Source organism: Pseudopodoces humilis, chromosome 3, assembly GCF_049639895.1.
Source record: "Pseudopodoces humilis isolate 2021_Gansu_Grassland_sample_001 chromosome 3, ASM4963989v1, whole genome shotgun sequence".
NCBI classification, from domain to species: Eukaryota; Metazoa; Chordata; class Aves; order Passeriformes; family Paridae; genus Pseudopodoces; species Pseudopodoces humilis.
Window position 1 is genome coordinate 81,634,985 of NC_142202.1, and position 144,179 is coordinate 81,779,163.

General features: G+C 39.5%; 3 protein-coding genes across 5 annotated transcripts; 1 reads left to right on the plus strand and 2 right to left on the minus strand.

Annotated features, from left to right (window-relative positions):
- Positions 1-635: 635 nt before the first annotated feature.
- LOC106629132 (nuclear receptor subfamily 0 group B member 2-like) lies at positions 636-5,976 on the minus strand. The gene is made up of 2 exons (XM_014263274.2): positions 5,345-5,976; positions 636-989 (listed from the first exon to the last, which is right to left on the minus strand). Exons 1-2 carry the CDS (start codon positions 5,949-5,951, stop codon positions 715-717), a joined length of 882 nt encoding a protein of 293 aa, XP_014118749.2. The 5' UTR covers positions 5,952-5,976; the 3' UTR covers positions 636-714.
- Positions 5,977-31,718: 25,742 nt separating this feature from the next.
- Positions 31,719-61,547, minus strand: TTK (TTK protein kinase). 3 transcript variants are annotated; one of them, XM_088052941.1, is made up of 23 exons: positions 61,445-61,547; positions 59,855-60,024; positions 57,509-57,653; positions 57,012-57,237; positions 52,747-52,853; positions 49,059-49,202; positions 45,868-45,976; positions 45,672-45,747; positions 45,493-45,590; positions 44,870-44,969; positions 44,047-44,167; positions 42,446-42,627; positions 42,185-42,324; positions 40,585-40,711; positions 39,429-39,521; positions 37,628-37,785; positions 37,395-37,546; positions 36,095-36,219; positions 35,700-35,780; positions 34,286-34,462; positions 33,864-33,954; positions 33,526-33,623; positions 31,719-32,441 (listed from the first exon to the last, which is right to left on the minus strand). In XM_088052941.1, the coding sequence occupies exons 3-23, from the start codon at positions 57,651-57,653 to the stop codon at positions 32,352-32,354; spliced, it is 2,640 nt and encodes an 879-aa protein (XP_087909067.1). In that variant the 5' UTR covers positions 59,855-60,024; positions 61,445-61,547; the 3' UTR covers positions 31,719-32,351. The 3 variants fall into 3 exon arrangements, with proteins under 3 accessions (XP_087909067.1, XP_087909068.1, XP_005518217.2); XM_088052942.1 differs by having other exon boundaries at positions 44,047-44,140; positions 61,343-61,497; XM_005518160.3 differs by having other exon boundaries at positions 61,343-61,497.
- Positions 61,548-95,376: 33,829 nt separating this feature from the next.
- Positions 95,377-133,512, plus strand: ELOVL4 (ELOVL fatty acid elongase 4). Its single transcript, XM_005518159.3, has 6 exons — positions 95,377-95,723; positions 115,780-115,967; positions 119,197-119,277; positions 125,682-125,853; positions 128,089-128,216; positions 128,735-133,512. The coding sequence occupies exons 1-6, from the start codon at positions 95,624-95,626 to the stop codon at positions 129,008-129,010; spliced, it is 945 nt and encodes a 314-aa protein (XP_005518216.1). The 5' UTR covers positions 95,377-95,623; the 3' UTR covers positions 129,011-133,512.
- The last annotated feature ends 10,667 nt before the right edge of the window (positions 133,513-144,179 follow it).

A 144,179-nucleotide genomic window follows, 5' to 3' on the forward strand; every position in this document is an offset into this window, starting at 1 on the left:
AAATGTGTAGGAAACTGGGCTACATTAGTTCTGCTGCTTATGGCATGACACAGTAACTTTCAGCCTTTGTTATTCCCATTCTGGAAACAATCCTGAACAGCTTTTGTCCAGTCAACAAATTTTTGATTCATGTTGTTTAGTTCCTTAGTTAGGGAAGGACTTAGTATATAATGGGAGAGGGATTTAATGCCCACAGTTTGCTGCAAGACTTGGAAAAGAACCTATAAGCAAGCATTTACTAAGGGGGAGCTCCATCCAGCGATTAGGGCCAAGGACTAGAGTTCTCAGTGGAACAGAAAAAGGATTGAGATTAGGGACTGTCAAGGAAAAGGAAGGATTTATACTGATTTTACCATTGACCAGCCTTTTATGTATCTATCTTCAACTGAATAAAATTTACCATTGCCCTTGTTTCTTAAAACCAAAAGCATATAGTATAAACAGCTGTAAAAATGCTCACTAGAAATAATATAATTGAACCTAGCATAACTGGAAAGTGTACTCCTAGACACTCTTTAAATACTTAGACTAAGGGTTTTTTAAAGGACACAGTATCATGAAATGCTTGATTTTCTCTGCTTTTAATTCTAAAATGTTACAAAATAACTTCATTGTTGAAGCATGTATGGCTTACAAATATGCATCAATGATTTGTTTGAAATGTGTTTATGTAGGTCATAATATTCTCTGACCTCTTCAAAATGAAATATTTTATCACTCAGATGTCATTTTTTTTCCAAGCCAGTCTGGCTTGATATATAGGGTTTCTATAAGTAGTACATTTAGGGTGGCCTCTCCTGGGATGGGCCTGAAGAAGAGCTCTTCAATAGCACCTGCATCAATGTCTCGAAGGGACATGATTAGCTGAAGAATCGAAGAAAACCTGCCGAGGCTTCCATGGAACATTGTTGAGATAAACTCCATCAGGGCTTTCTGAGCTTCCTGCTGCAGTGATTGTACATAAGGGAGCCATCTCAGGACACAACATTCTGTCAAAACAAGAAGTAAAATAACAAATCCTGAGTAAACACTTCTGCTCTGTGCCCTTTGTAATGATGGGTGTCTAGATTTCTAGCTTATAGCACTACTTTCTCTATAGAAAAAAAATAAACACTTTCTAAACATACTTTTTGGAAAAAGAAGATATGTCTAGCTCAATGAAATTGAGCTCATAACTGGAGCTCATAATGGGAATGAGCATTGAGCAGCATTGTAAGCACATTGGAATCTAGCCCAATACTTTAAAATCCATCTTTGAAATGGTAACAGCAGGTAATTTTGGCTCAGTACTGATGAAGTTTTCTAGTGTTGTCTACACACTAAATGATACTGAGATGGTGGTCTGGGCCAGTGGAAATATTCCAGCTCTATCAACATCAGGAGAAGGAGATGATGGTTTGGAGCAGTGAGCAGCCTTGCAGTCTGAAGATGTAGGTTTCCAGTATAGCCCCATCTCCGTTCTATTGTTGCCCTGCATACTAGACTAAGCTGAGGCACTGTGGTCCAGCATACTATCTAGGTATTTTCATTACAGTCTGAAAAGAGCAAGAGGAGTGCCTCAGCAAGAGGAGTGCCTGAAGAAGGAGAGGTCTTTGCCCTATGGAATCATGATCAAACCTCAATCACATGCCTCCCATAGCATATGACCTGCTGGCTCACTGAGAGCGTTTGTGGGTGACAGAACTCGGCGCTAAGGACTCAGCGCTGTGTTCATTCTTTGCCCCTGGAGAGACTGCCTTGCCATGTAGCTCTCAGCAACCTGTTGCCTCCTGCCCTCACTCTTGCAGTCTGGACAGAGGGTAGAACATGCTCTTTGGCATATTTTACAGTGACTGACTCCATACCTCCCTGGAACAGAGTCTGAATAGCTCACACCAGGCGTTTTTCACACAGGATCATTCATTTCAGTGTAGGAAGTTCAGCACTCTTGCCCTGTACCAGAGCAAAACCAACCTGGTTGGGTTTCCTTCAGTCTGTATCTGGCTAACTGTTGTCAGCCTTCAGCAGCTCTCTTCTTCCTAGACATCACTGCCAGAGGAGAAGAAGCCTCAGCCAAACCTGCAATCAGGCTAGCCAGAAATTAAAAGTTTGGAAAAGTCATCATCTCCTCCAGGATTACCAGCTGCAAGCTGTGAGGATGGTTCCAAATGTTAGATTTTTCCTGAAAAAGAAATTGTCAGGATTCTGTGGATTCAGGATGAAGTTGTAATAGTTTATACCTCTTAAAATATGCTTAATTTCCCCATTTGGTCTTCTGTTCTATGTAACCAAACACTGGTTTTAATTTACATATAATGAGATGCTTCTTGTTCTGAGATCTGTTCTAATAATAATCAGTCAAACACACGTTTCCAGCTGAACTGTAAACCTCTTAAGAGTATCTTTCTTTTTGACAGAAGCCCTGTCACAGTCTTGATGAAGTTTTTGAATATATATCTGGATACATAAATATGTATACTTATAGTACTGATATAATAACAGCACTGTTTTTCACTGGTCATATCTCTTCACTGTGCAGTCCCAATTGCTCTTCAGACAACTGTCAAAAACACAAAAATGTTTTCACCATGCCTAGTGCTGTTCCTGTGTGGCAGAACAGTCCAACCTGCTCCTTCCTTTGACTTGTTGCCTGGGTCCAAGTAGAAAAGGTCTTGTAGCTGGACCATTCACCCACAGGTACTGAGACAGCTCCAAAGCCACCCAGCCAAAGCTCCCCTGGGAAGAGTGGGGAATGCCAGTATGTTCTGGAGAGTCTGGATTCTGTTGATGCAAGGTGTCGGTTTCCCCTCAGGGGCTGGTGCACAATTTCTCGTTTGCAGGTTTTTGCTGGCCCAGATGTGGTCAATCAGTAATGCAGCCAGAGCCTCCTACACAGAGGTGCTGCACAGATTCTGTTGCTATTTCCAGCTCTAGGGTCCTCAGCATAAGAAGGACATGGACCTGCTGGAATGACTCCAGACAAGGGCCCTGAAGATGATCAGAGGGCTGGAGCACCTCTTCTATGAACACAGACTGTGGGAGTTGGGATTGTTCAGCCTGGAGGGGAAAAGGGGTTTGGAAAGACCTTAGAGCAGCCTTCTGCTACCTAAAGGGCTTCACAAGAAAGCTGGACTGGGACTTTTTACAGGGGCCTGTAATGATTGGAGAAGGGGGAATGGCCCTGGACTGAAAGAAGGTAAGTAGGCTTAGGTCAGATGTGTAGGCAAAAATCCTTTACTGTGAGAGTGGTAAGGTGTTGGAACACCTTGCCCAGAGATGTTGTGAATGTCTCAGAAGCTGGCCAGAAGGCCAGGCTGGATGGAACCTGGTCTAGATGTCCCTCCCAATGGTGGGGGGGTTGGACTAGATGATCTTTAGGGTTCCTTCCAATCCAAACATTCTATGATTCTAGTAGGAGAACCTACACTCCATTGTGCTGCCTGCCACCCTCTTGCCAGAGGGATTTTTCTAATGATAGTAAGCACAACATCCATGCCACAAGAGATCAGGGTACAAGCAAACCTTTGCAGAGTTGTCATGCTCCTTATCCAAGTGATGGCTGCTACAGCTGCATGGCTGGATGTCCTGTTGAGCTCCAGCTCAGGACCCAGCTCTGGACCATTCTGGACCTGGCCCTTCCCCATTGTTTTGGTAAGTTTTGGTGGTCCCAACAGAAGTAAAACATTAAGGGTGGTAATGAGGTACTACATAATCCAAAAGAGAGTTAGTTTACCATTGTAACTGCTGATGACTTCCTGAAATCTTTTTAGAACTGAGGCCCACAAAAATAGTAGCATTTTGCCAAATATCAAGCTAAAAGTCGAAAAGTTTGAAAACATCTTGCAAATATGTAGAAAACATTTTCTGAGTTTGGTGGAAACTGTTGAAAAACTATTAAAAGTAATAGTTGTGAAACAAGAACTGTACAGATTTGTTTGCAGCAAAGGGTGGTTTGGGCTGTGTATAAGACCTGAGTACTTGTTTCAGCCCAGAGTTGGATGATGACTCTGTTTCTTATGGAGGCTTAACTGAATCTAAGCTTAACTGATGCTGTCCAGGCTGTCTTCTGCAGCTTATGGAGAAATACTCCAGAGAATAGGGTCATCCCACCTAACTGCTGAGTGTCATTCCTGAAACAGTGGAATGTGTCTGCAGACAGCATCAAGGGCTGCTGGCTCTCTCATACAGCACCCTGGGGAAGGAGCAGCTTCCTGCTTCTGCCACTTTCTCCTTAAGCAAAACTTGCATTTTACCCACAGAGAAAATAAAAATGCCAGCTAGTTAAACTGTGTAAGCTGCTGCAAATGAGGCCTTTCTCCTCTTATCATCCCCCTGGATATAACCAGTGATTCCTTTTAGCCTGATTTTATTGTGAAAAAAGGTTGCACTGAAACAAGCTCCTCTGGTTTGATGCTGCGGCATAGACACTCAAGGCAACACCAAGCATCTGGATGACATTACACCTCAAGAATCAGAATTTGAATCCCATTGGAAACAAATACAAAGTCACACAGCCTTTGAGCAGCCTATAAACCATCCACCACGAGAAATATAATGGAATAACTGAAGCATTCAAGTATGCTTTTGGTGCAGTCCCAAGTACAGCACACTGCTGACAGTGCAGTCAACACTTTGATTGCTGTGGAAGGAGGTGGGGATCTGAGCCAGAGCAGGCTGGAGTCAATAAGTCTTTCCATTTGCTTTAGTGTACTTAGAGCTCAGCTGTTAATGACTCATGCACTCCATGGTGTTGACCGAGGCAACCTTCCTTCCTAAAGAGCCTGAACTTGGGATCAGAACTGAGAGGATGCAATCAGTAGTCTTAGTTTGCTCTGTGACTGCTGTACCAGGCTTTTAATATAAAGATACTAAATTATATAAATGAAGGATATACATACATGAAAGCTGTGTAACCTCAACACAGCCTCCTTTTTCCTGATGAAAATCAGATGGTTATCTTCTCCAGTGTTCATGTTACTGAGGAAGCCTTTGTTAAATTACTTCTGAAGCTCACATCACATGCCCATCTCTCCTTTGCTGTGATGTGAGGGTGAGGCTGCTGTATCACCTCTGAACTGGAAGTCAGTTTGAGGTTATACACATAATTCTTTACTACTTAAAATTTGTCTGATAGAGATTGTTTTGGCTTACAGTGGGTGACATCCTGCATGTATCCAAAGAACCAAAATAAACCACATCAGGCAGAAAAAAATGTTAAATCGTGGAATATCGGTTTTTGAGAACATTTAGTTATATTCATAGAAAAGAGTAAAAATAAACATTTGTCTATACATAAATAAAAATGTCAAATCTCTTTCTAGATCATATACACATATTCATTTGTGTCTTTTCTCGAAGGACTTACCAGAATTAAAAAGAATAATTCCTTTAAGATAGGCGTATTCTTTTCCACTTATGTCCAGATCCCAGAATTTCCACAATAAATTCTTCATCTTCTGAACTTCTGCTAAAGATGCTCCTGCTGATGAGCTGCCCAGTTCATTCATAGCTGTTGAAGACTGATTGAGGAGGATTTTTTTCAATAAACTGGTGTCTGGGATCTCTCTCAGGTCAAAATCCACCCCTTCTTGTGCCATGCCCAGGACAAAAAGAGGGGCCCAGTTCCGTTGTATGAGGACAAACTGATCCTCCCAAGGCATGTAATAAAAAGAAGGTAAGTTTCTAATAAAAGTTGAAGTCTTCAACAGCACTTCAGAAGCTCTTCTGCATGTGGCTTCTGGTGTTCTCAGGACAACTCTTCTCCTGTCCAAACAAGGGCAGCCTTTGCTTCTCGTGGTGCAGTGGGGACTGCAATGCTGCTGGTGCCACTTGGTCTCACTTCCATGCTCTTTGTTAAGGATCTGGTACAGGATGCTTTTAGAATGGTGTGTCTCACACTGACATTTCCCAGATTTCTCAGCTGGGATCTTGGTGGCCATGGAGGCAGAGTTCTCTGTGGCAGGAAACAGCATGTCTGCAGCTAAGCATCAGCAGCAGGAGAGGGCATTTCTGCCACACAGGGAGGCACTGTACAGCTATATACACATGGGCAGGTGCTGAAAAGTGATATGACCCTGATCCACAAGGTTACCTTGAACTTTACCTGCACCAGTGTGTTTTGAACGAGGCGTGGCTGCAAGCTGCTGGCGTCCCTGGGCTGCTGTAGCCCCAGGGGAGTGGGTGGCATGGGCCAATCCCAGGGGCAGTCCTGGGGATGGAAATCCTGTGTTTCAGAATTACCTCATGTTTCTGTGAGATTTGAGAGAAACTTTAGAAAAGGTAAGCTGTTGGAGCTCATGACAGTGTTCTCTCTTGCATTTCACAAATGATAATTTCAAACACAGAATGTGAGGGCTTAGAGTCAAAGAATTGATTATGTTGGAAGGGTCTTCCCTTCAGATCATCGAGTCCCACCATTTACACAGCACTGCCAAGTCCACCACTAATCCATGTCCTCAAGTTCCACATTTACATGCTTTTAAGTGCCTTCAGGAATGGTGACTCTACCCTGAGCAGCCTAGGCATCAGGTCATTGATGTAGAACAACACAAGACATCCAGTATATGACTCCTTCAGAATATTTCTTCCAGACAGGCTTGTAATTAAATTTTCCTCATAAAAACTGATGAATAAAAAATGGCAATTCATGCTACCGTACATGTGAACTTTTGTAGCAGCTCAAGAGCTGAATGATTGTATTGTCAGAACTCTTCAGTCAACATCAGGGAACACTAAGCAACAGGAATGAAAGGAACTCAGCCTTAATAAGAAGACATTGATACTTCAAATTTTTGTTACTTCACACTCCACTCTCTTGCTTGCTCTTATACAGGTGAAAAGGTACTAAGTTTTTTTTCACCAAGCAAGATGTTTATGCATTCCTACCATCTGGGATCTTAGCATGTCTTAACAAAACTGAGCATTAAAAACAACAGCTTGAAGGTCTTCATCTGCCAGATCTCCAAGCCTTTGGTGTGTAAAGGCCCCCCCACCACCACCAGATGCATAACTACAAATTTGTGTTTTGCTGCACCAGGTTGGTTTTTTTTTCCATGCTGGGCCAATTTAAAAATTACATTTCTTTACCTCTTCCTGATATATGTTGCAAAATTTTCCCCTTCTGAAGAGAGGAAAATGGAGGAAGAGATGACTGCTTAAAAGTTGATAATATTAGGAGTGTAATGCTGCTGAGGTGCAGCTACTGCCCACTGCTGTGGAGGTCCAAGGCACACACAGCACTGAATACCACGTGGTATTTGCTTGTCCACCTCTCCATTCATTCAACAGCTCCCTGTTGCTGTTCATTGCTGGGATATCAAAGAGCTTTGTAAATTAAATGGCACAACAACAGAGAAGTCCCCAGGATGTCTGCAGAAAGTCCCATCCTTTTTATTCATGATGTAAAATTTAAGCTGGGCTGAGGTTCAATGGAATGAACTCCAGTTACTGGGCCATTGCCATCGGAGGTTCAGTGTGAATTACCTTGATTGGCTAATGGCTGTACTAGAGAAAGAGAGACTGAGCTCACTAAAATCATTTTTGCAAAGTGTTTGCTTGTGAAAAGAAGTTCTGTCTCCTAACTTCTGGTGAGCGTGGTGATGTTTCAGTAATCTAGGCAGCAGAGTTCTGAGCAGCCCAGCTCCTTTGCTCCAAGAGCAACATCTCGTGGTTAACCATTTCACTCTCTTAGTTCATGTCATTATTTCACAGCTCCTATTAACTGTGCTTATGAAAATTCTACTTCAGGTTAAATTGGTTCTTTTCCAACTTTTCTTTTCCTTCTGAGGTCTGCATCAGTCATATGCAGAATCCTGATGTCAGCAACATATGATATTGGATACCATTTCTATTTGTCATCACTTATTTCCTTTGGTTGTGTGTCGATCTAAGAGGCAGGAGCAAATTATATTTCTATCAGAAATTCCTGGTGTGTATATATACATATATATATATATATATATATATAATTACATAGTAACTTGATGAGTGTTTTCCAAAAATCAGAGTAAAGGTCACTGAATCAGTATGAGTGCCTAGGATGCATTACGCATTATGAGCTTTCCTGAGAAAATGATTACTTAGAATTATGAGTCAACATTGAATTGCAGGTGAAACTGATCCTGGTCATCCTGATTCAAAATTGCCTGAAATGAACTTTCTGCATGAACCAATTTTCTCAAAGGTAGAAGACCAGCAGCCAAATTCAGCTCTATACTCATAAACTAGGCAACATTTAAATTTCATTCTAAATCTTACCTGTAGAATGGTTGCAGCCACATGCACCTGGATATAAAGCATCTAAGTCTTGATGCTAAGGTAGCAATGCTTTGTACTTTCAAATGTTAAGGAAGCATACAATACAAATATGATAAAACCCCATGGATTTTTAGCTATTTGAGCTTTCTCTAGCATGCTGGCTTGAGAACAATAAGACACAGTTACATCAGTGTTATTTTTCTGTTTTTCATTTATATACTTATCCTCCAAAGAATTTTGTACCATCAGCAGACATTCATATTCTCAAATTTTGAGGGCACTGCTCTTCAGAATAGTTCACTCGATGCAGTGAGTTGTTTAAAAGAGAATAATAATTTAAATATGGGACAGGAAATCTGACACTGTCCTTATAGTAGAGTGTCCATATATACATGTTGGACTATACGTATGTGCACCATGTATATTGTAACTATGTTATTTCCAAGCACTGATGTGAGCTCTCCTACTTTTCTAAAAGGTGAGATTGGAGGCAGATGCATTTGTGGAGAAGAATCCTCTGCTGTTATTTCATATGGGCTATAAGAAGGAAATGCCTTCCTAGGAAATTAACAGCAGCCTTTCTGGCGTCACAACAGGTTGATATAATGCACATATCCCTTGATTCAGTGACCTCTTATCACTCTGGTCTCACTTGCAAGCATTTAATTGGCCTATAAACATCCACATGACTTCAGAACAGGAATATCTAGGAGTTTTATACAATGTGCTTCCTGGGAGAAGTTGGGTGAATTCCACGTCACTGGCACTTTTGAGGACAGCTGACGTCTCTAACAGCCTTAAGAAAAGGAAGCAGTAATAAAACCATTATCTTTCTAGAAGGGTTCCATTTCCTCCATCATTCTTGGGCAATAAAGGCATTAATTTCTCAGCTAGAGAAACCAAGAGCTACCATTCAGACTGCCAGCTTTGGCTAGGCAGATACTGGGAAATACCAGGCCCACATTGAAGCCTGCTCAACTTTTAAACGGGTCCTGAAACAGTGTCTTTAACTTATGAGAATGCCATGGTAAAGTAGGATTTCACCCTTATATCTGAAGCAAGTCTACATGAAGTATGAATCGAGTTAATTTAAACATGTTTAGCCTACCTTGAAGCTCAAGTGATTGAGGGTAAGCATGTGCTTAAAATACTTTGGTTGGTTATGTCTGATAAAATCAGCATCTTTTGGATGATAGCCATTTGAATAAATTAGCGAATTAATAGAGAGCCAGCTGCCCTGCCATGAAATGTTGTCTATCACTGAAACTAGGCCTGTTTTAAATTTGCCTCTGGTTAGATATGAGTTAGATAGAAGGCAAGTGTCTCTGAACTTCTGCCCCAAATCTTGATGCAAAACAGGAGTTCTGAGAAGCCCCCTCCCTAAAAACTTATCCAAAGCATCATATTTAACTCATGTCCTCCTGTTCTTTGTTTCAGGAAACCTTGGAGTAGCATTAAAAGATTTAAAGACTTTTTGGCAGGTGCTGCTCACTAGCTGAAGTAGGAGTGTTCATCTTCATTTTGAACCAAGGACATTTTGTTAGAGATATTACGCTGCCTGACTATGTCTCAGCTGTGGCAAATGTGAAGGCAAACATGTGCCATCTGGAGCTATAACCAAATACAAGACTAAAACATTAGCACAGAAAGTAAATAACAGCTCATCAGTGCTTCTCAGGTAGAAGACAGGATGACACAGGAACATATTTCTTAACTCTTCAGTTTCTTATAAATCTAAAGAAGCAATAGATCGTTTTGCATACATATGCATAAATAAACCCAAAACGGCTCTTCATGTTGTTTAAGAAAGGAAAGACACAAAAAAACCAACAAACAAGCAAAAACAAACAAACCCAGCTGGATAAGTAAACTCTTTCCGTGATTTTTTTAATAGCTCTAACCTGTCTCGCAGGAACATGGGGTCAGAGCCTTCTTCATCACTTTGTACACAGTAGCAAATGTGCTGCTTCTGGGACATTTCTTCCTTGGTGACAGGTAAGGGATTGGTTTCAGTTGTATTTGGAAAAGGACATGAATCTGAAAACATGAATAGCTTTTAAGCTGCCCAACACCCATTGTTTGCTTTCTTCATACTGAAATTTTTACATGGGTAAATTGGCAATTATTTATAAGGGCACATGTTAGGATGTAGAGGTTCTAAAATAAACCAGAAGTGATCTTGTACAAGTCTGTGCCGTTTTTTTCCAGCTCCCCCACTGAGGAGATGGTGTTTGTATAGACACCCTTATCAGCACTGAGACAGGCACCATCTGTCATTTTAAATACAGATAGATGTACTGCTTAATATTGCTCAGCAAGTGAAAAATGCTGCAAAGCACAGTTAGAAAATGTTCCTGGCTAGCAATGCCATCTCCAGAGTGGCATTGAAAAGCAACTCCTCCTTCAGCCCCCTCCCTTGCTGAGAAGAGTGGTTTAGATGATAAACTTTTTAATGTAGTGTAGAGCCCACCATCATATTGAAGTTTATCTTTATCTTATTGAAGTCTGTCTTATATCATTGAAGATAAATGCCTAATCTAGTGATTAGCACTCCATAAGTACCACAGATTGGTGAGTGAAGGTTAGATGGCAGACTAGATATGTGGTGTATATCTTCAGACTTGCCTTTATACATTTTATTTATGATCAGATTAGCAAGGCCCAAGAAACTGAATCCCAAACTCTTTCATTTTACTTTGAAATATATAGGGACAAAAAGATCAGAAGGTTTATTCTGCAAGAAACATAGGACTAACATACTGAATTTTCCCTGTTACAAAATTAACATGCCCAAACTTCTCTCACTGTTTGCCATAGGATAACTTCTCTACTGATAACTTCTCTCTTGATTTAAATATCTGTCTATTTAGATTAGGGGAAAAGAAGAAAGCAGTTTTATCTGAAAATCTGTATTTTCTAAGAGGTCAGAGTACTTAAAACCAGAAAATTCTGTTATTACATACAATGCATACTCAATCTGTTAAACCTTTACCTGACTGGCAGCAATGAAGGCCAATAAAGACACAAGTCTACCTGCCTTTAGGCAATTATTTCTTTAGGCAATTTATTTCTTTAGGCAAATATTTCTTTAAATATTATTTAATATTTTTATAGGTTGGTCTGACAAAACTGGGGAGAAAGAAAAGCTGTTGAGTCGTACTGTAAACTGTAAATTAATTTTTTTCTATCTCCATGTTAGAGGCTCAGCTGTCAAGATACACTGGGGAAAGAGACAGCTTTCTGAGAACCATGGAGTCCAGCAGGGGTGAAGAAGAAAGAATGAAAACCTTGACAGACACCATGTATGGTTTTGAGCAAACAGTCCTGTGAAATTAAGGCTAAGGAAATGGATTTCAAATGCTCAAGCCCAGGCACAGTGATAGTCACAGTGTCTCTGTAGAACTAGGATGCTGAGAGAGTAGAAGATTCTGAAACTTGAAAATGTTAAATAGTACAGGTTGAAAATAGAAGGGAGAGAAAGGAGGGAAAGATCAATCAGAGCACATTTAATAAGAACAGATTATGACAGGATAAATGCAAATAGTGCTATGAAGATGTGAGTTGCTGAGTCAAAGGTGGCCACAAGACACAGGCACTTCCATGCTGTTCAGTGGTAGTTTAAAAGACATTCAGTCCTTCTTCTGGACCTGTTTCTGTATACAGTAAATTACTTAGTATTGAAACTTCAGTGTTGCAAGATCATCTGCTGCTTACTCTGGCATTTATGTTATTTCTGTCACTCTGAAAAACAGCTCTGAGATTTTTAGAACTATGCACATTTGCAAAAGTCATATTTTTGAAAGAGAAGTCTGGCTCCATTTGTCTCATAAAAGTCTGCACTTAACCACTTTTTTAAAAAACACTATTATTTTAAGGTCAGTGGAAACTCCATTAAAGTGTTTCAGGAAATCATCAGATCATTAGAGCAATGGAAACTGAAATGTATGCAATGTACTGATTTCAAACACATTATAAAACTGGGCAAGAAATCGAGTGTGTAACATTCTCCTTTGAGACCACCCAGTTCCAGCATGATTTTATCATGCTACAGGCCAGTGACTGATCCTAGCTTACAGTGGCTACTGGAAGGTATTTTTCCTTCAGAGGTGCAACCATTGTCACCTCTCAAATCAGCCTTTGAAACGAAGCAGAGACATACCTTTTTCTCCCTTAGCTACTCAGGGAAATGTGTGTAGAAGTTTTGTCCTCAGGAGTGTGTCTGATACCTAAATCCCCCACCTTGAAGGGAACACCTTAGAGTCCTGCCCTTGTGCTCAGAAAGGCAAGGTTTGAAAACCATGAATCAGATCAGTTTAACTGCAAGGCTTGTGTGAATGCATTCAAAGAAACAAAAGACCAAGAGAAACACGCGTCTGCCGTGTCTGGTTAGTGCTCACCAGTCCTTTCACCCTCCCCAGTCCCTGTGACAGGATGGTTAGAGCTCTGTGATAAGCTCGTGGGAGCTCACTTCCAAACTCAGATGGACCTGAGGCATTTATACCTCCAGGACCTGTTTCCCTTTATAGCTCAGATCCAACAGTGCAGGTCATTCTGGCCCAAACCTCTCCCCTTTTTCCTCCCTCCTCCTGCCTCATATGCTTCTGGTTCATTAGGTCAAGCAGGAAAGGCTTTAGAATTTCCTTCCACTAAGTCAGTATTTGATGCCTTCTGTTGTGGAGATGAAATTCTGTTTTGTACAGGGCAGAAGGATTTCTTTTTGCACAGTTTACAGCTATTCACATAGCAGGCCAGGATTTACCAAGCTCTCAGCTCAGCATGAAGTAGAACTGACCTGGGAAATGCCCAAATCCCATTATACAAATGGTTTCATGTTAGAACTCCTACTCTGAACCCACACCAAGTACCCTGCCCATCATGTGTTATACAAGTTCAGAAGTGTGAACAAATGACACAGCTCGTTACTGATCTCATTTGAGACTAGAGTTGGCGGCAGCCACACGTGTGGAGGTGACAGTACATTGGAGGGTACCTCAGTCCAGTTCCCAGCTCTGTGTCTGGAGAGGCTTTTGGGACAAGCTGTACTAAGCTGGCCCAACAGGCCCCATCCTGTGGTAGGAGGTGACCCCTTCAGAGCTCTGTGCTCCTGCCCAGTCTCTCACACTTCTGCAAGCAGAGTTTGGAAAGGGCAGCACTCACCTTGGCTCTGCTGCCATGCTAACATCATTTTGCTGATAAACTCTAAACTGGGACAAAGAATAGATTTGTTTTTCAGAACAAATGTAGGAATGGAACACCCAGTAGAAAACAAACCTGTGAAAATTTTAGTTGCACACACGTTTTCTGTTGAGTAACTATTCACATGGGATGTTTGGTTTATTGTGACTACAAGTGTCACTTTAAATCCCAAAAACCCAGAGCAAAAATGAAGTCAAACAAATAGGAGCAAAAGTAATTCTGGTTTTATTTGTAACATCAAGACATCACTTGAAAAACTTCTAAAGTTAAAACAAATAATACAGAATATATTTTAAAACTGCATGCAGAACAGCTAAAAATATTTTTTTTGGAAGAATCACCCCCAGCCCCAATTCATGTGCCCACAGCAAGCAATATGGTTTGGAAAAAAAAACAAAAAACAAGCACAGTTGTTTTATTAGCTGGCCTTCCTCACCCTCTGTTTGAGTTTATGTTTCAGTGTGCCCAGAGGATTAGCAGATTGTTAATACAGCCTCAGAAAACACAGATCTTGACCCAAAATGTCACCTCAGGCAGAAAGAGAACAGAAAAATAATCAATAGATTGTAGAAAATCCCATTAAATAATTATAGCAAGAGAGGAAGAGGTCTCTGGAATATCAAACCTTCTGAAAAATGAATATTTTGATAAGGATAAGGGTGAGATTAAGTGTGAGGTCTTGGTGCATTCTGTTACATATTAAATCCTGATACAGAAATCTCAACAGATGGAGGCATTTAGAAGAAGTGAACAACTAGGGAAGAAAACTGGCAAGCAAATAAAATTATTGGGAAAAAATTATTACTGCTGATTATTTGTTTTGACTGTTATTAATTATTAAGAAATTAGCACTTCACGGCCTGAACCAACAGATTACTATGGGAGTGTTAATCTCAAAGAAGATAAAATAGAGGAAAGTGAGAAGATTGTTTCCCCCCCTTAATTTTCTTTTCTAACACCAAAATAATTTATTTCCTGCAAATAAGCGTTGCCATCACTGATGTCTACAAGAAACTACACAAGTGGTTGGGTTTGGATGTGCCTTTGCTACACAGAGCTGATACTATGATTCAAAACTGCTAAAAGAAACAATTACATATGAAGATATATCAAAATGGGCATTAATTTACTTTATAAACAAATGTTTTCTTCTAAGCCTTTCTTTCCTGCCTTCTGTTTTGTCTGCTTGTCACTGGATGTTTGAGCAGGCAAAACAACTGGACCTTGACCTTCTTCGGATTCACCACAAAACAAATGAATACAAGAAGTAAACAAGCTCCAGCAAATTACAGGTGCATCCTTGCTTACTGCTCTCAAAGCCCAGAAGATTTCTAAATGTGAAAGTAAAGAAGGAAGGCAGATTAACTCTGACAAACAAATATCATTATTTCTAAGATGGTTTCTGGGATATGCCGTCATGTGTGCGTATCACACAGCAGGTACTGTTTATGACAGTACACATAACAAGAACAGTGCTGGTAGGAAAATACTTCCCTGTTTGTAGAGAATTGTGAAGCTTTGCTCTGCCACCCTATTTCCAATTCCCTATTTCCTATTTTATTTTCTCACTCCATCATTGGACAAATCCAGGTACACTTTTGAGTCCCTAAATGCAGAGCTAGATTAGCTACAAACAGGATGATGACCACACACCTACTAATTCTCTGCAAGAACCCAGTGACTTTTGATCTGACAATCATCTTCATGAGTATATTATTCATTTTCACTCCAACCATCTTAAAGGTAAACCAGACTACCCAGATGTAATTGCAAAATCCAAGGACAGAGAATTATATTCAGGTTGACTTCACAGATAGAAAACAACTGATAAGCCACCAATATGACAGCTGACTGCAATTAACCTTTAATTGGAATCCAGCAGCAGCATGTGCTTGTTAATATGCTGCTTTAAAAGCAAAAAATAACACAGTCCTGCCTTGTTTATGGAACAAGTAAAATTAATGGAAAACGCTAATCTCTGGTCTAACATGACCATGTTTACCCTGTAAAGCCACAGTGCAGTGAGTATTATTCAACACTGAGTCTCAAGTTGGACTGCTTTGACTTTGCCTTTACTTTACATTGTGAAACCAGTGCTTTAATGTTCACTTGGCAGACATAAAAGTTGTTTTTTTAAAAAAAAAAATAATTTACACATACATGTATTTAAACACAAGCAGGCCCTTCTCTCCAGTGTTACATAAATAACTCTGATTTCCCCATTTGTCTTCATGGGAGATATAGAGTGGGAAAAAGAGAAAAGGTAAACTGTGTAACCTCACTTAAATTTATTAACAGAGTCCTTTGCACCTTCATCCTTATGTTCCACTGCATGTAGATATTCCAGGAAGTTTGAATGATTAGTATTTCCATCTGAAATGGTTATTTGGGGAAGTGCTGCTGTACAAAACAGAACTAGAAATACAAAACAGATTTGCAATGACTGCTCTGTGGACACAGAGATGAAATCTGTACCTCACTGCAACAGAGATATTGGCCGAGGGGACCACCTGTGGTAAAGTAAGAACTTGAATGAAAAACGTGCACTGGAGAAGATGAGGTGTTTTTCTGGTTTTGGCTGGGGTGGAGTTAGCTTTCCTCAAGTGGCTGCTAGGGGATTGCATTTTGGATTTGTGCTGAACACAGGGCTGATGATATGGAGACGTTTCTGTTATTGCTGGGCAGGGCTTACACAGAGCCAAGGCCTTTTCTGCTTCTCGTACTGCCAGGCTGGTGGGGGGCTGGGGGGGCCTGGCAGGTTTGGAGGAGCTGGGACAGGTGGCCCCAATGGATCAAAGGGATACTCAGGACCATATGACTTCATGCTCAGTATATAAGATGGGGTGGAGGAAAGGAGGGACATTTGTAGTGATGGCATTTGTCTCCTCCCAAGTCACCACCACGTGTGATGGGGCCCTGCTCTCCTGGAGATTGCTGAATACCTGCCTGCCCAGGGGAAGTACTGAATCCATTCCTTGCTTTGCTTGTGTGCGTAGCTTTTATTTTCCCTAGCACACTGTCTTTATCTCAACCCACGAGTTTTCTCCCTTTCAACCTCCCAATTCTCTCCCTTATCCTGCGGGTGGGGGAGTGAGCAAGTGGCTGTGTGGGGCTTGACTGCTGGCTGGGGTTGAACCATGGAAGGTGTAAAGGTAGAAGCTGCCAAGCTAATGGATCTATATGAAAGAAAACCAGGAGACAGAGGGATTGGCATGCAGACACTCATGGCATGGATGGAGCAATGGGGCAGAAAGAGAATGGAACTGAAGACTTAGAAGTAGAACTGAACTACCCAGCACCTCAAAGGGAGAGTAGAGTTCATAGACAACTGGAAAAGAGCCTAAGGCCTCCAAAGGTGGTTGAAATACACCACAAAAGTATAGTCAAGCCTAATTCTCAGGGCCCTTTTGAACTGTGCAGAGGCCTGTTAAATAGTGATCTCTTAGATGCCAGAAGATTCTCTTCTGACACCTGTATCAAACTGCTTAAAAAGGCTGAAGTCCAGAACAACGTGCTAGAGTCAATGTTCACAGCACATAGCTCCATTTTCTTTCCAGAAAATTGGTTTTCTGGTCTGACAGAGGAAAGAGGTAAAACAACTTGTGGAGTTGAGCCCTTGGCTTTCAGACCACACTTTGACTCAAGAAGCAAGAGACAGTCCCAGTACAGGAGCTGGCTGAGACAGTGGGAGATCCTCACACAGCTCACTCAGTGCAACAGCTCTGCCACAGGAAGACTTCTAGGTTCTCACTGTGAAAACCCAGGGATTTGTTTCTATCAATGTTTTTTTCTTCAAGCAGTTCATTAAAATTAGCTGTTGTTTGATTTGCAGCCTCTGTGGGGAGTGCAGGCTGCACCTCACTCCCAGCTGGCACAAGCTCAGCATAATGACTGACAGTCCCAAATCCCACAGCCTGATCACCAACCTCACTCAACAGAGCTGAAAGAGATAACAGTTGGCAAGGAAGCAGCTGACCCAGGGACAAGAGGCATTTATTTTTCCCACCCTTTAGACCAACACCAGCCTGCCGAAAGTCTTTATATCTGGTGAAATTTCATCTGTTGCAGAGGAGTTCTGAAAGAGATGAGTCACTGAGAAAGGTAAGGTTCTCACTGAGGCCATAAATAACAAATCTAGACAGCAATGTCACCCCTATATTTTAGGCCATTGAATGTGAAGATAATGAAGTGCAGTATGCAGCTACTGAAGCTGAAGCTCAGAGAAGACACAGTTTTTCACACAATCTGGTGGCAGATCTGAGACTCAAACCCATTTTTCCTGTTTATTTGCCTGGCACCCTGCCAGCCAGGGCCCTTTGGATCCTGGGCTGAGCCCCAAATTAAATCAATTCATATTCTTTCTTGCATTGATCTCTCCTACTGAAGCTTTATGCATTTGGGAGCCCATTCATGTGCTGACAAGCCTGCAGTGGCCCAGCTTCTGAGATGCAAACAGGAACACTTTTGGGGCACAACTCCAAGGCCTGCAATACTTGCCAGAGCAGCACTCCTCCTTTCTATTCCTCTGAGGTAGTAAGCTCAAATTCAAGTAGCCTTCAGGAGGTTTCACCAGGCAGCTCTTTACAGTGCTTTTAAGGGCTCCTGACCTGTTAACAATTGGCCCTAGCAGGAACAGATCACCCACTGGTTCATTCTGCTTTAGTCAGATTCTCAGTCAACCCTTTCTGCCAAAAGGGCACTACAGAGGCAGCTGGACAGGCTAGATCAATGGGTCAAGGCCAACTGTAAGATTCAACAAGGCCAAGTGCCAGGTCCTGCACTTGGGTGACAACAACCCCCTGCAGCACTAGAGGCTGAGGGAAGAGCGCCTGGAAAGCTGCCCAGAGGAAAAGGACCTGGGGGTGCTGGTGACAGCAGCTGAACATGAGCCAGTGTTTTTGCCAAGAAGGCCAGTGGCATCCTGGCCTGTATCAGCAATGGTGTGAGCAGCAGGATCAGGGCAGTGACTTTTCCTCTGTACTTGGCCCTGGTGAGGCCACACCTCGAGTGCTGTGTCCAGTTCTGGGCCCCTCACTGCAAGAAGGACACCAAGGGGCTGGAGTGAGTCCAGAGAACAGCAACAAGCTGGTGAAGGATCTGAATCACAAGTCTTACAATGTGCAGCTGAGGGAGCTGGGGACATATAGCCTGGAGACAAGGAGGCTTGGAGGACACCTTTTATCAGCCTACAACTCTACAGGTTCTTGAAAGGTTTTAGTCAGGTGGGGATCAGTCTCTTATCCCATGTAACAAGATGAAAGGAAATGCATTTAAGTTGTACTGAGGAGCTAGATTAGGGAGAAATTGCTTCACTGAAAGGGTGGTCAGACATTAGAATCAGCTGCCTAGGGAAGTGGTGGAATCACCATCCCTGGAAGTGCTCAACAGGCCTGCTGAGGTGGCATTTAGGGACATGGCTTAATGGTGGACTTTGCAGTGCTGGGTTACCAGTTGGATTTGATAGTCTTAAAGACCTTTAAGAATTCTATGAAAATTCAGAAACCATTTCTCAGCCGCTGCCAGCATTGCTCTCCTTCAAGCAACCAAGCCAAGGGGCCACACCTCTGAGGGGATGCAGGGTGAACCAAGGCCATTTTTGTTCTGGGATTTGTTCAGCCTCTGCTTTTCTTGGGAGTTGTGAGATACTGGGAGGACTTCCTCAGCCACACGAAGGTGTCTTTATTGTTAAAAGAACTCACCTGGCTGAAGGAATGCAGCTGCACCCAAAGCTGGACTGTACCCTGCCTGCAGGGGATGCTGCAGAGGGCAGTAACAAACGTGACTGCATTAGGCTGGTTGCCTATGCAAAGGTCAGAGCCTGGGAGTAAAGGCGTGCTTGAAGGGAGAGAAAGCATGGGATGTGGACATGGAATGTAAAAAGGAATCAGCATCTCCGTGGTAGCAATGGCTTTGGCTGCTGGAGGGAGGGTGCAGAGGGCTGCATGCCCAGCCCCACTCCCCTTGCTGAGCACAGTATCTGCCTTTGGCTCACAGGCCCTTCTCAAATAAATTAGTTGTCACTACCCTGGCTCTCCCAAAAAAAGCTGGTATCTCACCAGAACTAAGAACTAATTTTCTCCTTGTTTTTTCTCCATTTGAGTCTGTTCACCCACAGAAAGGGCTGGTATAATTCGTGTGCCACAAGAGGTTCTCTGCTTTGCTGGGGCAAAGTGCCCACATTCCAGAGCAGAAATACACGTTCTTACAAAGTGGTGGTGGTTTTAAATAAATTATGCAGTTGCCTCCCCCCCCCCCCCCCCCGCCCCCCCCGGAAGATTCCTTCAAAGTGCAGAGTAGAGCTCCCCACGCAGTTAACAAAATCCCTGCTACCGTCAATGCTGTGGTGCCCTCAAGTGGATGCAGAGCACTGAGAAATGTGCTGCACTGCAGTCCCTGCTCCCTGCCTCACTAACCCAGACTGCAAACAAAGCTCCTGCCCACCACAAGAGCTCTTTGCAATGCCAGAGGAATTAATGTGCTTCAACATTAAGACTGCCAGACCAAATGTTTTTAACTTAAATAAATTTCTCTTTTCAATAAATTATTTGATTTATGAAAAAAAAAAATTAAAAAGGGAATTGGTTACAGCACTACCCTCATGATTTTTCCAAGGAGTAAGCTGAAAATAGAGATGTTGGATGCTCTTGAGCTTGATTCCCCTCACCAGACACGGTATTGCTGGCCTTCCTCTGGAAGTTGGCAGTAGATACCGAATTGCCTGACATCAGCCCCTACCAGTGTGACATCCAGCCACTTCTCAGTGCCAGCACAAGTGAAATACCCCATTTCCCACCTGCTGCTTCACTGGTGGCAAGGTACCAGTGGCTTCTTCCTCCTCATGACTGCTCTTCCCATACACTGTGCTCTTTGTCACATCACGAAGATGTAGGGGCACCACAGAGTCCAACAGCCACCCTTAAGACAGGGAAGACCTTGAGAAGCTGGAAAGGTAACAAAACCATCCTGACACCCAGGTCACATAATTTTCAAAAATCCTTAACTTTTAAGACCACACAGTAATCATGGCTGTACTTACTGCTCAGAGGTCACAGGCAAGTCATGCTACTGCTAGAGAGAACTTGAATCACGGGGAAAGGGCAAAACTTAACAGCTTTGTGTTTAGCTGATTTGCCTCAACTAAATGCTCTGCAGGCAGAGGTTCTGTTGGAAAAGCACTGAAAGTGCTGATCCAGGGCACACACATGCCCAGTTCACCATGGCCCTTTCCACGGAGCTATTCCCTAGCAGTCCCAGTCTGCCCTGGTGCCCAGGACAGCTTGGCGTTTTTCCCTGCTGAATTTTATGGGGTTCCTGTTTATCCATTCCTCTGGCCTGCCCGGGAAAAGCATCCCTGACCTCAAGCATTAATCACCTGCAAATCTGACGAGGGTGCATTGCACTGCCTCCTCCAGGCTATTGATGATGTAGAAAAGGACACACCCAACAAGCAACAAGTAGAGAACTGCAGGGGTCTGTAAAATGCAACTCATTAACCACTGCCCTCTGATCCCAGTCATCCAGCCAGTGTTTCACCCATCTTCTTCTAGCTGTCCAGCCACCCTTCCACCCAATCCCTAATATCCTGCCTTGGTTAAAAGGGTTTTATGGGAGGCAGTGCCAAAAGTCTTGCTAAAGTCAAGGGAAACATCATCTCTTGCTCACCCCTCCTTCCCAGATCCAGTCATTTCACCATAGAAGGCCATCAGATTAGTCAAGCATGATTTAATCTTGTGAGCAGCTGTGGAAAGAACTGACAATACAAGACTAAAACTACCTCAAACTGTATTGAGTAGAAAGAACATTCCTAGGTGCGTAGAGGAATCATGGCTGACCAGAGTCAAACAGAAGCAACTGTCCCAGAGGAGCAGGAATGAATACAAAGCTTCTTAAAGCAGTGAACTAAATTCAGAAACGGCTTAACTAATTTAGTCCTCTGAATCAGCTGCTTTTGAACATTACTATGCAAAAGTATCCAAGCAACTGTTAAAAACCTGGAAAAGATTTAACTCTCAAAAGAGTTAATTAAAGAACCTGATTATAATACCTGTGAGTCACTGAAGGAGTGCATGGGCAATGCACTCCTAAAACACCAGCAGGACATGGGGCTTCTAGCACGCGGGCCAAGCACAAACAGACCCCAAGCAAGCAGGATGTTTGAGCAGGAACCACAGGTTTGATCACAGCCTATAGTCACAGCAAATTTTAGACTCACTGCTGGGGGACCAATGTTTGACTCCAGACAAAAAACATTTCCCATGCCTGTCCTCAAGAAACATGCCTTTCAGACACGGTCAAAAAGCTCTGTGTGCTTTAAGTCAATGTAGGCAACCCACAAATCAAATGCCAACCTAGGAGATATTTGGTGAGTGCAGAGATTTTTCCCTGAGGATCCATCAGAAGTGAGTTAAACTATAGTGCAGAGCCAGTGGCATGTCAGTATTGCACAGCTCAGCCAACCTTTACAGGAGCTGTAACTCAACACAAACCCTGCCAAAGAAAGGGAGAGCTATGAATACAAAAGATTGTTCATAATCTCTTAGTGGCAGATGAGGAAGCTGTCTGTACAGGTAGATATGTTTTTAAAGGCACCTAGACGCTGACTAATAAAATGATTTTTTATAGAGAGATCTAAGCTAAAAGACATTTCATATTCACTTGGAGGTAGAGTGAGGACACTGTCAACACCTGCCAGTTGCATGCCAAAAATACAGGCCCATGCAGAGAACAGGAGGGAATGCTGACATTGCCAGAGCAGCTCTTACACCAATGCCACTATCAATTTGACATTGACTGGACAATGACATATTGCTCTGTAGCATCATCACTGGTAACAAACCCCAGGACAGCATGAAAAGAAACCCTGCTCACTCCTGGCATTTTGTTCTGACTGTGACACTGGGATAGCTGCAGGAAACAAAGCTGCACTCTGGCTGCCACTGGTACACTCCTGGTTTGGATACAGTTACAGCTCACATTAAAAGCTTGCAGTCATTAACACAAGGACAAACAGTAAGCAGCAGTTACTTGTAACAGAAATACAATTCTAAGTTACTTGCAGAAATGAGACATAAAGCAATTAAAAGGCAATGTTTTGATCAAGGCAAATAGTTGAGTTCAGGATGTAGAAGATGTAGCAGAATACCCTTCTGCTGAGGAAATCTCTTCTGGTCCTTAGTGCTCATCAAGCACCAGTCCTGGCCCAACCTGAAATGCATTTCCCAGGGCAGGCCTGTGGCCACACCAAACCAGAAGCATGAGGAGAGCACTCATTTTTTGGCTTGCCTCAGACCAAGCTCCTCAGGCTTCTGATTCCTTTCTGACCATTCTGGCCAGCAGGTGACATCCATCTCTGCCACCCTGGGCAGCTGCACTGCCTGCAGGAAAGAGCTGCTCTCCAGAGACATAGAGGCTAAAACAGAGATTAAAATATCACCATATGCCATACCTTTTGGGAGGCTGGAAACCTCAAAAATAAAAAGTTCAAGACACAAACTAGAGAGAGACATTTCTCCTTACCAGATAGCTCCTAAATCTTTAAGTCCAAAAGCCAGGCAGCTTCATTTTGTTAAGCAAAGAGGATAGAAGGATTGCAAGACACTCTTTTAGAAATAACAGGTGATCACAGAGTCAAAGCGGCAGGACAAACAAATGCAGATTGAGGAATACAGCTTTTGATTTCTAAAAAACTCAAAAAAGTATAAATTCCATATATAACATTTCAGAACTGTATTTCAAAAAAAGCGGGGGGAGTTTTAGAACTTCTCAAAAAAATTTCATGATCTAAAAGGTAATCAAAACAAATAGGATATTCTCCTAGATAAAAAGAAACAGGGAAAATAAGGACAATATACACATAACTAAATTTACATATAGCCCCAAAAGAAATCTGCTCTCTGCCTCAGTTTTCAGTGAGGACCATGATGTCTCCTTGGAGCAAAGGCATGGTAGCCACTGAAACTGAGCATGGTGTCGCACAACTCCATTGTCCTGGAACTGGAAGAGCAGCTGTATTTGCACCCAAGGGAAGGTGCTGATCACCATCTCAGACACATCAATGCACACCTGCCCCAGGCCACTCTTTCCTTAGCATGCAGTACTGGCCAGAGACAAGCTCTGAGGCAGCATGGACCTTAATTCTAACCCCAACAAGCTGCTTTTCAGTAACTTTGAAAGGATTGGCATATGAAACTGCAGCTTAGGTAGACTCATTTTGAAGTGAATGTAACTTGGTTGAAGATCACCAAGACGAGTAAAAGGCAATAAATGTGCTGATCCATGCAAGACTAACTAGCCTGATCTCAAAAGTATGTCTTCATTTAAAATCATGTAACAATAACGTAGAAATTGACACAAAATACAGCTTGGGTATTAATCATAAATGAGACCCTACTAAATAGTTTCTTTCCTTATGACAGTCAGGAGATCAGGATCCATTGCAGAGGTATCTTCCCATGCATCTACCGGCATGACAGTTTACTAACTGAAATGGGAGAAAAGTAAACCATTAAGACAGATGACAACATACAGCATTAACATTTATGCTCATCATGTAACTTTGGATGTTATCCTGCTGGTCAAAAAGAAATTGGAAGCCTGAGTTGCTCAGTGCAAAGCAAGATCAATTCCAGTAGGCTGAAAAGAGGCTCTTGGAACACCTTCAAAGTTTAAGGATCACAGATAATTAATGACACCATCAATATTCTAATAAAATTTATTAGTACCTCTACCTTTATCATCCTCAATTCAGGATCAGTCATTTGGGTCTAGGTGGTAAGGGAAAAAGTCACAGTAACCTCAATCATACAAAGAGCAGGTTAAGTACCTAGAGCCAAAGCCAAAGCCTTTCACTGTGTGCTGTAAGTTAACCGTTGGAAGTGAAAAAGGAGGAAAGAAGAGCTCTGCATTAGTCATTTTTTTATTAGTTATGAAGCATAATTGCTTAAACCAAGAAAAATAATGCTGCCTAGGGATTGTACTTAGAAAAGTACTCCCTGAGAAGATAAATATTTCCTTCTAAAAAGGCACCTCGTGAGACTTCTGAAATTTTTTTCATTTTCTATGCATCTTGTGACCAACCAGGATGTGCAGAAGGGCAAAGAGTTTAGTAAGTAGGTCAGGAAAATGCTCTACAGAGAAGTCTGACTCACTAAGCCAAGAAGGAAGTCTGGGAGAAAGCAGGAGAGCAGACATCATCCCAGAGAGGCTTATAACAGCTCACAAGGCAGATAGAGTGAGGATATAGCACCTCCCGCTCTCTAGCTGGGCTTTTGTGCTTTGTTGTGTGTTTCATTTTTTTTAACTGGATCCATTCACACCAGAAACTACAGTAGGGTTTTCCTTTCAATAGAAGTGGATGCTTCATCTAGTCCTGCATTCGTGTCTTCATCTTTCCTTTATGCTTGGCCTGTCTTAGGGAAATACTTCATTATCAGGCTATGATGATCTAAGAGATGCTTAAGATAAAAATCAGTTAAACTCTGTGATACTGTATCTCAATATAGACTTCAAGTTATTTTCATAATTGCAAAATTGAGAGAAAGCTACACTATTTCAGTAAATAGAATGAGTAGGCCTCCACTTGTAGTAACTGTTTACTGTATTCAGACACAATGAATAAGCCTTTACAGAAAATGTGCTTGGCTGCAGCTTTGGATGAACAACTCATGCATTAGCAATGTTTATGGATTGACTCATTACACAGCCAGTCTTTCTGCATATCCCTTCTGAGAACATACAGGTTTTCAGACATAATCAAAAACAGCACGTCAGATATGTAGAAAAATTTATTTTTCACTCTCCCTGAACTCAAAAAATCCTTGGCCAGAGTTTGAAAGAACGAGATTTAATACTCCAAAACAGTGACAGACCACAAAGTGAACAGCAAATGCTCTGGGCTCCTTATTATCCAGCACTTATTCCAGATCCTGGAAGGACATAAAACTCCAGGACACAGAGGCCTTACGTTCAGAATTATGGCAGGAGTCTACCCAAATGATACTAGGCCCCTGTCTAAAGTGAAACCCAGAAGAATTTGAAAAGAACACTGTGAGCTCCTTGAACTAGCATTTCCTCATGAAACCACCACTGGAAAGGTTCCAGCTATTGCCTTGAAACAGGGTGTAAAGACATGCATATAGCAAAGTGTGAGGCAAGGTGCTGTGGGAAGACTGAGCACGCAGGGAACTCTGAAAAAGAAGGGCTAGCTAAACAAGTTTTGCAGGACCCACCCATGTACAAAAACCCACCAGTGTGCCAAAGTGGTTATTGAAACATCACGACCTGCACCGACCGAAGCTGCCGGCAGGAATTGCTACTGGTGTTATCAGCAGGCAGCGTGTGAAGTGGGAACTGGTGCCAACTAGGTCAGGACATGGTTACAAGCAGAGTCAAGAAGGCCACAGCATGTATACAGAACCTGAAAGTCAATCTGTGGGACCAAACTTCTGGCAAGCAGATCTGAACCCTGCTTGTACCACAAAGTGCTGCAGTTGACTACCCTTGCGCTACACTTTCTTGTAGCCTTGCACTAAAGCTGACACCCAGGCAACAGCCTGCCATGATCCCAGCTTCCAGGTGCCCTTCTGCAGTACAGTGTACGATCTCAGCAGGGAAGTTACAGCAAAGCTACAAAACCTGCCTGACTCCTTGAGGCAGTGGCTCAGTGGCAGGTGGGAAGCGAGATAAGGCGGCACAAACTCTGGCCAAGCCGCTGTTGGTACACAATGCCTGCTAAAACATGATTGCCTTCCGTTGACACTGATGGAGCAAATACATTCAAATGCTGCTTGTGAAAGGTGCCACACTGACAGGCACAGAGATGGAAATCAAGTATCTAGGACCCAAAGAAACCAAACCATTTATGGAATATTCCAATTATGGAATCTATTGTCAGGGGTCAGAGAACAAGGCAGTGTGGTCTGCTCAATTTTTTTATCATGAACCCTTTCAGCAAGGTAAGCGATTCCATTTCTGGCAAAACATCCTAGGCACTTGGGATCAGAGATATATATATGGGGAATTCCCAAGCCAGAGATTGCATCTCACCACTTACATACAGTGCCAAGGATCATCCTGACCTCCTTGAACATATCCAATCTCTTTGAACACTGGTATCTTTGGCTTCCACAATACTTCAGATGTACTTACATGTTGCATACTAAACCCTAGGATCTTCCTTTCATCCATTTCTAACAGTCTAACTGATCATTTCATCTACACAATGCTGATTCCTCCTATCCAGCAGCCAGCCAGAGTGAATTTCCTACGGAAGTCATACAGCTTTTAGTCTTGCATGGAAGTAATTTCCATCTCCTTGGATACCTGCAATGGTTATCTCCCTATTCTCTAGCTTTATCAAACCTTTTCAAGGACTGCAGACAGCATTCAAACCAAGTATGTTTACATAGCAGCACACCCAATTCTCGTGTTCTTCAATTATCTTCCTTTCTCAATAATTAATATTCTAATTGGTTCCCTTGGCACAAGGTTTGGGTAGACATTTTCAGGGAACTATGCATAATGCAGAACCATCCCCAAATACCACTCCACAACCCCTTGTGTTATATGCATGTTAGGGTATTTTTTTTCCCATGTGAATTCCTTCGTGCTCTGTCAACATAGGCTTGATTTACTACAGAAGGCATATTTGGTAGTCTAATTTACAAGCTTCAATATGCATGAAGACCAGTATCATATTCACTACCTTCCCCCTTTCTGTGTTCCTAAGGCTAATTTAAAAATCACACAGGACAACATTTCACACAGCTCTTACCAACTCCTTTAGACTCCAGCAGTCAAAGCCACTGGAGTCTGGAGAGCTTTATCAACTGCTCCAAAAAGCTGCCACTGGCACATCAATTTCAAGTAGTTCCTTGGGCTAGTATCTTCCAGTTTCTCAGCTCTGAACATCAATGCATGTGACTTGGCTTTTTTTTCCAGATAAAAAGCTAGAGCAGCAACAGGAGCATCCTCTAATCCATGGCAAACAGCAAACCAAAAGCCAAGGTCTCGTTGGAGCTTCATCTGCTGTCCCTAAAACCAATGCTTTGTTCATGTTTACATTGCTCAGCACTCATCACTGCAGTTAGGAAGTGTCTTCACCTTTGCAGTGCTGGACATCTGTTAAGTCCAAAGATGAGACTGAAAGAGATTTAGGCAGACACCTTTCACTCAAGTACCCAAGACCTGCCAAAGACTCAGAACTTCTCATTACTGAGGGACCTTCCTGAAATGTTGGTGAGTGCTTCCTGCTGGAGGACTCAGGACTCAGGAGTCCCTCCACCACACAGCAGCTGCTGCAGTTCCCCACCACTGTGGAGAGGGGCTTCACTGCCTTCTGTAGCACAGAACTATTTGTCACACTACATGAACATCCAAGCACATGTGGGTGACAAGTTTTATGCCTGGTAAGAGTATTTCAAAGGACAAATCCACTCTGCAATAGCAGCGAAGAGCTTTATGCCCCAATGAGTCACTGAACACAGGCAGCACTGTACAGATCTGTGGCACTGAACAGCTTTCTGCCAACCTCTAAGCAAACCAGACAAATATGAAGAGTTAAGACTCACAGAAATATTTTATCCATGACTTGGCAGTGCTAAGCTAACAGAATCATTTAAGACCTCTAAGATTTAGTCTATTCAAGACTACAAAAGAAGTAAGTACAAATCCAATTCATATTTCCTTAGATACAGTTACTTAAAAGACAATTAAAAATACAATTAGCAGTGACATAAAATAGGGGGAAAGTCAGAGACACAGAGCATGTAACAAAGAGGAATTCAAAGCATGCCTGCACTTAAAATAAGCATACACATTAAGTGGCTACAGAGACAACCCAGAGATCCTTACAACATATAAGGGATAAGACCAATGGACAGATGCTGTTTAAAACTGACCTATTTGTTGTATTTATTTAGGATTCAGAACTGTTCAGAACTGACCTATTCCTTGTTTATTCAGGGTTCAGAACAGTGGTACCACTATTCCACATCAAATTAGTCATATCTTTCATTGCAAAATCTGCTTGGATTTTAGCAATTCATCTGATTAGAGTCAGAATCTTCAAATTGCATCATTGTTTAGCTGTGAATATTCTACCTCCCAAGAGAAGGAATTGAGGTGAGGAGTCAGATTTTTATCTCAGGTTTCATTTCAGCAACTCCCATAAAAGTGTATGGACAGGCTGTATAAAGACTTCTTCTGTGTCCATATGGGCGTACACCTCTATGTCCTACAAGTAAATCACACTGCATTGCCTGCTCCATTATTTATGGCCTTTATCTCACAAGATTTATCTCTTAATTATTTTATGTGAAGCAGTAAGAAAACAAGGGCACACTGTACCAGCTCCCTGACAGACTGACAAGCCTTGTGCTCCAGGCAGGTGGGCACAGATAACAAAGTTGGGAGGAAATACATACAACAAGAAGGAAGGGAATACTCCCCTAATAGCAGTTTATACTTAGCTGAAACAGCAATGTTTTATCATTGCTTCTGAGAACTCTGCTTTGGGTGAGCAGCAAGGCAGTAAGAGTGTAAACCACCAGAAGAGAGAAGCAAGGAGTTGTCATATCTGGCACCTGAAAGGATTAGTCAGAGATACTTGCCAAGGAGTTCAGGGAGCAAGCTAGACTTCACATCTGGGCTAGAACTCAAGTTTTCTTCAACTGTTGAATTTTTAATTTGATACTTATCACCACTCCCAGAATTAGTTAAAACTGTTTAGCATGAGACCCTTATCAGATACTTAAAGAACAGAAATCCACAGGAGGGACCAGAATAGTGACAATTTTACAACTTACCTTCAGACTAACCCACACCCTCTGCTCTGCACTCTCTGCTGTTAGTGATTTTACTGTGTCCCTCCTGCACAGCTACATGTACAGCAGTAGCACCTTACAAGTGCCTTCCACAAAAATAGATGAAAAGGAGTTTAACTCCTCCAGTGTAATGGTGATGGATTTGTGGTAGATTTTTCTGGTTCCTTGGTTAAGTGTCCTTAGAGCAGAAGTACATGCAAGAAAACAGCCTCCTTTTCTTGTACTTGCCAAGGACTCAATTCTAGGTGCTGTCACATGAGCAGAGCCTTCAAAACTTAAACTCTATTTAGTGTTTGAATTCCAACTAACCTTACAGAGCAGAGTTCAAGCAGAGCCATAGAATCATAAAGTGTCCTGAGGTGGAAGGGACCCACAAGGATCATCAAGTCCAGCTCCTGACCCTACACAGAACAACCCAAGAGTCACATCATGTGCCGGAGAATATTGTCCAAACACTTCTTGAACTCTGTCAGGCTGGTGCTGTGGCCACTTCCCTGGGGAGCCTGTTCCTGTGCTCAACCACTCTCTGGGTGAAGAGCCTTTTCCTGATATCCAACCCACCCCAGCACAGCTTGCTGCCATTCCCTCAGCTCCCACCACTGGAGAGACCAGTGCCTGCCCCTCCACTTATCCTCAGGAGGGAGCTGGAGACTGAGTCATGCTATACTTCTTCATTATAAATGAAAAGGGAAGCAACCCTTCTGCAGTTAGGTTTCTTTTATAGTGTCAGCTGCTAAGCAGAGCTTTTGGACCACTTTTAGATTTAAAGGCTGTAAGTTCCCAAACCCATTTTTCCAAAAAGATTTACAACAGGGAACTTACTGAAGTGTTCTCATTTACCTCTGTACACTTCACATAGCTGTGGTATCTCACTGTTAGCTGATATAGTATTATACTGTACATGTATCCTGTAACAACTTACACAGAGACATACTCTGCTTTACCAGCCATCTTCTCTCTCCATTATATACAATGGCCTGAAATGCAGCCTTGCGGGTGATGGTAAAGCAGGATGGACATTCTGTAACTTTGAAAGGCTTCTAGCAGTTACCTGTTGCCCAGCATTTAAGATTGTTATTTTTTGTCCTTTAAAGCTAATCCCACAATATTTTGGTAATTCACAACCTGAGAAGAGAGACAGTTGTCTATAAGGCAGAAAAAAAAATCAGAATAAATTGAAGCCTGGTAAGTGGCAGCTGCCAAGGTAGACATACATCCTGCAGTGTGTCATTGAGGTGGAGAAAGAGTATAAAACAACTGCCCATCTGCAGTGGAAAAAGGTTGTTTAAAAGGGATAACTGATAATAACCCACTGCTTATCATCAGCCCTAGGGTACTTTCATAAACTCCCTCTCATGCCAGTTATATTTTCTGTGGGTTCTTCAGCAGTCATGGAATAAGAGAAAGGTTTGATAAACCATATACTACAAAAGAAAAATAGCTGTAGCTATTGTAGCACTGCTGTGCAGTAATGTAGCACTGCTTCTCAAAATTCAACACAAACTAAAGAAGCAAAACAGTAAAAGTTAAATGTAACATTAGAATAATTACAAAGAATTTTTTTCAAGATCTGTAATCTAGATGAGTACTTGGGAAACTTTTCAATTTATGAAAAGACATTCTTGCAGAAAGAAAGATTTTCTTCACAGGTTTTTCTCTAAAGAGGCTGATACGTTTTTTCCCCTGCTCCAGAGAAAGCTTAAGTATTTCAGTTCCCATACCATAGCAGTCTCTCAAACTTTAGAATATGAAATGTACAATTATTTTCTTCATTGGCTTCAACTTTGAAATTTTTAACATCTATATAACTAACTATAAACAAAAGCTGGAGTACAGTTAGCATATGTACTCCTTATGCCTGAAATACCACTAAACTTCTGCAGCTGCAGCACTAAGTCTTTAAAAAAATGAGCAAGAACAAGACCATTATGGGAAACAAACCTTTTTCACTAGAAATGTGGGACAACTACCCCCTTCCTGACAGATGACTAATTGAGATTCCACACCCCATTTCATATAATGACAATGAGCCAACACCTTAAGTTTATCAGTCCAGGTTTGCTCCTAGGAAGAAGTGCTGTTCTTGTGTGTGCTCCAACAGTGGGTGAGCATGCATTCTCTGCCCCTGCTTCAGCCCTCCTTATCAAGAACAGTTCCCACTCCTGATCACGCTTCCCTGTACCATGTAGAGAATCAAAGCTAACCCAAAACAAGGGAAAGCAGAACCAGAAATGTTTTCATATGCATCTCATGCAGAATATTTGCACCGGAAATATAATTCAGTTAAAACCTGACCAACCCAATAACAACCATGTAAAATCTACTTCTCTTACATTCACTGCACTTTAAAGAATGCTTAGTATGAATGTTTTTAAAAACTCAAGTTAGTAATTTATTATCATTGTGAATCCTGAAAGATTTTCTATTATTCTGAAATTTGAAAAGCAGACTACACTTACAATAGCATTTTTAATACAACAAGAGCCATTTTATTCATATAAGTTCATAACAGTACTGATGATTCCATCATAACACTTAACCACAGGAACAGCTCAAGAACTGGGTGACATTTTACATGCATCTGCCAATATTGTAACTGGTGGTTTATGCAGAATGTTCATGTCCTTGGTTATGGTCAAAACTGGACATGAGGTATTTGTTAGCAAAGGACAGAACAGCGTAACTCTCTGTTCCTGCCTTAGATGTTTCAAAAGGTATTTCATGTTCTCCACATACACCAATTGGCAATTTTCAATTGGCATTTTTTGCAGAACTTTTTTATATTAGCTTCTCATAAGATCTCATCTTAAAAGGTTTCATACAGGTTTTTGTACTCCAGACACTGTAGTGCTATTTAAGTAACACAGAGCATAATCACCAAGTAGCCATTGTTGCTACCCAAGCAGCAAGCAAGGAGTGAAAGAGTCCACAGTGAAAAGCATTCAATTAAATTCTTTTTAGTGACCTGCAAACATTATCAGAAGAACACAAAGAACATATAAAAATGCAAACTTTATGCTGAGTGTCCTTTTAAAAGCTAGCAGCACAAAATACCCTTTGAACACACCAGACATCTGTTGTCTCCTGAACAGCAGTACATCATTTTGTTGTCCGTGTTTTTTGACTCCCGGGTTTTGCAAATGCTGATACGTCCAGAGTTTTACCACTGTTGCACTGTTCATATAAAGTCTGAAAGTTAACAAACACACAGGGTATTCAGGTGAACATTGTACTACACATGGATTCAAACTATGTAACAAATATTACCACCTGAAATAAATTATCACATACTGAAATACTCCATACCAAAATTTTTCTGTCAAATCAAAAAATAAAAACACACTTAAGACAGCTTAGGTATACCAGCTGTAATGCAGTGCAGTACCCAGAAAATACATACACTGACTTCTCAGTGTGGGCAATTATAGAGCTTCAGAAATCAGGTGAGAACAAATGAGCTGCAGAGATCTAAAATCAAGTTCACCTATTAAATGTCTCCACTGTGGAAACACCAGCATCGAAGTTATTTGTGTAAGCCAGGCACGCAAGCTTTACATGAGATATTCAAACAGCCACATCATCATTTTGTTAGAAGAATTACTACTTTGTTCACCCTCATATTTAAAAAAGATTGAGTGCAACTGGAAGTGTAAGCATGAGCTCCTTTAGATTTAATACACACTGAATTTGCTTTCCTCCCCATGAAAGCAGCTTTGCATTCTCAAGGTCTCATGTATACTTTACCACCACCATTTCTTCTAAGACACAGGTAGAAAGAATAGAGTTGAAGATTTGTGAAGCTTCTCTTTCAGGCAATAAACAGAGAGGCTGCAATACTTCAACACACAGGAACTAATTTACACATAGCACTGCATTAACAGTTCAGCAACTTCCAGGAAGCAGGAACAGTTGCAGTCCAAAAGAATGCACATTTAACAGATCAATTTAGATAACTTCTCCATACTGAGAGCTCTTAAATTAGAAGACCCCTGCCTAAGGGCAGCTTAAAAGCAAAGCAGATCTACTGGGAGGTGGAAAGGAAAGAAGAAACTTAAACTAAAGATTACTGGCATAATTTTCAAGCCTTCCAGTTCAGAATAATGTGGACAGATTCTGCATCCTTGCAAATAAAAGCACTAAGTTATGCAATGTTTTTCCAGCTATGGCTGAAGATTTCATAAACATATTGTTCCAGCTTTCACTACCTAGCAGTATAACCTTTGTCTGCATGAGCATGTACTACTATACAAAATAGAGAAGACAATTTACTTACCCTCGCAGCTCTAGAAATAGAATTGGGAGAATTCAAGCCAACAAGCTGGCCAAGGATACGTTTCATTTCCTCTGTTGTTCCTTTAACATTTGGGACACCTGCAGTCAATTTATAGTTACGCTGAAACTGTATACATCATCAATGTAAAGATTTCCAGAGCAGTTCGGAAGAGGTTTAAGAATTAAAATATTGAAGTCTTTTCTAAAGCAGACTTAGGCACCAAACAAAACTGAGTCATGCCAACAAGCTCATAGCACATTTAAGAGTAAAGGCTTGTTTTTTTAAAGCAGTTAGTTACAAATACTATTTAATAAAAATATATTTTAAAATAAATGTACCTGTTTGACAATGACTTTGAATTTGAACATAGGGATGTACCAGCAACTCCGAAACAGAAATTCTTTCTTTAGGATTTCTTATTAAACAGCGCTGTAAATGATAAAAGAGGAAGAGTGTTTTGCCTATAAATTATGAATTGTCCTAGGAATTAACAGTATCTACTTTGGATGTTGAACCAAAGGACCCAAGTCAGACTGCTTTCACGATTTACTTACCTGGTGTTGAGCTGAAAAGAGACTTTAATTTGGAAACTACATGAAGCAGCTCAAACTTCATTCTTATTTTGGAATAAGACCTGTTACTACAAGTAGCAGTGAGCATCTACTTGTGGAAAAAAAACTCTCAAGCACAACACATTCAGTTTTAGAAAATATCTTTAAATAAAAAAATTACCATTATTTAAATCAAAAGGAACAGTTACCTTCAGGACATCTTGAAGATCCTTCTCAGCAATATCTGGAAACCCTATTTCATAACTTGGATCAACAATAGCATGCATTTTATTGATGTGACTTGTTATATGTTGAAACGGAGTCCTTCCATATGTCATACAGTACAAAATGCAGCCCAGAGACCACACATCGCTTTTGGGACTTATCTAATATAAAAGAAAAAAAAAATCAAAGATTACACTCAAATTGACTGAAGGGCCAGTTTCCTATCATGTAATTGTACAGTTCTCATTATATAATAATGAAAATTAAGAGAGCTTTTTAACTGTTACACAAAATCGCCAAGTCAGTGTGCCATTATCTACTAAGACAGTGATATGGCTTCCTTTCACTGATATTCCATAAGAAAACTATTCCTGAAAATCAACTTACTTGAAGAACTTAAAACAAAAAGTAGTCCTTAACAAGTCAAACTGCAGGATTCTAATTTCAGATTTTAAAATAAATGCAAGTAAAAGCATACTAAATTATCTAAATCCAGGAAACAGTAAGAGATCCCAGCTATGTCTCCGAAGTGGAAAGCCACAATTCAATTTCCCTGGGTTTAAAGGATTCCTTATTTCAACCACAATACCCAGGCTGTTCCTTGCAGGATAACTTTCCTGCTTCTCCTGTTTAAGCTGAAGCACTTGAAGAGAAGTACAGAGTGGGGGAGAGGAGGGAAGTGAAGAAAGATGTACACAGCAAACCTGACTCCCAGCACAGTGGTTAGATTTTTGCTTAGATGAGCTGAACAAGCCTGTGCTTAGCTTACTTAATTTAAAAGTACAAAATAAGATAAAAAATTAACATCCTTAAAAAAGGAATCTACTTATATTTTATTCTCTCTTTAGAAAGACAAGATTGTATTTCATTACAAAACAGTACTTCCATTCAACTGTTAAAAAGTAAAATCTTCATGTACATGCAAGTACATATGGATTTTAAATACTTTTTCACCAAACCATGTACCCCTCAGTTGAAGTTTGACTGCTAGTGTGAAAATGCTTTTCTTCAGTACTTTTCTCATCATTCACATTCCATTGCCCTGGTGATGTTACAAATTTTTCCACAATATACAATACTCTGTAGCATAGAAAAATTAATGGGATACACTGAACTCATACATGTGGCCCTAAAATGTCCAAGCCTGTACTTGTTTTACTTTCAATTTTACTCATTCATTGAGCACTTGCATTTTTCTAAACACCATTTGCCAAATGCTTATTTGGTAGTTAGAGAGATTAGGCTTAGCCTTCCAACTCTTCACACCATCACTATGGCACAGTAAATTTTCTTATGATCGAGATCCAGTGGAAGATTAAAAAAAAACCAAACAAACAAATCTGAAGATATGTGATTGAACAGGGAATGAAGGAGATAGGAGGAAAAAGACCACACTACCTTAGAACGAGGCTTGCCATTTTCTCCATAGGAAGACCTATCTTCTATTGCTTCAGGTGGCATATAGTTCATTGTGCCAGCCTAGCCATAAAAATGAGAAAATATTCCTTTAAGTAAAGCATGCATTAAATTTAATTAACTTAATAAAAACTTAGACTTCTGTCCCAAAACACTGAAAAGCATCTTTAAAGTTTATTTGTATTAAGACTGAAGTCCATTATTATTTTGTTCATTAAAAACATGTAAAAATCAATACACATGAGTATTCATATACACATATAAAACCATTTGCCATAAAATTTCAATAGTAATTGAGGTTATTACAATCAAAATTATCAGCAGGTACTATAGCATTTCACAGAAAAATGGACATGCATTTTCCAGAAGAATTTCACCTGAGAATCTTTAATGATGCTTGTCACATCTGGCTGCATTTGGTTTGCAATGCCAAAGTCAATTAGTTTTAACATTCCATCAACTATCAGAAAGTTTGCTGGTTTCAGATCACTGTGAATAATGCCTGTAAAGGGAGTTCAAGTAAATCCAAATTACTACCATATGGTTTAGCATTACTCAATTCCCATAACCCTTGCACAAAGAGAAGGTGCAGATTGGCTTTATCTGAGTCTCTGCAGATTTCCTAAGTGTTTCCATTTTTTTTAAAAAATTAAGACTTGCCTAAATTTACAGGTAGAATTAATACTTATTCAAACCTGCAGGTACCCCAGAACAGCTCCAAGCAACTGGAGTTGCAGAGTTTGTCTCAGTTTGGGACAGACCCTCCAGCTCTGTGTGCACATGGCCATACTGAACTGCTGCTCTGGAGCAATTCAGTGGCCTGCCCATACCTGTAGTTCTCTCTTTAATTACCTAAGTAGGTAGGTCAAATAAAATAATTATATTACTTAGCCTGATTAAAGGTACCATTCACTGAGTACTTCCCACAAACTCTACTTGAACAGTTTAATATGAATTTTAGTTATTATCTACATAATCAACCAATCTATCTTGATATTTTACAAAAATCAATGTCTTTCTTAAAAATGTCACGTGTATGTATGTACATATGTACCCTGAATTTCAGTAGGTTTTGCTGTTTGCTATAGTATTGAATGTTCTAGTCCTGAAAATAGGTGATGCTTTCTGCTATATGTACTAGTCTTCATTTCATTATTATATAGGAAAAGATGCAAGCCAACCCTCTCCTTTATACTATACAAACAAAATATAGATGCATACACTTTGATTATTTAGGTAAGGATGAGAAGAAGGCCTGAAGAACTCTAGGAAGAAGCTGAAACACTTTGTTGAAGTAAAGATGGCAGAGCTGTCATTAATGTCAAAGCTACTTCTGAAGAGACTGAGTGGCAAAAATTTAAGTCTAACAGAGAACAAGTGGAATTGGGAGTATACGATGTAGTCTAAAACAAAAAATATTTGCTGGCTGTTGAAAGAAAACAGACTTAGCTAACTCAAGAAAGATCTCTCAAATATCACTGTTTATGTAATGCTATCTCTGGATCAAGATTTACCTTATTTTTTTGCTTGACTTTTTTTTTAAATACAGTAAATACCCATCTTTGAAAATCACTAAGATTACAGCAACACTAAAAGCTATACCACCTCCAAAATTAAACCAGATCTATATAATCTGCTATATATCCTATACAAATACCTAGAATTATTTAAGAATACCATGTTCATGGATTGTGTGAACAGCTTCCAGCATATTTTTCCAATAGCTCTTTCGTTCCAACGGATCAATCTTCTTTTTCTTTTTAAGCCAGCTATTGAGATCAATATTTCCACACTCCATTATCATGTAGATATGTTGATCAGTAATTTCACTAAAAATAAAATATGTATGTTAAAAGTGAAGGAAATCTCTTTTTATAGAGAAATACTGATTAAAGTTAGTATTTACTTACTAGCCATAAAGGCAGATGATCTTATCACTATGTTGCTGCAGTTTACTCAAATGAGCAATTTCATTCTTATAGCTCTCAACAGTCTGTTGATCAGCTTCCTCTAGATTCACATATTTGACAGCATACAGCTGCTTCTTGTCATTCAGTACTTGAAACACCTGCAAAACATCAGTTAATAACTTCATTCATCCCTAGTTCTGATTGACTATGGTCCTTCTCAACACAGCCAGAATACCAAAGAAGTCAACCTTTTCAAAAGGAAGAAACAATACAAAGGAATTCATACAAGTCAGCATGAAAAAAATCAAGACAATTTACAACAGAAACCCTCTATCAGAAGCTATCTTGGTGCCACATTGTATTTCACCAGGTGCACTACATCATGAGTCTGCAGTGTTCCCAAGATAAAGATTGCATATACACTATAGGAAAATAGGAAATAACACTCCCAGAGATACAGGTTTGATCTGCCCTCACACATTCACTTGGTCACACCAAAATCATTTGGAGGCTAGATCACATGGAACATTAGAAGAGGTTGAGAGCACAGATTCATTCAGTCTTGAGAAGGCTGCAGGAAATCCTACTGCTGTCTTCAGCTATTTAAAGGGAAGCTATGGCAGACTCCTCTTGAACCATCAAAGTATGAGATGCAACAGACATAGCTAACAAGGAAAATTACCATCAGATATTTTGATTTTTTCACTGTCATATAGTCCAACAGGAAAACTGCTTGTCCAGATAGACTATGAAATCTCCATCCTTAGCAATATTTAAACACAAAAACCCATACATAACATGCTCTATTTTGGCCTTTTTTTAAGCAGACTGAGAAAATGACAGAGTCCCTGCCATCCTATCTCATTCTACAACCATACACTGGCAACACAGGGAGCTCTTCTTTCCAGAGTTCCCTGCTAACAGGAAGCTGGCTAATGTTAGTCCAATAGACAAAAAGGATCTGAAGGAAGACCCAGGAAACTACAAACCTGTTAGCCTAACCTCAGTTACTGGAAAAATTAGAGAGAACATCCTACTAGGTACTACTGAAATGCAATGATCAGACACAATTGGATTCACAAAGGGAAAGACTTCTACAAGTAATAAGTTAAATTAACTATCCTTAGGACACATCCTCCCAGAAGCTACACTAAAACACATGGAGAACACTAAGGTGATTTGAGACAGCCAGCACGCTTCACCACATGCAGGTCTGTCTAACCAACCTTCTGTGAGGAAGGGACACACATGTCATCTACCTGCTTTGACATAGTTCCCCACAACACCCAGCTGAACTGTTTATGCTGTTATGAAAGGAAGGAAATATAACAAACACAAGAGATTTTGCCAATATTGTTTCCCAAGCTCCCATGACCCCAGATTTCCATGTAAAAAGCAGCTCACTCACCACTTCAGACATAGCTACAACTCATCACACAGGTTACAGGTCTGTCATCTTCAGGCTCTCAATCAACTTTACAAATTACCCATTTCCCAACAGTATAATCACACTGCTCTAAACAACAGCCTCTCACATTAGGATGTACACAATGCAGCACACATCTTATAACAGAAGAGCTGATTCTACCAGGAATTTTAATGCTTACTCTACCACAGAAATTATCTTCAAGAGCAAAAAGTGTAAGCATAGCACTAAACCAGCAAAGTTCTAGAGTCCCTTGGTCAAACATTGTGTACATGTTAACACGAGACACTCATTAGATGATTTCAACATGTATTTACAATAGAACTACTACTCTGTAAATGAGTGACTGCCTAAAAGGATAAAGGAGCACCTTACCTTACTTGAACCTCCACTACCTATTTGCTTTAACACTGTATAAACTCTTCCATTGATGGCAAGGCATTCATGTGGAGGTATAGAAGCTGGCACCTGTGAACACACAGAAAAGGTTAAGAAATAAATATTGGTACATGCAACAGAACTTGAGAGCTCTCCTTTTTATTACGTTAAAATTCTTTAAGTTGTCTTGTTCATCCTGAAGATAAAGTTGTTTAGAAGCAGTAAAGAAACTTCAAATGAATGCTAGATCCCCATATACTGATCATCATTTGGCATGTGACATCACTGAACTCTTGTAAAAGGTGCCAATGCTCTTCTTACTGGAAACCAAGGAAAGGATGTTTTTTAATAAGGCTTCCTAGCTCACTAGAGACACCTCCCTCTTTACATATAACGTCACAAACTACATTATCCAAGAGACTTTCAGTCCCAGCATAAAACTTAAAAGCTGCACTGAAATCATCTACCATTTTATTTGAAGCTAATTACTAACTAGAAGATTACAGTAATGTGAAGTTGAAACAGCCTGCATTGCCCATATCTGCTACACCAAGCCACAGAAAGGCCTCAAGTTTGATTTATTAATACTTATCCTCTAGTAGGAAGCTTAAACCTATCCCCCACTTTTATCTACAGTTGGGAAGGTCCCTACCTGAATGCGCAAGACATCTAAGGTAACCCATTTTTACATTATGTCAGGCCACAACAAATATATCAAAATTTGTGAAATCTAACAAAAATGGAGGAGAAATGCAATCTTTCACCTCCCTCAAACTCACGGTTTTCTACAAACACTGCTTCTCTTTATTGGTACTGTAGTGGGTAGTACCACTGTAAAAGCACTGCAGAACAACACAGGCTCTAGTTCTTTCCTCTGCCATTAAGTAGGGATCTGAAAAGGCTTAGGTTGAAGACAAAGGCTCCAGCATTTTGACAAAATTGAACTGATTTTTCAATACCTGACTTATGTCATCTAAATTCAGACATACACATGAAAAAAAGTTATTTTGGGAATAATAGACTACTTTCCATTACTCATACAGAAAGATGAACAGTAACTTCAGATTAAAAGAAAATATATACACACATTTATTTTACCTAAAGTAGTCCCCAGTGAAAATATGTGCTGAAAAAAATGGTAGAAAATTGTTACCTGCAAGCCAACTTGATTTTGAAATGGAGTTGCTGGAGTATGTGGTAAATAATAAGGGAACTGGCTGTAAGGAGTAGAAATTTGACATCCTGGTAGAAATCTGTCCTTTACAACAGGTGTGCTGAAACTAACAAAAAATATGAACAATATATGCATTAGTTGTATTTTCTCAAGATAATTTTAACAACAAAGTTGAAATCTTCAGTGTTTCTTCAAAGTTAAACCCTATTGACTAGCAAGAGCCCAAGCCTCCACTTCATTCAATAATTATCATTATTAAAGCCACTTCAACTTCTTCACTGAGAAGTCCTTTTAGAAATACACTGAAACTATAACATACTTAGCAAATACTTTTAAAAACACAAACTCACTATCTTCAGACAATAGCTGGCACTTCCCAGCAACTGAAAAGTGGAAGAACTACAAAGCTAGAAGAACTGACTATAAGTTTGAGCCAGTTACTCTTCTCTATCTTATTGTTATTTATTCAAAACCTTTTTAGATTTTCCTGTTTTTCAAAGTAAGCATATTGAGACAGACAACTTCAAAAGCCCTCACTCACTATTGCCTTGAGAGCTTTAGCTACACTGCGTATGAACAGAAGGATCATGGATTTAAGAAAACTAAAAGTTGCAAAAGATCCTATGATTATTTTAATTTGTTCTCCTGATGTGTCTACCATCCATTTAGTTATATTTCTGAATATATTTTATTTTTCCCCACCGTATTTACAGAAATTAATGCCAAGATCAGAACTGGAAAAGAATATATATATAATTAGGATTTATTTGGCAGAGTAAAATCACAGAAGTTAAAAAAAGAACAAAACCAGTCTAAAGCATGGTTTTCTTTGAATACAGAAACATTCAGCAATTCTGCATATTTACCATGTACATACGAACTAAGTAAAGATAATTTAATCAATGACTATTATCAAGTTCCTTCATGAAATTATATGGTTCATGCCCTATATATATATATATGTATGTAATCTCTACAGCTGTAGAGACAGAGGTCCTACCAACAGGAACAGTGCTTACTCAGCATACAACCTTGACCTATATGATTCATCCTAGAGACCTGTGAAAACAGTAAGTAATCCTCTAATTAGAAAGATTTGCCAACACAGGCATAGGGGTTTATGCCTGATTTAAGGTAACATGGATAAACAAATGCTATTATTTCCTAACATAAGTGCTTAATTCTGCAAGCCTCTGGATTTCTTGAGGTACTTTTAAAAAGCTCCAGACACTGGCATCATGGGAAATAAACTGATATATAGTTATCAATCTAAAAAGCCTGCCAGCCACATAAAAAAAGTTATCATAAACAGAAAGTGTCATGTAGCAGGGATCACTGAAAAAGGTAAATGCTCCACTAAGGAATTATTGATTTGATGGTACACATTCAAATGCTGAAAAGCTGCCCAAAAAAGCTGATCAAAAAGGCTGCCCAATCTTTAAATACAATCTGAATCTCTAAGTCAGGCACTTTACAGAAGCACTTGGAATGCTGGCTATCTGAACAGAAAAATTTAAGAAACCCTGTAAAAATCTCTAAGTCTTTCCAGAGATCAACTACTGTCTTACAATAGGCTTACCAGGCCATATAATCATTAGATGTGGTGCTTGGTGTTCCATAAACGTGTGATGGGTCACTTCTCTTAGAAATAGCATCTGGTGGTGATAATCGTCTTGAAACAGGATGACCACCAGACTGTTGAAGGTTTGTTTGTTTTCCCTACAAAGGGCAAAGCAAGATATTATATATCATACAAGGAGCTGCAATTAAGAACACAAATAATGTCTTCAATGTGAGAAGGCTGCTGCTAGCACACATGCAGTACATATTTTTACTTTACCTCTCCATAGCAGCTTTTCTGTGACACTTCTTGAGTTGGCATTTTTTTTCTGGCATTAACACAGTTTAGTTTAATCTGTTCCAACTGCTTTCTATAGCTTTCACCAAAACTAGACTGTTGCTGTTGACTTTCCAGTCTCCTGGGCTCTGGTGTCTTCAGCTCCAGATGCAGAGCTTTATTTTCTGGGAAAAAAAAAAAAAACCAAAACAAAACAAAAAAAAAACCAAAAAAAAACAAAAAAAAACCCAAAAACCAAAAACCACAGATTATTAAAATGATTCAATATTGAACACTTGAAGTTTCTAGAATAATTTAACCTCATTTTCTAGATCAGACTAAACAAACAGATGATTTACTGGAATTAGGCCTTAAAAGACATTCATGAAGTCCATAGGCTCTGTGCTCAATTCAGCGTAGTAAAATGGCAACTTTCTTCAAAACCTTAGGATAGTTCTAAAACAGTAGCAGAGATGCAACTGTTTAGTTCACCAACATATGCAATAGCTCATAAATTGTACTACAACATCCCAGCATATTGAGCACATTTAAGATAAGCACTGAAGATAAGCTTATTACCATACTCCAAATCAGAAGTCTGTTGTCTGTAACAATAGGCAACCTATAACCCAGTGTAATGACTGAAGTCAGAGGTCTAAAGGAACTTGGCACTCTGTCTCCTGGTTCCTTTTGCATAGGTAGTACAAGAGTGAAATGGTGCGATGTGACTGTGCAGGCTGCATACAGCACAGCTTAACAGTTGCTCCTTTACAGCCTTGAAAGGTTTTGTTTTTAAATTACTGGAAAGCAGCATCCCATGCTGAGCAGCTTAATGCAATTCAGCTGCTGAAGGACTGAATTACCTCAGCCAGCATCTCACCTGGAAACGTGAATGAAGCACAAACAAGAAAAGTATGACCTGAAACCCAAACTGTTCCCTGGGCAAGTCAGTGGGAAAAGATCACTGCGGGGCTAAGGGGACACCAAAGATGAAAAATCACCACTTTTCAACTGAAATGTTTCCTTCCTACAATACATATGTACTTATACAATCCTAAATGCAACTCTTGCAATATTAGACACTTTCTTCTAATTTTTTCAGCAGGATGAGAATGCCACTTAGCGAACCATCTTTCTGATGAAACACTGAAGTAGCAAGTAACCATAGGAGGTTAGTACATGTACTCCATATTTCATGGCAGTTGGTAAATAATTAGTAGCAAGATTCTACTAGATTTTACTAGGCCTGAAATCCTTGCTATAAATCCAAATTGGTTACATTTTCCAGAAAAACACAACATAACAATCTCATGTCACCCCTTTCTAGCTGACTTAACACAACAGTCAAAATCCATGTATTGATAATCTAATATCTAATGAAGTATTTATTTCTGAAATACAACAAAACTGGCTGTTTTTAAAAGAACTTTAAGAATCAAATAATCATTCTCCAAAGGTATATAATAAATATGTTAATACTGCAATAACCTCCGCTTTTTGAAAAACATTTTATTTAGCAATGCATTCTTAAAAAATAATACAGAACAGCACATTTTCAATGCTTATTCTATTTCAAACTACTCAGATCTGACATTAATAGTTACCTTTTTTTGTCACAAGACTTCCATCCACTTTGGTTTTGAGAGTTACACTTGAATTGGTAGCTGTTTCTGAGCTGCCTTCATCCAACATCTGCAACTGTAAAGTTGTTTTTTCTTGTAAGGACTAAAGAACATAAAAAGCATCTTAAAAAAGAATCAAAGGAAAACTCAAAAGTAGTATTCCAAAGACATTTCCTTAATGTAATTAAATAGTAGGTGCACCACAAAGCACTTCAGGGAACTGTGCAGATTACTGATGCTATTTTTTAAATATATCAACATTCTGAATTTCCATAATCCAGTTTCTATAATAAAAGCCTAAATGCTTTCTATTCTAGAATTTTCTTTCAGGGGATGGGGATATGGGACATGAAAATGTAAGACATAGTAATGTAAAACATTTGCTTTTTGATGAAAACAAACCTCTATCAAAAGCTGTAATTTATGGCTCCACAGAGCACTTTAACTTAGTTGAATGGACTTCATTAAGTAGGGTACTTCTAACGGTAAAATTCATGACTACAGCTGAAAGAGGTCCTGTAGTCAAGTTGAAATGTGTTTATCACCTCTTCATAAATCATATTCCTAACACCACTCCCATTGCTTCCATCCCAGGTACTGTTCAGATAAAGCTCTTTTTAAATGCCCTATTATGCATAACAATTTTCACGTTTAAAAGCCACAATGAATGTTTCTATCCACAAATGATTACTTCAAGGGAAACCCTACATTATTTCTCTATGGATTGAAAAAGTTATTATATTTCTTACTAATATCATAGGATAGATTGAGTTCCTTTCATGTATTTAAAAAATATTTAAGTTACCTGCAAATCTCCCAGGCTGTACGAATCATGCCCACAAGGTTTCACTTCTGATGGTGGAAAAGGTGCAACAAAGGCTGTTTGTTTGGAGCTGGACGTTTGCCTGTTGAAGTAACATTACGTCACATGCCAGCCCAGTATGACAACAGCCTTTTTTGTGAATGAGGTGAAAAAAGTAGTTGTGTGAAGACTTTTGGCTACAAGCTTTAAATTTACAGAAAAGCAGGTCCACTTGGACAGCAGAGTGAGAAACAATACAAAGAAGTCCTACAAAATGAGGATTTAAAAATATTTTGAAAGTTACAAGACCGTCTTATCTCTTATTTTAAAAATTAACTACATAAAGGTATTTTGAACTAAATTTATTTCCACCTTAATTTCAGTTTCTTTTTTTTAGCTTACTGATTAGCCAGAACATGCTTTCTCCATCTTTACATGCTTTCATACAAAGAATCTACATAGCAAGATCAGAAGTAGGTTACTGCAGTACTCGTTGCAATTATAACTACTATTGGTCTCTATCCTTCAGGTCAAATTTAACATTAACATCTGACATTCCCACTATCCAATAAAAGTACCATTGAAAAGGTGTATTACAATCTGTTGTGCTTGTAGGTAAACCATACCTTTTCATAACACTAGCCTTGAGTGGGACATCTGAATCCTCCATGTCATCACCATCATCAGATACTAGGGTAACAGGAATCCTCCCAAATGGGCAAATCTTAGAGTAAATTCAAAGTTATCAGGTGTGTAAAGCAGAATAAATAGTTTAAGATTTTAAACAAAATGTTACATGTTTTACCTGGTTAGATTTGTTTAGTGGTCTCAATGGATTGTGGAAATTAACTAGGGTACCCGGTTCCTGTGACTTCTCTTCCCTAAAAGAAAAAACAAACTCAAACAAACCCACAAAACAAAACACACAACACTGAAGTATATGTGTTTGGTTTTGGTTTAAATGATGTTATAAGACATTAAATGAGAAATTAAGACATTACCTAAATAAGGATCTGGTAACAGTAGTAGAATTCTCACTAGAATCATTCTTTTTTAAGCTTCTGTGATTTCCACCTGTATTCTGAAGTCCAGACTCCTGTGTACTTGATACTGTAGGGAAAATAGTTAGAATCATTCAGATCACACCAGGAAAATTCAACTAAATTATTCTAAGCAGTTAATTGGGATAAATCAAACCAGTTGATTTCACTGATAGCATATTTGAGAGTGGTCACATAAGCTGGGCAAGGTCAGGGAGTATCAAGGCAGGCAACAGCAAACAGCCCATTCACCAGCCCTATCTTAATCCAGAAGAGAATCCTGCTTGATTATTGAAGCTTTAGCAGAAGTTTATGAAGTTGTATGTTAACCTTAATATAAAATGTCAAGTCAACATAATTAACTTTGTGAAAGTATATATTTCAGGTATACTTTATGGTAAACACAACCATAAACAAACAAGTTATTTGAAAAGTCATTCTAGAACCTCAAACCCACAAATAAACAGTTCATAATAACAATGTCTACCATATAATTTTTCCCTAAAGGTGAAGGGAATGTCATTTCTCAGAGACAAAGAAATCACAAGAGCTCAGAATATACTAAAAACAATTTATTAACACCTTAATGACCACATATTCACATTACAACACAGTTTAATTCTTCATTCAGTACAAGCTATTTTAAGCACCTTCAGAAAAACAATAATCTCTTGAACTCAGCTATTTTCCTGACAAATCTGTTTTTAAAGCTTTAAATTAATATCTGGTTATTTTGATTAAGCAACAGGATTTTTTAAAAAAGACAGACACCAAAGAACATATTAAAAAAAATATAATCAAAGGCAACAGGAAGTGTTCAAAGCCAGATTGAATGGTACTTTGAGCAACCTGGTCTAGTGGAAGGTGCTCTTGCCCCATGGCAGGACGTTGGAACTAGATGATCCTCAACGTCCATTCCAACCCAAACCATTCAAAGATTCTAGCTAAGATATTATATAATATGATCTTCCATATCACATAGGCCTTGTGTTCCATCAGGATAGGAAATTATCTGCTTGACAAACAAGATTCATGGCTATCCACAGCCTTCCAAGAAATCAGTTTAAGGACTTTTTTACACAGCATTTACCTTAACACTTTAAAATTTGTATCAGTTCATTAAAATGGATTTTACTTTTCTTTTGAATTTTCCCATATCCCTCTTCTACTTTAAGCCAGAAGTCAAACTTCTGGTAGATGAACAGTGCAGTATTGGCTATTTCTAGTACTTAATTGTTCCATAAACTACATATGCCAATAGACCAAACTACTCAAATAAAATATGTGCCTCCATGTACAGTGTAGTTTTATTACCAACCCAGGACCATCACCATCTCACAAATGCATCCCATACTCCTTTTTCCCCCGCAAAGATTTTTTTTTTAACCACCAAGCTGGTGGTTACATCCAGCTGATGATGTACAATACTTTCATTCCTTCACAGTCCAAGACAGCCTACCTGCTTCTCAAGATACTCCTGACCCCATGACCTAAGGCTCTCTTCTGCCAAAAACGATTCTAAAATAGTTCTGTGACCTACATTTCTTAAATACTAAACTACCTTTTCCCAACTTAATGTGTTTGATTGCACCTAGTTTGTCAAATACTTTAGATTGCTGTGCATGAATGAAAGAGAAGAAAAAGGAATTAAACCAAAGGTTTTAGACTTGATGCATGGTTTATATTTGCATCAAAACACTAACTGCATATAACTGTCAAAAGCATTCTGTACAGTCTTTTGAAGCTGTGAACAAATGCATATACAGCATTCATATTTTCACATAAACTTTCAAAAGCAGCTCTTCAAATGGTAATACAAAACAGAAAATACCTAAATGCCAATACACTAAAATAGCCTTTGTTGCTCCAGAGGACCATACAAACTCACTTAAAGCCAAATTCAGTGATTTAGGCCATGTATGTCCCAGAGGCTGAGATACTTCAAGTCTGGTGTTATTTACCTTCTAAACTTTAATCTTAAAATAACTTAATTAATAGCTAGCATTTTTGAAATACCTAATTACAAACTCCTACAAAAAAAAAAAAAAGCCTACTCTTGCCCCAAAGTTCACTGCTTCCTAACTGGCAGGCAGGGTTTTGCCATGCATTCTCACAGGTATTTCCTTAGCTCTGCAGCAGCAAGTCAATAATGTCACCAAGAAATTTGTACAATCCATGAAGGATATTGGTATTCTTCAAGATATTCTCTTGTGGCACAGTACATCAGCAGTAGCATTTCTTATATATCTTATATATCCAATTAATTATAAACAGAATGAGACAGAAAATAGCGTTTATTAAAAACACTACAGTATTCAGCCATAGCTGAGTACTATAAAAAGGGTTCACACCCCCACTAGTGTTTCAGTTAGGTTGATTCAATAGGTGCCATGCAAATCTCAAACACCACTCCTAAAGATATATCCCTAAGGAAAGAAACTAAATCAGACCTATTTTACACTAATTCTGTCCTCACACAATGCAAGAATATGGAAGTGTTAGACATCACTCTTTCAAGAGTTAGCTAAACACACTTCAATGCTGAAACCGTATTTTTTGCTCAATTCCACTCCAAACAGATTTCTCTCTTGAAAACTTCAAGAAGTAACTGTTCCCTTTTTACCCAGCAGTAAGGATCACTTAGGATTTATGATACAGCCAAGTACTTCAGTTTTGTTCTGATAAACATAGGGGTTTTGTCCAAAATAAAGTTGAAATGGATTATTTTTCCTACATTTGACTTCACTGAAATGACCGCCAAAGCTTCCCCAGTCTGTCACCTCCAAGCAACCTATATATGTGTAGTTGAATCTGTGTATTTCAGTCCTAATTCTTTTCCACCAACAGTAGCTCTTACTTCACACTTAGAGCTGTACGCCTCTATTACAAACTACAAATGCCTGACAACAGTCAGAGGAACACCCTCTGCAGAATTACATAATCTACCATCCCACAGCTCCTGCAAACTACAGCCACTGCACTGAAAATGAAAACAAGTATTGAAGGAATAAAATTTATAACATAGACAAATATACCTGTTTATCGGGCAACAGAGATTCTGAGTCTGTATCTAGAAGGGACAAACACTAGTGATTTTTTCCAATCTAGAATCACAACATGCATGAACCAGTATTAAAAAAAACTGCAATTACCTGCAAAGTTCTCCTTCTCCTCATCTGAAAGTAACTGCTTTTTTTTCAACTGTAGGTTTTGTAGAGCTGTTTCCAACAATTCCAGGGGAACAGCAGAGCACTCCACAGCTTTCTGAAGGATCTGCTTACACTTCTTCTCATTTTCTGAGTGGTAAGAAACACAGAGAAATCACAGAAGTAAAAAAACAATTACACTGGGGCAAGATTTTATTAATGAGATGGTTACATTCATGTTCTTATATTCACTTTACATAATTCTGTGAAGCCGTTGTTCATTAGGGACACATCCCCTTACTATGCCATTTTAAGGAAACCGCCTGGAAATAGTTACAAGCAAATCATACAAGTCAATTTTTCACATTAAATTGAATGTCACAAAATATGCATTATCAGTGTTTCTTTAATGTTATAGGAACTATAAGAAAATTCTACTCATTCTAAAATCCATTTTTTTCTGTAGTATCAGCAAGGAAATATGACCTTTATAGACTTCCACTTAGATCTGATCAGGTAAAAAACATCTTTAATGCACTTAATAGAAATCAAGTTTAAAAACCAGCTGTTGTTAAATAAAACATCACTATTCTGGACAGCATTACAGTTAAGAAAAGAGAAAAGCAAGGATGTCTTTTCATTACAGTTTTGAACATAACTGAATGAGAAACAGAACTCTGAAGAGAGCTGGGGTATGAAAGGAAGTGTGTTAACAAAACATATTGAAGCAGTAAATTTACTTATGTAAACATGTACACAGGCATGTACTAGAAAAGGTCAAGTAAGGGAAAAAGAGTGTTCCATAACCACAATACTCTGCTTGGTTTCAAGAACATCTGGGAAAAATGAGGCAATATCTGCTACAGCTGTCAATGCACCTGAAACCCCAAATGCTTTTCTTCCTCCATTCCAAAGCAGCAAAACATAAACCACTTTGTTCTTACATTCATGCCACATACACATATACTTAAGCATTTCTTATTATATATAATAGTATATTTAAGAACACTATGTCCCCCGCACTCAAAGCTCCACTCATAAATGAAGTTAGACATCAGTGTTGCCTGTAGTTCAAGCTGGTGGAAGAGCAGTGTAGCAGTGTAGGTATCAGGAACTTTTGCTTTAAGTAACCTGTTTTCAGAATATTAAATAGATGATGTCAAGCACTGAAGCAAGGAAGCACCAAAATTTTCTATACTTTCACTTAAATCAATTTTGTGCTAATTTATTAGAATTTGTTTTTTAACCATATAGTCAAATATTTTTTCTCCTAAATCACTAGCAGAGTGGATAGGCTCTAAGAATCCTTAACCAGCATTCTATGATTCTACCTTTAGCTAAATTTAGTAACACATTGCTTCAACAAGACCTGCTACTCAAAAGTAATTCCTCCTAGTATTATGTGCCTCATTGTGCAAGAAAACATGAGGCCAACACATGTATGTAAAAAATTAACTGCTTAACCCCCCGCTTAAAAGATGAGGATCCAAAACATAAAATCAAGTCAGAAGTATTTCTGAGTGTCAGTCAGTCCACTTCATCACATACCAAAAGCCTGAATGAACCACCTTGGTATAAGATTTGGAATAGTCAAGTCTGATCAATTCACAGCACATCTTCAAGTACACCACCCACAAGGCACCCAAGTAAAGACAAGACAGCTCCTCATCTGAGGTATTTAAATGAAATTGTAGTCAATATTTAGGTAAAAAAAAAAAGTCAAAAAACAGAATGGCACCTTTATTGCGTCACTCCATTTTCAGGTCACTAATATTCAATTATTAAAAAATCAACATCAATTTGCCAAGTCTAATTCCACAATTTCAACTTGAGCTTTTATCTTGAGCAAAACTGTGAGCTAAGGAAGAGAACGTGCAATTAAATTTTTCTTAATGCAAAAGAAAATACCGACAAAGTGTGCCAAGCACTGCTGAAACTACCGGGATGAAGAAGCAACAAAGCACTACCCTCCTCCTTTCCCTCTGGCCTAAGTGGACACGGTGAAAAAGGAACAGCACTCTTAACTAACAATTTACAACTCACATGTTCCACTAATCCTCTTTGAAGCACCCAGCAGGGACACTGTAGCTCCATACACATTAGCAAAGGACACCTAGATCAGCTCAAGGGTAACAGATACAAATCAGAGAGCACACTGCAGATAGAACAAAGCCAATCATAACTGGTTTATTTCCTTTGGAATTAGGACTTCATTTTAGATTGATTACTTGCTGTCAAAGATAAACTATTGCATGAACACATCCCATAGCTACAGGATGAATTTAGTCAGTGGTAACCTGTAGCAACATTTCTACACTATGAAATTACACAATAGGTTTTATTACACTTATTTAACAATATCTTTGTTATTGAAGTATTAGTGTTTAATTACCTGTTTAAATAAACATCCAGTGCTCACTAAATAAATTACTAGCTTCTTTTTATTACTGTTCAGAAGTTAAATACCACAAGTTTATATTAGAACAAGACTGATCAGATAACTGACTTATGCATAACGAACTCTAATTTTAAGACACAAACGTGTATTTTTGTCTTCGTTTCCCCATCCTGTACAGGAGTCATTCATAAAACATAACATGTACTTCTGTGGGGGGGGGGGGGTTGGTTCACAGCCTTTCCTGCTCCAATGCCAATCAACTTACCAGTTAATAAAAACTGGAAAATCCAAGATGACGAGTATCTATTTATTGGTTTTAACAAAATGGCTCTGCCTCATGGGCCAAACTTTGAACATCTAAACTATATCCTAAAATACAGTTAAAAAGCAGTACTGGAGCAAAAATGTATAGACAAAACCTCTATCCATGGAAAATAAACAGAAGTAAAGAAAGAGGAATAACTAGTAAAATGCATTCAGAATCTAGAGTGTAGAATAGACAGATTAATTTATTTAGTGTAGCTAACTTTGGGGAAAATTTCTCATACTAGGCAGTATACCACAACTTGCATAATATTGAAAAAAAACATGAAGGAAAACAAACCACAAAAAACTTAAAAGATATCCATCAAGTCTTTTTGATTCAAATAAGAAAACAGCTTTCATGGAATGTGCTTGTCTTTCTGTGCAGAGCCAACTGTCAAAGGAAAAAATAAACAGGGCAACATATGTTGCTCTTCAAATCACCCATGGAAATAAAAGCAACACACAAAAATACAAGACTGTGGGCAGCCTACACAGCCTGACTAGCAAGCACCAGGGCAACCAAACTGCACATTGACAGTGTATTTGGGTTTGATAAAAAACATACTCAATCTACAGATGCTGTTTGGAAGAATATAGAATTTCTTCCACAAGCAAGCGAAGTATTGAAGCCTCACTTCTCAATACAGGAAGAGCCTTACTCAAAAGCTCTCCACTGCAAGATCTAAATAAGATTAGAAAAGTAGAAACTACTAACAATTTTCACCTGGTCTGAAAGTTATTTCTAAAACAGAAGTAAACAATGAACAGTGTGCATACTTTCATTTTAAAAGTGAACACATGTTCTCAGTAAATTTCAATTTAAAAAAAAAATCCAGACTTTTTTCTGATTCAATACCTATCAGTTTCCTTACGAATTATATATGGGAGCAGAAGTTTAAAACAACAAAACCGAGAACTACATAGAACAGCAACACCAAACAAGTTTGGCTTTTGGTTTTTTTTGTTTTTGTTTTTGTTTTTTTTACACACCTTGTGATAGCTCAAACTGTGCAAAAGCCACATGCACAAAAGCAAATTTCTTGCAGTTCAGTCTGGCCAGATGAAATTGGTCCCGTGCCTCCTCTGGATCCTGAAGCCTGTAAAGACAGCATATTCATAGTTATACAAAATGAAGAGCCTGAGAAGGATGAAGTTCCATGTGCTGGATGAAGTCTTTAAATAACTTTGAAAAAGCAACCCACCTATAGGCTCAAGATTTTTCTCTTTCTCAGAGCAATCAGTGAACTATAAATAAGCAAAGAATTTTAAATTCTAATAACTGAAAGATATCAAGCTGAACCTTGCCAAAACTCAAAGGACTCAATCCTCTAAGATCTTTCACGCTTCATAGTTTGTTTACTTTTGGTAAATTTTAATCCTAGTGTTACATTCAGACATAGATTGCTGAGCAGGTTAATGCTTACACACAGCACACCAACATTTAAATATTTGGGAGTAACTACAGCCTATGCAAACTCTAGTCAAGATAAAAAGGCCTAAACCTACATCACTATGAAATATATGAATGTTACCTTTCAACTGAGAAAAAAAAAAAAAAAAAAGGCTTAACATTCTTACCAGCAACATCCATAATGCAGAGATAAGGAATTCCTTCCTAAATTCCCCCTTGGCTCAACAGGTACACAAAAGGTACCACTTAGAAGTGGGAAGAGCAAAAGATTTATTACCATGGTTCAAAATAAAAGTACAGAAAAATACAAATGGAAAGGTAAAGAACACATTTTCAGTAGAATTCTGTGGAACTTTGAATTTAAAAAGTTCCTCATAGTTTAGGTATGTTATTAGTCATATAGGCTTACTGAACTCAGCTCTGATCATCCAAAGCAATAGGACAGGCACAGAACTATCCATCTACAGGCAAAGTCTGAGCCAGAGAAATTAAGCTGTAATGTATTACATTCACTTCCAAAGAGTTTGTTAAAATTTCAGTTCCTGCAGAAAGCAGCAACAGCTTGTATAGCAATACATACAACAAGACTTAACGCTAGTGATAGGCACCAAGTGCCACACGCTTGGTGGCACTGTGCTACAGCCAGAAGCATTTCAAGAGAGCAGGCACTGCTAATGTACACTACAGATAAACATAGAAGTATTGTCTGGCTTTGACTATTTCAGAGCACAATTGAGGATTCTCTAGACAACCTTGGTATCATAATAGGCCAAAAGGTACTGGCACAGCCAGACTGGAGCTCAAGAAGATAACAGGACAATAAAGGTCCAGCACCAAGAATGGAATAATGCAGTTTCACCTAAAGGTTGGGCAGAGATGTGATTGAGAGCAGGCTTGGGGAGAAAGTCTTGGGGGTGACAGCTGATGAAAGGGTCAACATGAACCAGCTGTATGCACTTGGAGCCCAGAAAACCAAACAGAATCCTGGGATCCATCAAAAGAAGCATGGCCAGCAGGTCAGAGGAGGTGATTCTGCTCCTCTGCTCTTGGAAGATCCCACCTGAGACACTGCATTCAGCTCCCAAGATAAAAAGGACAGGGACCTGTTGGCAGAAATCCAGAGAAGGGCCACAAACACAGGCAGCTGGAGCACCTTTCCTATGAGGATGGGCTGGGAAACTTGAGGCTGTTCACCTGGAGAAGAGAAGGTTGCATGGATACCTCATAGTAAACTTCCAGTAACTGAAGGGGGCCTGCAGAGAAGCTGGAAAGGGACTTATTGTCAGGAACTCTAGTTGAAGAACTAGGAAAAATTGGTACAAAATCAAAGAGGAAATTTAGTCTAGGTGTTAGGTAGAAATTCTTTACTGTAAGGGTGGTGAGACACTAGAAGAGATTGCCCAGGGAAGTTGTGGATGCCCCAACCCTGAAAGCATTCAAGGCCAGGCTGGAGAAGGCCTTGAGCAACCTGGTCTAGTGAGAGGTGTCCCTGCATACAGCAGGAAGGGCTGGGACTAGATGATCTTTAAGATCCATTTCAACCACTTAACATACTACAATTCTACAATCAGAACAAAACAGTGTTGGCAGTAGATACTAAAATCTCAAGCCATTGCCACTGCTTCTGAAGTTTGTGATGCCAATTTGCTTTTCCACCTTGTTTAGGTGGAACATTTGGGAGAACAGCAAACAATTCTACTGAAGAGCACGTTTCTTCTCCCACCCAAGGTAGTATTATCAGAGCACCTATCAGGGTCACTTAACTTGCAGTATCAGTATTGCTTTACTTGCAATAGCTAAAAAATAAATCAGAAGCACTCTATAAAATCATGAGATGAGAGGATTTTCTTTAACAGAAGCTAAAACCAAGTAAAGACAAAATATATAGTACTGAACAAACTGACAGCCAGAGACAGAAGGTAAGTATAGAACACCAGGGAAATTTTGAGCAATAAAATTATGAGCAGCAAATAAACATTACAAACACAAAAGATCCAAATAAGTAGCCACTGCTTAACTTTAAAATCTCCAAAAATTACAGACAATCAACATTGTTGGTTTTTAGTTCCAACCAGCAAAAAGCAATTTCATTGCTAGTGATATTACAGATGTAGTTCATAAACATAGCTTCATATAAATAATTGATATCATATGCTACTCTGGACAAGGAAGTACTAACTTATAAAAATTATTAAGAAAAAGCTAGTGTCTGAAAGTAATTTCCAAATGAGGAACCATCATTTAGGGAGATCATTTATAGTGAAGTTCCAGTGGGACTGATGCTGTATCAGATCCTGGTGGGTACATTTTTAAAAAGAGGTTTGGAGTGGGTTGTTCATCTTTTTAAAAGGAATTTTTATTAGGCATGTTAGGAAACATATGACTGGGGATATTTGCCAATTAAAATATGCAGCAGAAAACAACGGCAGATCTGAGCTACTACAGTAGAAGTTATTTTAGCACAGCTGTAGAGTGCATTTTAATAGTGAAACAAGACAGACTACTCTCCCAAGAAGGTCCCTGGAGGCTCTAACAGTGAAACAACTGAAGACATTTCAGTGAGACACCACAACTAGAACTGTTCATACTACTAATGCATTGAAAGGCTACTGACAGCACCTTTGGTTTTGCTTTCTGCAATACATCACACAGAATACTGAACAAAGTTCTTGCACACATCCTAAAAGTATCTACCTTTCAAATCATGTTCTAAAGATCAAGTGAAAATAGGTCAAATTGATTAGGGAGGTAGGAAATCTTTCTGAACTTAAACTCTCCTACAATGAGATAACAGATGTGACTTGATCAGTATTCTGGAAAGGCATTTCCATAAACTAGGATCCAGAAGTCTATATTACACAGTTTCTGCTCTGAGGGAAAGCAATTAATCTTTGAATAAGAATGACATCTTGCAATGTATCTTTAAACCTTTCTAGAGAGATTTACTCCACTTATACACAAACACCTTCCCTCTTCAAGGTACTAAAGATTCACAAGGTCATTATTCACTCATGTTTCTCAACAGGAGATTCAACAGATTACCTCCACTGTATGCTTTCAGTAACAGTGATGCAGCAAGATCCATGCAAATGACAGTGCAGAGAAGTAGACATTTATCATACTGCAAGATGAAACCGTATGCCAGAAGTCAAACAGGGGAAGAACACACAAGAAAAAGATTAGCTATGTTCACTGGAAGATCACCTGCTCAGCTCTAATTGTTAGATTGCTGCAATGTTTAAATACAGCTCTTCATCAAAATATTTCCTGTAATAATATTTCAAGTGACAAAATAACCCCTTATGAAAAAAAACCTAACTATAACCCTGTCCCAAATTATGTCTGAACGCCTCTGAACAGCAACACTGCTCAAATCTGGACAGAATAAAGCAATAAATGACCACAATCAAAATTAATTTTCAAAGTGCGGAACCAGAGAATGATGTTCTGAGACATTCTTCCTATCCTAAGGCAGCTAATTTAACCAAACTGTGATGAGTCTTTTCTAGTGAAAGAGAAAGCATGCTAAAGTAAAGCTCAAAAAAAGATCTCAGGCTATTCCCCCTTGTACCTTACATAGAGAACCAAAGAAAAAAAAGTAGTGTGTTAAGATTTCTAAATCAAACAGCTCTAAACAATGTTTATCAGCATCCACAAAAAATGCAAGTACTGTGGAGACAACAGATAAGCTGACTAACCAAAGCTACTTACCTTCAAGGATCCAGAATGAAAACATCCACGCTAAAAATGATAATTTGTTGCAGAAAACACTAATGAAACAAGGTATTCTTATCTTAATTCAAAAACAGAATTATGAGTTCTCATATTGAAAATTTATACTTACGCTTTCAACTCGGCAAATCTCACAAGGATGCGAGCGTAGCTCTCATCTTGACTATACTTTTCTGCAGGTAATGCAGTCACTGCTTGACTGTAACGACCAATGAGTCTATTGAGTAGGCTAACATCCATCTGAGGAACACCCTTTTTCTCTAGTTTAAGCAAAAAACATAGCCAATCTTCTGGATTATTTGTCGTCATCATTATTTGATTGACAGTCCCAGAGTTATCTGACAGAAAAACAAAAAAGGAGATTGATTTAAACAGCAGCAAACATGTACAGAAGAAAACAGTTTTCACAAGCTTTTGTGCAAAACAGTTACTATTTTTAAAACAAGATTAAAGCAAAAGAGCTAAGAAATAAGGAGAGATTAAATTAACTTTGTGATCATTAATACTGAAGAAACAGTAAACTTGAAATCCTTTCAGTTAATGGTTCTTTCACTCAGTCTAGGTTAAGATCTTTTGCATATGTGACAATAGAATAACAAAACCAAATACCTGTTGTATCAGCTGAGATTTTAGTAGAGTTAAATTCGTCTGTGATATTCTCTTCATTTCTATATTTGTTTTTCAAGTTTCTAACTCTATTCATGATTGATGTAATCTGTGGCAATCCTCTTTCACTTAGGTCTGTCTCCTCCATCTGCAAGGTACCAGGTTAAAAAACAATGAAGTTACTAAGAACCCTGTTGTAGCTCACTTTGATTGGAATTACCATGGGAAATCCTCTCGTGTATAATTTGGAGCTTGAGACTCAACCACATTATGTAACAAATACTCCGTTAAGCCTTTGTCAATGTAGCTATACAAGTAAACTTCTTCATAGAAGACAACTTGGACAAATAAAAAGAATTGGTACTTAGCTGATCCACCCAAATCCTAATCCATACTTCACAGTAGCCCTTTCCAATAAGGTATAGTCAGCATTTGAATAAAATGGAGTAGGATACGTTGCCTGAAATAGCTTCCAATCCATTGCATTAAATCACATTCTGTACTCATAATTAGGCTGGCTTTAGTTTAGCACACAGTGTTAATCCAAGCTCCTTGCCATAGGTTACGGCAATTAGTTCTCACAGTGGGCTAAGTAGAAAAGAATTCCCATTCTCCTCTGTTCAAAGGACAAATACAAGTGACACCAATTTTTAAGTTTCTGAACGGAGGTTTAGAGATTCAAAGACCTCTTATAAGAAACTTATGCCAAATCCTCAACCTTCTGACAGTTTGTCATGAGCTAATACATGTATATAGCTGAGAGATAACAGTCTAAGTAACCTGAGCAGAGCAAGACTGCTAAAATAAGCTAAAAAAACTCTAATATTAGATTTCTTCCCTTTTTGCCTACAATAAACAGCTTTTCCCACATCAATGTTCCGTGCATCTAATGAACATGAGAATTCTACTAAAAACTGTGGTGAATTTAGTGCATTTTCAGGAATTTGATGTCCTAATTACTGTGAAGTTGAGACCAGGAACAGGGAAAGTAACACACTTCAGACAGATTAAATAGGTTCAAAGAAAAAATAAGTTTAGTTTTACTATGAAATGTTAGTCTTTGTTTCCCTTGTACTCGTGTGTAATGAATCAACAGAAAGCTGCTAGAGGGCTAGTAACTTTAGATCTACTTTTAGGTGAATTATTGATAAAGAAGGAATTGAATGGAATGAAGTTCATCTACCTTTAACCCACTATCTAAAAAATATACCAGGCACCACTCTCAGGAAGTCCCACAAATAATTTTTAGAGCATTATTCACCAGAAGTTAGCATATCTTTAAAAGCACCAGGCTCCCAGCTTTCCCCAGGCAAAGACCATAAATCAGAAATATTATCATGCTTACAAGAGCTTGCTTATAAGGGAAAAGTAGTCATATTTCATGTTCATCCTGAGCTAGATATGGCTCACCAAGCATACCAAGCCTGCTCTTATAAATACAGAAGTGCTGTTTTGTAGGTTGAAAGCACAGTTTCACTGTGTAAATTCCAAGACTTAGGAAAGCATGATCTACATTGCCACTATGAAGAGGCACCTTAAGGGTCTGGAGAGACAGACCTGCGATGAAAAAAGCCCGAAATCCTATGAAAGCTAAAGACTGTACACTAAATCAGTAGTATCTGAAACACTATTTTTGTTCATTGAACAGAGACAAATAAAGGAATCCCCTCTCATTTATATTTATAAATGTACCCTGAATAAATTTTCATTTCAATGCTTGTTTGGAACTTACTTTAATATCTTTTTCTCCCTCATTGCCAATTTAGGCTGTTCTGAAAGTGGGTCAGTAAAACTGTCCCATCTTTTGGGGATTATGCTGCTAAAAACTACATAGGTGATTACTATAGTAAATACTGTTCATGTGCCATTCTACAGATGACACTTGCTTCATAAGGAAAATTTTAGTATACATTGCAGTTTTGCCCTTTAAAAATACTCTAGAAGGGGCTACAGGAAATCAGATACTGCAAATCACCTCTTTACGGGTGAGAATATCCATAGGGATCCAGTTTTCAACTGTAACCACTCCCTCAAAGTATGGATGAGAAACTGAAGTATTCTTCTGAAGAATATGAGAATATTCTAAAGTATTCTCCAGAAACTGAAGCACCAAGACAACCAAAAGCAATTTACTTCATGTTAATACCACAATATCTCATTGCAACTGTAACTGCTAACAATTCCCAGATGTATTTTGGATTTCTTAAACAGTCTTTATATTTTTCCCACCAGTGTCAAGAGTTCATTATTCTTCCTGTAGTGATAGCTTCTCAAATGCAGTAGACATAAAGAAGAATAAATTTCTGTATAAATCTGATCTTAAGTCTCAACAATACACATCAAACTTACATTTCTGGTGTGCTGTTTAACTGCTCAAGGTTCAACGTGTTATGGAGAAAAGCTCTCCTGAGGAATGGATGTACCTTGTCAAAAAGGTAAGATGGATGAAGGCCAGACTACCTCAGATGATCCCAAGAGCCCAAAGGCAAGAAATTAAGTTCTCCATCGTGAAGAAGCACCTATGTATCAAAAATTGATGGGTTAAACATTGAAAGCTTACAGTGTAAGCATGCCTAATCGTCATATCCCAGAAATACAGTTTTCACCAAAATCAATAAAACTATCCCTAGTTAACAGCACAAAAAAAGCTTAAAGACAACTTTTGGAGTGAGGGCAAGCACTTCCAAATGTGTCAGCTTGTTGTGACGCTCAGAGACTAAAAGTACACTAAGGGCATTTTCATCTACATATCGTCATGATCTGCCAGCAATCTTTCCACTCATACCAACGTTCAACCATAAGCAGGTATTCAGAGGTTCATTAGTTCTTAATCTGCTGCACAATTACTCTTAAAGAAAGTATTTGCCACGAATTTCCCTGGTGTGTGTGTGTGTATTTATATAGAGAGAGATATATAAACATATATACGTAAAGATATACTTAAAATCTGACAACAGCAAAGACGTAAACCAGCCACAGGCTGTAACAAAGGCAATGAATAGGAGCTGAGGTCCTAACTGCAACAGCCACACTACAGCATACCTGAAATCTAGAAATGTCTCCAGGAGAGAAGGTTAGGGACAGGAAAACCAGGGAACACGTAATGTAAAGATCAGGAAGACCTACCTCTAAATAAAGTGTAGTAGTTAGAGTAACTTCAACCCCTCGTACAGGAGGGTAAACAAGGTGCCAAAGGACAGAGACTTGCGAGCAGTAAATGGATGAAGTGGCAGTACAGGTTGGTGCTAAGAGTCCACGTCTAACATACTCAAAAATACTCACTGATAATAAAAAGAAGTAACAGCATCCAGTCTTGAAATATTGTATTTGCTGTATTACACAACTTGTTCTGTTTATGACCTCTAAGGAGGAGAGTAAAAGTGATACCTGTTTCTGAAGCACCTACCGAGGCTTTAAAAAATACAACCTATAAAAAGTCTTTCCTCTGTGTTGTTTAAAAGTTCTAAATCAGGATTTTTTAAAAAAAAAGTTAAAACAATTTTTTTAAAGAAGTAAAACAAAAACTCCCAATACTAAGGAAAAGTGCCGTCGATTTAAAAAAATTAGCAACACTAACGAAGAAATTAAATAGAAAAATATTAAATTCTAACGTAAGACACAGAAAGGATAAGACTCCAAGATACAAAACAGGGCTAAGTAAGAGAGAGACTGAACAGCAGCGGAGCAGGTGAGGCAACGTGGTATAAACAAAGACCGTGAGGCAGCGAAGGAGGCGAGAAAATGCAGCCAGGTTTCCTCGCCCTCAGGGACGGAAGCCCAGCGAAGCCGCAGCCCCGCAGACCAACACACCCGCTGCCCCCCGGCTCCCTCACCCACCTTCCCTCACTCCGCTGCTCCCCGGCCCGGTCCCTTCACCCTCGCTGTGCGGCCCGGCCGCCCTCACCGAGGCCGCCCCCAGCCCCGCCCGGCCGCCCTCACCGCGGCCGTCACCACTGCAGGGCCGGGACGCGGCTCCGACCGAGCGTCTTCGCGCGCTGCCCTGGTTTGAATGTGACCGACGGCCCGAGCGCGCCCTTCCCATTGGCCGGGAGGAAGCGAGCGCTGATTGGTCGCAGGGGGGAAACACGGGCGGCCCGCCCGCCCATTGGCCGGTGGTTGCGCCGTGCGCTGCGCCTTGGGGCCCGAGCGGCGGGGCGGGTGCGCAGGCGCGCTGGGGAGGCTGAGGGCCGCGGGCCTTGGCTGGTTATGGGCAGCGGCCGCGGGGATGCGGTAGCGCCCACTTAGTTAAATTTTGTCTCTGGAAATGCTTTCCTCGTTTGGCCATAGCCGGTTATAGCTTGAAGCTCTATTTCGCTGTAACGGAATAGTCAGGCTGTGTGTCCAGACCAGCGCTTTTAAGATTACGTCTCCCCTGTACCTTTCCCTCCGGAGGATCCTTCATAAGCCGATCCTGTATCTGCAGTGTGCCTCAGGCTGCTAAAAGCAGCTCCTTCTCTGAGCTTTCCCGTTCTTGGATTATAGTAATGCAAACGCACTAAGCAGAACAGTTCGGCCTCTCGGTTTGCATTCTGGGTGTACACAAAAATTTTGTGTTCTTTGCAGCTGTATGGTTGTTCTGATGCTTACAATGTATTAATATGCCTATTATATTTCAAGATTGGTAGCACATTATACAAATCAGATGTGTATTTAATGCCTTAATAATTTGATAAGTTGCTAATCGCTTGCCAGCGACATCACACATGATGTCTAATAATAAGATACCTACACAGGCCTTTCATTGAAATTTATCTCCTTCTTTATTTATCTACATTTTAAGTATCTCATCTCATCTCATCTAGTGATACAGGCTCACTCTACACTCAACAAGATTTCTACAAGGAAATTTAGTCCAAACACCTTTTTTAGAATGTAATGGATGATCCCATGGAGGTTCCTGTGTTTCTCTACTAAATAAAGAGCACTTGTAATTCTCCACTAAGGCTTAGTAAAATTATATTTTTCAGCACTGCCTTACTCCTCTTTGCATATACATAATTTTGGTGGGTTTGTTGTGTTGATGGTCTTCCATTCCACCAGAATCCAAATCTAGTGAAAATGTAAAGAAACAGCACAAGCTGCATGAATCTGCTCTGCATCTGGCTTCACTTGAGGGACATAGAGGCAGTTAAAGGAAAGGAAGGTTGTATTGTTCTAGTAAGTGAATAATGCCATAAGGAGCTGTCATTTAATTTCTGTAGCTGTGACAAGAAATCTCGATACCATACAGATTCCTGGCAAAATAAATAGAAGAAAGAAGAAGGGATAGATCTTGGGAGGAAAAAAAGCAAAAAAAACAAGAGAAAAAGAGTCAGAGAAAGAAAGGCTGTAATGCTCATAGAAAAAAAAAAATAAAAAATAAAGGAATCTCCATTTAGTATTCTTCAACAAAACATAAAATGTGCATGAGTTTTGGATGGTTGGTCGAACCATTCTTTATTTGCTGGAAAATGTTTATGCTACTCTTTTTATTTAATATAAAGCCATAGATACTTAGGGAATTTAAGATGTATACAAACTGAAGTCTCCACCTAAAGGTAATTCCACTCTGAATGACAGAAGTGAATTGTGAATTGCAAAAACAAGTATTAGACTGGGTAACAACCAAAAGGAGAGAGAGGTCAGTCTTTTGTAATGAGTCACTATCAGAGGAATTTTGTCTGACTGTTTTAAATACCTCATCATATGGTAGGATTTCATATCCGTTTGGATAATGGTATTGCAAATCTAAATATAGCAAAGGTACAGGTGAGTCACAAAGGGTTTTTCAAATGTTGGTAAAATCTTTATATCACACTATGGTGTTTTCTGCAATAGATATAAGAGACACCTTCCCCTACTTGAAAATTTGGCAGCCACTGGCCAATCTTCTCAATTTGGTACTTGCGGTTTAATGTCTGAAACCTGTGAAGGGCTTATCTAAAAGAAAAAAAATGGTAGGTCTTTGGTTACAACTGTTGACAGACATTCAGTGTAGCTGATTTGGTGGAAAGTTCATTTGGAGAAAGCTTTGCTGAGTATTTCATGGACACCATTTACTGAGAGTATCTGGACTATTTCTGGCTCTCGATGCATTGCTACAACCTATGGATATCCATGAGAAGGAGAAAACCAACATTCTAGATGGCAGAGTCACCTCCACAACTGAGAAGTTTTTCTGGAAGCAGTGAGTAAATAACAACTACCAAGATTTTGAGCAGCAAAAATAATCACCAGATGTCTAGTATTCCCAGTCCTCCTACATGTTACATTTCCATGACATACTACTTATTTGTCACTACTGGCTACTTTGAGATTTATGTGTAATTTTTGTTGTTGTTTTTGTGCATCAGTATTATCCCATGGTATTTCTTCAGTTACAGGTTGGATTCTTTGTGACTGGACTTGGAAGATAAACTTTTTTTCTATAGCGATGGGCATCTTCCATCAATAAAATAATGAGAACTATTGTTCTTTCAAGCTTCTTTATGTTGTCTGATTCCAGTTTCTGCTGGAGGTCTATAAAATGCACAGTTTTTCGTGCATACAAAGTACTGATGTAGAAACTGGCTAATCAACAGATTTCAAAAAGGAAGTGTCAATAAGTTTTCAAGCTGTTTTTGTCAGGAAGGGTAGCTCAGGGATTGGCTGTAACAGTGATGTGCATATTATATTGGTGATTTAAATTTTTTTCTGATTAACTTGATAGAAAAATGGTGTTAAGGCTGCAGGCAAATGATTGAGCTCTTGACTAGGGCCTGGATGGAGGTTAGGCTGACTGAGAGGAGGTGGAAATACAGAGAGTGTAATGAGAAATTGCTGAGCAAAATGTAAGCAGCTGATGAAAGCTACAGATCAAACTGTGAAAGTTGGCTGGATCTCATACATTGTTATGGAGGAGTTGTGTGAGGGACAGCCAGACTTCACAGGTATTTGGAGTGGAATATTTTGAAAAGGTCATCTTTCGTGTAGCAGGATCATACGCTGCAAAGAGCAACTACATAAGCAGATCAAGAATACTACCACCACAGAAGTATGAGATCACTTGGGTAACGGTGCCAGCCATGCCAGATGTGAATGTATGTTTATCAAAACTGGGACAAATGGAGAAAAAGGAATTAGAGGCAGGTTCTGTGCAGAGGAGACTGAGACAGAAAAAAAGCAGTCTGAGTGCAATAGTCATGCCCCTAAGTGCCACATTGTCCTCGTTTTGGCCAGGATAAAGTTAACGCTTTTCCTTATAGCTGGTAAAGTGCCATGTTTTGGATTTAGTAGGAGAATTGTGTCAATAGGACCCTGATGTTTTGTTTGTTGCTCAGTAGTGCTTATCCTAAGTAAAGGACTTTCCAGTTTCTTATACTCTGCCAGTGAGGAGCGACACAGAAAGCTGGGAGGGAGTGTGAGCAGGACAGCTGAGCTGAGCTGACCAAAGGGATATTCCATGCCTGAGAACATCATGCCCTGTATTTAAACTGGGACGAGTTGGCTGGAAGGGCTTCATCTCCACTCAGAGACAGGACAGGCATCAGAGAGCAGGCAGTGAGCAATTGTTTGTGCATCAGTTTGTTCTCTTTGGTTTTATTTCTCTCTGATGTATTTTGTCTCCCTTTCTGCATTACAACTGTGCTGTTATTTTTATTTTGTTTTACTTAGATTATTAAACTGTACATATCTCAACGCATGGGTTTTACTTTTTTTTTCCCTAATTCTCCTCCTCATACCACCAGTGGTGGAGTGGGGAGTGGTGAGAGATGCTGTGGTTAAACCACAGCAGTCCTTTACAGTTCTTTTTGGCTCCCAACATGGGGCATGATGTCTTAAGATAATGACAAATCTAACTATAATGTGTTAGAACAATTTTATTATAAGCATTTGTTATATTAGTTTAATAGTCACTGGTCACAATGATGATTTATTTGCTCTCAAAGTTGGTGTGCTTGTTCTTTTAGTTGTGCTATGTCATACCTTACTTGCAGTATCTCGTGTGGGAACTGGGCTGAAGATATTATTTTGCTGTATTTGTAATACTGGCTTACGATATGACAGAATTGCTGGTCATGAAACAAATCTAGTATTTGTACTCAGCATTGCTGTCACCAATGTACTTTGGGAGCCATCTATTGGAAAGTATTAATAATGATAACTTTTACCTACCAAGCGCTGTTCATTTTCAGTACTCTGCAGGGAAGAAAAAGTCTCTGGATCAGAGGGCAAAACAACAGGCACTGTGGTTACCCCAGCCCTGGGGACAGACACCATGGCTAATCCAACTCCCTCGATGGACACTGCAGCTGAACTTAAGAAGCAACCTGTGCTAGCGTCAGTTGCTCCTGTGCACAAGAGAAAATGGACATGAAAGCTAACTTAGTAAAGGACAAAGCAGGGTTACCAAAAGAATGTGAAGAAGTACAATAAGAGGTAACCACTTGATTCCTATCCATGCCGATCTGCAAGAGGTGTGAAAAGATTTCAGCCATCATCCAGATGAGGACATTGTCACTTGGCTGCTCCAGTGCTGGGATAATGGATCTAGTAGCCTGGAGTTAGAGGGCAAGGAAAACAAGCAACTGGAATCACTTTCTAGGTAAAGGGAACATTGATAAGGCAAATGAAAAGGAGAACGCAAGTCCTCAGCCTGTGGTAGAGGTGATTCCTGTCAGGCATGAAGGAAAGGAACCCCTTCAAGAATGACAAGTGGACCACTATGAAGACAAGTATCCAATACCTTCAGGAATTAGCCATGCTAGAGAGGATTTATTCTGACCCAAACAATATGCAGTCACCCACAGATCAAGATGAAGTGTGATGTATCTGCGTGTGCCACCTCATTGGCAGTAATAATCTGGAAAGACAAGGAGTCACCATTGATAGGTTACGTGGCTCACCAACTCCAGCAATATGAAGAAAATCTCTCTTCCTCCCTATGAACTTGTATCTTTGCTATAGAAATCCTGTCCAAAAGTGGGAAAAGCTGTTCCAGAAGTACCCACAACCAAAAGAGGATAGTTCCTACCCCTCACTTGTACAGACCAGTATCTTAGCTATTAATAGTGAGTGTTCTTTTGCTCAAAAGGGAGGATATAGAGCATGTACACCACAATATACCCTGTGGTTTCTGCAGGACCACAAAGAAGACATGAGGAAATGGGACTGAAAATTAACCTTGACTTTAGAGGCATGGGTACATGGGTTGCAAAGATATGCAACCATTAATGGGGCATTCTTCCAGGAAAATTGCTGCTCCAGTCTTCAGAAGAGAAGGCAGTTCCCCAGTGAGAGTGGAAGGGTTGGTTTTACTTCTAATCCTATGGAAATTAGTTCTGATTTTACAAGTGAATGGAGAGGTCTGTGACCAGTACTAGGGGGACTTGCCTGCAGACAGGTGAAAGAAGGGGGACAGCCTGGTTTACTGGTCCATGTGGATCCCAATGGCCTGGTACATCTGACCCACAGGAGTTTTAGGCTCTAGTAAATACCAGTGCACAGTGTACACTAATCAGATTACATCAGATTACAAAGAGGCAGAATCCACCTGTATTTCTGGTGTAACGGGTGATCCCAGGACCTGTTTGCGTTGAAGGTTGAATTAAGTCTAATAGAGAATGATTGTCAAAAATCCCACTCTGCCACTGGCCCAGAGGCTCCATGCATCTGTTGTGTAGATATCTCAGGAGAGGGTATTTCAAAGACCTAAAAGAGTGTTGATGGGCTTTCAGTATAGCTGCCTTTGAGAAGGAGGAAATTAAGCAGCTGTCTACCTTGCCAGGTCTCTCAGTGGACCCTTCTGTTGTGGCATTGCTGAACGCTGAAGAACAGCAGGTGCTGATTCCTTCCACTGCAGTGTATCAGCAGCATTATTGTTCAGCTGAGACTCCCTGACTCCCATCCATGATTCATCAAGTGGAGAGCCAAGGAGTGATCAGCGGGACTCATCCTTTAATAGTCTCGTATGGACAGTGTGAAAGTCGAACAGAGAAAGGAGACAAACAATAGACTGTCATGGCCCGAATGAAGTCACGTCACCACTCAGTGCTGCCATACTGGACATGCTGGAAGTTCAACACAAGCTGGAGTCAAAGGCAGCAGGCAAGCATATCACAGTTGACATTGCTAATGGGTTTTTCTTGGTGCTTTGGCACCAGAGTGCAGGACACTGCTTAGGGGGCATCCAGTACACCTGAGAATGACTGTCCTGGGAGTGGAAACACAGCCCTACCAGCTGCCACAAAGTGATCCAGACTGCACTGGAACTCGAGAACATTTGTAAGAGGTGGATTATAAATAGTTAAAATTACTGCAAGTGGCTTGGTGAGCACCTCTGCCAGCTCCCTCAGTATCCTTGTGTGGATCCCATCTGGCCCTACAGACTTGTGTGTCTGTTTGGTGTAGCAGGTTGCTATTTCCCTTTGGATTATGGGGGCTTTGTTCTGCTGCTGGCCTTTGTGTTCCAGCTCAGGGGGCTGGGTACTGAGAGAACTACTGGTTTTACTACTGCAGACTGGGGCAAAGGAGTCGTTTAGTACCTCAGGCTTTTCCTTATCCCTTGTCAATATGTTCCCCCTGCATCAAGTAAAGGATGGAAAACATGAAGAAGAACTTCTTCACTGTGTGAATGACCACCACTGGAACACATTGCCCAGAGAGTTTGTGGAGTCTCCTTCACTGGAGATATTCAGGACCCATCTGGATGCAATCCTGTCCAAAGTGCTCTAGGATGACCCTGCTTGAGCAGAGAGATTGGACCAGATGATGCCCTGTGGTTCCTTCCAACTTTATGCATTCTGTGAGATTCTCCTCAGCTCTCCTTTAGTTGGTATATTTATAAAAACATTTTTTATTATCTTTTATGTCAGTAGCCAGATTAAGTTCAAAATGGGCTTTGGCTTTCTAATTTTCTCCCTGCATTACTCTGTGACATCCCTATAGTCTTTCCAAGCTGTCTGCTCCTTCTTTCAAAGGATCCACTCTCTTTTTTACCCAGAGTTCCAGCCAAAGCTGTCTATTCTGCCAGGCCAGAGTTCCCTGCTGGCTCACCTTTTGGCGCATGGCAATGGCCTGCTCCTACACCTATAAGAGTTCCTCCTTGAAGAATGTCCAACCTTCCTGGACTCCTTTGCCCTCAGGACTTCTCCCAGGGGATTCTGTAAACCAGGTTGATGCTGAGTACAACAAGGCTCACCTGCCTACTAGATAATTAGTAATCTGCCATGGACAACTTTTCAGCTGGACTTCCTCTGTGTTTTGTTCTGTTATCTGGCCAGTATAATGCATGTATGAGGCCACACAGGAAATCCGTGATGATATGAGAGTTGTGGTACCTCCAGTAGGAGGATAATACCCAGCTGTACACACTGATTTCATCAGATCCAGCTGGTGCTGTTCAGCAGCTTATTTCATTTATGACCAAACTGAGTTAAACATTTATGTGGGCTGGAAATAACTAGAAAAGAACAGAGTTGAGAAATTGTAAAATGTTGCTTGTTCACAGCTTTTGGTCATGTTGGATCCATAGGTTCTGTTGAACAACTGTATAGAAAGAACAGAAGAAAACATACACACAGATACACACACACACACACGCATATATATATATATATATACATCGGTCAGAAATTTCCTTTTGAGTGTTCGTTTTATAGAAGCTAAGGGTGGTACAGGTCCCATGTTTACTGCAGGACACTTTATATTAGTGCATTCTTGAATATTTCTTAAAATGTCAGGTAATACATATTAACTGCAATAAAACCTATCAGACTTACACTGTTACACTGGGTGCTATTCAATTCCTTAGTGATATTTTAAATCTGAGGATCTTTAAAACTGTAAATAATGCTGACTACTTCTGAGATTAAAGCTTTGGCAAAAGCAGTCAGTTTTGGCCAATTAGTCACAAGTCTTTCTTGACTACATTCTGGTCCAGTTGGACATGAAAGAAGTCCAGTTCAGAAAAGACACAATTGTACTGGGACAGTCCTCTGACACGTGCCCAGAAAGCAGCATATGCTAGTTTATGTGGAGTTCTTCTGCACAGCCCTTAGACTGCATGTGGTTCTAATATGACTACTTAAGCATGGCCAGAGAAACTTGAATCTATTTTTGCCACTCCCTAAAGAGTGAGAAAGCCCTGAGAGACTCCTATTTACTTTTTAATGAAAACAAGGGGTGTGGGCAGAGTGATATAATTGGTGAATGCCACCCAGTTTAAGAAATCTCATACCTGAGTTTGTTCAACATCTATTCTTGACATCTTCCCTCATAAATTCCTCACTTGAGACTTAGCTATTGCTAGGTTTTAGAGAAAATACTTAGACTATTGAAAAGAACCAAGTAAAAGTAGTTTTACTTGGGCAGCTCAAAGTAGTAAATTTAAGCAAGTGCATGGTCGAAAGATGCATTGTGTGCAATACCAGATCAGGGCTTAAAGTTATTACAACATGTCACAATTGTTCACTGCATTATTAGAGTATTTCAGAGAGGAGGTGGCCATAATGCAATAATGTCTATCAGTCATTTTAACATGTATCTTTCCATAGAGGTGTAATAGACATCTGAACAGCAATCACCATTATAGCTGTAATGGGACTTACAGGTGTGGTATCAGACACTTCTTTTTTCCACTGTCTTAAAAAAAAAAAAATAGAAAAAAAATATTAATAGCAAACCACATTGTTTATTGCCAGATTGTGGGATCCTGCAGAGAAAATAGGATACAGAGTTGTTTCTGTTGCTTCATGAGTCCATGTGAGGTCTTTAGAAGGTTGGGAGAGCTATAGTGTTAGCCATGGTGCTCCACAGACTGTTAACTGCTGATACCATTGCAACTGTTGAAAGTCTCCTTTACCACAAATGGTGAAAGCAAGAAAAGATACTGCATATAACTGTGAATTTGGTCCTGAAAAAGTGATGTTAATATCTAGATTTCAGTTACCTAAATTATGGTCTTAACCAAAAGGACATGAAGTGACTTCTAAATGCTTAACCAAGAATGCATTTCTTATCAGACTTATCTGGTTTTATATGCAGCTTCTATTAGCCAGTGTACCTGTGATATTTAGTAACAGAAAAAAAAATAATTAAAAAACCAACAAGAACAATAACAACAACAGAAGAGTTAATTTTCCAGAAATCATCTGCTGGGAAAAAAGAGTAGAATTAGAGAGATGGGATGTGTTTGAGGATAACTACATCCAAGAAGGCACAATCAAGGTCCAAGAAGCCTAGACAGGGTCTTCAGAGAATAAATGCAATATATAGTAACATTTGTCCTGCCCCTCAGGTGTAATTATGACCCTGTTTCTGTGCTACCACTTACTTGCCAGCTACTTCTTTTCCAAGCAACCCTTTTCAACAATTCTATAAAAACTAAGCTGACAAAAGCTAATAAGGAAAGGTGTTTTCTTTACAAGCCTTCCACTGTCTTAATAACATACAGCTAAGGTTTAGAGTGTGGGGTTTTTTTTCTTCCTTATCTATGAAAAATGATGATGACGATAATAATGGATTTGTAATCATCTCAGTGCCTCATGTGGAAGATACTATTATAAGTATGTAAATTGAGTTACTCTTATTATTGCATATATAAAAATATATTTGTACTGGAACAAAGTGTCCCCTCATAACTAGAAGAAGTAGGGTTCAAAATTTATTTAAATACTCAATCATTAATACTCCACCCTCTGAATTATCAGTGCATCCAAACAATGTATCATTAAGCCATAGAGATTGCACTTCTGACCTATTAATTAAACCTTTACTAATGGCCTTAAGATGGAAGTAAATAAAATATTAGTAAAATTGATAAGTGAATAGGAGGAGTTGGAATACAAGTAACATATAACAACCTTAGAAAAATTAAAAATTAAACCAGATGAGAAAACAAAATTATAAAAATATAAAACCTGTAAGCATTCAAAAATAACAAATAAGTTGGCAATCAGTAAATGCTGCAAGGGAAGTGAAGGTGATGTTACACAAGGACTTAAGTATGTCGTAACTGCCCCCCAAAGCAATGGCATTTTATGCAATTGAACTCTGAAAAAGTTCTCATGAATCTTGTTTTTCACCCCTTACGTGATTTCTCCCTTTTCTGTTGGAGGTCCCTACTTTCATAATGCAGATGAAGAATCCAGAGTAGTTCTTTAATCCCAGTGAAAGTGGGATGCTCCACTGAAGCACAGCAGCTCAAATACACATTCCTTTTGATGCTCTCTGCTACGAGGAAAGTAACCTGAGGCCATGGGATGAAAGGGGTACCTCAGACTGGCTCACTTCTTCTCTCAGCATCATGATCAAAACATTCAAGGCCAATTACTCTCAAAACCATCTCCTAACCCTGGAAACAGATAAATTATTTTCTGCCTTGAAAGTTCTCACTGTTTCTGCTGATAATAATGAGAAAACGACTCAGCTGTTAACAACATGCAGCATTTGACATTTGTCTCATGTTTACCTTTAGCGGAAGATTCCAGTGACACAAAGCACTCATCTGCTCATTTCAAAGGAGATTCTCCTGTGTTAGATGAACCACGAGTGTGCAAAAACCACAACTATACAACAAATTAATGAGCTGCTAACAAAGAAGCTTGTCAAAACTTTTGCTGCCAGAATTAGGAGAGAGATCAGATTCAGATTTTCTGATCTTTTTTTTAGCAGCCCTGGACAGACTACATCAAAAGCATTATGGTGGCTCCTGATCACAAAGTTATTATTATTACAAAAATATTTTCAGTTTAGTAAGAGTTTAGAAAAAATGCAGGCATTTGGTAAAAAATTACATAGGAACAAAATCTAATTAATTTATTTAAATAAATTTCTAATAAATTTATTTTATTTATTTGTTTCCTACAATGAGTAGGAAAGTATCATACCATAACATTCAGTTGGACCGATATTTAAAATGACAGCAGATTCTAGCACCACACAGATAGGTGAGCTTTGTGTTGCATCATGTTGGTGTTAATTGTCTTGAACACTCTTTGGATGTACGTTGTAATTACTGTCCATCGGTATTGTTGAGAAAGAGGAGCCTGTTATTTCCAATCATATAGGAAATAGGGATTCATCTGATTTTTCCAGGGAGGAAGATAGAACCTGAGATGCAAAGTGTCTCAGAAAAATACTTGCTTGTGGATACTGCTTAAGCTGAAGTTACACAGATAGTTTTTAATTACCAATACAGCAAAATAATCTCATCAACACTCTCCACAAAACGCACAATGTAAAAACTGTTTTCTTTCATTGGCTCTGCTGGGAGATTATTTTTGTCAATTTATTTTCTTCAGGAGTCAGTAGTTCCCTTTAGTTGAATTTTGTGGTTTGATTTTTAATGTTTCAAGAAAATAATATTTTCTCTGCAAGTTTTTAAGCGTGATAGGTTTTAAATTAAGGCTTATTTTCTATTTAATGAAAAATTAAAACTTTGGTCAACTGAAGATAATAATTTAAGACAACTGAATGATTCTTCAGCTTTTGAGATATGTTCCAGTAAACAGAAATTAAAACCTTTTTTGTTTTCATAATACATAAACAGAAAATAATGATAAGATTTGAAATATCAGGGATTGTTTCCATTGCTGGAATTAAAAATAGTTATTAAACTTCAGCAGAAGAGAAGCAAACTGAAATTTTAGAATAGACTCAAAATGGAGTTAAATGCTGTTTCTGTAAAGCATAAAGGAAAAAATTGATGCTGAAGGTAAAAGACATAGAATCATAGATTGTTTAGGTTAGAAAAGACCTTTAGAATCACAGAATCCAACCACTTACCCAGCATTGCAAAGTCCACCACTAAATCATGTCCCTAAGTGCTACATCTGTGTGTCTTTCAAATTGCTCCAGGGATGGTAACTCAACCACTTCCCCAGCAGTCTGTTCCAATGCCTGACCACCCTTTGGGGGAAGAATCATGCCTGATACCCAATATAAACCTCCTCTGGCACAACTGTTTCTTACTGTCTTTTGCTTGTTAATTGCCAGAAGAGACTGAGTGCTAAGTAAAAGAAGGAACCAGAGAGTATTCTCCTCTCTTGTGGGGGATATGGGTGGTCTTCTCTGTGATGCTCCAGGAGATGCCCATTTCACTCCTTTTCTTCAATCTCTCCCTTCTTTGAAGTGATGAAACTGATTAGATTTACTTATAATTGCTATTATTCAAACAAAAATTTAAGCTCTTTGCAATGCAGCTTGCTCCTGTGAGCAGTTTTACTACAGCATATTGGTTGGCCCCTGATTGTTTATATTATCCTTTAGAAAAAAAAGTGACTGTGATCTTTTTGACAGTTCCAGTTCTCTGGATGTACTGCTGAATACAAATCTCCAGATGTCTTTCCAAAACAGTTGTCCAAAGAATGTACCAGTACTGACAGTCTAGTCCCCAATATTGAGTTATTGAAAGGGCTTAAATTGTGATACAGGGTGATATATGTTTTCCCACAAAAAGAACAGGCTTTTTTTAGCTGTATTACACAGCAAAGCAAAGTGAATGAAAGTTTTTAGTAGGCAGATTGCCCAGAATGGAGCCCCAGGAGATATTTGAAAGAAAAAAATTGGATCTAAGCCTGACAAACATGAAGTACATTTTAAGATCTTATTACTAGAAATAAATATGTAACTGATTTTTATCACAGCTGTAAATACCAGCATGAGTGCCAAAAGATCCACCTCAGGACATCCTCATTAGAGCTCTTAATTTTAGCTCATCTTAAATGAGCTAACCTGGTTATTGAAAGCAGTCCAAGGGCAGCAAAAGAGAGTAATGTGTTTCTGTGCACTGCTGAGAACTGTTGAGCTGAGAAGCCATGCACTATCCTGCACAGTTCTCCATGTTGTCACTGTTGTTTCTGGTACACAAATAGAATTTTTTAAGGAATACCTATAATATATAGCACCATAGTGACTACTGCCTGATAGAAAGTGTTGCTTTCTTCATAAGAATATGACTAATTTAAGAGATGATGATGATAATTTTGTGCAGAGCCATCTCTTCTATTCTGTCCTGACAGGTTTGGAACAAAGGTAATAATGAAAAATCAGGTGATTTCCCTGAGAATCAGATGTAGAAGGTTGACTGCATGCTTCCCTGATTGATGGGGTATAAAAGCAGCAGAAAATTAGAAAAGGAACCATAGTTTCAGTAGCAAACTGTGCTTGTGTTTAAGAAGCCCAAGGTTTCTTAATGAAGGAGGCTACTCAAAAAGTAACCCATAGATTAATGGCATGAAGGAGCCAACCACCAAGAGTGACTGAATTCAAGTTATGAGAGTTGAAATTAGCAGTTAGCAAATGTCCACGCACATGATACCGATAAAAGATTAGAAGGCTTTGTCCACCCAGTTTCCACTGAGTGTGTGAGCAGCACCAAGAGACATGCACAAGTTAGGTTAACCCAGTAAGCAGAGGTGAAACAGCAGTCAAGATACGGCAGTACAGCGTGTGCCAGTGAAGAATGTATTTGATATTTGCTGGATAACCCCGGCGGCTGCTGAGGGTACGATTATCAGCACTGTGGTTATCTGAGCTACCCAGAGCACAGCCCACAGAGTGGTTCTTAGCAGTGCTGCTGCTGTCCATCCCATTTGTGGGTGAGCACGTGGAGAGGCCAGTGGAGGCAGTGGGTTATGCTATGCAGAACATTACTCCTGGTTGCTTGCCAAGGTAACTGCAGGCTCATTGGAAGGGCTGACCTACATGTGGTAGTCTTGCAGCAACACTTGTTTACATCGTGCATGGAATAGATACCCAGAGGTAAGACAAGACAAAACAAAACTTCATTTTAAAAGAAAGGCCGTGAATAAACAGTTGTCCCATACCTAGAGTGCATCACAAGAGGATTTGTCCCCAGGGAGAAAAATACGAGAGTAATCAAAGGGGGATCACCATGGCAGTGCACATTTCTGATGCTGTGTAGCAGAGAAACCCCATCCGTTGTCCAGTTTATTATCTTTTGCCCTGGAAAAGTTGAAAGTCACGATTATGACACTTCAGAACACCTTAAGACCATTGTTTTAAGCAAGCAAATGTTCCTAACATTGCTGATATCAAATCCTTCAAAACTAGAGTAGCAGTCACAGGTAAGCAAGGCTGCTGACATTTTGACCCTAGCTAGTATATATGTATATATATATACTGGGAAAACTTGATTATTGGCTACGGTAGCTACTTGGTAGGACATTGGCACTTAGCCTCATTCTCAGTGAGGAGGCTCTCTATACATGTGGTGCTCCAGTGTATGAGCATGAAAACTAGCTTGAAAAACCTGTGCCTGTTTGCAGTGGTGAGAAGGGAATTTAATTATGACCAAATGAAATATCTTGATTGTCAAAGAGGAAGATCCCATAACGCCAAGAAGTGATGCGAGGGCTGTCTTCCAAATAGAGAAACCTGTCAGGAACCCTTCAAGCTTAACACTGTTTGAAGGATTCTGTTGGAAACTTTAGGCTATTAGTGTCTTAGATCCCAGTGGATGTTTAGAAAGTACTGAACCCATTGAAGATGGCCTGAGTTTTGAACAAGGTAGCAGCAAAGATCAAGGACTGAACTAGCATAAAGAAAAAGTGTGCAAAGAGATGACTGGAATATGTTAGAATTAGCAATTAATAAGAACTGTCAATGAGTAATGTAAAGGAAGTCTACTGTAAAGATGTTGTAAGTGGTTTCAGCAGATGATCTCTATCATTTCTGTAAAGCCTAGATCCTGAGCGTTTACAGGTACTCCTGCTTGCCCCACCACTAACCAATACAGGCGTATCCTGTGCCTCAGTAACAACTCTTTCATACAAAAATATAACCTAATACTTTTAAAGTGCCTTAGAAAAACAGATTACAAATAAGAGTTGTCTTATTCACCATATTATTAAAAAAAAAAAAATTTAAAACTTAAGATAATAGAAGTTAAATTTTAACATCTTATTAGAGCAGTAGTGAATTTTTCACTGTAGTGGGGAAATTCAGCATAATTAAATGGATCAGAAGGAAGATTTCTTTTTCTCCATGTTAAACTGAAAGAATGAAGCATTCATGGTTGAACAAATCAAATTCCTTATATACTGTTCTCTGAGCACTCTACAAAATACTGAGTCCCTGAGTCCTATTTTGTCCAGAAAAGTGCTTGCTGTCTCTCTGAAGTCATGATATCTGAGTCCCTGATTTATTTCTTTTCTTCATCAAAAAGACCCACAAAGCATCTTAAAAAAAGTCTGCCTAGTTCTCACCCATCATTAAGCAGACATAGCAAAATTTTCTCATATATACACTTCATTTTGATTTTTTCATTGCAATCTGAATTCCCAGGTCAAAAAGTACCACAATACCTTATACTAGCTGGCCAGAAGACTGGCAGAGCAGCCAATAACATCAGATCTGGTTTTGCCCTAGTCTTTATCTTATGTGTCTTCCGATAAGAAACCACATGTTTATATATATATATTTATATATATTTTTACCATGAAGGTACCTTGAAGAGAGAAACGTATCAGTCAGTTACTGTGGGCTAAGGTAGAGTCTGAATTTAGACTGATTGCCCATGTTACCATGCACTACTTTCTGGTTTAACCTCCAAAGAATATGGTTAACAGGTCAACTCTCAGTGAGCTCACCTTTACCACAAGGTGAGAGTAGACACATAGGGAGATACTGATGAGTGGTTGATATGTGGGAGCTTTAGATCCCTAGATTACTGCTTGCCATCTGCCCCCTTGCTCTTCTCCGAAGTTTGACTGCTTGTAGGTCAGGGACAGTGACTGCAATTGAGAAGAATAATTATTTCCATTCAGGAAACCCGCAGCATCTAGCTCGAAGGCACGTTTCAAGACTTCTCCACAAATCAAAATACTTCCCTGTTTATTTACAGAGATGGCATATTAAACTGTGGTTTTGTGAATGCTGCTACATATTAAAGAGGTATGTATCAGTAAATTTAATTAATTTCTTAATTAATTAAATTTAAATACTTTCTAATAGTATCATGAGATGATTTTCAGGTTGATTTTTTTATATAAAAACACATTTTCTGAGGAAGTATATTGTAGAATACCCTGTAAAGGCCAGAAGAGACATTTTATAGGATGCTTTGGATGTTTGAAGAGAGAACCATTTTCTCTGAAATTTGCTTCCTTACAGTCCTCAGTTATCTGCCCTAGTGGCCATGACCTTCCAAAGATAATTGAGTGTCTTTTCAATTACATTGGCCAGTACTTGTGAGTGTGTCCCATCAGGTCTGGTGTGTATGTCCAGTTTATTTAAATAGTCTCTAACATTATCCTCATCCACGCAGAAAAAGTCTTTCTTGCTCCAGAACATTGATGTATCTTAGGAAACTCTGTTATTTATATCAGAGGATGTTAAGGACAGAAAACTTAAAACTATGATGGCATTGTGAAAACAAATTATTTAATTCTCATGTATAAAAATCATGTGGTTAGTGAGTAGGGGCTCAGACACGATCTTATTTTTACATGCGGTGCTGGGGAGTCTCGAATTAGTCAAGAGCAAATGACTCATTTAAAAAAACCTGTCATTAAAATACACAAAAAAATCACAAAAATATCTCAGACTTGAACAAAACACTTTATTATTTAAGAAGGAAAAGAAAAAAGTGTTTGAGACATAACTTGAATGCTGTTAATCCTTGCGGGGAGAAAAAAGTAGGTATTACAGTGGTCTCTAATTTAGTGGGAAAAAGTTCCAAGGAACCAGTGTCTGGAAGATAAAACTGAAGACAAAGCACAGCACTGAGCATAAGCACTGACATAAAGCTTTCAAGAGGACTTTATGAATAATCATCTTTGAATCAAATTTACTCTGAAAGAATGTTTTTTGTCAAAAGTTTCTTTGTCTCAATACAAATGTAATACAATGAAATGCAGTGAGTCTGATACATTAGCACAGATGTTAATTTCACGGTCCTGTCTGACTTAAAACCATTACATAATTCATTCCAGAGGTCCTGACAGTGAGGTTGAGGCCAAAACCAACGTCAGACTTCAAAAAGTACTGCCTGTGCTGAAGGGTATGGCCAGTGCTGTACATCTAAATACCAGTCAGGCTGAGGTATCTCTGATCACTGTCAAGACATGAGCACCAAAATTAGATGGGAATTAAAAACACACAGTGCATGGCAGATAGAAAAAAAACTAGTAAGACATGAGATCATTTTATCAGAAAGAGATCCCACTAAACAGTGAACATTTTGAAACTCCTACTCAACAGTGTTTCAATATAATTTTTGCACTAATGAAGTTTACATGGAATTACATCCATTTTTTGTCATCGTGGACTAATCATTTGAGTGTGTACATTACTCTGCATTCTTAATAATGCAGCATTGACTATGGTATTGATTTTGTTCTAGACAAACATGCCAGAACTATCAAATAACTATCAAATGCATTGTCATGTTTGTTCTATATTTATTAGTTACTTTTTGCTTCCTAAATGACTTACCATATGCTGAGTGACTGGGTTGCATAGCTGTATAGGAGGTGTAATTCATGACATGAATATTTTGTGGAACACATTTTTGCATCAGGGTTTCTACCATTATGCATCTTCATCTTATCTCTTCTCTATTCCATCTGTTGAAATGGTGAATTTATTAAAGATAATTTTAAAATAAGACTTCTGAGAGGTGGTTGTCTCAGATGTGATCTTTATGCTGAACAGGGAATGCATAATTGTTGCAAGACTTACACAGCTTTTTGTGGAATTGTAAATTTATCAAAATGTTGCATCATGAGAAGCAAAAAAATAAGAAAATAAGCTCCATTACAGAATTGAAGAACTCTGGAACAGTTCTGAAGGAATAACCTCAGCATTCAAACACAATCCCTTTTTAATATACCTCTAAGAAAGGTGGTTGTATTGTACTTGTAAGAGAAGCTACAGTTAGATTTACATGTGCACTGCCTCTCCGATGGAATGATTTTGGTTGTACTATATTCATGTCTTCTCAAAAAATCCCATCCTCTTTGAGAGAATTCCTTCCCAAGTCTACACTGTATACTCTTATTCTCTCTGCATTCACATCATTTTTCCCAAGCAGAAAGGCCCATCTGTTTCCTCACCTACATCTGTCTTATTTGCATCCAGATGCTGCTCTACTGCTGCACATTTCACTCCTGTTCCAGGAGGCAGACACAGGTTCCTGGACACCCTACCAGCTGGATCCTCCCTCCCTCCCTCCCTCCCTCCCTTCCGTCTTGCCTTCTGTCTTTCCGTCTTTCCCTCTCTCTTCTCTTTCACCCTATTCCTTGTTCAAATTCCACCAGTGTGTGTTTATGGTAGAAGGGACTAACTCATATCGATTTCCATGCCAAGTGCATAACGTAAATTTTTGAGGACCCTCTAAGTTCTGTTGTTCTTTTCTGACCACAAGCATCTATGACTGTTGGATACTCCCTTTCCCTAGGAGTGGGACACCACACATACAAAATCAGGCCTTGAAATGATACCTCTAGGTTATAGGAAAATTCTGCAAATATCCCTGAAATAACAGCTGTCTGGAATGGGACTTTCCAAGTGCCAGTAAGATCATCAGTGGTGCACAAACACATGTGATTTATCCATTAAATAAACACACAGAAACTGAATTGCTGAGGCTGCTGTTCCATCATTCTCAAGTGGTACTCAGCATGAGGATGTGTATGTATCAGAGTCACAGGATCATAGAATCATGGAGTGGTTTGGATTGGAAGGGCACCTTGAAGATCATCTAGTTCCACCTCCTGTCCAGGCAGGGACCCCTTTCACTAGACCAGGTTGTTCAGAGCCCATCTAACCTGGCCTTGAACACCTCCAGGGACATAACAAAGTTATGTACTGTGACACTGTTAAAGAATGTTTGCCTTTTGGGACAAGAGAGATTTTAATCTTTAAGGTCGTTATAAAGCATGTGATTTCACAGCAGCTGCAAGGAATTCCACTGACCTGCTCCTACCATGGTGCCAATTGCAGGAAGATGAAAGAATGTGCAGGCTACAGTGAAAACATCAGTGTGTAGGGAAACACCTGGATGCAGTCCTGGCCATGTCTTTGCAGAACACCAAGCTAACAGAGCCAGCACTTGCACACTATACATGTTAACTTTTCGTTACCTGAGCAGATAAAGGCAGGCTCTAATTGCATACATAATCCCCATACACACTCATCTGGCACACACAGACAGAAATTCTATCCCCTCCCTCTGAGTCTAAGGGGAAGCAATCAGGGAAAATGAGGAATGTCTCCTGCTCCCATATCCCTTATTGCACAGCGACGGCTTAGGAATGAAGGAATGTCAGGCAGCCCTGTGTCATGTCGTGTGTTGTGCATTGGTGTGGTATGCACATCCACTCTGCTGTTATGGACTGATTTATGTTGTGCATCAGAGACTTTTGGGTTTATAGACTCTACCTACATTTAACGTTTTTGGTTTCCCCTTCAATTTCCAAGTACATAATACCATTTTTAGGGTACTCAAGCATTATGTACAAAAGCAAAAGCATGTGTAGAACAGAAAATATTTTTGTAATAGAAGAGGTGGAAAATGTTCTCCTCTTAATCTAAGCAAATAAAGCCTTGTTAGGAATTGCCATCAACATGACATGTTATCAACATGACAGTCCCATTTGAAATAATGTGCATTTGGAAGCCTGCTCTGAAGCAGTCTAGGACAAAATAAACTGAGGGCTCTGTTAAGAATTTATTTTTCCTTATTAACTAGTAAAAACTTTTAATAACTGGGAAAATGTAAGGAGGATTTGCTAGGGAAAATAATAATAATATAACATGTATGGCATCATGCTTGTGTTACCATAAATGGTTTCACTATTGCTTCATACTTGGTGGGTCCTGGAACACATTAGTAACGGAGACTGAAAACAAGCAAACTGTGGAAAGATAAGCATAATTCCATCTGTTAATGCAAAGGAGATTTCTTCACTACCTGGTGGCTCAATAGTGTATTATGGACTGCAACATGTGTGAGTTATGGAAGTTGCCATTGAAAACAAGCACTTGTTAGCATCTCACTGACCACTGCAGTTCTCGGGGTATGAGGTGGTATGAGGTGTCCCTTGCCAGCTATAGGGAAAATTTAGACAAGCATGAAAAGAAGCTGAACTATGAGAGGAGATCCAAAAAAGCAAATGTTCCACAAGCCCTTCCATATCCCTCTTAGTCAGAAGAAGCTTGCCGAGAAATGGCACAAGCCGAAGACTGTAAATGTACCAAGTTCTACAGTCCATCCTTTTGGGATAATTTTTCAGTGTTAGCTAATTCATCTTAGTCTACTGCTATGTTAGAGCTACAAAATTTTTGAAGCTCTTCCTTAGCATACCTAAATCTCTCATATTTCTGCAAATTGCAAAGATGAATTGAAAGAGGCCCTAGTTGTATGCTTAGATCATTTCCCTTCCTCCTCCATCGTTTACCAGGTACAGGAAAAAAAAGAAGTGGTGCAAGAGAAGTGCTCTTTCCCATCTTTACACAAAGACAAATACAAAGCATAGCTGTAAACCAGTAATAAACTCAGTGCATAAACCTGGATACTGTAGCAATATTCAGGAGTCTCCCATTCTGTTACAATTCACTCATGACAACAGTAAAAAAGATCAGTGGACCTTTTTCCTGTCACAGATTCTCTAAGACACAGCTTTTACTTAGCTCAGTGCTTTGTAGCATTCAGCAGAACATCTGGTTCACCCACTGCCAGAGGCTGACCTTGAGGTCCATGGTCATTGTGGTCTCTTCTCTCCTCTCTCTGCCATTAACATTCAGCCTCTCAGTTACTTTCACCTGTATCCCGCAGGAAAAGGTTGAGAGAGCTCTCATTCGAACTCTGTTCAAAGTTATGTCATAGCAGATGATGGTGGCTCAAGGAGTTGGTTGTTGGTTGCTCATACCAGGAGCTAACCCAAACCGCACCATGACCCAGACAGCAGCAGGAAAAGTGACTTGGTGTTGTGTTGGATGGCATAACTGTGATGAACTCTGTAGCAAATGGAGAGGGAGACATGGAAATGGAAAGTGAAACATTGTGCAAATGTCAATTCATAAGGAAGTTCTCCAGTACATGGACGAGTGAAAAGGGAAAAAGTGGGGAAAATAAAAATGTGAAGAGAATTATATGAATAATATTTTGAAAGTAGTTTAGCAACATGTGTTTGCTTCTTCCATATAGCAAAGCAGGGAGTTAGCTGCACAGGATTTCTCCTGCAGCTCTGGTGATACACACTGATGAGTTACTGTAACTCAGTACAGTTACAGTCCTTGGCTTGTGCCATTCTCACACTGATGACAGGTTTATACATGCAAATAAGAAGGGATGGACAAGAATGGCAGTAGGGGAATGAAGCCAGGAAGGGAGAGGAGTGCTGTGGCGGGAAAATATACATCAAACCTGTATTGAAGACAAGCTCATACATAGGGATATCAGGCCCACTGAAGGTGTGAACAAAACCTGCCATCAATAGATACCTATGTCCCCAAAAATAAATTGGCAGAAGGGATTCATGCTCCTGAAATTAAATTAGCTGCACTAGCAAACTCCTAAAATGCTCTCTGTCATGCTTTCAGACTAAACCAGATGGGCTTCGTCCCAGCTGTACTGAAGATTTGTCCAGGGAGTAAGACCCAAACACTCTCATCCCGTCTTCACAGGAGAGATGCTCCAGCCCTCTGATCACTTTTATTGCCTTCCTCTGGACCTGCTCCTGTGCTAAGGACCCCAGAGTTAGACATAGGTGAGGTCTCGTCAGAGAAGCATAGAGGGACAGAATCACCTCCCCTGACCATCTTGTCACACTTTTTTTTTGATACAGCCAAGGATATGGTTGATTTTTTAGGCTGCAAGCGCATATTTCCAGGTCATGTCCAGCTTTTCATCCACCAGTACCCCTAGTCCTTCTCGTCAGGGCTATCAAATTGTTTCTCTGCTGAAAGACTGGATTCTGCAGAATCAAAATAAATGAATCAGAAATACACACAAATATGTCAAGTATGTGGAACAGGTATTTGACCCTGTTGCTCTGTCCTCAGTCTGGCTATATCTGTACCAAGTTTAGTGTATGACTGATGTGAACTCATCAGGAATTACCTTGTGCACACCACACCTCAACCTATTTACTTTGAATAGGCCAGAAGCAAGGACCATATTACACTGTTGGTATTGATTTGGGAACCACACCTTATGATTACTTTATCTTTGGGCTATGATTGTAAGGCATCCTCTTGTATTTACATTTATGCCACTAAATGTTTTTTTTAGTGCAGCTGGGGTTTTCTGTGCAGCTGGGGACAACTTATTTAAATATGCTATGGCTCCATTTCTTCATCTCTAAATTTGGGGCAATTTTTTCCTCATGAGACTGTTATGAAGACACATTAATTAGCATTGATAAACAGAGGATATCCTGGGGTGAATGAGATAGATACATGAAAAGTATTCTTAATTATTCATATTATGACAGCACATTCTGCTTGTATGTGCACAGGGAATATATACACTGGCTCAGAATGGGTGAAGTTTACCTAAACTATACATAAGGGTGAGATTAATTTTCTTTAGTCACCTAACACCTACTAGTCACTGTTCTAGACTTTTTATATCATTGATAGAGACAGAAAACCTCAAGCAATGACTTTTTTATCTAAGAGTGATAGAAAACATCTTCTTCTACAAGTACCTATTTCTCCTCCCTGGCTATGGACCCTGGAGCAGCTCATAGAAAATTTCCAGGTGCACAAAGGAAAGTGAGACTAAGCACAAACTTGCCATTTTGATCAAGCAACTGCCACTATTTATTACTTATTCATTAGAATGATAAGGCTAAAATATCGCCTATATTGTATCCACCATTCCTTTAAGATCAAGTTGGACAGCCACATAACAAAAACTGTACCCAGTGTGTACCCAGATTTATTATTGCACATGTCAGTTCTCATTACACTGTGCTTCTAAGCATAAAGACACAACACTGGAGAATCACCTGGAAACTCTGGAAACTCCAAGTTCTGCAGGCATGAGCTCAGTTTTCTTTATTGAATGCATGGGAAACCATAGCCCCAGAAATTGAATATGCAGCAAGAATCCATTTAAATTTAACATCAGAGCTGAGCTGAAATTTGGAAGAAGGAAAGGAGGAGTAGGAAGAGGTGAAGGAGGTAAATTCATCTCAGGTACCCATTTAAACATCAGTAAGATCAGCAAGTTATTGTTATAGGTCACAATACCTATATAGGAATATTATCTTGGCAGCTTCAAGCATAACATGGACCAGATGCCCATGTTCCCTAGCCTTCCCTCCTTGGGCCAAAGGCTTTTTCATGCAGCCATGTCAGAGTGTCTTAAAACTGCCAATATCCAACTTGCCTGTGAGATATTTTTATTTAAGCTTATTTTACAAGGCCTTTATGGTAAGGTCTCTGTTCCTGCTGTGGGTGTGATTTCTAGCGTAAGGATTCCAATTCTAGTCACTATGGCATTACAGATAAACTGTAATTTATTACTATTATTATTTGTAATTAATAGAATATTTTCTCAACCTCCTCTAATCCATAGTTGTTATACAGTGGATGTATTCCACTTACAGATAAAATTCCATTTATATATATGTTAGACATATAGACTATTCATATTTTAGGATATAGTGCAAGATAGTCTAACATGTTTAATTTTGTCATGCAAGAAAAATCTCTAAACATTCAAATGGAATCTGAGCCTAAGTGGCAATAATAGTTTCTGTAAGTGCTATATATGGTTTAGTGTTTGATTTTTCTAGGTAAAATGGTCTTCCAAAACTCTTGTGATGACCATGTTGGATATTCTGGCTGTATTGTAACTGATGTTATAATTTTTAATCACAGTATTGCCATTCCTATACAGTAGAGTAGTTGTGGTTATTATTACACCTGTACATTCACAAATATTCCTTTACAGTGTGATTTAATCTGTATAATTCATAAAATTGAGTAAATTCGGGATTATAAACATCACCTGATCATAAATCATTTATGATGTACTGGAGTATACTGAAAGTATAGCTCAGGACATGTGGCCTGTGTCCTAGGATACTTTTGCACATATCAGAAAAAAAAAATACATCTAGGGATAGATTTCATTTTTACTTGTCATGCAAAAACATTAAATGCAGTACACGTGGAATAGAATGAAATTTGCATCCCACCTAGCCACTTCACAAGTCACCAAGTAAACCTATCCCATTTGAAACAATTGAGGTAATATTATAATTTAATGGAGGCAGATCTTTAATTATATTGGTTATATTAAAAAAAAAAAAAACAAACAGCACAGAAATGGAAAACTCAGAGTCCAAGAGTATTAAAATACTAAAATAATTGGCCAAATGATTCCCTTAAATATTAAAGTTGATTTTTCTCTAATCTTGAAACACTCATTAATTTAATGTGCGTGAGAGAAAATATGTTCAAATATAAAATTGGTTGATTTCACAAACTTGTAACTCATTAACATGACTCAGGTTCAGGACTCAATTAAAAAGGCAAAAATTGGATTTCATTAAAACAAAAATAAAATGTGTAAGCAATTAATGGCCACCAACCATGTATTATGAAATACAGATTTTGTTAGATAGGCTTACTATTTGAAGATCAGAAGTCTGACCAATAAATGTAATTGTATTTGCCTGTAAGATAAAGCTTCTATAAGCATCTGAATTACGTGAGTTTAAAAAATTAGAAGTGAGAAAACTAGTTAATTTAATTTATATGGATTAACAAATAGCTAAGTGACAGGGTAACCACAAATGGATCATCTGCTATATGGAGTACAGTAATTTCTGAGGTAACATTGTCAGATCTGGCATTCGCATTTCCACAAAAATACTAAAAAACTTGCAAAAACTTTGGTGAAGATATAACATCTGCAATATGCATAACACTAATCATCAAAATAAAACCAATCTGCTTTGTAGTCCAATAAAAAATCAAGAGTTACTAAATGAAGAAATATGAATTAAATACCTACATAGAGAAGAGATTACTGACAACAGACTCATCTATACAGTAGGGCTGAGTAGGTATAAAAGCTGCAACTGGAAATTCTGACAAGAAAAACTTATGATAATAACAACTTATAAGTAATTAATTCAGAAAAAGAGAGAAACTCTTGTGTGCCACAGGTATGACTTCTTTTCCTTTGCTGCAGAAAGTTACATGGAGGCTATTTGATAGGCAGCCAGTCTGGGCTGAAAGCAGAGAAGAGATGGTGACAGCAACCAAGAAAGATGTTTTAGCTGCTTCTTTACACAATAACCAGCAGGCCTGAGGATCACATCTTCTGTGCTGGAGCCACTAAGGAGCCCTGGGCTGGCACTGGGTTATGCACGGACCTGCACTTTGGCAGAAGTTTCTGGTGCACTCCCTTACCCCTGTGTCAGCAAAATACAGGAGATAGGTTCTCTATTTATAGTCAGGTACTGCCTTGCACTGCATTTTTCTTTAGGTACCAATATTTTATGGTGTAAAAATGTAAAATAAATTAAAAGTCTCACTTCCCTTCTGTAGTTAAATAGCCTCTGTGGAGTTTGAATACACCTGGAGCTAGCTCTGTACCTACAGCTACCCTTCCTAGAGCATGCTGGTATATTGAATGCTACTATATATCATATATCATATATCATATATATCATATAACATATATATATATATATATATACACACACACACACATATACCAGTACTGTCTCATGGTGTTATTCTGTCCAAGACACAGGACTGCATTTGTTGAATTTCATAAAATGTTTGTCAGCCCATTTCTTCAGCTTGTCAAGGCGACTCCAACAGCAGACATATCATCCAGCACAATGACTGCTCCCTGCATTTGGGTATCATCTGTGAACTTGTGGCAGATACAAGCTGTTCCGTTGTCAAAGCCATGAATGGAGATGTTAAATAATATTGCTCCCAATATGAATGCCCAAGGAATACCACTTGTAAATAGACACATCATTTTCAGCCTGTTGCTCCAGTCTTTTTTTTTTTTTAACTCACTTTAATTCACCCTGCTAGTGAATTAAAGTAATAGGTAAACCCACCTACCTTGTCTGTCTAGTTTAGCTCCAAAGATGTTGTAAGAGCAGAGACAAAAGCTTGCCAAAGTGAAGGGCATCCACTTCTCTGCCCTCATCTTCAAATCCAGTCATTACAATGAAGACTGTAATTATGTTGGTCAAGAACAATTTGCAATTGGTAAATCCATACCTTTTTTTTCCCAATCACTTTCTTCTCTCTTATGTGCCTGTACATGGCTTACACAAGGATTTGCTCCTTAAGCTCCACAAAGATGAAAGCAAAGCCAGGTGATCTCTATTTCCCCAGCTCTTCCTCCTGCTCATCCTGGAAGATGAGTGTGACATTTGCTTCTGCATTGTCATTGGGAACTTCTGATCACTGTAACCTCCTGAAGAGACAGAAAATGGTCTTGCAGTGATATCAGTCAGGCTTCCTACTTGGCTCTGTGTTCAAGTTGCTTGAGTAATCCCTAACTCAGCCTACCTCTAACACTGGTTATATTCCACCAAACATATGGAAAGCCTGACAACAAATTTTGCCAATAAAAACTGGGATGTAAAAACCTCCACCTTTCTGACTCCTTCATTACTAGGCTACCTGTTCATTTGGCCTTATTCTTCCTCTTCCTGCTTCCTTCATGTACTTCACCAATTTTTACTCTGGTTAGTAGTTTTTTTTTAATGCAATCATTTCAGACTTGGGCATTCTTTCTGTATTTATCCTGAGCAGCCCATGCCTTCGTCTGAATCCCATACAATCCCTTTTCCCTATCTATGTCCTGTCAGGAATTCCCCATTCAGATAGTCTGGCCACCTCATACCTGCATCATGTCCTGCAGACAGAAGTTGATGCTTCTCATGGTTTGAGACTCACTCTCCTGGGCTCCTTTTTCTTGCAAAGGAGCAGCCCCCAGGAACCTACACAACAGTAATCTCCCTTAGGTCCTCTTCCTTTAAGTTGAGAGTTGATATAACTTCTTGCCTCTTTTGCTTTCTATTTTCAAATCTTATGGCTTACTAGGTCTAGACCAAACAACCCTGGTTCTTTTGTGTCCATGAGCCTCTCATGACTTGTGATCTTTTGGCAGCTATCACAGTATCTGACTGGCCTTTGTCATTTGGACATACTTTGATATTGCCTCTAACACATAGATTCTCTTCCAATGTCAGGCTTCCCAGGTTTTGGTTTTAAGCATCCAGCTCACATTACACAGATAAGACCTAATATTTTGAGACATGACCTGAGGCAAAATAAAGATTTGTGGGCAGATGCATAGTTCATAAAATGTGCATACAGATAAAATGTGCTTATTTTGTGCATCTACTCATAGGCAATCACTTTTCTTTTAAAAAACCCAACAGTTTAAGGTGTCAGCTTCCCCTTTGGGAGTCCGTTTATCAGCCACATAGAGCTGTGACTCTTACCTTGGGGACAGGTGACTTCATTCCCACCAGAGCTTTGTAATCCTGCTAAAATCTTCCTGAGTATTAATTGCCTCTTGCGCTAAGAATGGATGGCTCAGAGGCTAACACCAAGCCCAGTGCCACAACACCCTGTAATGGGCAGTGCAAATCCCTGCAGCAAGCACAGGATGCCTGCAGAGCAGCCCTCCCTGGGGATTTCCCTGCCTATCCCCAGGCAGGAGAGATGGATGCATGGCAGCTTGGGCTGTGAACAGGATGTAGTAGAAGATGATTTCAAGGCCCTTTACAAGGTAATGACTGTATTTCTGATTTCAACAACTAAATAGTCATATGTTCTATCATCTTTTTCCGCTCTTGCTTTTCCTCTTGAAACACTATTGTGTTATACACATGCATACACACAGCTACTACAAAGTTTTCTTTCTCTACAAAGGATTCTGTGAATCCTGACAACTAAAAATTTACAGTAGTCAATGTACAAAAACTTAGAGCAAAAGCTCTATGTTTAGTAAGAAATTTGGGATTTCACTATACAAGCATAGGAAGTGTTATGTTTTATATGTATCTGTCTTGCCTTCAGCTACCTGGTAGATCTTTCCAAATCCTGAGGTTTATGCCCATGCCTGCATATGGCACTGGAAAGACCTGTGAACCATGGGTTTATACCAGGGAGAGGCCAAGACATAGCTAGTTTAAGGGACATGCCAAAAAATTCTGCCCTATTCCATTCCAAATGGCTGAAACTGGCATCACTTTTTTCTAGGCTTGGTTCCCCCATACATAAAATTAAATTAATAATCCCAGATTACCTCCGTAGGGCTATATGGCTAACCTACTGTTTATAAAATGTGTAAGCCTGTGGCAAATACTTTCACATGATTTTCTGAGGATAAGACAACAGGCCTGTAATGAGGACTGGCACTCAGTCTTGTCCATCCAGAGCGTGCAGATCCACAGCGTATCCCCCTGGAAGAGTGAAAGGCAGAGCGTGGTCCAGGTCACACCAGTTCAGAGGCCCAGAGGCTGACACAGCCTTTATGTAACTCCTTTACCACAGTTTTGTCCTGCACACACACCACACAGATAAAGGGTATGGGCAGCACCATCGTTACCACCCATACTCACACAGCTACAGCCGGAGACGGCACAGTGGCACCCAGCTTGCCTGACCAACGCCCTGCCACCTGACTACATTGCTATAAGCAGCTTCTGCAGGGGACTATGCCCTACATTTCAGGCCATTACGAGCGCAGAAGCAAAGGTGCAAGATCATCCCTACAAACAGCTACACGCCTTCAGGAGGCTGACACACCCAGTGAAGTGGGTGCAGTAGCAGTGACACACACCTATGGAAAAGGTTGGATTTGGTAGTTAGTGACTTGCTGCAGATCTGACTATACATGTTGCTGTCATTTCAACACAGCGCCCTCAAAACATCAGCCCATAGTTTAGCATCGTCCTTCTCCAGCATGTACACATATGAAGCCCTCATTGCAAAAGCCTGCTTGCCACACCTCACAAATGATAGATGCTGTGACAGATATCGCTGCAGATAAAAATCTTAGCTGTGTAAAAGTATGAGAAACCATATAAGAAAAGTATCATTAAGGCAGAGTGAGATAGTATATATATACAGGTTTTTATCATCCTCGTGTCTGTTGAACACTTGTTTTAAAAAGGAAGCTCAAACGCAGATAAAGCTATGAATGTATGTGTACCTGCTGGGTACACAACACATCTCATATACTGGATATACACATTAGCTTCATGGTTAGTGACATCTCCCACACAGGAATCAATTATAAATTAATCTCTCAAAATGGCACTGGGAAACACTGGACTAATGGCTCCTCTTCTGAACCAGTACTAAACAGCTGCAGTATAAGCCGAATGCAGCCCAGCACTGCAGGCCAACACTTCAATCTCTGCCCAGACTGCAGTAAATTGGGTTAGTTATACAGTTTAGAAAAAAACTCTAAATATAATGATCCTGAGTCAAACCACAGTTATATTTACTTGCAAGTAAAGCCTGATAAGGCTTTGGAGAAAGCTGCCCACCACTTCCTCATCTTCTTCTTGGCACCAAATTTTTATGCAGAAAGATGAAAAGGAAGTGTCAATAAGTATAGAGAGCCCTTTGGAAACAAAACTTGCATTTACTTCAATGGGAGTGTTCAATCTGGCCCTTGACCATTTAAACCAGGATATTAAACACACTTTAATTCTCATATTTCTGTTAGAGCCACAGTAAAACTGTGGTGTTCAAAACATGAAGTTGACACATATGAGAAATCCAATTCAGTACTGGTGACAACAGCAAGGTGGAACCTTGTGGGAACTTACATCAAAGGTAAGCTTTGGCCAAAGCCTGCACTGAGCATTAGCATCTCTGGACACTTTCTGATGCATCACTCCAATATATATGGTTTGGAAAAAATTTCTTTTGATACAGTTAAATATATGAAAGGACAGATAGCATCTAGCAGATGGTTTAGAAAACAAAAAGCAGGATCTGTTTCAGGTCCTATGGAAGACTCTCTGTGCTGTGGAATACTTGTGTGCAGAGTTACCCCACCTCAAATTATGGAATTAACAGTATGTTACATAATAAAAAAAAATAAAATTAATTGGTGCTGAAAGACACATTGTTGGTTTTAATGTTATTATTTTTAAAAATTATTGTTGTATGGAAGCAGCTTCTTTTAAGCTTTTATAGTATAACGCTTAAGTAAGCCTCTCTGTTAAAGCAGATAGCAGTTGTAGTATTGCATATGAATATACTTGAGCCTGTACTTGTTGATTCAAAGATCAAATGAGCTTGTTTTGGCTCAGCTAGAAGTCTTTATAAGGCATATCAACTTGAAAGTTTTAATGAAAGGAGCATTTCAACTGGACAGTCTATGCAAGAAAATTCCATGCACTGCAAATTAATGTTCTAATTTATTTAATCATTTTCCCTCCTAAGACACTGATGGTATGAAATGAAAAAAACATGAGAATTTGATAATTAAAGTAATTAAAACACATTTCTAAAGTTAAATGTGTTTTCAACATTTAAATTTGGTCATGCTCAACACATTTAATACTTTATGCACCTTCTTTACTGGTAAGTGAATAGATTGTCCCTTATCACATCATGCAACATTTAGACCTGTCAAGTGTGTTGATTCAAGCAATTTTATGTTTTCCCACCAGGTAGGCTCCTGGTTGTGGTGATTCTCTTTGTAGCAAGGCAGAGCTATTCTACTGCTGTTTTTGTCTTTTATTGAGCTGCCTGGAGGGATTACTGGCGGCAATTTACAAATCTCTGACTGCTTTCTTCCTACTACACTTCATAAATATTACCAAATATACCTGCATTATATTTTCCCCTTTCAGCAGTTTCCTTGCTAACCTGAAGCAAAACCTGAGTGGGAATACTTTCAGCTCGTGCCGAAGCATCTGCTGATTCATCAATCATTATGATAGCATATGCTTCACTGAAATTAATGCATAAATGCATTTTTACAAGCACGACTAAAGGCACTGATCATCAGCAACTTGTAGCATTTCTATTGCTATTTGTCTCATGAAGAAGCAGAAAATGGCTTGCAACAGTTCTGAAATGACACATCACTGGGAGTTTTTTACAAAAATATCTGGAAGAAATACAAACGGTTGGTATCTGGAATGGGAACTGGGAGGAGACCTTCCTAGAGCCACCTGTCCCATGACTTCCTGTTACCTTCTGCACCCTTCCCAAAGCACACAATTGCCTGCTGCCAGCACAAGCACCCTGGAGCACTGGGCAAATGGCTGGAGCACAGCTGGGAATTCATGTGTGTGTTCCTCTGGGATCAGCTGCCACAGATCTGCCTTTTCCTGGCAGAAATTTGCCCATCTGAGATGTCCAGGTTTTAGGAACGTGTAGATTACCAAGTAGAAGATGACAACACTGGCTAACTAATGATACTGAAAAGTCATCATTTTCTGACTACCATGCTGGAGATTTCCTTGGAGGATAGTTTGATACTATTTTGATTTGGCCTTTGGATGCCTCCCTATTCTGCTCTCTTTAAAGCAGAAGACATGGTCTCAGCATTCTTAAGGCAGCATATCCTGCTGGGTGGACAAATGTGGAAAACTAACTGAGATGTGGTTGGAAGCCACAGACACAGACCTAATCTTAAAAGCACATCCACATATTTGCAGGCTGAAAGTTAAACTAATGAAAATATTCATAAATTTCAGCACATCTTTTTAAAGGCAATCTCAAAGCACAGAGGAAGTTACTCTGGTTAGATAGTTCATCTCCCTGTTGTCCAAACTCTGCAATTCGATTGTGGCTCCCCTCAAGACTTAATGGCTCTGTAAAATTATCTGTGTACAATCATATTGCTAATAGAAAGAATTTAATTGCCATTAAGAAAAGTTATCAAATTGGAAATAGATGAAACAGTAAATTGGATGACAAACATTTTATAAACAACAATTATTGGTGTCAGTTGTGCAGAAAATACTTCCACAGAATAAATAGGCATTCTAATAAAGAAGTAAGCATATGAAGGCTATAATATAAATAATTACTAACAGAAATACGTATTCATATTGCTAATATGTCTTGTTCCTTTTTTGTTCTTTGTTAGACTCTGGATCTTCACTTCTTGTGTTGGCGGCACTCTCCTAAGTCCACATCTTGCCCAACAGGGCAGGGGAGTGCAAATCTTTGTCATGTTGATTCATTTAGCAGCCTGTTCTGTTTCAAGCGTGTGGCCAATGCAAATGGGCACGTACCAATTTGAGGATTATGACTCAATCTCCTGGTTTCCTTTTGATTTAAATGATAATGTTACAAAAAGTTCTGAAGTTGTGCTTTAGACAATGCTAACCACATATCAAGATACTAAATGTCCAACAATACACCCCAGTGGTTTCTCCTGTTGGAGAGACAGGAAACACAGCTAACTCTACACTGTCTGCCTGCAACTTGAGAAGCAGACTGGTGTTCACCTTGCCCTACACAGTGACAGATCCATTTCAGAGCTCTCACCAGACCTTCTGCCATGATCAGTGCCATCAATATAAGGCAGAACTCAAGTCACTGTATTTCATGAAGAATTTTGATTGACTTCTCGTGTGAGAGAAGTAGCACCTGTGCATACATCCGCATAGGATAACCTTGCTTCGCTCCAACTTTCAGCCAGCATTGGGATAAGTTGGACTTCCCTGTCCATCGAGGCCTCCAGGTGTTGACATAGCTCCTCTTCTGCTTCCCAGTGAAGGTGATCCCTACTTGCCAACCACTCGGTTTTGGTGCAGTGACTCTGCTTCCAGCGGACTAACTAGTGATGGCCAGTGTGCCTCTCCTGTCCACAGGGCTGGGATCGCAGCAGCCAGAGCAGTGCGGGAGCTAAACCGGGGGTGACTCACCCAGGAGGAGGAGTGCGAGCTGTGCTCACCAAGACCAAGCGACAACAAGTGAAAGAGGCGCTGCTGCACTGGAGGAGGGAGAGGCAGACACCATCTGATCTGCTGCCTGCTAGGAGGAAAGCTTGCAACTTGGATGGAGCAGGTCCCCTCCTGCCTCTTTCTCCCGAGGGTGTCATGCAGCCATGTGCACTATGCAGGATCATGGGACAGACAAGTTGGCCAGGAGGAGATAAGAAGCAAAAGGTGTGGGGAGCAGCAGGTGCCCTCACACCAGACAGAGGGTTTGCTGGGACTGAAACTCAGGGTGCAGAATGGATGCTTCTCCTGCAGCACCCAGCAACGCTCCGGGGAGCTGAACCTCTCTGCTCCGTGAAGCGACCATAAAGGCCTTGGTCCAGGAGATAAGGGGAGGTGTGCGAAGGGCAACTCGGTAGCGCCTGGAGAAGGCTGGTCAGGGAGGTGCCACCAGGTGGTGGGGCAGGGAGGTAGCGAGGTCCCGCTGCGGTTGCTGGTGTTATCCGTACTGGGAGGAGAAGGGATCGTAGCGGAGGCTCCTGGAAGCAGCAAAAGAGCCTCGATGAGCACAGACGGAGGTAACGCCAGCACCGCTCACGCCGGAACCTCGGCATGTCTGTCAAGGGGTAGCAGGAGGGGAAGAGAGAAGAAAAATCCAAACTGCTACAAAGAGAAAAGAAAGAATGGAAATAGGAGTTGGCTGAAATAGTAATTCCCCCCTCCGCTCCAATCCTGGTAAAAAAAATTAAAAAAATAAAAAATCTTCTATTTGAACATAAAAAGCCACCTGAGATAACAAGCGCCTCCTCGGCAGCCCGAGGGAGGAGGAGCGGGGTCCCCTCGCCTCCCGCACCAGCCCCGGCCGGGGCCGCCGGGCGCCTGCGCGGCCGGGCCGTGCCGGGCCGTGGGGCCGCGCTCCGCGGGCGCCGCCGGCGGGCAGCGGGGCGGCGGCCACGTGATGCCCCCGCCCCGCACCGCGCCGGGCGCTGCGCACCGAGCCGGGAGCACCGAGCTGCGAGCACCGAGCTGCGGAGCCGCGGCCGCCGCCGCGCCGCCCCCCGCCTCCGCGCCCTCCGCCCTGCCCGCGGGGCACGGGAGCCGGTGACGGGAGCGAGGCGGAGTCTGGAGGGAAGATACGGAGAGATAGAGATTTAAATCACATCCCCGGCTGTAGAAGGGGCAGCAGCAGCAGCAGCCCCGGCGCAGAGGCACGGACGCACGCGCCGAGACAGGTCTGCCGGCTCCGCCGCTGCTGCTGCTGCTCACCATGGGTGCCGCCGCCGCCGAGCCCCCCAGCGCCATGGGCCTGGTGTCCAGCGTGGTGAACGACACCCTCGAGTTCTACCGCTGGACCTGGAGCATCCGAGGTAACGCGCCAGGGCGGCCGCGGCCCCGCCATCGCCGTGCCCGGCGCCCCCCGCCCGCCGCCGCTGATGCGCAGCGGCTCAAAATGGCTCCGTCTCCCGGGAGACGCGGAGCGCGCTCCGGCTCCCCGGGATGGGCCCGCGGCGGGGCCAGACCCCCCCCCCGCTCCCGCCTGGCCGCCTCGCCCCTCCGGGTGCGCTCGGTGCGGTGTTTGCTTATCGGCCGTAAGCCCGTGTAGCGGCCCGGGGTGCGCGGGGCATCGGTCCGCGGCAAGGTGAGCGCGTCCCCCGGGCGCCCGCGGGTGGACGTAGCGAAATCCGCTTCCCAGGGCCGTGGTTGCTCCGGTCCTCTGCCGCCGCGGCGTGCCTCGGGGTGGTCATACGGGGATCTGATGTCGGAGGTAAGCGCGGTCCTCCGGTAAGTCGTGCCGGAGCTCAGGCGCTCTTCGGCTTCTGCGGCAGGTGGGAGCCCCGCGTCGGCATCGCGTGGAGTTCAGCAAAAGAAATGAGGAAATGGTTGTTACCGGCAGTGCAGCAGCTTTTCATTTTATATTAAACGTGTTTGGGTCAGTTCTGCTGTTTCCCGTTTTCAATGTGCTCCAGTCCTGTATTGGCGCTCCACGACTGCAATGTGGCAGATGCTGAAGAAAGAGTAAATGTCTTGGAATATGGAGAAATGTGCAAAAGCAGCTTTCAGTGCTCGGACAGCAAATGAGGTGGTATCTTGCTGCAGTGACCGGTAGCTCTGGAAGTGTTATTGGTCAGCGTGAATGGTTCTGTCTCGTGTGCCAAATGAAAGGAGTCGCAGCTTTCACAGTTGCTGTTGTGAGTAGCCACGGGCAGCTGACAGAAGGATCATTTACTCCTCTGGATGTTTTCTTCATCTTTTCGCTGTCCACACAGCGATGAGGTTTAGCTATTTTGAAACACACGGAGCAAAACTGGAGTGCATGCAACTGTGGATTTATTTCGTGGCAGTGTTATAAGTGGGAATGTGGGGCCTTCATTACAGACGGGAAGCTCACTGCATCAGCAGTCTTTGCTTTTCCGCCCCCCTCCCTTCTGCCATCTGTCAGATAATAAATTAATCTTACGTTATAGATGGAAGGAGCTCACTTTTTTCACAGTTTTCCTTTCCATAACTTCTGTGTTTTGCAATATTTTAAAAATTGAGCCTGCATGCATATTTTTCTATCCTGTTTTTAAAAACTGCTAGAATATGAGAGCAGATAAAAATGCTTGCAGCAGCACTGCATTGTAATCTACCAGTGTTTGCTCTCTGACTCCTGCAATATACTATTGTTCATAGACTGCCAGGTAACACATGAAAGAGATGCTGTTCTAGTCAATCAATAGCATTTTCAGATGAATATAAAAATAGATGGGGGTACAAAGTTGATAACCTTGTAGATTACTTGATTTAATTGAAAAAAAAAATACTTCAAGTTCTGATAATATTTCCTGAAGTTCAAAAATATTTATTTAAGTCTGTTAATAGACAGTGTTTATTGTGAGCAAAAATGATGGGGGGGGGGGGAAAGAACAAACAAGTAAATGCAAAGAATGTAACAATGAAGTAACTGACAGTGATATTACATATGGAGCAAACTTTTTTTTCTGCTTCTTTGGAGGATGTTACGCAGTAGTAGGATGACATGTTATTGCCCCTAAAATATGCATAAGTCTTACTGATTTGCTAAAGGAAAATTTTTGATTCTTGCTTTAAGTTCAGTAGCATCGCTGTTAAAGCAGGATTCCATTGTAATGAAGTAATCAGTCCTATTTTGTGGAGAGTTTCTTGTTCTGATGCTTCATTTCAGCAGGTCCCTGCAAAGTTAGTTTTGGGTAGAGCCTAAGTCACATGAAAAGCACATTACAGTTGTTATTTGTACTCAGTAGTATGTGAAACAAGATTCTCCTGTAGTTTTTACAGTAGGGTAGGGATGGGTGAAACATGTAATATCTCCTGTTGTGATTACAAAGTAGCTCAGGATAAGAAAGTGTTATTCATGAGGCAGTGTTGTGTGGCTGTTCAGGGAAATAATTTTTTAATACCCTAAGTTCTGCAAAAATACCTGCTCAGTTTGCTGCTTTTCTGCATGTGTCTTTGTTCTGACAAAAATAATTGTCTCCATTTGCCATCTCAGATACATACAGCATCCTTCCAGTACCTAAGGGGGTGTGACAGGAGTGGGACCTTTTACACAAGGGCATGTAGTGGTAGGACAAGGTGATGGCTTCAGACAGAAAGAGAGTAGGTTTAGATTAGAAATTGGAAAAAAATTTCCTCCTGCAGGGGTGATGTGGCACAGGAAGAGGTTGCCCAGAGAACTTGAGGATGCCCCATCCCTGGAATTGGTCAAGGCTCTGAAATTCTAGTGGAAGGTATCTCTGACCATGGCAGGTTAGTTGGAAGTAGATGACCTTTAAGGTCCCTTGGAACCCAGACCATTCTATGATATGTTAAAATTGTGAATTCAGCATTGTTATGAATTCATGCAATTCACCTTTGTGTTAAGAGCTATGACAGTGATGTTGCTCAACAGAAAACACAAATTATGGCATGCAAGACCATTGCCTAATGTTCAATATCATTAAGTAAAAAAACTATACCACGCAGCAGAGTTGCTCAACAAATGATGCTATGCAATAGCATTACACAATAAATCATACTGAAACACTACTACACAGCAAAATTACACAACAAAATGTGAAGAAATTTTATTCCCACTACTACTCCTACACTTATTCTCTCCATTTCCCACTTCCATTTATTGAACACCTGTGTGTCTTTAGCCCTGTTCTCTGTATTCAGCAAGATTGATCTGCCAGCAGGTGTTTTCTCCTGCTGCCTCGGACTCCTGTGATGAGACTTGTGTGGAACTGTGCCATAACATCCCGCTGAGTCTTGTGCTGCTTTATTTTTGCACATTAAAGTTTTGATAATTTTCCTCCCCTGCTTTGTGCTATTTAAAAACCAACTGACCTTTTCTGAGACCAAAAAAACCCCAAAAGACCAAGTGTATGATGAGCCTAAATGGATTTTGAGTTGATGTTCCAATTTCTTTTAGCATTAAGTATGCTGTCTGAAGCTGATTTGTTTGTGATTTTGGTTTTTTAAGTCTTGCATTTGGGAATAATAGCAGTGTTCTGTGACTTTTCCCCCGTATACATTATCAAATACATTTTCAGCATTAGCTTAATGTTTTTGCTTGTTCATTTGTTGAAAAACGACTTTTTTTCTCTCCTTTCTTGACTACTTTCCAGTCACCTTTCATGAAAGCCCAAAATCCATTGTAATCATATGTTCACCTAGAAGGCTGAAGGACATTATTTAGGAAGGCATAAACTTCAAGAAGGTATAGAAAGGTAAAAAACATGTTCTTAGCGGTCATCAAGAGAAAAAAAAAAGGTGGTCGGAGGAACAGTTACTATCAGGAAATATGATCTAGGAATTCCATGCCCTTATTTCTGTGAGGGCATGGGACCAGTGCCATGTAATTGCTAGGGCAGGGCTTCCTTCTTTCTCTCAGCTCAAGTAGCTGGTTGGGGTTGGATTTGCCAGGACGGATTAAGGGTATGATTAGATGACTGAGCAAGTGACTTAAAGGGAGGTTCCAGGCTGAGTCCAGGGGAACTATTAAGATGAATAACTTAGGACACAATCCAGGAAAGAAGAGTGTGGAAATCTCAAAATGTGGGTGAAGAGACCATTGTCAGTTGGAGAGGGGGAATAGGAGACCATGGCTAGAAAAGAAGATTTGTGAAATGCTGTACAAGAAGATTTCTTTAGAGGAGCTAGTTAATTTGAATGTACTGAGCTAAGGAACAGAAGGGTTCTCTGACTTTGGGTGAGAATGATTGTTCTTGGAGCTCAAGAGTTTAAAAGGAGGCAGAGCCATCCCAGGCCACATGGGACTGCTTTGGAACAGCAACTATTTACAGCTGTTGCAGTTAATAAGATTACAGACTTTTTCCATCAGTAGGAAAGGAGAGAGATGCAAACTTTCACTTTAGTGGTAGGGTGGTATTCTACATAGCATCTTGTTCAGGAGCAACATCAACTGCCAGTTTTATTAGCTGGGAAACTGATAAAAGAGGATGGGAGACTTACAGCCACTTGCCTGAAAAGTGAACCATTGGAGCAGCTTCCTTGAGAAAACCGATTGCCATAAATGCTTTTGCTAGGAGATCTTGGGACTAATTTTAAAATGCCAGGAAGTTCAGGTTCATTTGCTTTTTCAGTCCAGGGAACAGAACCAGAACAAAGCACATTTCTTCTTCCCTTGTACCTTCCCCCATGGAGAACCCAAGTATGACCAAAGAATCCTGGGAGTTTAAGCTCGAGAAAAGTTCACTGGGGTGCTTAGCAGAACACTCTGAGTGCAAGTAGTCCCTTGTAGCTGAGGATTTGTGCCAAAGCTGGAGACAAGTAGAATCCCAGTGAAAGTGCTTCAGAGGGTGATGACGGGGAAAGAGAATGACGGGTGAGATTAAGGTTCATGAAGTCTGTTTCACAGAAACAAAGCAGAATGTTTTCCTAAACATTCTGAGGGCCAGCTGAGCATCAGATTTGGTCATATGACACAATACTTGTCTTGCAGACACAATTTTCTTTTCAAAGGAACAGTTTTTTCAGTCTGGCCATTACTGGGTAAAACAGAAGGATTAGACAGGGAGATGGAGAAGCTGTCTCACTGGGCTGACTGTCTTGTGGCAGAAACACAAAGGAAATCCTGTGGCAGAAGCAGCACTTGGAGAAATTGATTACAAAAGTAAAGAATGTTAACGCCTTGATCATATGAGGCTGCTGTCAACTAAAATGAGCAATAGGAGCATCTCAGTTTACTTGATTCATTTGACATTTAATTGCCAGTTCGTGAAGGGAAGGAACTTATTAGTGAAGGAAAAAAAGAAGGCTTGGTATTGAAGGCAATTTGCTGGGTGTTTGAGGGAAATTCTATCCCTGTTTCATCATCAGGAGATTTTACCAGACTGTAAAACTCAAAAGACATAATCAGCACTAAACAGATACCAAGCATTTTTGGAAATGGAAACACCATTCAGAAAAGTACATTAGTGAGAGGGAAATGTCTACTTAGAGATCTTGGGTCAGCACGCTTCAAGACCTTGGTCATGAGGGAATAGCATCAAGCAAAATGAACTCTTATGAATGAGAAGCTGAATTATGTGTGGAAGACTTCTCTTTACTAAAATGAAGGAGGAGAAGTTGTAGGGATGATATGCAAATCTCAGCTCCAGCAAAGATACGAAACAGAAAAAAAACCTTCAAAGAGCACCAGTAAGACTGTGATACAAACTTCTGTTTGAACACTCATCATCATATTCCAGAAGGAAAAGGAAATGTGTAGACAAAATGACAATAACTGAATGTTTGAAAATTCATTCTAAAAGTGTGTAGGTAGCATGTCTTGAAATCTTCGAAGGAAACAAGTTGTTATGAATACTCTTAAAGGAGAATCCATGGGGAAAAAATCAGGAAATGGCTGTATACAGAATTTAACCAAGCTGATTGCATGGCCTTAGTATTTACTGCAGAAGGCCAAATGACTAGATGTTTAAAATTTGGCACATTGTAAATTGCTGTTGCAGAGTTCTCAGCAAATCCTGTTTCTCAGCTGAGGCATCATGAGGTGTAAATGAGTACATGGTCCTGGAGCCCCATACTGCAGCCAGAGGTGAAGAATTCTTGAGAAGTTGAAATTTCCTTGCTATGAAGCAGGTGCAGTCATCCTGGAGACTCCACTGGTTACATAGATTGATCATGGATAGTGGCTGAACTCTTGTTCGTAGGTGTCTGTCTCTAGTTAGAGTACCTTGACTACATTTGAAGCGTTTGTAGCTGTCACCCTGCATTTGTGCTGTGCTCAGGGAGAAGAGGCATGTGTCAGGGCTGTCGTTATAGATATGAACCACCAGAAGAGGTTATATTCAAGGCAGCTGTCCTGTGCAACCAGGGAAGAGTGTCAAAGGCTGCATAAGGACAGGTAGTAGAGGAAGCTTAGGGGACATAGCATGTAGTTCCTTTTAAGGTCTTGTAGATCAGGAGTCATGAGGAGTGGGTGAAGCAAGACTCCACTTTTTCTTCTGCCAGTCCAGACAGGTTTTTGGAGTTACTTGATTCAGATGGATTAGGAGAGCACTTAGATAAAAGGTGAATGAATTAAAAGACAAACAGATATGGAGAAGACTTTGAGGGGAAGAATTTGCTAGGATATAAGGCTCAGGGGGAGAAGAGGCTGTTGTGTGTACTGCAGAGTTTTTTGAGGTAAAGCAAGTAGGGTTGAATGAATGCCTGAATGGCCTGACAAACTGGAGCTAAATGAGAGTTCATTTATCTAAAAAGAGTTGACCATTAAAAGAATGACAGTTTGGGCTTTTAAAGGGTGTTGATATGAGTGGAGTGTTCCTGGAGCGCAGAAGTTGTGACAGTGTGATTTTAAGCACAGATCTCATCCATAAGGTAGGACTTCTCTGACTAGTAAATATATGACAAGGCTTTGCTTTCTCAAGCTGCATTTGGAAACCAAGTTGGAGGTACCACTGCACTTCATAAGGAGCTCTTTGAGTGGGACTGTCTGACTGACACCTCATTTAGGAGGATGTAGATGCTGAATACAGTTACTGGATTTTGTGTGATGACAAGTGGGTACAGCTATGCTCAGTGTTGTCAAACTCAAGTGCTTCTGAGTGTATGAACTTCAAAGTCTTGTGGAATTTTAAGGATGTAAATGAAGGCAGCTCTGAGATTCAGGCTTGGCAATACTTAGGTGTTAGCCTTGTTGGGGTTTTGAGTACTGCACCCTAGCTTGTAGGCAAAGCAATAAGTAGCTGCAAGGCAAGCCTAGAGATGAACAGTGTGGAAGGTGGTTTGTATTAACTCCCTTTGGGTGTGCTTGGATCTCAAGATAAGCATGAGCTAGATTACCTTTCTCTCATGGAAGGTGAAGAAGAATAAGCTACCTCAGTTTGGCTTGTATTTGATGCAAGATAGTGTGACATGCCTGTGGGCATCAATTGCTCTTGGTTTTGTTTTGCTTATGTCCTACAACTCAACTTCTTTCTTTAGTTACTTGAGTAATTTCAGTGGTTTGATCCTTAACTCCTGTCCTGGAGTGTTCACTCTCTCTGTGGAATTGTGTGTGTTTGTACCATGGAATTCTTCCCTTATATTGTGTTTCCATGGCAAGGTTTTGGTACTGGGGAGCTATGCTGGAAGATTCCCCCATGTCCAGCAGAGCCAGTGCCAGCCCATTCCAAGATAGGCCCACTGCTAGCCAAGACTGAGCCAATCAGTGATAGCAAAATCTCTGTGACAACAATGACACCATCAAAAGTAGCATGGCCAGCAGATTGAGGCAGCTGAGTCTGTCCCTCTATTCCACTCTTGTGACACCCTGCATTGAGTACAGCTTCCACCTCTGGGGGTCCCCAGCCCACAAAGGACAATGACCTATTGGAGCAAATCTAGAGCAGGGCCACCAAGTTGATTAGAGGGATGGAGCAACATCCCTATGAGTAAAGGCTAGGAAAATTGGAGTTGTTCAGCCTGGAAAAGAGAAAGCTTTGGGGTGACCTAATTGTATCCTACCAGTCTCTAAAAGGAGCCCAAAAGAAAAATGGAAAGAAACTTTTTACAAGGGCATGTAGTGAGAGGATAGGGAGGAATGGCTTCAAATTGAAACAGAGGAAGTTTAGATTAGGTATTAGGAAAAAATTCTTTACTCTGAGGATGGTGTGATGGAACTGCTTGCCCAGAGAAGCTGTGGATGCCCCATCCCTGGGAATTAAAGCCAGGTTGGATGGGGCTCTAAACAACCCAGTCTAGAGGAAGATGTCCCCATTCATGACAGAGTTGTTTGAAGTGATTGATCTTTAATGTCCCTTTCCCAGCCAAGCCATTCTATGATTCTATGATAATATATTTAAGAAGGCGGGGCAGGGGAAATGGCACAGAAGTAATTGCAGCCAGAAGAGAGAGGAGTGAGAATATGTGAGACGAACCATTCTCCAGACATGGAGGTCAGGGAAAGAAGGCAAGGAGTTGGTCCAGGTGCTGGAGCAGAGATTCCCCTGCAGCCCATGGGAAAGACCATGATGAGCCACCTGTGCCCCTGATGCCTGTGGAGGTCCATAGGGCTGCAGACATCCACACTGGATCAGTTTGTGAAGAGCTGCAGTCTGTGAGAAGGACTTGGGCAGGAGAATTTCGTGGAGGACTGTCTCCTGTGGGAGCAACCTGATACCGGAGCAGGGGAAAGACTCCTCCTCCTAAGGAAGAAGCAGCATCAGAAACAACGTGTGATGAACTGACTGTAATCCCTATTCCCTGTCCCTCATTGCCACTGGTAGGGAGAAGGCAGAGAATCAGGAGTGAAGTTAAGCCTGGGAAGGAGAGAAGGTTTGGGAGAAAGGTGCTTTTCAGGTTTGTTCTACTTCTCATTATACAACTCAGATTTTGATTGGTAATAAATTCACATAATTTCCCAGTCATGCCTGTTTTGTCCATGACACTGATAGGTTTATGGCCTCTTCCTGTCCTTATCACTCTACAATTCCCTGAAAGGTGTTTGTGGTGAGGTGGGGGTTGGTCTCTTTCACCAGGCAGCAACTGACAGAACAAGAGGACACAGCCTTAAACTGCAACAAGGGAAATACAGGTTGGATATTAGGAAAAAGTTTTTTACAGAAAGGGTGATAAAGTATTAGGATGGTCTGCCTGAGGAGGTGGTGGAGTCACCATCCCTGGATATGTTTAATAAAAGACTGGATGTGGCACTCAGTGCCATGGTCTAGTTGTGGTGTTGGGGCTGGGTCGGACTCGATGATCTTGAAGGTCTCTTCCAACCTCATGATAATGAGTAACTCATGAACCTTTTCTTCTGCTTTCTCTACCCTGTCCAGCTGGGAGGGGAGTGATAGAGCAGCATTGGTGGGTACCTGGCCTTCAGGTCAAACCACCACATCCCTAGTTTCACTGTCTGTTTCAGCATAATCATGAACTCATGACTGTTTGATTTGTTTCCATCATATTTTCCTATTCCTCTTATCTATTTCTGCTATAACTAAAAGTGTCTTCTTCCAGTTCTTGCACATGTTGTGCTTAGTTTACATGCTTGACTATGGTGTTCTCCTATTTTCTTTTTTTATCTGCTTATAGATAGTATCTCCTTGATTCCTTCTCCCAATTATGACCAATAAAAAAATTGGTTTATTGCTTTCTAAATGTTCCTAGAATATTGCTGGAAGAAGGGAATTTTTAGCCCATGTCTTTCACTTTTTCTATTGAGCCAGCAAATCTCTCTGACATGATTTTATGTCCTTCTATTCTTAGAATATCATTTTAACACCTTGTTTTTAAATGGTTTGAGGTAGTATAAAGAAAAAAAAATAGTTAGTAGTTTAATTGACTAGCTGGGCTGTAAATAGGAGACTTCATAATCATATTTTCTACAGTTCATTATTTAGTGGTTTACCAGGAATAGATGTGCCCAATAGAAATACATACAGAGTACACCAAAATGCTTTGATAATTAGGTCATGATTTTTTCTGCTCTGTCCAATCTCCTTTTCAGTGACCTCTGAATTTTTTACCAAGACTGAGAAACTTCATTGCAGAAACCATTAGAGAAGCTTGGGGGCCATGTGTTACCATAGAAGGTAGCACAACTGTAGAATTGAAAAGATTTAGTTGTAGCAGTCGTTTGGATGTGGGCATTACGTAGCTTCCAAACTGATGATTTTGCTACTTTGTGATTAGGGAATGAAAGATTCAGATACTGATCATTCTTTTCATCATTTTTGGTTTAAGAGCATTTTGTCATTCAGTTAATATTTTGAAAATCAGCATTTCAAAATTAGTCTCTTTTTTTGATGTTTGGTTCCTCACCCCCAATTTGTCATTTTTGCTTATGTTAAAGGGATGTTGAGGAATTAAGTTCTAAATGTTTTAGTGTTTTGTTTTTCCTTGGAGGTTTTGACTGATGTATTTGTGTTAAGCTAGTAGAAGACCTAATGTATCTTACAACTGTAAATTTACTTCTGCCTCTGAACTTTGAAGAGCTAATGCATTTCAGTAACTCCTTTTGTAGTTTTTAATCAAAACAAAAGTCTCATTTCATTTATCCTTCTGTAAAACCAAAGTGATGAGGAGCATCCTTGTGATACTGCAAACAGGAAAACCAGGTAGTTTATCAGAGAGCTTTCTGTGCAGCTTCTTGCACATTTTCTCCTGTAGCTTTCTGGTATTATTCTTGGGTAGATTTCACTTGCCATTGCTGGTTTTCATACGTGCTTAATCACTGCATTTAAAACTCTCTAAATGTTCATCTCTAAATGTTCATCTGCAACCCCAGATATCTGTATTACAAGAGCAGCGGTGTAAGTTACTTACATTTATTATGTAGTTAAGCATCACTAGACTTCTGTTCTGTTAGCACATTAGCAAAACATGTATCAGTGCTGAATTTACTGTCCTGTATGTGTGCTGAGTCTGTAACACCTGACTCTGCAGTGGATAAGACCTTGCAGAGTTATTATTGAACTGATGTTAATAACCTTTCACATTTTTCAAGGAATTTACATTTAAACTGAGAGAATCCAGTAGCAATATCTGTCTATAGAGAAGATCATCATACTCTGTGGTCATCCCTTTCAGCATTATAAAACTCTGTGTGGGCCAACAGACTAATCTGTTATTGCAACATTGGATGTGCATAAATCCTGTGTTTGTATTACTGCTTACTGATACCCTTACAACTATGTTCATAGTGCCAAACCCCAGCACTTTTGTGTGAAGTAAAGACATGTCCTGTCTGAGCTCTGAGAAACAGTTTTGGCAAAACCCACGAAAGTTTGAATAAAAGTTTCAGTAGAAGAAAAGCTTCATGAGTGTGTTTTGTGCAGTACTTTTATTGCTTTAGAAATACATAGACTGGATCATAAAGTCTGCAACTAGTTTATAAAATCATATTGTGTGGTAGAGCTGGGGGTTTTGTTTGCTTTCATCTGTTCATTCCATAACTTATTTAAGAAAAAGCATGCAGGTGTCGCTGCATTGGGAGTGCATCTTGCATTTGTGATGTTTGGAAAAGATTTGGCAACAAGAAGAATGCTTCATGCCTCAAGGCCTTGTATCTTGCAAATCTTGTGTAAGCTTCAGTGAGGATTATATTTTTATTATTCCTTGAAGCAGAGCATTTGTACTGTCCCCACAAGTGATCATAATCAATGGAGGAGATAAATCAAATACAATTTGAGCAAGGTAATCTCTTTGGACTTGAAAATCTTGAGACTTGATGGTAAATTGTCATGTGTCCTGAACTTCATAGTAATTCCATTATTATCCTTGTCTGAAACATGTGTATCATGTAATTGATGTAAATAGGCACAAAGACAATATGGTGTTAATGACTGAGTGACGGGAGTCCTGAGAAGACTAGAATGGTGATCAGAATAACTGGAAGGCTAGTTAAAATACATCTGGCCTTTTAACAGCAAATTGGGATTAGGCCTTCCTGTTGCTTTAATGGGAGTTTATGAAACACATGCACATTACACAGGTGTTCATTAGCTGCAGGAGATGTTGCTCTCAGCTCTGTGGCATTTTGAATTTATGTTGCTGTATACAGCTTTAAAGAAGGCTAAGCAGTCAGTTACAAAGCCTTGAAATTCAAAACAGAGCCACAACTGGTTGTGGGTGGTACCTGTTAGTCTGCCCTTGTAGTCCTCTTGCTTTTGGTGTGGGCATCTCTCATTTCTGACCACAACAAGATTTTGTACCGCAAAATTAGAATATGTGGGTTTCCTTGTTTTGATTTTTGGGGTATGTTCTCTCATTATTCAATTCTTGAGGCTGAATATTTTTACTCCTTCACCTTATTTTTATGTTCTATGGCTTGTTAAAATGACATACTTTACCGTAAAATTTTGTTGTCTCTAATTTGTTTGGGTCAAGAACAAGTTTGTTCCTGACTATTTAAAGCTTAAGGATAGACAAAATACTGAACTCAGATGTTTAGATTTATTGTCCAAGATTTAAAAAAAAAAAAACTTGCTTTCTCTCTACTGTTGTATAAATTAATTTTTAAAAATACTACTTAAACCAGATCAGCTATTACGCTTTTTTTTTTGCCAGGTTTTGGGAACCTTTGTCATGTCATCTTTAGCTTTACCAATATCATACATGGGAAGAAATTCTTTACCGTGAGGGTGGTGAGGCACTGGAACAGGATGCCCAGAGAAGCTGTGGATGCCCCATCTCTGGAAGTGTTCAAGACCAGGTTGGATGGGACTCTGAGCAGTCTCTAGTGGGAGGTGTCCCTGATCATGACAGGGTAGTTTGAAGTGAAGGTCCCTTCCATGCCATTCTTTGATTCTCTGATACTTACCTGTGTTTTCTTGCCAGTCATTATCACCATACTGTGACATTATGCTAATACAGAATTTTTTGTGAGATAAAGCAGCAGGGGCTTGACTGGTTCCTGAGAAACCAGTGCAAGGCCAATTTAAATGTTTGTAGAGTATCCAGAGATGAGCCATGCAGATGATTTTGTGATTGGAAAATACGACTTCAGGTGAATGAGATGAAGTGTCTCTTTAAGAAAAATCTAAAAAGAAAGAAAGAAAAAAAAATGCAAGTAGTGAGTGACCTGATAACTGTTCAGAACTACCCAAATGAGGGAAGAAAAAAATGATAGGTCTAGGAAAGAAAATTATAATTAACTAGTTAAAGTCTAATCTTTATTTCTTTGGCTGTAGAGAGCAACTTTATGCATTGGGTCTAGTTAAAGTTTTACAACAAGCTCCTATATGTTCTACAGGGCTTGCTGCCTCTGAGAAGACATATCCTGTACTAAAATGGAAAATTCTTCTGAGAAAGATCTCTTAGCTTATACATGTGTTAATGGAAGCTTCATGGCCTTTGCTTTTTAGGTGATACTAGATTATCTCTGAGTTAGGTACAGGTATCTTTGACCCTGTCAAACTCCTTAGAAATACCTGTAGTGCCAGAAGACTGCAGACGTTGCCAAGTATGATCAATAAGAAAGAAGCATGAAGTGGCCATTCTTTTTGCCCCAATCAGTTTGCTTTCCTGCAGCAATCTGTCTTCACAATCCCTCCTAAGAAGACATGGATTTTTCTTTTACCTGAAAAATGGATGAGGCTATAGGGATATCCTTTTAGTTAATGCAGTAGCTTCAATCTGCTATTACAGGATTTCTTATAAAAAAAAAAAAACAAAACAAACTTTCAAAACTGAGATTATTAGCAACAGGACAAGAGGAAATGGCCTCAAGCTGTTCAGGGAAAGGTTCAGGTTGGACACCAGGAAAAATTTCTTCACTGGAAGGGTGGTTAGACATTGGAATGGGCTGCCCCAGGAAGTGGTGGAGTCACCATCCCTGGGGTTGTTCAAGAAATGACTGAACGTGGCACTTAGGTGCTATGGTTTAATTGACATGGTGGTGTTCAGTCATAGGATGGATTCAATGATCCTGAAGGTCTTTTCCAACTTTAATGATTCTGTAATTCCATGAATTGAGGATTAGAGTGCAATTTGTACAATGAATTATCAATAGCAAAGCAGGTAAGTTAATTCAAACAATGACGACCTAAAAGAAAAATTTGTTTGGGGCCATATAAACAGCTCTATTAAAATAACTGTAAGTGAATAGAAAATTTTTAATTGTATAGGTTTTCAATTCAAAAATACATGGCCTCTCAATTTTCACTCTGCAGTGCTGCTTCATTATCAATCTTCAGTCTCAAACTGTGCAGCCCATGTAGCCCTGTACTGTTATAAAGGTTAAGTTTATAGCTTTAGCTGTTGTTCTTCTGAGGTCTTAGTTAGTCAACATTCCTTTTTTCTTGGAATTTCTACAAACTGCTAACAGTAAATCTACTTTTAAATTATTCTGATGTATTACTCAGTTTAGTTTAAAAGCATAGGGTCTAATCAGGTAGATGCTTATTGAAGTTTACTTTCAACAGATCCAGTCTACAGTGGTTGTGTAGTCAAACTGAATCTTGTATTCACTTGTAAATATTTACATGACTGAACCAATATTTCTAATAAAAATGTTGGAGAGAAGTATGTTGTATATTTATCTGTAGCCAGAAAGTAAAGGAGGAGGGAAGGGACCACTAAAGTCATTGAAGGGTTCTAGTGTGAAAACTTTGTAAATATTTTAAGGTGTGTGAAGTTATGTTTCTCACCTGTAGATGTTCTTTTGTTTTGTAATTATTTCAGTTGTAGTGGTACTAAAAAGATGTGGGAAATTCTTAGATAAGTAAAACACTATTGCTCATGGAACAGTACTCCAATTAGGTAATACTGCTTTGTCTTCCTTATATTGTGGAATTAAAACCTCAAATGTTTAAGGAAATCTTTCTTAAACTTGAGGTTGGCTTTGAGAGGACTTTTGTTAAAATAAAGGTGATCTGCAGAGAGGTCTCACAGAACCACTTTTAAATGCTTGCCATCATTTCTGCAGTGTCTTTAGAAATGTAATTGGACAGATGGATGTGCTGGATTGGCACTGTAAGTGTCTTTGCGCTGAGAATAGTATCAATAGCTATTAATAACTTTGAAAGTCTCTCCAGATAAATTAGTGAGTAGCAACCTTATAGCTAAGGAATGCATATGTTGTTAAATTAAAAATAAAGATTTTCTAAGTAGTTATTTTGAACCTAACAAGAACCCAGGGAACTGCAAAAATCATGTATTTTAGTAATATAATACTTTCTCTAAAACTAATTTTAAAAGCAGGGATAATCACCATTGTACTGTTTCAGGATTTCTCTAGGTGAGTGTCAAAGTAACTGTACTATGCATTTGTTTGCTTATTTTTAAAGTTTTTACTTCTTGGAGAAAGAAAAAATTGATCATAGGCTAAATAAAATGCAAGGAATGTAACCATCTAAAATCTCTATCTGAAAGGAAATGCTGAACCATATTTAACAGAAATGCCTGGCATATTAAAATAATTACAGTATGTTTCTCAAAAGTATCTGGTGATTTTTAATGCTAGAACATCATCACTGCAGACTTACTTATTGAAATTAATTTTCACTTTCAATCCGTATTTCAGTGTAGGTTAATTACGTCCTCTTTGGACATTTCCAGGCAGGATATTTAGACTTTGCACTGGTCCTGTTCTTCTTGCTTTGAAGGAAGAAATCAAAGGGGTTTTTGTGTGTATTTCTTGTTAATTTCCTCACAAAATTAATTTCCTGCAAAGGTAGGTACCTCTGTGCAATTTCAATTATTTTTATATATATAAATAATAAAATATATACTTACATATAATATATATACACATATAAATATATAAATGTAAGTTCTTCTGGGTTTTGTATTTGCAAGGTGAAAGGTTAGAATGTGTATACACAAAATGAGAGGCAAGCCTTGTGTGTATGCATATTTCCTAACATAATGGTAATTTTCTATCAGGAACATGTTAGCAGATGCTTTAGCATAGCCTGGATTCATTTTTGCTATAAAGTGCAACCCTAAGTGTTTGCTCTAAAACTTTTCTCACCTTACCAGAAGAGCACTGTACTACAGGCTGTGCTATCACAGCAGACATTTTATTTGTGATGGAATTAGAATCTGGGTCTTGGGATTTGAAAGACAAACGCATTAATCCCCTGAAAGATTCAGTCAATCTCTGTCAATTCTAATCAGGTAAAGGCACTGGTCTTTTTGCTTTACAGCAGTTGGAGGGATTTTTTTTAATTCAGGGAGCTGGCCTTTTTATTTCAAGCTTGTTTCATCTTTGAGGTAAAAATATCCCTGTTCTGTGTGAAATATTGCAGGATTTATTGCACTCATATGTCCCCTTAAGCTATTACAGTTCTCTGTAATTTGCAGAAGTCTTTTGTGGTCATCAGCACCAGCTAATAAGTAGGACACAAAATTATGCTGGTTTTGCTAAAACAGGTTGGGGGATGGAAGCAAGGAAGGTGTTAAAGTAGCTTGGAGTGTTTGTTACTTGAGCAGATGACTTAAGATCTTGAATTTATCTTGGTTTGAAAGACAGCATCTGAAAAGAAGTTTGGAGCAAGGGTCTGCATTTTACTGGTTGTTTTTTTTTTTTGTGTAGAGCATGGACAAGCAGGCTTGCCAGGCAAACTGAAATGAAATTGGTATTGTACTTTGAAATTGGTATGGAATGATACATGGAGTTGACTTACAATGCAACAAGTTACTTTGCATTATCCGGGAGAGATCCTGTGATGAAAACATCCTGGGATTAATAGTATCATGTTTTCTGATGCCACAGTACTAGTTAAAAATAATTACATGCAGAGGCTCCTAGATGCCATTAAAATAAAGTGGTGTTCATAGTTAGCACAGTGGAATAGACTTTTCTACTGTTTTGGCCAGGATGTACTTCGGAACTGAACTGCCTACCATGTTCCCTCTCTTAGAAGCATTTTGTGTTTGAAGTATAATTATTTGTCCTAGGAGAGGTCAGGCCCCCAAAATGGCAATGTTAGATTCCCTGGCCAGTGTGTTACAAGATGTATATCAGTAATACATGTTTTTCCTGTAAATACTTAGACTTCTTTGAGATGCAGTGGCTCACTGTCCAAAAACCCTTTGCAGAGGGAAAGTAGCAGGCTGAAACTGAATCAAAGGGTTAAAAGAACTTAGAAGCTAGAAATGTAGCTGGCAAGAGAGAGGCAATATATTTTGATTAAGAGGGGTAGAAACTATGTAAAGGATTAATTATTAGATGGTAAAGCTAAGGCAATGTATTATTTGCTTGACTTAGTTGTGTTTGTAGAAGGAAACAAGAAAGATGAGCCATTGTGAAGATGAAGAAACCATAACTGCACCTGGGCCCAGAATCCAGCCAGAACCAGGATGGGAACCCATGGCTTATGTCCAAGGGGCTAGGGAGCCTGCCATCAAGAAAAAGGTGAAAAGCTTAGCACGAGAAGACATCCCTGACTTCGTCTTAGGAGACCACTGACCCATTTCAAAACCCACTGAGCCATTTGAATGAAGAAACTGCACAGGCGTGAAAGGACTTTGAATTAATTTTAATACGAAGCGGGGGTAGGTGGGGTTAGGTAATGTGTATGTATAGGCATAGTAAATAGTTATATATATAGTGAATATGCAAGATTTTTGTAGATAAAGGGGGGCAAGAGCCCTGTAGATTTCGCACATGCCTTTGGAAAATTTTCCTGGGTGTGCCCGGCATGTAATAAACATACCATCTCTAATTTTAATTAGTTGGAGGATTTTTTGTCAGCGTATCAAAACCGTGGTATGGAAGAGTAATGGCAGCTTCTCGGGTGCTCCTGTGCAGTTGTCAGAGTTAATGAAATATACCTCTTGGTTTTCTCCAGTGAAGTTCTTCAATTTATAGTATTTATGGAAAGGAAGTGGAAGAATTGTTTACAGTGCTGGTGAGGTGTGAGGCAAAGCCTATTTGCAGCTGGGTTTTAATACAAGTTGTCCTTTTGTCTTTCCTTTCACCCTCTAGTGAATCCTTATTCTTTCAACTAGAATTCTAGAAATCTTTGTCTCCTGACACAAAAAGAAATCTGGACTAGATCATGGTTTCCTATTTTCAGCAGTGGTTGAATGTTCAACTCCTGGCTAAAATTCAGGTCTTCATCTTTCACATTTCTTTGTATTGCCACTTTAGTGTGTAAGATATGATGAAACATTATGTTAGAAAATAGAAGACAGATTTTCTAATGTGTCTTGTCCTCTTTATCCTCTTTATATTGCTTATTGCAAGAAACCTGGGAAAGCAACTGTGTCTCTTGCCTCACCTGCTCTTAACTCTGTACACTACAGTGATGGCAGATGTGGATTTGATTAAAGCGTGTCACTCATTGACTGTTCCCAAGGCTGTCTCTTAACTGGCAACCTTCTTCTTGTTTCATGATGAGTCCTTGCCTATTACTTGCTACCAGATAGATGATGAGGTTCTTTCTCTTTCTCTTTTTCTTTTTTCTTTTTTGTTTTTTTTGTCTTCCTTCTTCCTTCTTCCGTCTTCCTTCTTCCGTCTTCCTTCTTCCTTCTTCCGTCTTCCTTCTTCGTTCTTTTTTCTCTCTTTTTTCTCTTTTTTCTTTTTTTTCTCTTTTTTCTTTTTCTTTCTTTTTGTGTGTTATCTTTTGCTTTTAAATTCAGATTGGTAGAGCAGTTCCTAAAGGCAAGAGGGAACTAAGGTATAAAGGATATAAGAGTGTAATAATTGCAATGCAGTAATGATTTCAGCTTCGATAGGTGGTATTCTCTGTGGTTTCAGGAACTTGCCTGCTGTGTGCTAACTGTTGTCTCTGACTCTGTTCAGGTCCTCTTTTATTGCCTGTGTTTCTACAGCTGATCTGTCTGATTTTTTGACACTCCTCCCTGTAGTCCTCACACTACCTGGCCTTTGGCTTCTTTAGGTGGCTGTGGCCACACGGCTGAATCCCATCATTCTGGCAGCATCAGTGTCCTCTCTTGAAGTTTACATGCATTAGGTTGAATTTTCTCATCTGATATTAACAGCCATAATGAAGCAGTTAGGCTTCTCTTTCTTCTTTTCCAGTTCTTTTTAGACCTCCTAGCACCTTGGAATGTGCAGCTCAGTTATTGTTAAGTAATCTGGAAGAAGAATCTGTGTTCTTTATGCTCACTTTCCCTAGATCACAGTACTTGTTATTTACTAGAATTAGAGGGCCTCATGAAATTTATTCCTAAAATTAGGTTCTAATTTATGGCCTTAAGTAGAGCAAATGAAGCAAGAAAGAAATGTAGGAGAAGTAATGACAGCACTGTTCTGTAGTTTCCTCATGTGTCTTGATAAGAAAGGTTTTCTAGCTTGTTGGTTGTATGCCTCGGATCAGGAATACAACCTGGAATTAATTTATGCTGTAGGGATTTTTCATGATCTTTGACTTACTCTTCTCTAAAGAAACTTGTCCTCCAGGAAAATATCTGGGCAGCTGCATTTGTGAGTTTGCCCACACTTGACTGAAGGCAGGTGTTTCAGAAGTTTGAGCTTCCCAAGGAGCCCTCTGATGTGATTTCCATAGGAGCTGTAACTGGCCTAAGCATCTGGAAAATAATCCAGTTAATATCATAGAGCTGTGCAGTGCCTGAAGTTCTGATAGTTCTGAAGCAGTTACCTTTTATGTCTTGCTACAACTTGATATTAACCTTCAGGGCAGTGGGGGGCATGTGACACATGGGACAACATAGGCACTAAATAAGGAAGTGTCACTGCAGTCTCACTTCCCTCCTCTAGCAGAGCTATCTTCTAATCCTGGATGTCACTGGTTCATCAGGCTAAGATTGCCTTTTTCATACTGATCCAGAACTTAATATAGCATATTCTCAGCTCTGAAATATGTGTAATGTACCTGGATCCTCTGAGTGACTGAAGGAGACTGTAGATAAAACCTTTGTTTCCCATATGGCAGCACAGATTGACTAGAGCAATCCCTTTAGAACTCTTTTATTTGATTGTTTTCTGGTAACATTGTTAGTATTCTGTCTGAAATATGAGACTGACCTACATCAAATAGAAAAAGTTATCTATCATCATACAACCTGTATAAAATTAATAGGAGACTTTCTAGTGCCTAATTTTAAACTAATGAAAGCTGCTGGTTTTATCAGTATTTTTCCAAATTTGTGTATCTTTCGTTTGCAGTGGTGTTGAATATTTGGTTATACTGCCACTGCAATCACTATTCATCATAAGCAAAATTTGTTTGGGGTGATTAATGGGTTGATTTATCCTTGGGCTCATGTGATTCTGTTAGCTTTATTGTTTTGGATCATAGAACTGGACAACAGAGGTTGAATGACATAATCTCTCTGCGAGGTAATGTGATATTGTGGAGTTTTTTAAAAAACTATTTTCTTTAACCTTCCTAGAAAGAACGAGTGCATTGTGTTTCTAGTATCTGATGTAGCTGTTCCAGGAGAAAATAATACTTAACAAATTCAGTGCTTAAAGTGATGATGGAATATATTTTATTTGGACCTTGTTGACTATTTCTATTTGCTTCACTCCCCCAGACAAACGTGTTGATGATTGGCCCTTGATGCAGTCTCCATTTCCAACGCTGACTATAAGCACTATTTATCTCCTCACTGTCTGGCTGGGCCCCAAATGGATGAAGACAAGAGAGCCCTTCCAGTTACGCTTCCTGTTGGTTGTTTACAACTTTGGAATGGTTCTGCTCAACTTCTTCATTTTCAAAGAGGTGTGTATGCCCTCTTGCAAGAGGGAATTCTTGGTGAGGTTTGAGGATGTCAAAATGAAATGATGTTGCATGTTCTTGGTGTCTGTTGAGAGTGAATGTTTTGCACAGACTTTTAAAGATGAGTTTGCCTTTGAGGTATTTCTGTAAATAGGCAGTTTCTGTTTGAGAATAATTGCACTAAATGAGTCTATAGAGAGAATTTGTGTTTTGAGATATTTCAAGTTCTTAGATTTGTGTTAGTCTAAATACTGGAGAGAATAAAATCTGTAGATTTAACACCTGTAACTGATACTTTTTTGTTCATCTTAATAATCCTAAAGGGTATCAGAATGTATCTTGTTAGAAATTGAACTGTTTGTTTACACTTTCCATGTGTTAATAATATTTAGAAATCCAGATGTCCATTGTCTGTAGTGAGAAAAAGTATCTTGTCTGTAAGTTATCTTCAATAAAAATGAAGTGAGCTATATCTGTAAATAAAAATAAACGGATACAGGCTTCTAATATTTGTTTTGCAATGTTCTGAGTGTGTTACTTGTAATAAGTTTCACTGTTGCTGCATTTTTCCTTTGTTGGATTTTCTGCACAGAGGAAATGAATAGTAACACTGCAGTGGATCAGCTGTATGCAGTAGGTAACTGGGATTACCTAACAGTTTGGTAATTATTATTCAAGGATAGCTGTGCAGAATATGGCTTATGCTAAGTTTATGCTGCTGTGGCTGCTTGTGTGGATCAGGAGTTGTCTTCCTGGGAGACTTCTGATCATAGATTTGCAAAATCTGTTTCCAGAAGTAAGCAAATGAACTGAGCAGTTAAAATTACAGCATTGCAGAACTGTCTGTTCTGTACTTTTGCCAGGAAAAAAATGGCATATCTGATGATGATCTACATTTTGACCCTTTCCTAGAGCTTCTAGCATAAAATCATTGATCATAAAATTTCAGCCTCTCTTTAAGACATGGTTTAGTAAAATTTTAGCTGTCTTACCTTAAGCATCATTTTGTCTAAATTGTTTTCTTGGACTATTCAACTAAGTAACAAAGTGCAGCAGGTATAAAAGAATTTAATGCTGACATGGAAGCATATTTGAAGGAAGAGATTAAATCTAATCATCTTGGCAAGCTAAAACTGAAACTCCTGAAATTAATTCTGCAGTGTTACTGCCATGCCTGTCTTTTTCACATATTCTTTTAAACTTGTTTGTTTTATCCATAAGCTGAATTATACCAAACTTGCAGTCAAATAATTTGCAGACCTATGTTCCTTATAGGATATGTGCTTGTAGCATTTCCAAGTCACTGAATTAACATGAAGTAGGACTGCAAATACATATTTGGTGTTGATATGCTGAAAGCTCATCACTTTATACACAGAGTTTCTGGCTCTCTCCTGTTAGGTTGTTATTCAAGGGATGTTAAGGCAATGGATACAGTACTTCCAGCAAGTGTCTTTTCTTGATCATAGAGACTGATAGGAGGAAGGTGTTCAAGTTTCAGTTGTTCCCTGTAACAAGGCAATTTCTGCTTCTGAAGTTTACAATACCACTGTGCCGCTATTGTAATTCACACAAGTTTTAATGTAATTGTCATGAGTAAAATGATACTGCTTGTATTTTGTGAGCGATTGTAAAATTTCCAGACACTGCTAAGAACAGAATTTGAATATGAAAAACCTTTAAAAGTTATTTAAATAACCATCCTGATGGCAAGCTCTTTCATTAATCTGTGGTAGCTTATATTAAATAGTTAGTCATAAAGAACTACAATTCTAGTGCAAGACTCATATGCTGAATTCAAATTCAGGTTCAAATTTGGAGCAAATTTTGTTTAGAACATGCAGAAGTCTCAATGGAATAGACTCTATTTTGCCACAAACTCGTGAATTTCTTACTCTACTTCAGGGCAGTCTGGTGACATCAATTTACTGCCTTTTTACCAAGGGAACCTTGGTTGAGTTATCCAGTAGGTCACAGTAGAGATTGGCTGGTTTCTGTAACGGTGCAAACTAAACTTTCCCTTCTTGATTGTACTGGATGTGCTTCTGCCTGTGTGGGACCACACTGGAGCTCCAGTTAGTTCCAGTAGTTTGTAAATGGATTTAGATGATGCAGAAGTAGTTCAGTTTCTTTTTTAGGTTAATTTCTGTGGACAGTTCTTTTATTTTCCTCCTTTAACACATACGCAGCAAATAAGTCCAGAGGTTCACAAGCTTTTGTCTGCTGTGGTTTTTTTTTCCTGCATAACACTTGTTTTTGCATTTGACTGCACTCCTAGTGCTGTGTGCAAAATGAGACACCAACTTATACTCAAGTTCAGTTCAAATAAGATGGAAGTCAGGCTTGTGGTAAGACTAGTCAGTGCCTATCCATGACAGGGCCTTTTGAGATCTTTTTCTATCACCCCAATTTATGTCTGCTCCACTGCTATCTCTCTTTGATCCTTAATAGAGTGGTATTACCTAGCTTTAAACATTCTTGGATAATAACATTTATGAATGTCAAGATTAGAAGTATTACTTGAACTTTGTGCTGCTCTAGAGAAGTGTACTTCTTTCCAATGGAACCTTGCTCAAATGTCAATTTTATCTTCTCCTGTCCAGGTTTTTGCAACGTGCTTAATTTGGAGAGGCCCTAGAGAAGCACTTCAATTGCTTTAGGCCATTTTTGTTGGCACAAAATGGGGAACTTTTCTCTATCCTTTTCTCCTCACTGTGTTTAGTGTGTATTCATCTTTGGCTGTTCAAAGTGGGGGGTGGATGTTATGGATTTTGATTGTTACACTGTGTTAAGAATTGTAGGTCCAAATTATCTAATCCCTGTCTCTTGAATAGTGTTCTCTTGAATCCGTACTGGGAATAACATTTCTGTCAATTGCAGTGAAAACAATTAGGTATTTTCTGTTTCTAAAGCTAGAGCCATCAGAAGGAATATTCATGTCCAAATAACTTAAGATCATACTAGAATTTGTTGTACAAGGCTCTAAATTATCTGGGCAGATACATGCAGGGAAAAATGAGTACATTATTTTTAATTTATAAGCAAAAAAAGAGTCTGTAATAATAGGTTGTTAGTACTAAATATTTGTTTTCTTCAGTAGAATTCTCAGGACTAGAATGTTTTAAGTATTTCTGTTCAGGTAAGTTTGATGTAGCAAGAAATTCGCTGATAATTGTCGTAAATGTGCTTTATGTATTATATTTCCCCTCATGTATGGCTTTAATATTTTCAGTTGTTCTTGTCATCAAGAGCTCGAGGGTACAGCTATGTCTGCCAGACTGTGGATTATTCAGATAATGTTTATGAAGTTAGGGTAAGTATTTCCTTTCCATATATTTGTATATGAATGTGTGTAATCTCTAGCACTACATGATGGTTTAAGCCTCTTCTGAAAACAGTGTTTCCACAGCTGCTGTCAGCCATGACTGTATCCTGTTACATCCTCACAGGCCTCTTCAGGTTTGACTGCATCGTACGTAGTAGGTTTAACCAAAGTGCATCAGCATATTTGTGCTAACTTTGATCTGACTGCTGCAAGTAAGGGGAGTCTAAAGATACCATCCTTGGCTTCATGCACAGTTGTACAATCCAGGGTAACCTTTGTGTACATACTTTGGTTCCTAGATTTGCTGAAGTTTGGGATACCAGGGTAACCACAGTAAAGGTGGTGTGTTCTAGCTAGATCAAAGCAAATAAGATTTATCATCTTATCTTGTGGTTGCACTTCACCCATACTGGTGGGGCAACTTTTTGTCTCCTTTACCCATGTTTGCTTTATGAGGTCTTGCTGGCATTTGGCAAATGTATTATCAGTATATTTCCTTGTATAATCTTAGATTTCAAATATCTGGATTTTGGAAAACATCCAAATTAAAAGCAAAGTGCAGATCCTTGTTCATTTTCGTAATGCTGTTGATTAGCTCATGTACTGAACTTTATCTTCCAGCTGAGCTGACACTTGAGAATCTCTCAGCTGTTCTTGCAAGTTTCATGTACAGATTAGGACATGTTCCTGAAAATGCAGTGAAACTATGGGTTATGTTTGTAGTGGTTTGAAAAATGTTTGTCTGTGTGATGGCTGTTCATGGATAGTGTTAGTCGAAAGCTTGTGCATGTGGCAGGATGGTAGTGAGAAGGAAAGGTTTGAGCCTTAGACCATGTTTATAATGACTGATATTGCAGAACAGCTCTGTGTGTAGATTTTTATTGGCCTTATTGCAGCTGCCAATCTTTCACCTTTGTAAATACAGTGCTCTCTCTATGTCAGTCACTAGAATGATTCTGTTAAAAATTTTGTTGAAAAACAAGATCTAGAAAAGTGTAGGAAGTGCTTGACAGGTTTGGGGTTTTTCATAGATAAGGAAAACAGAATGCCCTTTTACTTAGCTGAATGATATTGAGGACTGGTGTGGTGTATGTTGGAAGAATTTTTATATTAGCTAAATACAAGCAGTACTGTTTCATACCCTCACTTTTACAAGGTGCACTTGTTTGTGGGAGGCAGTGGAGAGGTCAGACCTGCTCAAAAGAATTGTCATCCATTTTTGTTTGTTATGACAAGCACAGCATTATAATAAATAAAATAAAGGCAAAATTACTTGAAGAATGTATTTATACTATGTCCAGAAAGAAAGGGTTACTCTAACAATATATACTTTTTTGACTTCCTGAATTTTATTATTTTTTTTAAAAATTATTTCCCAGATTTGTGGATTTGCATAAAATGTATCCCACAAGTTTTAAATGGTAGCATGCAGTTTGCATCTGAGGGAGGTGAGGAAGGAGGGCAAAATTGAGTCTTTTCAAGTTGCTGCAGCAACTGCATAGTATGCTATCAGTCAAGATTCTTATCTTAATCATTTTCTGGTAGTTCTTTTGAAAGAATTCAAAGTTTAGGTAAATAAGTTGCAAGTAGAAAATTATACTTTCCACAAGTGTGCATCATCTAACTGAGGATTCTGAGACACATTTCTGTCTTGCTATACTATCATGCTCTGGATTTAGAAGGTATGTTGTTTTTTAACACTGTCAAACCAAACAAAATAAAAACAAAACAAAACAAAAAATCCAAACCCTTCTCAAGATTTCTTTCACCAATATTTTCATAATATAAACCTGCAAAAGCAATTTTAAAGTGTTTTTGCAGTTTTGAGTATAGAATTGATTTCAGCATTTCAGCACATCTTTCATACCCTTTTAATAGATCTAGATACTAAATGTCTAGCATTTATTGGCACGAGGTTTGCTCTGCAGAGAAATGCTGCGCTGCAACTGTAGAATCAATGACAAATGCAATGACCATATTTGCAAGGGAATGAGTAAATAAATCCTGTGTTGCTCAGATAAAGAAGACTGGGACTAACTCACATGGAAATAGCGCTGAGCCCAGAAGGCATTGTGGAACATGCTCTGAAAAGCAGAGCTTCATATATGACTTTAATTTGGGGCTTTGATATTTGGAACAAATATTGAGAAAATTAATATTGAAAAACTGAAAACTAACTGTATCTAGTGGTCTAAACGGCAATTAGGAGCCTTGGTAGGGCCTCTGTTTCTGGCTTTTTTGGGAATGTGTCGCTGTGATGTTGCCATAACATTGAGTGGCCTCTTTTATGTAAAGCTCTTGATCAAAATAAGGGGTCAAGAAACCATCCTTTGTCCTTCAAGAAAGTATAGAGAGCTCCCAGAAAGCAGTTCCCAACCCACATCATGTATCAAGACAGTAAGCCAGTGATTTTAAGGGAACAGTGTAAGGGCATGTGGTGGCACTTCCCCTGTACAGTTTAGCAGCACAGCAACCTGTAACTCAGAGACCTCTTAAGTCATACATATAGCCTCTTTGGTTTTGACAGTCTTTAGAGGGATATTTTTCCATGTATTTGTATATTTTCTTCACCTTTATTGATCTGGCTTTCACTTATAGTTAATTGTGTGGGTAGTTTGCACGAAATGTGGAGAAGTTGATCCCTGTGCTTACTGTTTTGAACCTACCTGCACATGTTAATCTCATTCAGTCTCCCCTGGCTGTTCTACAAGAAACAATGGACAACTGGAGCAAGCAGGGATGAAAATTGCAGTTGCAGATAAAAATCCCCAGTTGCAGAAACATTTGCTGAAATAAACTCCTTTGTGAAGGACTTACCTGATGAATGTAGTGCCACTGTACTGACTGCTGGCAGGAAGTTGAGTGGTAGTGTTATGAAAAAAAATAAATGTTCATAGTAGACAAGAAAGAAAAGAGGGACCAAACCTCTAAGAAAGTATTTAGAGGCATCTACAGATGTGTCTTGCAAAAACTTTTTTTGGTTAAGAGTCAAAATAATAAATAAAAAGGGCTGAGATGTTAAATCCATGTTTTTACTCCTTTGGGAACTTCAGTATTTGAAGTGAACAATTTTGTAGCTCTAAATTAATGTATGCTGGTATCTGTAGGTAGACATATTCCTCCTCTGCTTACGTGTGTCCTTGTTTCCCAGGTCAAAGTTCGTCTATTTTATTAGCACTTCTGAAGAGCTAACTTATTTTAAGCGTGCTGATTGTAATCATGAAGCCAAGCAATGGTTGTTTTCTGTATTGTAATTGTAATCTGTAATTGTTTGTGTTTATGTGTAGAGCTTTGAGTGGTTTCTTCTTATGAAAAAGACAAATTCACAAGTTCTATAAACAAAATTCTAAAACTGAAAGAGAAGGGTTCACTATAAAAGCTATTTTAATTTTTCACATTGCTGTGACTTTCCAAGTAGTACCTGTCCCTTCATACCCCTTAATGGATAAATGTTTCCAACCCAAAATGAGGAAGAAGGGTGCAGAAACAGAGTCCTGTAATAAAACAGCCCTCCAGTCAAAAACCCTGCAGCAGGCAGAGGACATGGGATTGGACCTCTTGTTGAACCTCTTAATCCTTTGCTGTAATGTAATCTTTCTGTGCCATCTGGTGTTTTAACAGACTTAGATTGGTACGTATGAAAATTACCAGAAAATATATGGTTGTGACTAGTATTGTTCATTACAAGAATGTGTCTTTCTAATGCATGTTTCCTTTTGTTTTCAACTAAATCTTTCTTACATACAATGTCCAAAGGCTACAGGTTAGGTCATGATTTCTGCTGCTTTGCAAAATAAGTTTAATAGTAGCCACCTGCTCATGACATAGCTTACATACCAGTGTATTGTTCTCCTCTATTTCTGCCCTTTTTCACTGATTTTATGCATGGCCTCAAGCAAATGACTTGACATCTGTTTCATTTTTTTCTATAAGCTAATGATGAGAACATCTGCAGAAGTGACTGGAAGTACTGAAATAGATCATCAGTACACAAAACCTATCAGGTTTGAGAGTAAATGGTAGAAAATTTGATGATAGTAAGAGAGCAAAGAAGCTGACAGGCAAAAAAATCTACAGGAACACAAAATCAGCAGGTATAATCCTTCAAAGAATCCTGTTGTTTTTCTTAAGTGATGGGAAGCATTTTGATCAAAAATTCAGATTATTTTTACCCATGCACTGTAATTGCTTTCTAACCTAGGTGGAGTGAGACCTTTCCAAGAACATACACTGAACTTGTGGCACTTTGGGTATAAGACACAAATATTTTTGTAGGATTTTTATATTTTCCTCTGTGTCACAGTAAATTGGCTATTTGCTTGTTGGCTATTTGACTTATTGTTCCCCTGTTTGATACAAAAATGTTCGTTTAATTTATAAAAGATTTTATGGCAGCTTGCTTGTAACTGACCTACTGGTTCTCTAGAAGTTTCTTTGAGGGGAGGACCTCCAAAGAGCTCGAGTATTGCAGTGCTAGATTGTCATTTTATGGATATACAGTCCAAAGTGTTTATTGTTAACTTGTGAAATGAAAAGATGCTTATCTTAATTTATTTAAAAGATGCAACTTTAGCAAAGACCTGTGAAAGATGCTGGACTGTTATGCTAACCCATTGGGTGTGAGACAAACCTTGATGTGGGCGTTATTAATTACCTGACTGCCTGTCCCAGAGGCAGTACTGGATATTGAGAAATATGCATATATATGTGTATATAAATATACATATATATGATTCTTGCAGCTTGCCTGTGTGTCTGGGAACTCCAAGATCTGTGGGAGTCACTTTTCTGTCATTAAGCCTCTCTCCAGCTTTAGATATTAATATCTCTTTGTGTAAAAGTGAAAAAATCTGCCTGCTCTTCCCAAGACCTGAAGTGGGCTCAATCACATCCAGAGAGTGAGAAGTTCATTAACAGGTACATAGAAGGCTGCAGTTTGGCATCAGTAAGATGTGCAGTCCCTCTGGGAAGCTGCAGACCCTGCAATGCAGATATGCAGCACTCTTCTCCAATGCTGCATTTTTGCCTCTGCTGTAATTTCTCCTAAACTGTTCACCAGACCAGTTACGGCTATGACAAACTTAGTCTGTGGAGAGATGCTGTCCTTTCCCACTGGTTTGGGGAGGTGGAGGAAAACACCATGCAGAGTTATAGCATTGCTCTCTACAGCTCTTTATAATTCCCCTTCGTCTCACCTAAAAATATGTGTGTAGTTGGAAAGGGAAGCTACTCCATGTTAACTCTCTTTTCTTCTGTCTTCCCTGGACACTGAGGGGGTGCTAGGGTTATTTCACACCATATTAAGTTGAGAAAGTCTGGTTCACCATCAACTGGTCCAGAAAGACAAGGCCAACTTCTTACAAATAGGTGTGTTGTGACATTGCCTGCTCTCCTTGCTGCTGGTACCAATTCCAACTCTTTTTTTTTTTTTTTTTCCCCACTCCTGTGTGAGTCACCATCTGGTCCCACCCTTGCATAACAAGCTAGATGACTTACAATGCCAAAACTAGACTTGTTGCTATGTTTTGGGATCTGTGAGGGAGTCCTTACCGCCACCATACTTCTATATCATAGCATTAGCATATTGCTACACAGAGCTTCTTGGCTTAACTTGCTTTGACAATATCCTAATTTCAGCAGGAAGCCCTGTTTATGTTGCATCCTGGGCAAGATGCACTGTGATGGGTGGATTAGGAAAAGAATTTTGGGTGTGTAGCACTTCCCTATTCGGTAGATGGATTATATCTGTTCAGTTTTCATGCCTCCTGTGGTCTCTTTTTTTTCTACTCCCTGAATAGCAGAGAGCCACTGGGGGAATGCTGCTTTACAGAAGGAGTTACTGAGCAGGGCAGAAGAAGCTGAGGGAATAGTGCTATAAGGAATGTGAAATCTGTACTGCATCTAACTTTTTTTTGATACCTTTCCACCCATATGCCTGTGGTACTGAAGGTTTCCCCTTTGCAGCTTAATTTATCATAATGTTTTTTGCCTCATTGTTCCGACCACATCAATGTTGCCTCATTAGAAAGGGAAGCCCTGTGGGAGATGACTTCTGCAAAGTTTAGGAGAGAATGAGGACACAAACTTCATGTGTTTAACCAGTTCAGATATGGCAAAGCTTTTAACTATATCAGCTCTTTTTTACAGATGTGATTTGTGAGCAGTTGGCTCAGAATAATTTTCCTCCATAATCTTCTTCCATGTCCAGAATAGATGAAATGAGTATTTTTTTGTTGTTCTTATACTGTAAGATGTTTCACTCCACCTCAACATTTAACCAGGATTTAGGGAAGGAAGAGGTATCCTTCTCTTAGAGCTGATAGATGGTGAGAACTTTATTCCATTCAGCTTGGAATCACTAAAACTTAAGGATTCTCTGTTTTTCATTGCAGATAGCTGCTGCTTTATGGTGGTATTATGTTTCTAAAGGAATTGAGTATTTGGATACAGTATTCTTCATCCTGAGGAAGAAATTTAACCAAATTAGTTTCCTTCATGTCTATCACCATTTCACCATGTTCACCTTGTGGTGGATTGGTATCAAGTGGGTTGCAGGTGGACAAGGTGAGTTCCCTTCCCCTCATTTGCTTTTGACTGGGCCAAAGGAAGAATTATTATTGTTTGGGAGCAGTAGAAGAAAATTTTATAGACTTGACTTTATAATATACAAAACTGTTTATTAATGCATACAGTCTCCCTCTGTGGGAAATATGGGGGAGGAAAAGATAGCAGGGCAATAATCTAATGAATTGCAAAACTTCTTTTCTTTTCCTCATGAGCATCAATTGCAAGCCTGAAGTGCTGCCTTTCAAAGTATCTGTATCTGTGTGAACAGAAGGATGTGTGTCTTGCTTAACTTTAATTTTTGCAGATACAGGGACCTGAAAAATCTAATTGTGGGCCACATTCTGTATGCAAATTTAATGAAGTCAGTGGAGATGTTATTTTGGCATTGCATATGAATTTGAGGTTTGCTTTTATTTTTGTAAAAAGCATGTATAAAATTCTGAAACCTTCCCTTGGAGTTCAGCCAATAAATGTCAAATCACTTTTGAAACCTATTCAAAATGACACAAGTCTAAACTCATTATCAGCCTTTTTTTTTTCCCTTTGCTTCCTTTCTAAAGCCTCCATCAAATAATTTTATTATTGCATTTGCCACATTTTTAGTTGTCTACACTGTACTCTTGTTCCTGTTGTTTAGCCTTGTCTCTCTCAAATTGAAAGCTCTGCAGAGCTGAGGGTACAGGGAAAATGCCCTGTTTTGTTTGATGTCTGCTTTGTAGGCTTGCAACACTGAAAATACCATATAGTAAACACAAAATACCATATTAGGAACGCCAAACTAATATTTTGGGTTTGTTTTTTGGTTTTTTTGAACCACACTAATACTTAATGCATGGGGGGGTTTATGCTCCCATTTACTATAGATATTGTGTACTAATTGCAAAGAAGAAATAATGTAAATTTAGTATCTGTGACTGCCTTTTCATTTCTCTCAGATAATATGCAGGAAGCAGGTACTCAACCAGATATTTAATGATCTTTATTTGTAACTGCACCTATAAAATAAGATTATTGGAGACTGGATGGTTACTTGTAGTCTTGCTGAGAAATTCCCTGGATATCTCAAAAGACCCTCTCCCTTGTTGCATTTACAGAATTTTCATCCTAAATATCAGCAGTTTTTAATACCACAGTTGCAACTATTTCCAAATTTCTTTCAAGTTTTGGTGTTCTAGCACTGCCTCGTAGTTCCTAGAGCCTGCAAAAGGAAAAGCAGCAGTTGCTTTTCTGCATTTGTGTAGCACCACACAAATATCCACATGTGGATAGATCTGTGTTCTTCTGTTTTCTAGTTGATAGCACACTGCTTACATAGACAGGTCTATTATGAACTAGACCCTATTTTAACAAGTGGGTCCAGGCCACACGGGCATCTGAGCTGTTTGATGTCAGCAGCTATTGTCTGTATTGCCCTAATCTTACACATTAGAGCATTTTTGAGCCACTCTGTCACTGTAAGAATACCTTGACAAGATGTAATGTGTTTCTGTTAAATGGCTGCTAATCTTGACAAAGCAAAGAGGTCTTAATGCAAATGAAACTGTCAACAGGGATCTAACATGGATCATTCTGGAAAATGTTCTACTATACACTGATACATATATATATAAAAGTATGCGGGGTATTTTAAATCATAAATAAAGAAATGAATGATTATTAACTTAGACAAACTCACCTGGCAATGCCTTAAAGTTCTTATAAACACGAGTCAAGTTTTGCTTTGTATGGGCTTTTTTTGGCTTATTTAATCAGACTTCCATGTGAGTTTCTTGACTTCTTGCTGAGAAATGAATCTTTTGCTTTTAAATACAGTTTAAAAGATTTAAGTTTGGAGCCTGGTACTTTGTACTTTACATTGTCAAATAAAGCTTGTAATAATCCTTTGGAAAAACCATTGCAGTTACACTACAACAACCAATGTAGAATTGATGTCATTTATGTCTGTTTGACAGAATCCTTATAAAAAGCTTTGGCATAAGTAGTTACATGGAAGATGTGACATACTACTTGCATTTACATTTGTTTGTGTCAGCACATGTTGGCAGCCTGTATTATACATTAGACCATTATAGACACGTCTGTATTATACTAATCAATATTTTGGAGATGGAATCCTGACATGTCCTGTGCTTTGTAATTTTTACTATTAAAAATAACGATACAAGTAATACTAGGAAAAAAATCCTCTTTTTCCAAAATTACATGATGGTCTTTCCTTCTGTTCCTGGACAGCTTTTTTCGGAGCTCAAATGAATGCATTTATACATGTCATTATGTACATGTATTATGGATTAGCAGCTTGCGGCCCTAAATTTCAGAAATACCTGTGGTGGAAACGATATTTGACCATACTGCAATTGGTAAGTAAAATTCCTCCTTTTGGGATAAAAGATGTTACCTCTGCCTTGTTTTGCATTTGCAGAGCTTTGGATCAGATGCTGCTCCTTCCAAAAGTTCTTCTCTGTCTGACACTCCTCAATTAGAGGTGGAAGCTTTTATTCAGCTTTTCCTTCCTGGAGGTGGAAGCATTTATTCAGCTTTGAAAAAAAATATACAGCATAGTTAACTGTTGTGTGAGTTAAAGTCTAATGCTTCCTTGCTGGTTGTTTCAGTTGAATAACAAAAACATGTTCAAAATGTAGAGATCACTTATTATCTTCTTATTATCTTCTCATTTTCCTGTTTCTGAAAACTGGTGCCAGATACTACAATAAATTTGGTGTTCCTGGTCAAGCATGGATGTGCCTGCAGGAATGTGACAGCCAAAGACAGCTTCCGTACCACCTCCCAATTCAGCAGTTTTCATTACTTAATGAATTGGTATAAATGGATGCACCCACAGCTAGATGTTTTTGATTCTATATTTTCTGTCTTTCAGGTGCAGTTCCATGTGACTATTGGCCACACAGCCTTGTCTATTTATATTGATTGTCCTTTCCCTAAATGGATGCACTGGGGTGTCATTTTCTATGCTGTCACCTTCATTTTCCTGTTCGGTAACTTCTACTATCGGACATATAAGCTGCCCAAGGAACCTGTAAAGAATGGCAAAATAGCAAATGGTGCTGTCGCAAATGGAGTAAGCAAACCAGAAAATAATGCGGTGGTGGAAAATGGAAAAAAGCAGAAAAAGGGAAAAGCGAAAGGAGAGTAACTTGATCCAGGCCTTAACCATTGTTGGCAGTGAGGAACCTCCAGTTTGGTTTATAAAAGGAAGAAAAAAAACACTATCTGTACCAATTAACCTTAGGTTACTGAAGAGCTAGAACACAGATATTTTCATTATTTATGAAGATTGTTTTAAGAACAACACTAAAGTTGAATTTCTATTGTAATTATGTAATTATCATGCATATGGTCTCTGTGTAAACTTGTAGACTGCTGGTGTTGGTGAATGTAAGGAAGAATTGCAGTTGATTCCATGTTTAGCAGTCCAAAAGTTAATGCTACCATTGATACAGGCACCCACATTTCTTGGGGGGGGGGGTGAGGGGAAGGGGAAGGAAGTAGCATTTGAATACTTGTGCTTTCTTTCCAGAAAATTATTAAATTTCAAATTATGACGTATTATCTAAACAGAATGCGCAACTTTTCTTGTCCTCCTTGGAGAGTACCTTCACAAAATACGTGCTGTCAGAACAGTGTTTGACTTTTCAGACATTACTTGATTTAATTGAGTATCTGTTACAGTTTGGTTTTTGTTTTATTATTTTTTCTTGTGTGGAAATATACCTACCTCTTCATCTGCTGAAAAGAATATTGAGCATTAAATAACTGGTTTCTGAAATATGGACTCCTCTAATCTAAATCTCTATTCAGGAGAACGTGTGTTTCCTTGTGGGATTTTTGGTGATACCCTTTGATCAAGTCATCATTTTAATGTCAACTGAAATTTTGGAGTGGTACTTTTAGTAGAGTCAAGTCAAGAATACATTTTAAGAATGTATAAATATGAATGAATATATTGGTTGAAGCAAGCAGTAAAAAATAGGCTTGCTTGTTGTCCGTGACCTGCATTAAATATGTGGTACTGACTGATACTCAAAATGGTAAGATAATGCTAGGGTGGAGAGAAAACAGCATGTAATTCCATTTCTGAAATGTTGTGTGCATGGGTAGTCATGCTAACTAAAAGACTAACCATCACTTTCTTGGGAGAGAGAATTTGGTTTGAAAGTACTAAATACAGCAAACGTAAAACATTGAAAATGTTGCTATTGCTTGATACCTGTCAAAACTCTGTTAGACACTTCTAGACAAAGTATTGCTGATAGACAGGCCACCATTTTAAGTCAAAACTGCTAAAATAATTAGAAACTTTCAGATGGATTTTCATTTACATGTTACATAAAGGGCTTTTTACCATTACTTTTGTGAAGAAAACAGGGAAAGATTTTTACTCCTTCTGAATAATGTGATTACTCAGAGATACATTTTGAGCTGCTTAGCATGCAATGAATAGAAGATGGGTGGAATTAGAAACTATATCCTGAATTACTGTGTTCCTTGGCCATCACTGCAAGAGCTGCATTATTACTGTCCAAATGCATTCCCCCCCCCACCCCAGCTCTGGCCAAAAACATATCCAGAGGTAGCAACAAACATATATCTGGCAAGCAGCACCATTGGTGCAGAAAGTGTACACAGAACTGTGAGTGTAAAGTGGGTGACACGTTTAATAGAGTTTTGCATCTCAGTCGTCCATTGACTGATTATAATATGCAAGCAGGTCACATATTCTGTGTCTCAGGTTTGTCTTGTCTCAAAAAAAAAAAATCTAAACTCAGAAAACAGGTCCTAGGAAAACCAGTTTGGGGTATAGTGTTTTGTAAATAAACAATAATTCCTAATGCTGGAGTTGGTTCAGCTGGAAGGTGGTTCATCCCTAATCACCACCACTGTGGATTTTTGGGCAGAATATAGGATTGTGAAAACCTGTCTCTGCTGAACTCAAATGCATGTGACCATTAAGTTTCTTATCTGCTGTGTCTTCTGATTCTTCCAGCCTTTGTAATGATGTTTTTTGCATTTGTAGAACTGCATATTTATGTAGTGTGGCATGGAGAAGAGGGATGGTGATCTACCCTTCCTTCTTGGACAAATGCCACTACCCTTAACCAAGCCAAAATGCTGGCTGACTCAGTAAATTTGGAATGGCTAAAGGAGTAAATAACTACAAAGCACATTTACAGCACACCTGCTACTCCAAGGTAGTGATTGGTGTGAGTACAGTTACCCTCCTGCAATTTCAAGGTCAAATACCCCACTGTGATTAAAGGGTAGATTCTTTCTATTTGCCATGGGATTTGGGCAGCTAACTTCTAAATCTGTGTCATTCCTTGAATTGTGTTAAATTGGTTGTTTGCTCTGTCATTCATTCAATAAGCCAGATCAGCTAAACTGATGCTCTTAATGTGATCTATCTCTGCAACAGCATACTGGGGAGTATTCCATGCAGGTTCAATTGTGTCTTTGCTCCACTTTCTGAGTTAAGAATTATGTCTTGCATGACGTTAAATATTTAAATAACTGAAAGTCAAATTTTTTCTCCCCCTCATCATGCATGGAAGTGGATTAAAGTTGATTGCCACTTGAACCTTGTTGACAGAGCTAGAGTGGAAGCCTACTGTCAAATGCTGGGGTAATAGTTAAATTCTAAAAAAACATGAAAAAGCTCATTGTGACAATGCATGTGTATGTACACATCATGTTGTCTGGCCCTGTGCATAAAACCAGTTTGAGACATTGCCATTTCATGGGAAAAAAAGCCCAGCTATTAAATTACTGGAACACTGCTGTTTTGAGAACATCTTTTGCAGTATGACTTTCCTAGGTCTATTTATGATATATTTGATTGTTCATGTAATTCAAGTCCCATTACAATCTTGAATATAATGGCCTTATTAAATGTGCATTTTTGTAGGCATGGTCTTGAGTGCAATATTTCTGTTTTGACTATGCAGCCAGACTCACAGAATACAGGGCTGAACTTGTACAGCTTTTTGTTTTTCAAAATATGAGGCAATAATGCGCATGTGAAATACTGACAGATTCATTAGTGTCATCTTTGAATCTGAGGAACCTTAAAATTTTGCCATGAAAGTATGTATAAATATGTGTATTTTCTATACACAGTACTGAAATTCAAATTATACAATCTTTTGCAGTACTATTATTCTTTACAGGGTTATTGGGATTTTGTTTTTCTAAATCCTTTCAATTTATTGAAAAATTAAATTCAAACCATTTGAAACTTATTTTGCCAATGAATGATAATTTTTTTGCTAAGAGTTCTGAAGCTCTTGGACCAGTCTCTAAATATTTGATGCCATATAAGTAATACCATTTAATTTAGCCTCATCTCTAGCAGTGACAGTTGTTGGATTACTTTAGCACTTCTTCAGTGTAAAATTAAATACAAATTATCTATACATGTGTGTATATATGTGTACACATACATAGTGTATGTGTGTGTATATATGTATGGGTTCTTAGCAGATTCTTTCAATATGTGAAGTAAATTATATTTCTTGAATGTGAATTTGGCAGGAGCTAATAGAATGATTCCTACAGCTCCAGCAGTAAAATGAAGCAGTTTTTGTTCCACAGATCCTATATCAGTCTTGCAAACATAAATAGTATTTGTCAGTGGTTTTAGACATAGGATGGCAGACCAGACAGAGCCATTTCTACCAGTGTAATAAATATTTTGAGGCATCAGTTGTAGATTCTGAGGGGAGGGATCTCAACTCAGGGTAGCTGGGGAATTATGCTGTATTATAGCAGGGATTGTTTTAGTATGAATAACTTGCTCCAGGTGAGTCTTTGAAATCATTGCAATCATATTCTCTGTTCAGAGAACTTCTAAAAATAAATCATAGAGTCATAAAACTATTTAGATTGGAGAAGACCATTAAGATGACTGAGTCTAATCATTAAACAAATGTTTCTCTGTGTGTTCAAAAGCATGGCCTATTTGATTACAGGACCATCAATTACTTCCAGCTCCAGATCAGGAGAGAAAGGTGAAGGCAAAATGAAAATGCTGCACATTTTTTTCAGGTTTACCTAAGGGCAGATTTCTTCAGAGTAAACACTTGAACTGCATGTGCTGGGAAGGGAGGTAAGAAAGGACCAATAGCTTTTATGATGCGAGATCTCAGTCCTAAAATAGCTTACAAGCACTAGCTATCTCTTAAAAACTTGAATAAAACTGTTCCTGGTGCATCAAGTTAAACCTTGATTGAAGCTAGTATGGTTTGAGAGTCATTTTTAAAATGGGATCTATTTCAGTTAAAATTGAAGAGATTGGGGAGCTAATTAGCTATCTGGATAGTGTATTTCTCTTGGTTAGAAACACAGACTTATCTAATTTAATACCTAAAGCAAGACACCCATATGACATCTCAGTACGCTGCAGTCTGATGTGCCGGCCCCTTTGCTACTGTAAGCAGAGGGAGCTCCATGGAAATGCGTGGGTTGGTTCCCATTTACCTCAGCAGAGTACGTTTTGAGCACTAAAGAGCAGAGAAAATACTTGCTTTCTACCAATATCCCAGGAGGATTGGGGGAAATGTATGGTACAGGGTGCTGCTTTTGCTTAAGGTGTTCATGCTTTTGTAAACATTAAAAATAAACATTACTTTTTTCATGCTGTTTGAGTTTGGTTTTATACATTCTGTAGTATGTTCTCTATGTCCCATCTTGCATCAAGATGCTTGCTAATTTTAGTGTTGTGCAGATTGTGTGATGTAATCTGTTTTGTTGCCCAGGACTTTGAGAAAATCATTTTTGTGATACATCCTCCCATTTTAAGGTTACAGGGACTTCCTAATTTTGAATATTGTCCCCAGATAATAGTGGGGTGGCTTTGAAATCACCCTTAGGAAACTGACTGAAAATTGTCAAAACAACAAAGAAAAATTCCCAAGTTTCCTTATTTGGTCTTGGAAGTGTTAACAATTAGGAATACAATTAGCCATGAAGTTTAGCTTTTGATGGACACTGTGTGGTGTTAATGAAGTCTCTCATTCCGGAGAAGTGCGATTCGTGGTTACATGTGCTGGGTACAGTAAGTCCCTTCATTGTCTGCCAAGCATGATCTCTGTAATCAACCTTATAATATCAAGTTGCACCCATGTTGCACTCCTAGAATCTCAGTGCAAATAGCTACTCTGGATGTCAAGTAGCAGAGAATCAAGTCTGCCATCATAGCAAAATATGGTGTGGTCAATTATATCTTGCACAATTCTCAGCTATTGCTTCAATCCACTGCTTACGTCCTCCCTGGAATCAGAAAATACACCAAGTGTTCAGAACAAGATTTATCCTTTAGATGATTGACATGTGCTAGGGTAGGCTCCTTCTGCAGGCATCTTTCTCATAACTGTTTTCCCCACCAGTAATTAAAAATAAGAACGTGATCAGATTCATCAGATGATTGGCTAGAATAGACTGGATCCTCTGATGTTCAATTTTCTTTTTTGCATCACTTGCTTCTTAACATCTGAGAAATTGGGGTTTGGTGGGGGAAGGGTTTTATTTCCTGTGTTCTTGCACAGCTCAAGGCACTGGGTGAACGTGGGCTATTCTCAGACAGGCACATGAAACATGTACTCCAAGGTGGCTTTGAAGCCAGAGCCTTCTATGGACTGGTGCCTTTCAGTGTCTTTTTATGCTTGGGACTTCTAGGTCACATCGTGAATGCAGACACACTTTTCTTTTGACTGCCTGACATGTCAGTGACATCCCATTCGACTTAATTACAAAGATACTTATTGATGGGTGTCTCTTGATCATCCAGGCCCTGATCAGTGCACATTATAAAACAGTGCAGTTCCTGCCAGAGCACCACACAGTCAGTGCTGCTTGGAGGGAAAAAGATATTTGCATTTTGATTCAGTAGGTGGGAATTGATAACAAGCTCTATGGCATCGCTGCTATCTGTCAAATCAATGTCAGGTAGGTTTTAGTGTGCTAAACAAAAAGAAATCTTTGATTTTTGAAATGATTCAAACGGCTTTCTGTCCTTATCTTTAGATAGAGAACTATTGTTCTTGCAGTGGTATAGCCTTAATTTGTTTGATGAGGAAACTGCTGTTAGGCTAGTATTTTTTAGAGTGTGTTTATGAGAGAGAACTAGAGAAATACAAGAAACAACTTGGGCCACAGCTAGAGAACATGAGGTAATCTCTCCTCTAGTTTCCGCTGTTGCCCCTAGGTGTTGCAGGAGTTAAATGACTACTCTGTAACTGTTACTGCTGTTCATTACAGATGCTGTAATGGTATACAAGTAGTATACAAGTTGTGCATAAGTACATTCTGAAGTACATAAAAGTTTGCTCTGTCTTAAATGACAATCAAGAGAGTGATTGGAGTGAAAGTAATGACAAACATCTTACCCTGCATTGGCAGGATTCACTTTGTATTTTCTCATTAATAATCTTCAGAGCTTCTGAGTAGCTTCTTGCAGTATACAAAGCCCTTCAAAGCTGAAAATCGCTGTATAACTGCTCAAAGCCTGTTTTTACAGAGCTTCTGTTACTGTTTTGTTTCTTTTTCATACATGTATCTTCAGGTCAGGTGCTTACTTACTAGATTATTCCAGAGTGGGATAAATGTCACAGATCTTGTAGTAGCTGCAAGCGAGTAAAATGTTAAAATAAACTTTGGGGTGTTTTACAGTCAAGGGTTTCAAGGCCATGGCATCATTTGTACACTGGCTTCACCTCAAATGCCACTTTTGGGCACAGGGTACCCAGCCTGTTAGGAATTCTTCTTACTGAGCAATAGATTCTCACCTGGCAATTGATGTCTGACCTGGTTTCTGCACATTTGGCAGACGGCACAGAAGAAATCCCTGGGCCAAGGAGGAATGGTGTTTTTTTGTAGTTCTACCTGTTCTCAAAACATCAAACTTGGCAGGGGTTGTTGGAACATTTTCTGCTGACAGCAAGAGGTACGGAGTTTGAAGAAAATGTGTCCCTGGATTCAGTACTTGTAGAGAGCCTAGCACGCTTTTCAGTTCTTAGTTGCTTGACATAAACCAAATATGCTGGAACTGCTCCAATTAAATAGGAAAAAACCCACCACATTGTTAGGATTTAGTCAGAAAATGAGATTTTAGGTAATAGCTAGTTCTTTACTGAAAAAGTCCCCTTTTTTCCTCTTTGTCCTCTTGAACTGCTGTGCAGGCCTTTCTGCTCTGCTGGAGTGGCTCTGTGGATGAAGACTGTGATGTGTGTCCAGGGAATAGTTTACTGCTGTGATTTGTCACCGGGGCATGTGAAATGACTTTTCTTGCAGTCTGAAATGCCAAATAGCGGCTGCACAGTCTGAGCAGGTTGAGTAGTAATATTTTTCAATTAATGATCTCAAAACTGGGTGTCCTGGATACAATAAACTAAGAGAAAGAACAGCTTTTATTCAATTTTTTATTTTATTTTTTATTAAATTTTGTCTCCCTGCTTAACAAATACAGGGCTACAAGGACAAACTCCAGTACTGTATTCTATGATATGAAGGCACAGTGTACATTCATAACCAGAGCTTTTGGCTGTGAGAAACAGAGTTTACTGCGCTATGAAATCACCTTGTTAGAGATTTTATACTGAGCTTTTCTGTGATGACAATTTAATAAATACTAGATTTTTATATAAATCTGACTTTAAGATATTTTTTTATTTTAGTCAGGTAAGTTTTCTTGCACAGGCAAAATCCCTCACTGTGACTTTTGATGCTTTTTGGTATTCTCTAGGTGAAGTTTCACTTATTTCAGTGAGAATTTTCACTAAGAACAGTCCATTATGCTAACAGAATTTATAAAAGTTTACATACCATCTAGACCTCACATTGCACACTAGAAAATTTGGAGTATAATAGAAAAATAAGGACCAAAACCTTTAATTTTTTTCCACTTGGTTTTTGTTGGTTTTTTGTTGATTTGTTTGCTTTTGGTTCTTTTTTGTTGTTGTTGTTGTTGGTTGGTTGGTTTTTTTGGTTTGGTTTGGTTTTGGTTTTATTTTTTTTGAAAAAAACCTTTTACTTTACTTTTACTAAAAGTGGCAACTTATTTTGAACTTACACAGTGTTGGCTGTGGCAGAATTCTTACTGAGAAAACTCCGCTTTGTGCTGCAGACCAGTGCATGGGTGATTTTTTTTCTTGCTTTATGGCACTTTATTAAATCTGCTTTTGATAAGGGATGAGATATGAGACTTGTATGTGCAATGGTTGTAACTCAAACTCTCCTTAATGCCTCTAGCTGCACCAGCACTATGGAATACACCTGTAGTACCATCTTGATAAGCAGCTGGCATAAGGTGCCTGTCTCACAGGTCTGTAAAATCTCTTGGATCCAGAAGGTCTCGTCTGAAGCCCATTGAAAGCTACAGGGGGATTGATTTACTAAAATCCTTGAGCTGAACCATTAGAACAACAATTTCAATTCCAAATTAAGCAAGCCTGTAATTTTTTTCATACTCAGACTCACAGGGTGCCTTTCAAAATATATTTCAGCACATTTTTGGCAGTGAGACAATTTCTCATTCTTTCAACACCTTGAGTCTGACTTTTCCAGCCTCTGGTCCAGCCACTGACTACCAGGGAGCAGCACTGGGCTGTCTGCAATTCATGGCAACTATTAGAAGATGGCTGCACAGCTCTGTAGGAGATGCACTAAGTAGAAGGAATCCATTTTCTTTGTCATGTGTTTTCTTAGGAATTTTTATTGACTGGGGAAAAAGTGGGTATTTCAATCTGACCAAAATATTCTTGATATTTTCTTCACATTATCTCTTGATGCATGTTTTCATGGGGGGTAGAAATGTGCTGTAGGAGCAAAAAGATGCACAAAGCGTTAGTGGCCTGCTTGCTTTTGCATTGCAAAGATGCTGAAAATAACATGATGTTTTAGCCAGACAACAGATTTGAGACTCTGTTCTCTATTTAATTTTTGGTGTAGCAATTTTGGCAGCATGACATCTTGAGGCAATGTAATTCTTTGTTAAAACAGCAGCAGAATGCTGTGCAGTGCCTCCTTCACTGAGCAAATTTCCCATTATAAGCGGAACGCCAGGAACCAAGATTAGTTCTCAACATCATTGTGACCTGGTGAGCAGTGCATTCTGGATCTAAATTACAAATTTAAAAGAATTCCATAATCTGCTGCAGAATCAATACGGTTGACAGCTTTTTTCAGCACTGTGACTAGGCCAGGTATAGAGATTATTAGCTGTAAAAGCTATGTTTAGGACCTAGGAATTCTGAAAAAGAAATTAAAGAACTCAACAGATTGTTTGTGTTCTATTTCCTTGATTTAAATAGCTTTTAAAGGTCATGGCATTCAATACAACTTTGTCATGTGTCTCTTCAGCATTGAGGAATAAGGTAAAAGAAAGAAAAATCCCTGAACTGTGCTCATTGAGGTTATTGCTTACTGTTCTTTTTGTGCCCTCTTCTATTTCAGTAGCTAAAGCAACCAAATTAAGAGATGCCCTCATTTTTGCTTATTAATGCTATTTATTTTTAAAAAATCAGTATCAGGTTTTAAATCCCCAGCAGGAGCCTGTTTCTCTTTGATACTTAGATAAAATAGCCATTACAGTTGTGAAGAATGCTTTAGAGAAGAGATGGATGATACACTCAATCAGAGATAGGGGTGGGCTAATTAATTATATTTCTTAATTATTTTTTTTCAGCTGTTATAATGCAATCTGAATGTTTATGCCAGAATTTCAGGTCTTGAAACTGGAAACTCCAGAGCAAAAGGAGCATTGTATGTTAGCAAGGAGGAATTCATCTACACCCAGTGGGATGGCCCTGCTGTCCTATGGAAGTTGAAAGGATAAGAAAGCATAGCAATATTCGGCCCTGACCCACCTTTAAAATGACAACATTCTCATCACTGGTCAATCCTATTTCTTGGGACTGGCTTACCTTTGAGGACTCAATTGAATTGACTGAGCATCAATTTAAGTATGTAAATAAATAAAAATAGCAGATGTAGAATATCTCTTCCCGGTGTTTTAGTGGGGGAAGGGAAAATTCCCATAGCTGGAAACTGCACTTTGCAAAACGTTTTTTGGGTGGCACTTGAATTTAGCAGGTTTGCACAATCTGTGAGCTGTTGCCAGATTGCAGGATGAAAGGATGGGTACAGGTGAGTGGTGGTGAAGGTACAGACAGCTGGATGATGCATTTCATTACAGTATTTCCTTGGGAAAACTTGGAGCCCTTCCTAACTGCTGATGTTTTCTAAGGAAGAGCTAAATAATGTTCTGGCATCAATAGGAAGGGCGTTTCTGCAGCTCCACCTCCACAGCTTTAGAGCTTAAACTGATGGGCTATCTTAAAATGGCTTTTCTGGCATGTACCTACTACAAAAGCAAAAGCTGCTCTTTCCAGAGCTCCTCAACACTGGCAAAAGACCACTCTCAGTTGTTTAGCTTTGGGGTATTCCTTACCTTAACAGGGGAAGGAGACCACAAGAAGACTTAAAGTTTACTTTGAGTGGCTACTGTACAAATTTTGAGAGGTTTGTATGTTTTCCAGTGGCAAGGATGAGAGGACTAAACAAGTTTTGAGCAGACACCCTTTCTGCAGTGTGGTGTCATGCCTTAATAGTGTTATCCCTCCTGGCAGGGCTATAAAGTAAGGATATTATTAATTTAACAGTAAAAAGCAGAGTAGGTAATTTGTGTTAGTCCTAGCTCTTCATTAATAGGAGAAAGAAAAAAAGAGACATTTAGAAAGTGGCTGGAATACCTGGTAAACAACCAGAAACAAGACTTGCAAGGACTTGGGTAAGGATGACTCTCTCCTTTGATCCTGTTCCTTCTGCAGCGTGGCGGGCTAATCCAGGGCTGGTGCTGCATTTGCAAGCTCAGTGCAGGACTTGTCACACTGTGGGGCTGGAAATGAGGTCCTGCAGCCATTGCTGCCTCCTGGGACACGGTGGTGTGGAGAAACACCGAGAACTGGCAGGGCTTTTGCTCTCCTGCCCATCCCCAGAGAACCCTGAATCTTCTCGTGCAATGAATGTCCCGCAACGCGTGATTTGTACCATCACAGCTTTTGTAGTTTCTGGTCTGGGATAAGAGACTGAATTAGTTTGCACAGTATTAAGCAGGAATTGTGCTGAATGCTGAAATCAAATGCCAAATCCCAGTATCTTATTCATTAATAAGGTCTTTTTTAATTTGGGATGTAATTAGCTTACATTATAAAAAAACTCTAGATAAGCATTTTCTAACAAACAGCTGAAAAGCAGTCACGTGGAAATATCCATAACTTTTGGAAATACAGCTAAAACTATTTTGCTTTAAAAGCTTCATAACATAACAGTAGTAGTAGTTGTGTTAGCCAGAAAATCAGAAAGTGTTTATTTTTGCTACGTATATCTAGATATACAGACACAGGCACCCATCTTCCCAATCAAGGTGCTGCACTTTTTACTTTATCTACAGCTCTTGCAAAATAAATTGTAAAATGCCCAGCATCTTTCTGGTGCTGTTCATGAGCATTCCAAGATACACCAGTTTACCTGCCTGTGTGCAAGCCCTGAAGCCTTTGTCAGCTGCTCTTTGACTTCAGCTTAGCTCTGAGCCACAGGAGAGAAATTTTTATAACGTCACAGAACTCCTCTGTCCTGAAACTCTGGAGCACTTGGAGTAGTACAGTGCCAAAGATCAGCCAGTTTTATGAGCTGTTTTTGTATAAGTATTTTATCACCCTCTAATGAAGGATTAATGATGTGACAGTACCACAGCCAGCAACAAAAAATACTACATATGGAAGCGTTTTGAAAAGCCAGCAACAGCTCAGGGATGAGACTGGTGGCTCCCCCCTGAAAGGCTCATCAGTGGGGTCCAACCCTTCCACCTTGTCCAGAGGATGAGTGTCCCCCACAGGGCTGGCAGTCACCTCTCCACTCATTCTCTGTGTGTCCTCATTCCCATCCTAACGCTCAGCTCATGCCCACCACTTACAGAAAGGATCGACCAGTCTGGCTCCTGCTGCAGCAATGCTGGCTCAGGCAGGAAAACATGCCAAAATCTCACCAAGCAACAGGGAAACATGAGCAGGTTTGGTCTTGGTGTCACCCAGGCTGCCTGCAAAGAGCACTGGCTGTGAAAGGCAGGCCTGCCCCTTGCCTGCTGACAGCCCTGTGTTATCTCCCCTGCCATCCTTCCCATCAGCTCATTCTGCTTGACTCTGCCAGTGACTCAGTCTATTAAATGGGCGTCATATTTTATTACAAACTTAAGCTGATTAATTACATGCTGTTAGGCAAAAAAAATGCAGGGCAGCTGTAGAGGGGAATGGTGATGCAATGGAGGTGCAAACAGAAAAGTTGTCACTTCTGGAAAGGGAGAGAAAAGGATTAAAGAGCTAATCATAACCAGAAGAGCTGCTTTCCTAAGTGGATCAGTCACAGGAGGCATTGGGAAAGCATGGACTCTCACAGGGCTGCCACCATGGGAAGCACTGCCACCCACCATGCCACTGCCTTGCAGCTTCACTTGCAGGCCTGGAGAGATGGGGAGCCCCTTGTGCCTTTTCAAAAGTAGTCATTGCCATCAGGGATAATTAAAACAAAAAATGTTGATGCATTTTAGAAAAAAATTTGAAAGCTCTTTAAATAGGGAACATCTGAGCTAGTATGGGGGGATCCAGAAGAAGGAGAGTTTGGAAACGTGGTGCTTCCCTCCTCTGCCCAGTAGTAAAGCAGGAGGAGGAAGTGCCTGCTCATCCTGGCTTTTTGTTTGGGTCAGCATCATCAGTCTAATCAGGAAAGGGCCAGTCACCACTACCCAGGAAGAGATGCAGAGCTCCTGGCAGCTCTCTGTCTCAGCTGGCGCCTGTGGGTAGGGAGGACACACTCCATCCCTTCAAGGGGAAAAGCAAGCATGAGGAAGAGGAGTAAGGCTAGGGAGGATGGTGACTTTCCACTGCCAGGTCTGTCTCTTGGGGCACAGGCTGGGATTGCCTGTCCTTCAAAAGAAGGTGCACACACACACACGTACGAGCACCTTTTAAAAACAATTTGGAAACTCTGAGTCCAAGGCAAAGGGTTAGTGGTGTGGTTTAAGAAGCCAGGAACATCAGTAGGTGAGAGCATGAATCATTCAAGAGACCTTTTGCAAAAGGGAAGTCAGCAGGTATCATACTGAAATTACCATGGGTGGCAGCTCACACCCTTTGAAGCACTGGCTAAGCCAATTTATTTTTTGCTGTACATGTTTGTTGCTCATGCTTGAAATCACACAGGAACAAAACCTACTTCTGCTTGCTCTGTAAAATAGCCTGTCTGCTTAGTGCTTGAGTTGGCACATCCCTGAGTGGTGGCTGGATGCACAGTGCCCACCAAAGTCACTCTAGCACTCCCCTCCTTCGCTGGGGCAGGGAAGAGAAAATACTACAAACAGCTCATTATAAGGGCAGGAAGAGATCACTCATCAATTGTTGTCATGGGCAAAACAGACTCAGCTTGGGGAAATTAGTTCAATTTATTGCCAATTAACTCCAGAGTGGGGTAACGCAAAATAAAAACAAATTTGAAAACACCTCTCCCCACCCCTCCCTTCTTCCCAGGCTGAATGTCACTCCTGATTTATCTTTCCTCCCAGTGGCACAGGGACACAGGGAATGAGGGCTGCAGTCAATTTATCACTTGGTTTCTGCATATCCTTCCTCCTCAAAAGGGGGCTCCTTACACTCTTGCCCTGCTCCAGTGTGGGATCTTCAAGGGGCTGCAGGTGGATCTTTGCCATGGACCTCCCTGAGCATCAGGGACACAGCTGACTCACCACAGTCTGCACTATAGGCTGCAGGGGAATCTCTGCTCTGGCACCCGAAGCACCTCCTCTCCCCCTTCTTCACTGACCTCGGTGTCTGCAGAGTGTTCCTCTCCCATAGTCTCACCCCTCTCTGGCCAAAATTTGCTCCTGGGCAGTACATTTCCCCCTCCTTAAATGTGCTATGGCAGCAGAGCTATGACCATCACCCATGGTCTCAGTTTGGCCAGCAGCAGGTCCATCTTGGAGCCCACTGGCTCTGTTGGGCATGGGGAAAGTTTCTAGCAGCTTCTCACAGAAGCCTCCACTGTAGACCCTTGATACCAAAACCTTGCTGTGCAAACACAATACACCCTGGAAATAATGGCCATTCCCAGTGAAAAAAAAAAAGCAAAACCTCACCCACCAGGATGGTTCAGAAATTGAAAATTCAGAATTTGGCATAAGAACATGGCCCGATTCCAGGAGCCATGGCCAAAAGCTCCACAAGAAAAAAACCGTTTAAAAATGAGATGAATTTACAACATATCACCAGGAGAGGCCCTGAAGCCTTTTAAGCTGTGTATACAGCTTAAGGTCTGTATTTTGTATGAAACACCCAACAGACCAGCTCAGAACTTGTGCTCCAGAAGGGAAACAGGACATACAAAGGGGAAATCCTGATAGAAACCTGAAAAACAGCAGGCAGCAGCAACATCCCTAAGGAGAAGTGTAAGAGAATGTAAACAGATAAACAGGGATTTCTCTTACACATTTAGAAAGAAGCAGGATGGTATTTTCAAGCAGAATGAAAGAAGTGATATTTTTTTAGCTGCAAAGTTACAAGTGAGGACATTAAGAACCTGTATTAGACATAAACAGGTTTAAGTCTTGCTCCATACTCAGAAGGCCTGGAAAACCTGCCAACGATATAATTGACCTATTCATCTTCATTTTGAGAACATCCTGGTGTACCAGGGAAACTCCTGAAGTCTTACAGAGCGTTATCATAAAGCCACTGATAAAAGGCATAAAGATGAGCATGCTAATGGAACAACATTTAGTCTGACATCAAATCAAGACAAACTGACAAGACTGGACTGACAGATGATGGGAACAGAAACTAATGCTGCTCAACACTTTGTGAAAATGTGAAAATGTTACTGGTACCATTGTACCAGAATTTTACAATGTATATTATATCAGAAAGAGCAGATAACTCTGGATGGGAAGAGGAGGAGGGAAGAAGTGAGAAACAGCAGAGGGGACACCAGGGGCAGAGGAGGAGATGGAAGGGGGTGGGGAAGGAGGTGCTTCAGGAGCTGAAGCACAAATCCACTACCGATGAGGATCAGTGAATCAGAGAATGTTTATCCTAAAAAACAGCAGCCCAGGGAGGACCCCATGCTGGAGCAGGGGAAAAGCAGTTACAGACTGACCCAAACTTCCATTCCCACATCTCCCTGTGCAGCCTGGGGGTAAAGGGAAGTAGAAGAGTTGGGGATGAATCTGAGCCTGTGAGAAGTGTGAGAAGAAAGGTAATATTTTA

Bases quoted from the DNA above. Each gene is read 5' to 3' on its own strand.
- LOC106629132 (XM_014263274.2), bottom strand. From the start codon at position 5,951: ATGCTGTTTCCTGCCACAGAGAACTCTGCCTCCATGGCCACCAAGATC. The intron at 990-5,344 runs GTAAGTCCTTCG...TTGTTTTGACAG, and splicing joins AATTATTCTTTTTAATTCTG to AATGTTGTGTCCTGAGATGG.
- TTK (XM_088052941.1), bottom strand. From the start codon at position 57,653: ATGGAGGAGACAGACCTAAGTGAAAGAGGATTGCCACAGATTACATCA. The intron at 44,168-44,869 runs GTAACTTAAATA...TATGTTCTTTAG, and splicing joins ACAGCCTGGGAGATTTGCAG to TCCTTACAAGAAAAAACAAC. The intron at 40,712-42,184 runs GTAAGCCTATTG...ATTTTTTGTTAG, and splicing joins TCTAATGATTATATGGCCTG to TTTCAGCACACCTGTTGTAA.
- ELOVL4 (XM_005518159.3), top strand. From the start codon at position 95,624: ATGGGTGCCGCCGCCGCCGAGCCCCCCAGCGCCATGGGCCTGGTGTCC. The intron at 115,968-119,196 runs GTGTGTATGCCC...TAATATTTTCAG, and splicing joins ACTTCTTCATTTTCAAAGAG to TTGTTCTTGTCATCAAGAGC. The intron at 119,278-125,681 runs GTAAGTATTTCC...TTTTCATTGCAG, and splicing joins ATAATGTTTATGAAGTTAGG to ATAGCTGCTGCTTTATGGTG.